The sequence below is a fragment of the Heloderma suspectum genome, chromosome 6 (assembly GCF_057233095.1).
Source record: "Heloderma suspectum isolate Gila_16-S chromosome 6, 16-S_ref, whole genome shotgun sequence".
Classification (NCBI taxonomy): Eukaryota; Metazoa; Chordata; class Lepidosauria; order Squamata; family Helodermatidae; genus Heloderma; species Heloderma suspectum.
In genome coordinates this window covers 108,570,037-108,678,403 of record NC_139463.1, presented here as the reverse complement: position 1 = coordinate 108,678,403, position 108,367 = coordinate 108,570,037, and the positions used below count along the sequence as shown (strand labels likewise).

General features: G+C 46.3%; 4 protein-coding genes, 1 long non-coding RNA gene and 2 other non-coding genes across 26 annotated transcripts; 1 reads left to right on the top strand and 6 right to left on the bottom strand.

Annotated features, from left to right (window-relative positions):
* Positions 1–17,919: 17,919 nt before the first annotated feature.
* On the bottom strand, positions 17,920–28,162 carry TTC5 (tetratricopeptide repeat domain 5). Of its 5 annotated transcripts, none has more exons than XM_084806146.1 (10): positions 28,102–28,162; positions 26,222–27,598; positions 25,422–25,633; positions 24,984–25,134; positions 24,790–24,881; positions 23,696–23,752; positions 23,100–23,246; positions 22,779–22,993; positions 20,589–20,736; positions 17,920–20,104 (listed from the first exon to the last, which is right to left on the bottom strand). In XM_084806146.1, the coding sequence occupies exons 2-10, from the start codon at positions 26,256–26,258 to the stop codon at positions 19,985–19,987; spliced, it is 1,179 nt and encodes a 392-aa protein (XP_084662272.1). In that variant the 5' UTR covers positions 26,259–27,598; positions 28,102–28,162; the 3' UTR covers positions 17,920–19,984. The 5 variants fall into 5 exon arrangements, with proteins under 5 accessions (XP_084662272.1, XP_084662268.1, XP_084662269.1 ...); XM_084806142.1 differs by having other exon boundaries at positions 26,222–26,354; XM_084806143.1 differs by having other exon boundaries at positions 17,920–19,636; positions 26,222–26,354.
* A 764-nt stretch (positions 28,163–28,926) lies between these two features.
* CCNB1IP1 (cyclin B1 interacting protein 1) lies at positions 28,927–35,925 on the bottom strand. Of its 2 annotated transcripts, none has more exons than XM_084806140.1 (4): positions 35,819–35,925; positions 33,154–33,523; positions 30,906–31,239; positions 28,927–29,897 (listed from the first exon to the last, which is right to left on the bottom strand). In XM_084806140.1, the coding sequence occupies exons 2-4, from the start codon at positions 33,448–33,450 to the stop codon at positions 29,698–29,700; spliced, it is 831 nt and encodes a 276-aa protein (XP_084662266.1). In that variant the 5' UTR covers positions 33,451–33,523; positions 35,819–35,925; the 3' UTR covers positions 28,927–29,697. The 2 variants fall into 2 exon arrangements, with proteins under 2 accessions (XP_084662266.1, XP_084662265.1); XM_084806139.1 differs by lacking the exon at positions 35,819–35,925 and adding an exon at positions 35,210–35,672.
* Positions 35,926–37,744: 1,819 nt separating this feature from the next.
* On the bottom strand, positions 37,745–42,828 carry LOC146342390 (uncharacterized). The gene is made up of 5 exons (XR_014783951.1): positions 42,625–42,828; positions 41,605–41,723; positions 40,775–40,929; positions 38,535–38,609; positions 37,745–37,911 (listed from the first exon to the last, which is right to left on the bottom strand). It is a non-coding gene; the product is annotated as an uncharacterized LOC146342390 (long non-coding RNA).
* On the bottom strand, positions 38,134–38,280 carry LOC146342392 (small nucleolar RNA SNORA79). The gene has a single exon (XR_014784170.1). It is a non-coding gene; the product is annotated as a small nucleolar RNA SNORA79 (small nucleolar RNA).
* On the bottom strand, positions 40,612–40,689 carry LOC146342391 (small nucleolar RNA SNORD126). The gene has a single exon (XR_014784180.1). It is a non-coding gene; the product is annotated as a small nucleolar RNA SNORD126 (small nucleolar RNA).
* A 37-nt stretch (positions 42,829–42,865) lies between the features above and the next one.
* LOC146342389 (uncharacterized) lies at positions 42,866–46,117 on the top strand. 3 transcript variants are annotated; one of them, XM_084806136.1, is made up of 2 exons: positions 42,866–42,994; positions 45,023–46,117. In XM_084806136.1, exon 2 carries the CDS (start codon positions 45,265–45,267, stop codon positions 45,838–45,840), a length of 576 nt encoding a protein of 191 aa, XP_084662262.1. In that variant the 5' UTR covers positions 42,866–42,994; positions 45,023–45,264; the 3' UTR covers positions 45,841–46,117. The 3 variants fall into 3 exon arrangements, with proteins under 3 accessions (XP_084662262.1, XP_084662263.1, XP_084662264.1); XM_084806137.1 differs by lacking the exon at positions 42,866–42,994 and adding an exon at positions 43,012–43,155; XM_084806138.1 differs by lacking the exon at positions 42,866–42,994 and adding an exon at positions 43,368–43,478.
* A 4,202-nt stretch (positions 46,118–50,319) lies between these two features.
* Positions 50,320–93,397, bottom strand: LOC146342388 (uncharacterized). 13 transcript variants are annotated; one of them, XM_084806127.1, is made up of 13 exons: positions 93,232–93,396; positions 83,832–83,947; positions 81,766–81,895; positions 80,061–81,104; positions 77,756–77,983; positions 70,937–71,158; positions 69,470–69,497; positions 63,796–65,156; positions 58,844–60,103; positions 56,990–57,548; positions 55,368–55,504; positions 53,309–53,480; positions 50,322–51,254 (listed from the first exon to the last, which is right to left on the bottom strand). In XM_084806127.1, the coding sequence occupies exons 4-13, from the start codon at positions 80,982–80,984 to the stop codon at positions 50,959–50,961; spliced, it is 5,187 nt and encodes a 1,728-aa protein (XP_084662253.1). In that variant the 5' UTR covers positions 80,985–81,104; positions 81,766–81,895; positions 83,832–83,947; positions 93,232–93,396; the 3' UTR covers positions 50,322–50,958. The 13 variants fall into 13 exon arrangements, 10 of the variants coding, with proteins under 10 accessions (XP_084662258.1, XP_084662259.1, XP_084662260.1 ...); XR_014783949.1 differs by lacking the exon at positions 83,832–83,947 and having other exon boundaries at positions 50,320–51,254; positions 53,309–53,847; positions 77,801–77,983; XR_014783948.1 differs by lacking the exon at positions 83,832–83,947 and having other exon boundaries at positions 50,321–51,254; positions 53,309–53,847.
* Between the last annotated feature and the right edge of the window lie 14,970 nt (positions 93,398–108,367).

The window sequence follows — 108,367 nt, the reverse complement described above, 5'->3', positions numbered from 1 at the left end:
TCTGTGCATCTCTTTTAGCTGCAGCAATCCTTTTTGGATTGCAAATAACAATGTTGGTGGTTGCAACACCACTGTGTCTACAGCTAATCCACTGGGAGCAACTGCTGCATGGCAGAGTAATGTTTTGGAAGTGTAAGGCCAACAGGTTCACTGCCATTATAACTTATTTAAAGGATCTCAGGTAGCCGAATTATGAAAATCCCCTATCTGAGAACCTGGTGAGAGTGAGGATACCTAGCACTCAGCTGAATGGACCATTGTTTATGCTCTGTATATCCTTATTGTATTATTATTATTATTATTATTATTATTATTATTATACTTGTGTACTACCACTTGATGTGCTAAGATCTCTATGTGGTTTTCATAAAATAATATATAAAAACCAATGTAAATATGATATAAAACTCTATGATTTTTTTTTTTTTAAACTGTCAGTTGAAGACCAGAGTTCAGGCTATCTCATGTTGACCCAAGGTCCACAAAGCCAGGAAACTGGAAGCTTAGGCTGATGCCTTTACTGATGTGGCCAGTGATTAGTGATGATATGTAATGTCACAAATTATGCTTGTTTACAACTTACCCTCCACGCACCCATACTTTTCCTTCGTCTTTCCTTCTTCACCATGGCAGTGAGACTGTGGCGAACAGGGCTGTCTGGAGCAGCCAGCCACCCTCTCCTCCCTTCATCAAGAGCCATGCAGCCAGAAGAAATGGCCATGGGGCATGTGGGAGTTCACACAGGGGTGCTTGCAAGACGTGGGTGAGCTCTCACAAGGTCTTGAAAGGCCCATGTGAACTCCCCATGTAAGAACCCCATGGCTGCTTCTTTGGGCCATAAGTCCTTATGGGAATTCATGCAGGTCTCACAATACCTCACAGGGCTCTTGCAGGAGCCCCATAGCTCTTGTAGACCAGATCCACTGGTAGGAAAGGTAAGGGGGCATGGGACAGGGAAGGAGTTGGGAAGCACAATGCAGCAGTGGTAGCATCTCTTCTTTCTCACCCCAGGTAGCAAGAGATCTTGTGCTGGGCCTCCATGGGAAGTTAGGCTAGCAACAGCTAAAGGTTTCCACTTCACTTTGAAGCAATCCCAGCTGCCAGTAAGAAAATATAAACATACTTAGAAATTAGGAACAGTAGGGCATCTTGTTGGGCACCAAGGAATGTGTCTGGAGACACATTCGTGCTGGGAGGTACCATGTTGCCTGTCCCTGGCCTAACCTATCTCTCAGGATAGTGGAGTAATTCCATGTATACCATTCTGCTATCTGGCTTGAAATCAACTTGGCAATAGATAATGTATTGTTTGTATGGGGGACTTGTAGTTGTTGATCTGGTTATAGTCTTAGTCATACTTAAAGTAGACCTATTGAAATCAGCAGAGCTTAAGTCATATGATTTCAATGTGTCTACTCTAAGTATGAGAGAATTTTCAAAAAGGGCTGAGTTTTCAAATAGTGGACATCCCTAGTTAAAAGATTTCTGAGCAAATTTACATGCACATTTCTTACACCACCATTAAAATAAATAAGCAAGACGTACATAGGTTTCATGGATACAGGATATCCAATTATTCTGTTCAAATGCACTAGAATGAATGAATGAATGAATGAATGAATGAATACACACACACAAGTCCACCATGCATTTGTTTCCCCACATTTCCAACAAGCACTGCTAATGTTAGAGTATACCTTTGCAAGTTTTTGTGCTGTCATATACCAACAGTACAGTACTTTACAGAAATGTTCTTTTAAATTAACATATGGAGAGATTTTAGGTCTGTTATATCTCCACTGATCCACATCAGTGTCTATTCCTAACATCTTGAGAAGACACAGGAGGATTAAAAATGGAAGGCAACATCATCTGGATGGAAGGCAATATCATCATCGTACTCATATCATAGTATGTGCAAGAGACTTTTCTGTAGTATGCATGACAACATCCACCTTGCTTAGATGGGCAAATCACAATACAAACTGTAATGCAGCTGGATCTCTGATGTCGAGATTTAAGATGATGGGAAAATCTCATTGCAGTGTGATCCCTAAAAACTAACAGCATGTCCTTGCCTTTCTTTTTGCCATTCATGAGATCAACAAGGATGCTGAATTGTTACCCAACACCACACTAGGATCCAAGATTCATGACAATGCTTTTTATTCAAGGCTCACTGTTCAGAACACTCTGGATCTTCTCTTTATGGGACAATGGTATGCTATCAATTACAACTGTGCCAGGGAAGAGAAATTAATGGCTATCATAGGTGGTCTCACTTCCCAAAACTCCATCCAGATGGCCAACATTTTTCCTACCTACAAGATACCATAAATATGTGTTTAGAATTAAATAGAGCCAACCACAATTAGAGTGTTTGCATCTACTTGAGGCCAATGTAGCTTATTCTCAAGTATAAGATTGCTGTTTAAGAATCCAAGCTGTGAATGCTGCATGGTAGAAATTTAAACCTTGAGAAAGGCAGTTTCTTCCACATCCTGTTTAGTGCCAACCTAGAACTTGAATATTGATAATACTAGGTAAGTTTACTAGGAAGTGTAAGATTGGACTGTTAGAAACAACATTTGTTAGAAAGTCATATTAAATGAGATCATAATTTTAATCTTGACAGACATTTAAATAGAGTCAGTTTACATTTTGAGAAGAAAGGTATGGTGAGTTTGTTAGTGAGCAATAAGGTGGACTTCACAGGATTCCTATATGCTGTTGGTAGCCACCTAGAGACCTGTGTAGCTTGGCCTAACCAGCAGCTTTATAGTTAATTAAGAAGCCCTTTAATACAGGCTAGTAACCTACAGCTTTCAGCTTTTGCCCAGCTGGATTATGTCATCCTGGAAGATGAGATAGATTTCACTTCCCATAGGAAGAGAGCACCCCGCCCCTTCTCCCTGTCAGCTCTGGAGCTTGGAGGGAGAAGAAACCTATAAAATCCAACCTGCAGGCTTTGTCCTTTGGTCTTGCTCCATGGGGGGAAGCACGCTACCAGCCTGGAAAAACTAGTGGCTCTAGGAATTATTTCTCATCTGTCTTGGGCACCCAGATAGACACCCAGCTGTGACAGCTTCATTGGCTGATGAGAAGTGTGAGCTTTCTTTGCATATTTATTCTGAATCTATTTTATATCAATAAACAGTTATCCTTTTGCACAAGTGGATTTGTTTCTTATTTATTTATTTATTTATTACATTTCTATGCCACCCAATAGCCGGAGCTCTTTGGGCAGTTTACAAACATTAAAAACATTAAAAATGCAATATACAGAGATTAAAAACCATTTACATAAAAAATACATGGACAAACAATATAAACAAAAGAAACATATATCTAAAACAACTTCAAACAAACAATCTCAAAAGCAAACAACCATAAACGTAAGACATTCCAAGATTTTGCACGAGCTGCAGTTTCTGAACTATCTTCAAAGGCAGCTCCATGTATAACACATTGCAGTAATCTAATTTAGAGATTACCAGAGCATAGACAACTGAAGCCAGGTTATCCCTGTCCAGATAGGGGCGTAGCTGGGCCACCAACCGAAGTTGGTAGAAGGCACTCCATGCCACTAAGGCCACCTGAGCCTCAAGTGACAAAGGTGGCTCAAGGAGGACCCCCAAGCTACGAACCTGCTCCTTCAGGGGGAGTGCAACCTCATCCAGAACACATTGAGCACCCTCCATCCAGTCAGAAGAACCACCCATCAACAGTATCTCAGTCTTGTCTGGATTGAATTTCAGTTTATTAGCCCTCATCCAGTCCATTGTCGCAGCCAGGCACCAATTTAGCACATCCACAGCCTCACCTGAAGATGAAAAGGAGAAATAGAGCTGCATGTCATCAGTGTGCTGATGACAACATGTCCCAAAGCTCTGGATGACCGTACTCAAGGGTTTTATGTAGATGTTAAATAGCATGGGGGGCAGAACTGACCCCTGTGGCACTCCATACTGGAGAATCCACGGGGCCGAGCAATATTCCCCAAGCACCACCTTCTGGAGCCAACCATCTCAGTAGGAGTGAAACCACTGCAATGCAGTGCCTCCCACTGCCAGCTCAGACAATCAGAATACCATGGTCGATGGTATCGAAAGCTACTGAGAGATCAAGGGGAATCAACAAGGTCACACTCCCCCCATCTCTCTCCCAACATAGGTCATCATACAAGGTGACCAAGGCTGTTTCCATGCCAAAACCTGGCCTGAACCCCAACTGAAATGGATCTAGATAATCAGTCTCATCCAAGAGTGCCTGGAGCTGGCTGGCAACCACCCACTCAAGAACCTTGCCCAGGAAAGGAACATTTGCCACTGGCCTAAAATTACTAAGGTTTTCCAGATCCAGGGAGGGTTTCTTTAGGAGTGGTCTCACTACTGCCTCTTTGAGGTGGCCCAGGACCACCCCCTCTCACAAGGAGGCATTAATCACCTCCCTGGCCCATCCAGCTGTTCCTTCCCTGCCAGTTTTTATCAGCCAAAGGGCCAAGGATCCAGTACGGAAGTAGTTGCATGAACCTGTCCAAGCACCTTGTCAACATCCTCGAGCTGTACCAATTGAAACTCATCCAGAAGAACAGGATAAGGCTGTGCTCTGGATACCTCACCAGATTCACCTGCTATAACACTGGAGTCTAAGTCCTGGCAGATGCAAGAGATCTTATCCTGGAAGTGCCTAGCAAATGCATGACAGCAGCCCTCAGAGGGATCTACAGTGTCCTTAGGGCCGGCATGTAATAGCCCCGGACAACTCAGAAAAGCTCTGCTGGGCAGGAGATAGAAGATTCAATAGAGGCAGCAAGATGATTTTTTTTGCCACCCTTACTGCCCTGAATATACTTTACCATCAGCACAAACCAGCATTCAATTGCATCCACTAGGAGTTCTTCTCCATCTGTACTCAAGCCATCTCCTATTTTGTTTCATCACTCTCAGCTCTGGGGTATACCATGGAGCAGTTTGAGCTCTACTCAGGAGAGGGCATTCAGGAGCAATCATGTCAATTGCTCAGGTCATTTCTGCATTCCACAGATCAACCAGGGTTTCGACAGAAGAGCCCGCCATATCAGTCGGAAACCTCCCCAGAGTCCTCTGGAAACCATCCGGATCCATTAGCCTCCGGGGGTGGACCATGTTAATAGGTCCCCCACCCTTGCAGAGGGGAAAAGCTGCTGTAAGTCTAAACCTCAGCAGGTAACATACAAATTATCAAAACATTACACAAATTACCAAAAAAAAAAGTCACAAAGAGAGAATAAAACATATTATAGGGCTAGTTGGCTGAGTCACATTCTGCCATTATATTCAGAAATCAAAATGCAAGATGAGGTTAAATGAAAGCAAAAAAAAATGTGTATTCTGGAAATACTGCAACCTTGCTTCTTACTTTCAGATGCTGACCAATGTGAGATATGCCCAGAAGATCAGTATCCAAACAAAAACCATGACCAATGTATTCCCAGAGAAATAACCTACCTATCTTGTGAGGAGCCCTTGGGAGTAGTTCTGGCATCCTTAACTCGTTTCCTTTCTGTGATCACAATTGTTGTGAATGGGAGTTTCATTCAGCACCACAATACTCCCATAATCAAAGCCAACAACTGGAGCATTGCATGTGCCCTGCTCTCCTCTCTGCTTTCTCTGCTCCTTCATGTTCCTTGGCTGGCCTGGGAAGGTGACCTGCCTTCTGAGGTAAACGGTGTTTGGCATCATCTTCTCCATCGCTGTTGCTTGTGTTGCAAAGACCATCACTGTGATTTTGGCCTTCATGGCCACAAAGCCTGGAAACAAGATGGAGCAATGGGATGGGAGGAGACTTGCTGTATCAGTTATAATTCTCTGTTCTCTTATTCAAGCTGGCATCTGTGCTGTGTCGCTGGCAACTTCTCCTCCCCTTCCCAGGGTTTGACATGCACTCCCAGGTTGATGCGATCATAGTTCAGTGCAATGAAGGCTTAGCCCTCATGTTCTACATTGACCTGGGCTACATGGGGTTTTTGGCCACCATCAGCTTCACTGTGGCTTTCTTTGCCAGGAAGTTGCCTGATACTTTCAATGAAGCCAAGCTGATCACCTTCAGCATGTTGGGCTTCTGCAGTGTTTGGGTGTCTTTTGTGCCAACCTACCTGAGCACCAAGGGGAAATACATGGTGGCCATGGAGGTCTTCTCCGTCTTGGCTTCTAGTGCTGGCTTACTGGGTTGTATCTGCCTCCCCAAGTTTTACATTATTATGCTGAGGCCTGAACTGAACACCAGAGAGAGGTTAGTGAGGAGAAGGAATGGTTACAATTGAGAGTGGAAGAGATTATCATTACGAATGTCAGTCCATTAAAACCTGGACTGACTCATATGGGAGAATGTATTCTTTCAGATAGTCTGGTCCCAAACCATGTAGGTATTTTCAGATCAGAAACAGCCCTTTGAATTGTGTCCAGAAACAGACTGTTAGCAGTGAAGCTGTTGTAAAAAAAAAAAAAAAAGTCATTTGGTGCCTATCTGGTCCAAGTCAATAGCCTGGCTACAGCATTCTCGATCAGCTGAAATTTCCAAACATCTTTAAAAGGCGGCCCCATATACAGTGCATTACTATAGTCCGATTGCGATGTCTTTAAGGCATCTGTCATCATGGCAATATCTTACATCACCAGCACCAGTTGTTGCTTCAGCCTTAGTTGCGCAAAGACTTATTAGAAAAGCTTCTTTAATATGAGCCATAGTGTAAGTGCAAGGTATTAAAAAGTGGTAAGAAGACCTGTCTGGAAAGCCGCTATACTATCCATGTTATATTTGTCCCCCTTTTAACTTCTCCAAGAACACCATCCTAATTATCTTCAATGTCCTCAAGGGTTGCATGTGGTGAAGGCAGTCTCAAGCCAGCACAAAGAACAAGTTGCCCAGACTTGTCAGCAGACTTGACCTGGATGCTTTTAACATATCAATTTGTATGTTGAAATGGATAAACTTTACATATTGCTCAATGCATTTCTTTCTGTCGTGTAGATCTTTTTTGGATTGCGCAAATAATAACTAAGCGATTGGGAGCAATTGCTCCATGGTGGAGCAAGTGTTTGGGGGGCGTTATCAGTCCAACGTGATAATACCTCTATTAAATTCCATAATACCTGTATTAAAGGATCACAGATAGTTGAATTGCTGAGAATGAGTATAGCACGTACCGTGCTGGATGGACTCTCTATATCCTTTGAGCAGCTATCTTCCACATTTGTGCTGTTGGCAGTGGAATATATCAGTTCTCCTACGATGATCAGAGGTGTAGGGTCCTCTGCTCCCATTATCCTTTTTTAAAAACTGAAAATATATCCAGCTTTTATTTAATGTTTATTTAAATTAATTTCAGCATGTATTTAAGAAATATCAGTACTCTAAGACAGGGGTGGAGGACATTTTTTGGCCCAAGGGCTACATTCTTTTTCAGGAAACCTTCCAGGGGCCACATGGCAGAGATGGTGATGCCCTCTGTATTAAGTGGGCAGGGGCAAAGTTGATGTGGGTGGGGCCACCAACACTCTCATATCCCCCATGTGCATTCTTCAATATCTACAATTAAAACACATACATGTATTTATAAATATTCATGCATAACAAATGCACACAAACATACATCCATTCTTACACATACTATAACATGCACCCATTCACATTCTCACACACACACACCCCAATTCATACATATGAACACCCATTTTCAAACATAACACGTTCATACACATATACATAATATATACCTATCCTCAGAGATAACACCACCATTCATATATATATTCATATATATACTCATACTCCTATTTTCAAACATAATACATGATGAAGAGTGGGGATAAACCTGGGTCTTTTACTCCTGGTTAGGGCTACAGAAGAGATAACCTTTAAAGAGATAACCTTTAACCTTTAAAGGTTAAGCTGGCTATTTGACAAGTGCCAATTAAACTGTCACTGTTGCTTTTAGTTACCAAGGAGATGGCTATGTCAAATGGTCAAAAGGGAGATGCCTGCCTTTTTAAATGGGAGTAGTGGTTTCCCAAAGTGGTCAGCTTGTGATTGGTCAGTTTCCATTCAAATCTATTGGTCCATTATTAGAGACCAGTGAGGGTGTGGAATTCTTCCAAGACTCCATTGATTGGTTGGAGAGTCCTCCCTAGATAATTGGTTCCATTGTCATATTGCTCTAACAGTCAGGACGTTTTTCCTGATGTTCACCCAGAATCTGGCTTCCTGTCACTTGAGCCCATTATTCCATGTCCTGCACTCTGGGATGATCAAGAAGAGATCCTGGCTTTCCTCTCTGTGATCACCTTTCAAGTACTTGATGAGCGCTATCATATCTCCCCTCAGTCTTCTCTTCTCAAGGCTAAACATGCCCAGTTCTTTCCGTCTCTCTTCATAGGACTTTGTTTCCAGTCCCCTGATCATCTTTGTTGCCCTCCTCTGAACCCTCTCCAGCTTGTCTGCATCCTTCTTAAAATGTGGTGCCCAGTTCTGGACACAGTACTCCAGATGAGGCCTAACCAGTGCTGAGTAGAGGGGAACTAGTCCTTCCCAGGATTTGGAAGCTATGCTTCTATTAAAGCAGCCCAAAAGAGCATTTGCCTTTTTTGCAGCCACATCACATGGTTGGCTCATATTCAGCCTGTGATCGACAACAATTCCAAGATCCTTCTCGCTTGTAGTGTGGTTGAGCCACATATCCCCCATCTTGTAACTGTGCATTTGGTTTCTTTTTCCTAGGTGCAGAACTTGGCATTTATCCCTATTAAATGTCATTCTGATGTTTTCTGCCCAGCGCTCCAGTCTATCAAGATCACTTTGAATTTTGTTTCTGTCTTCCAAAGTATTAGCTATCCCGCCCAGTTTTGTGTCATCTGCAAATCTGATCAGCATTCCCTGCACCTCCTCCTCCAAGTCATGAATACAAATGTTGAAGAGCACTGGGCCCAGGACTGAGCCCTGCGGTACCCCACTCGTTACCTCTCCCCAGTTTGAGAAGGTCCCATGGATAAGCACTCTTTGAGTCTGATTCTGTAGCCAACTGTGGACCCACATGATCGTTGTTTCATCTAGCCCACTTTGAGCTAGTTTGCTCATCAGGAGATCATGGGGCACTTTGTCGAAAGCTTTGCTGAAGTCGAGGTATATGATGTCTACAGCATTCCCACGGTCTACAAGGGAGGTGACTTGATCAAAAAATGAGATCAGATTCATCCGGCAGGATTTGTTCTTGACAAATCCATGTTGGCTCCGAGTAATCACTGCATTGTCTTCAAGGTGCTTCCAGATGGATTGCTTTAGAATCTGCTCCAGAATTTTCCCAGGGATTGATGGCAGACTGACTGGTCTGTAGTTCCCAGGTTCCTCCTTTTTGCCCTTTTTTTAGATAGGGACCATATTAGCCCACCTCCAATCATCTGGTACTTCACCTGTCCTCCATGATTTCTCAAAGAGAATAGACAGTGGTTCTGAGAGTTCTTCTGCCAGTTCCTTTATTACTCTAGGATGCAGTTCATCTGGCCCTGGAGATTTGTACTCAAAGTATTTAGGTGTTCCTTGACCATATGCTTATCCACCTCAAGCTGCAATGCTGCCCCTTCAGCCTGTACTTTGCCTTTGCCAGGGGGGTCATAGACCCTCTTTTGGGAGAAGAATGAGCCCAAGTAGGAAGTGAGCAACTCTGCCCTTTCTTTGTCCTCTGTTATCATTTTGCCATCCTTATTTATTAGCTGAACCACCATTTCTTTCCTCTGTCTTTTACTATGCACATAGCTGAAGAAAGCCTTTTTGTTGCTTTTAGCATCCCTCACTAACCTCAGCTCATTCTCAGCTTTAGCCTTCCTGACGCCATCCCTGCAATTCTGTGCTACCTGCCTGTACTCTTCCTTTGTTGCTTGGCCTTCTTTCCACTTCCTATATGTGTGCTTTTTTGTTTTCAGGTCATCTCTTAGCTTTTTGTGAAGCCACATTGGCTTCTTCTGTTGTCTTCCACCTTTTATTTATTTATTAAATTTATTAATCGCCCATCTGGCCAGTCACCCAGCCACTCTGGGCGATGTACAACAATAAAAACAGTTCATACAATAAAATTCAACATTAAAAACATCACATTTCTAAAATTACCCTAGCCCACCCCAAATGCCTGCCTGAACAACCATGTTTTTAATGCGTGGCAGCAGCTCATTAAAGAGGGGGCATGGCAGAGTTCCCTAGGGAGGGAGTTCCACAGAGTGGGGGCCACCACAGAGAAGGCCCTCTCCCTCGTCCCCACCAGTCTAGCTGTCCTGGCTGATGGGACAGAGAGAAGGCCATCCGAGGCTGATCTTGTTAAGCGGCCTGTCTGGTGCTGCTGGAGGTGCTCCTTAAGATAGGCTGGGCCGGAACCATATAGGGTTTTAAAGGTCAAAACCAACACCTTGAATTTGGCCCGGAAAACAACTGGTAGCCAGTGCAGCTCCTTCAGCACTGGAGTGATGTGATCTCACCGGCGGCTGCCTTTAATCAGGAGAGCTGCCGCGTTCTGTACCAGCTGCAGCTTCCAAACCGTCTTCAAGGGTAACCCCACGTAGAGCGCAGTAGTCTAAACGAGAGGAGACCAGGGCATGTACTACTGATGGGAGCAGATGGTCGGGAAGGAAGGGGCGCAGCCACCGTATCAGATGGAGTTGGTACAGCGCTGTCCGGCTCACAGCTGGCACCTGAGCCTCCATGGACAGCTGGGAGTCTAAGATGACCCCCAAGCTGCGGACCTGGTCTGTCAAGGGTAACTGTACCCCATTCAACACCAGGTCAACATCCCCCAACCTCCTCTTGTCTCCCACCAAAAGTACCTCAGTCTCGTCAGGGTTCAGCTTCAGCTTGTTTCTCCCCATCCAGCCACTCACCGTCTCCAGACATTTGGACAGGGATTCTACAGCCAAACTTGGTGAAGATCTGAACGAGAGATAGAGCTGCATGTCATCCGCATACTGATGACACCGCACCCCAAACCTCCTGATGATGGCCCCCAGCGGCTTCACATAGATGTTAAATAGCATCAGGGAGAGGATGGAACCCTGTGGCACCCCACAAGTGAGCAGCCACAGGTCCGAAACCTCCTCTCCCAGTGCTAACCTCTGGTACCTGCCGGAGAGGAAGGACCGGAATCACTGTAATATGGTGTCTCCAATGCCCAACCCCTCCAGTCGGTCCAGGAGAATACCATGGTCAATGGTATCAAAAGCCGCTGAGAGGTCAAGGAGAACAAGGAAGGAGCATTCACCCCTATCCAGAGCCCTCCTCATATCATCCACCAAGGTGACCAAGGCTGTTTCTGTCCCATGCCCAGGCCTGAAGCCTGACTGAAATGGATCTAGATAATCAGCTTCTTCCAAGTGTGCTTTCAACTGCATCGCCACCACCCGCTCAATCACCTTGCCCAAAAATGGCAGATTCGAGACTGAGCAAAAGTTGTTCAGAACTTGGGGATCCAAGAAGGGCTTTTTTAAAAGCAGTCTTATCACTGCCTCCTTGAGGGCTGATGGTATCACTCCCTCCTCAAGGGAGGCATTCACCACCGCGTTGATCCCCTCACCCAGCCCCTCTCTGCAGCTCATAATGAGCCAAGATGGGCAAGGATCAAGTAAGCAGGTGGTCAGCCTTACAGATGAAAGCACCTTGTTCACTTAATCAGAGGGAAGAAGCTGGAACCGATCCCACAAAACCAGTGTGCCACAGACCGCCTCCTGCTCACTAACTGTATCCACAGCGCATGGAATAACACTCCTAATCCGATCAATTTTATCTGCAAAGTGCCTTGCCAAGGCCTCACAGGAGGCCTTAGAATGCTCCAACAGTTCCGGAGCAACTGGACAGGCTCCGGACCACTTGGAACAGCCTCCTGGGACAGCACTTTGCAGACGCGATAGAGGCAGCATAATATTCCTTTTTTGCTGCCTTCACCACCACGTGATAGGCTGAAGATACAGCTCTAGCCCGTGTCTGATCGTCTTTGGAGCAAGACTTCTGCCACCGGCGCTCTAGCCGTCTCACCTCCTGTTTCAGAGCTTGTAACTGCGGATTGAACCATGGTGCAGTCCAAGCCCTGTTCAGGGGGAGAGGGCATTTCGGAGCCACCCAATCTAATGCCCCAGTGATTGCGGCATTCCAGCCACCCACCAGGGTCTCAACCAAGTGGCCGTTGGTGTGTTCCAGAGGATCCCCAAGTGTGTTCAGGAATCCATTCGGATCCATAAGAAGCCTGGGGCGGACCATTTTAGTGAGTCCTCCACCCCTGCGGAGGGGTCGTGGAACTGAGAAGTCCAATGTCACCAGATAGTGATCTGACCATGACAAGGGGGGGGGGATATACCCCCGACTTCCAGATCACTCCCCGCTTCTCCAGAAATGAACACAAGATCTAGCGCATGACTGGCTACATGGGTGGGCCCAGTTGGAATATGGTGCAGCTCCCAGGAAGCCATGGTCTCCATGACGTCCTGAGGTGCCCCTCTGAGGACAGCCCCCGAATGTACATTGAAGTCCCCCAACACCAATAAGCTAGGGGACTGCACACGCACATCAGAGACCACCTCAAACACCTCGGCTAGGGAGTCCGTCGTGCAGCGGGGTGGACAATACACGAGCAGAATCCGCAGATTGCCCTTCGGGCCCAACCTCCAGTACATGCACTCAGCAACCTTGGTCTCCCGGAGAGGGGGTCTGGTGAAGACCAAGGACTCTCGGTAGGTAACAGCCACTCCCCCTCCCTGATCCCCAGCTCTCGGCTGCTGTGCATACGAAAATCCAGCAGGACACATGGCCGCAAGAGTTGGAGCAGCAGCCTCAGCCAGCCAGGTCTCAGTAATACATGCCAGGTCTGCACCCTCATCCAGGATCATGTCATGGATGAAGGAGGTTTTCTGGGTAACAGACCTGGCATTGCAGAGCAGCAAACGAAGGCCAGAAGATGGAGTCACACCTCCCCCAGCCATCCTTTGGCTCTGGACAGGCCCAGAGCAGGGGACAGATACTACACATCTCTCCCTTGTTCCCCTTACCTGGCATGGCCTGCCCCTAGCGCTCCGCCAGCGCCTGCCGCCCAGCCTTGGTATGCTCTGGCCCCCAACACTCCCCCCACTGCCTCCATCAGGTGGACACATGCCCCCTTGCTTCCGCCTATCAGGCAGGCTACCCACCCCTAAAAACACAACAGACTCCCCCCAAAATTTAAAAACAATTTAAAAATCCCCTTTAAAAATACTGCCAGGCAGGAGTCCACTGTGGTGGTGATGGTAGCGGCGGCGGCAGCGGCGGCAGCAGCAGCGGGCATGGCAGCAGCAGGCACGCCTCTTCCCCGGTGGTGGTGGTTTCTCCTGCAGGCCCGGGCTATCCCAGGCCAGCTCAGCCAGCCAGCTTATGTAGCCCCTCCAGGAAGGGGCAGGTCGAAGAGTCAGCACAGCTGGATCAGTACCTGGAGGCCTGGTCCTGCAGGGACTGGCGGTCCACCAGGCAGAATCCACGGGGAGGACTGGTGTTGGTGATGGCGGCAGCAGAAGGCACAGCAGCAGCAGGCACACCTCTTCCCTGGTTGTGGTGGCTTCTCTTGCAGGCCCTGGCTCTTTTCTTCTTGTTGGAATGGTTTGTAATTGTGCCTTGAGAATTTCCTTTTTTAAAAGTTCCCACCTATCTTGGACTCCTTTTCCTGTTAGAGTCGCTTACCATGGGACCTTACTGATCATTGTTCTGAGTTTATGAAAATCAGCTTTCCTAAAATCTAGGGTACGCGTTTGACTACACTTGGCTTTTCCTTCCCTTAGAACCAAGAACTCAAGTATAACATGGTCGCTTTCCCCCAGAGTTCCTGTAGCTGCTACTTTATCCACTAAGTCATCCCTGTTGGTTAGGATCAAGTCAAGGATAGCCAATCCTCTAGTTCCTTCCTCTACTTTCTGTAGGAGGAAGTTATCCGACACACAAATCAGGAATTTCCTGGAGAGGCCATGTTTTGCAGAATTTGTCTCCCAACAAATATCAGGGAAATTGAAGTCCCCCATTACTACTACATCATGCTTCCTTGAAACATTGGCTATTTCCTTTTCAAAAGTTTCATCCTCGTTTTCTCCTTGATTGGGTGGCCGGTAGTAGACTCCGACCACCAGGTTCCTTTTATTCTTTGCTCCATTTATTTTGATCCAGATGCTTTCGATGGGGCTATCAAGCTCAGCCTCCTGTATTTCTGTGCAGAGATATTATTTTTCACATACAGTGTAACCCCACCTCCCTTTCTATTCCTACTGTTCTTTTTGAACAAGTTATATCCTTCAATTGCTGTATTCCAGTCATGAGAGTCATCCCACCAAGTCTCAGTTATACCTATCAAGTCATGATTTCCCTCTTGTATTAAGAGTTCAAGTGCGTTGTTTGTTTCCCATACTCTGGGCATTAGTATATAGACATCGAAGACCATGTGCTTCATAATCTGGCTTTCTTCCTACATGTTTCTGAAGACTATTATTGGGCGCTATTAGAGCTGTTCTCTCCGTTGCAGTGCATGAGCCTTTGTCCATTGTTACCCTCAACTTTACATCTCTCTTCCCCGAAGGATTCATTTTAAAGCCCTCCTGATGTTCTTCATGCTGTGGCCAAACATATTCTTCCCAGCCTTTGTGAGGTGCAACCCGTCCCTTGCCAACAGCCCATCTTCCAGGAAGTAGAGCCTGTGGTCCCAGAATCCAAATCTCTCATACCGGCACCACCTTCGTAACCAGTCATTCACCCGGTCATTTTCTTTCCCTTTCTATCCGTCTTCTAACTACTGGAAGGATGGATGAGAAAACTATCTGGGCCCCAAAGTTCTTGAGTTTCCTTCCCAACGCTTCAAAGTCTGGCGTGATTTCTTTGTAGCTCCACTTGGCGGTATCATTTGTTCCCACATGGATGAGAAGAAAGGGATACCTGTCAGTGGGCTATATGAGTGCAGGCAACCTTTCAGTCACGTCTCTAATCCATCCTCCCGGGAGACCCTGGCGAGTCCACAGGTCTTCGTGACATACTTGAGTCTCGATCCCACGCAGCAAGGAGTCTCCCACTACTACTACTCTTCTCTTCTTGTTGTTGTAGGCCTGGGTTTCATCGCCTCTGCTTGACTGACCTTCAGCCTCTTGCTCACTCTCATGCAGGTTCCCCTGTAATTCTTCCTCTGCAGGCTGTCCTCCAGTCTCATCCTCAAGTACCTGGAATCGGTTGCACAGCTCCACTGCTTTCACTGGTGCAGAGTGGCGTCTAGTTCTTCTCCTCCTGTCACCATTTCCCAAGGAGTATCCTCTACTGCATTTTTCCTCACCTCAGCATTACCCACCTGCCTCAGCTTGCTGTTGCTCTTCAAGCTTCTGGTCTTCCCTTTGCTGCTGTAGTTCCACCATTCTGTCCAAGCACTCTTCATGTTCTCTTATTCCTCGGAGGGTCGACAGTCACCGCTCCAGTCCTCTTACTTTTTCTTCCAGTAGCATGATCAACTTGCACTTGTTGCAGGTGTAGGCCATGTTGTTCTCAGGCAAGAAAACAAACATTGCACACACCTTGCAGGTCACCACCACTGGAGAGTCTTGTCCTTCCATAGCCTCTTATCCCTTTTTGTGTCTAGCTTTCTGATTGTTCTAGACTAGCCTGTGCCTGCTCCTCTACTCACTAGAGGTTAAAAGCAGAGTCCCACTGGTGTGGAAGTGTGTGTTACCAGAAAAATAATTTTTTTTAAATGTTAGGGGCCTCCCTTGACCTCCTCTGCCGAACTCCCCTGACCAACTCCTGTTTGCTCCCCCTGTGCACTCGCTCTCTGGGAGCTTGCTTGCTTCTGTAGTCCCTGGACCAGCTGGAGCAGTTTCCTCTGCTCTGCTCGGAGGCGGGAAACAGCCTGCAGATAGCAGGTGAAGTCCTGGGTGAAGCCAGAGAATGTACCTGAGTTCAGTGAACTCCAGGCAGAGGAAGAACTGCAAGTAAAGCTTTCTGAAATAGTTTATGAGTTAACTGGGTGGGGAAGTTTGGTAGGAAAACTGGCTTAAGGTTTTGGATAGTGTGTGGAACTACACCCATAATTTTACCAGTTTCTGAAAGCATTTCTTAAACAGTAATCCTATTACTGCTTAAGAAATATTCATTTAAAGGAGAGTAACTAACTCAATAAGCAAAAAGCCTTTTGGTTTGTCTTGCCATGTTGAGGGATTTCCATGTTTACTCAAGCACCAAAATGCCAAGAAATTATAACTGTTAAATGCCACACCATTAACAGACATATTATTTAGGCAATATGCATATGGCAAAGTATCCTATGCTATAGTTAGTTCCAGCTTCATTACTACTTGGAGCTGGATGACTGTCAGTAGCAGAGTGGTAGACCCAAGTCCCAGATTGGTTTGTTTGCTGAAATATATGGAGTCTATGCAACTGAAGCTATCATGCAACCAGGGGAAAAACAGGGGAAGCAACTGGAAGGGGGAGCATAGGTGGTAGAAAGGTTCTGCATTTCTCTCCCTGGTGCCGCTACTGTGGTTTAACACATACGCGCCCAACTCTTGACTTTATAGCAAGCTGGCTTGGCCCAAGTTTGAACAAACAGGCTTGCCACAATGCCACAGTATATCCTTGTCATCTTAAGCTCAAGCCCATGACCAAATCCAGCCCTACTGGTTCCCCAAGCTGGCCCTCCAGAGCCTGGGGAGGAAAGCTGCTAAATTATCCAGGGGTGGGGCTGCACACATGTACATCCTCCAGCAGACACTGGATGCAGCCCTTGGGGCAAAATAGTTGTGCACCCATGCTCTATACGAAGGACAGGGAAGGAAATCCTGGAGGTGGCATCACTTTGTATGTCAAAGAGGGCATAGATGTTAAACTAGAAAACCTAAAAGGGGCAAACTCCTCCACAGAACTAAGTGTGACTGTGAATGTTTGAAGCCCACAGGGGCCTGGAATTTTTGCTGGGAGGGGGTATCCCTGAGAGTAGTTTCATTTCCCATTAAGTTTCCGTTTCATTTCCCCAGTTGTTTCATTTCTTCAGGGTTGAAGCACTACTTTCAGTTTTGGGGGAGTAGGATATAAAGAGCCAGAAAGCTCAGGGGAGGATTTTCATGACAACAGGATGAGAAGCACTTTGGAGTATTATCTAGATTTTCATGGAATCAGCTTTAGTCCATCAAGGACACATGAAGCAAGAAAAGCCGAGAGTAACATACCTTTAAAATCCAGTTTTCAGGGTCACACAGCACTTCAAAGAAACATATTTCAGGGTGGGGTGGGGGGAGTAGAACTGAACATCAAACTGGCAGGGGCTGCTCAACCAATCAGAGAGGCTTATTTCCTGGTCCATGTCCAGGTTCTTCCCTGCTACTGCATTATCTTTGCAGTAGGAGCCGCTTTGCATCGGTATTTGGCCATCTGCTATCCACTCAATGTGCTGCTACTCAATGTTCATGTCCAACCGAGCCTGCTGAGAAGGTACCTCAATAGCCTTCTGCTGGTTCATTGGCTTGCAGTGATGCCTCCTCCCTGCTATCTTGGTGTCTCAGCTCCTATTCCACAAGCCCCACTTGGATCACTGGGTGTGCTACCCAGGCCCACTGCTGATCATGTCCTGCACCCCAGCCCCTGGGACAGAGGTGACCTCCTTCACCACCCACATCATCTTTTGTACCTTCCTCTTCATTGTAAACACCTATATAGCATGCACTGCTCCAATTCCCAGTTTAGAAGAGACAACCATCTTCTCAAGAGCACACAGCTCCAGAATAGCATTTTGGCTAGTCCTAATAAAGGTACTGCCTAACTTTGGATGAGCAAGAGAAAAAACATATTGGCATAAGTAGCTGATGCCTGCATTTGACCTTTTTTCTTGGGCTCCATTTGGGACCAATAAAGAAGACAAGTGGTGTACAGAAGCATTTTATTCTTGCAGGGCCAAAGCCTTCAACTAAGCAACTATCCTTGCATTTTTAAATCAATGTAAGTCATCAAAAGGTTATGTTCATCATCAGGCGAGCACAATTCATTGATAGGAGACCACTGTCAGTTGTGAGGCCGACACTGGGTTGGATTCTGACTCAACTAAAGCAGTGGGAACCCTTTAAGTTTCAAAGAAGAGACAAATACACCAGTAACAGGATTTCCTGCACAGTAGAGGTGATGGAAGAAGTTGAACCTGCTAAAATTTTCTTCTATAATCAGCTATTAAAAGTCACCAGAGTTTTGTACTGTAGAAAATCTGACAAGCCTACATCCTGGCCAAAGTTTGAATGGGGAGAAGTGTATTATTATAATTACCAATGGAATGTTGATGGAGAGGGATTGGGGATGCTTTCCACTGGGGAAACAGTGCAAGTGAAGAGGGTTAAACCCCTCCTCCTTCAGCCATTGTAGGCCCAATCAAATCCCCTCCCAAGGTACTTACAAAATTTTAACAAACCAGAGTTCCAGGCTCGCACATCACAATGGACACCACAGAAATGGGGTGTTCCTGAGTTGTTTCCAAAAACAGATGTAAAGTGGGAGAGATGAGCGTGCAGGAGGCAGCGTGGTTGCCCGCTCCAGCATGGTCCTGACAATTCATGGGTTAAACACCCCATCACGTTGCGTTGTGTACAAAGCCAGGTCACAATTTCAAAGTGATAGAGGCTAACTTTTAAAGTGTAGAGTTTCTTTGCTTTTTACAACGTGAAAACTTTTTTTCTTTTTCTTACAAGTAAAACTGGGAAAAATTCTGAACCATTTGTTGATCATAATTTGGCAGGCCCCTTCAGGTCTGGATAAAGTTGTCCCATTCCCCCACCGAAGGAGGAGGGCAGATCCACTCTGCAAGACACCTGTTGCCCACCCCTTTTCTATGGCAACCAACTGGTCATGCTTCCAGATATATGAGGTCACCCTTGCTCAGCCATGAAGCTCACTGGGCGGCATTGGGCAAGCAGCTCTCTCTCTCAGCCCACCCTACTGACCTCACAGGGTTGTTATGAAGATAACATTGGGTGATGTGTTTTAAGGTGCCTTGAGCCTTCCTATTTCAAATTAAAATATTTCTTTACTGTTCTTTGTTATGGTTACAAGACATAAGGCATTGCCTGAATGACAAAGAACATGTTTTATTGGGGAAGGGGGAGAAGCCAGAAGTCTGGAAAAAATGTATACAAATTATAAAGACAAATTCAAAATGTTGCCAAATAAATACAGAACTTATTATCCCTATATACACATGAATAAAAGACAATGGGCCAGATCTTAGTTTAGTTATAGTTAAAGTTTACCCATTGAAATAAATGGGATTTAAGTCTTCTTTTCAGTTCAGTGGGTCTACTCTTGGTATGAATAAGCCTGGATCCAACCCAATATGATTTCCAGAAGACAGAAGAGCCCAAGAAGACCAAGTGCCCCAACTGAAATGAAATGGAAGGAAGATGAACAATGGGCAAGGGCAGCCTGGTACCCCTAGATTTGGACTTCAGCTCCCATCAGCCCCATCCAGTATGACCAATGGTCAAGAATGCTGCAAGTTGTGGTCCAAAGCATATGGAAAGCACCAGGTTGGGGACGGCAGTCATCCTCCCCAAGAGTAGAGACAAAGCACGCCTGGTGCTGGGAAAGTGGGAAGGGACTGAGAAAAAGAGAAGAGACATGGAGTGAATAAGCAGCCCCGATTTTCCAGACTGACTAAATACACCTAATTTTATGACAGCAGAGGATTAAGGCACAGGCCAGTGCCTGTGGAAGTGGAACTGAGAAGGAGCAAATCAAGAAAGATAAGCCCCAGTTTGAGTACAAACACCTTGCAATTCCCTCTCTGTCTCTGTCACTCCTTCAATTAACGGCTGAATATCATAAAAAACGGTCCAACCTCCCTAGGCCATTGAACATCAAGATCCTACAAGAGGCAGCAGGTACAGCCCAAAGGCCAAGCACCACTGGATGGAGGAACAGCCCCCTCCTTTCCTGCTTCCCCTCGTCATTCACTTTGTGCCTGGTATGCAATGGTGGGAGCAGCCTGACTCTGAGATCCTTGCATCTTGCCGTTCACCACCAACAGCAGAGGCGTCTCTACCCGGATGCTAGATAAAGTAAAACTCTGTAAAAAAGAGGAAGAAAAAAGGAGGGGGAGCATTCAGTCAAAATGGGACCTGCTCATTCCAAACCCTACTGACTACTGTGTAATAGAACCGTGATACTTATCAATTGCAAAAAAAATGTTTTAAGGGTACCAGTATAACGAAGCCCCAAGGCCTATAAGGTCATTGCCAGCCTCAAAGGGCTTTTTCTTCCCCTTGGAATATCTTTCTCCCAGCCATGGAAGATTCATGGCAGCAACTCAGGAAAAATGCAGATAGTGTGAGGGGAAACCATGGCAAACTGGATCCAGCCAGTAATCCTTGAATTGCTTACCTCTGGTTTAGACTGTTTCTAACACTTGTGCATTCAGGTAATTCTGTGCTGCCCATCACAACCTTTAGACTAACTCTTTTGGGGCTCCCATTATGGAAGGACTTCATTCATAAAACACGGTACATAACAGAGCTTGGGAGAGCCAGAGGGACAGCATGGACTAGACTCACCTTGCCTTGATGCTGGATGTGATGGTGTCGAAGATGAGGCTCAGGGATGGCCACTGAGTCTCCAATCAGAACCCCCCAGCTTTGTGCCATGTTGTAAACAGTCACAGCAAAACAGGAGCCCTCGAGAGAGTCTGTCAAGCCAAAAGTGCTATTGGAGAACAGAGGAAAGTAAAGAAGAGAACAAAAAGTATTAGGAAGAAGAATCAGTGAACTGCTGAATGGAAAGGCAAGTGAAAATAACAAATGATTTAGTTGGTTCGTTCTATTTATATGCCACTCTTCATAAAAATCTGAGGGCAGGTAACAACACTATTAAAAACAAACAATAAAATACAAAAATAAGCCTCTTATGAAACCTGTAGATTATTAGCACAGAAAACAAAGAGCCAGTTGTAGATCCAGGCCTTTTCATTGTAGTGGCAACTAACTACTCATAAATGCCCAGGTAAACAAATGGGTCTTAGCCTGGTGCCAAAATATTAGGAAAGTTGGTATCAGGTGTACCTCTTGGAGGAGGGCATTCCAAAGTCAGAGTGACACCACCAAGAAGGCCCTATCTTGAGTCACCAATGGTGGGACGAGATGGGTCTCCCCACAGATCTAAGAGCACACAGCACAGTTCAAGGAGCTGGTCATGGTCTATAAAGCTCTAGGACAGACTGGACACTGCACATCTTATCAGCATCATGGTCTCTAGGCTCAGCTCAGTGCCCTGCTATCACATGCTCAATCATCAAAGGCATATAGTGCTTTTGATAGTTTCTCCTTATTGGGACTGCCTTCCTTGGGAGGATCACCAAAGCCCTTGCCTGAACACATTTCAGATAATGTTAAGACGCTCCCTTTTATTTAAGGAAGCATTTGGTAGCCTCCTTAGGGGTTAAGAATGTATATTTGAGAGAAGGAGGGGGAGAGACGTTACTTCAACTTACAAGTTTGTTTGTTTTACTTTTAAATAAATATTGATACCTGCCCCAAGCCTCCAGGCTAGGGCAGGATATAAGCCTGTGAAGAAACTGAGGTAAAAGTTTAGCTCGAGGCTTGTGCCTGAGGGGAGTTATACGGTAAGTATGGTGTGCTGGCAAATTGGCAGTTACCAGGAGGTGAAAATGAAGACAGGTTCTCTCTATTTATATGGGAAAGTAGGATTGAAATTAGTACCATCTGATAGGGAAATAACTGAACATTCTAAAGATGCCCATTGGTCGAAAGTTTACACAGAGGTGGGATGACAGAACGTTGGCCACCCCAAAGCTGACTGGCTGGAGGGTTCTGACTAGAGGGAATATAAGGAGCTGTGAAGAGTCTGCCGAGGGCAGTCTGAGTCTGACAGGGAGTCTGTCAGGAGTCTGACTGGAGAGTTGCCAGAGGAGGTGTCTTCGTGAGAGGCCAGGGGGCCTGAAGAAGACATCAGCCAGGAGGAAGAGCTGGGAGCATGTGAGGCAGAAGCTTTAAAAGGCCTGCAGGAAGGGAGAGGAAGACTCCTAGAGCAGACTTCAGAGAAAAGAGCTGAAGCCTGAGTCTCAGCTGGTGGTGGTGGTCTGGAGACTGAACAGCTGCTGGACCAGACTGAAGACTTCAGATGAAGCCTGGGGAAGAGCACTGCAGGTTCCATGTGGAAGTCAAACCTCAGAAACCTGACCAGAAAGAAGGCTGCCATTCATGTTACTGCCACTCATGTTAGGCCTGTGAGCTCTGGGATGGAGCTTGATAGGGGAATTGGCTGAAGGTTGGTTAGGGATAGGAATTGGGGCTTCAAACCCCTGATATGTGGTAAAAGTAACTGTATATGAAACACTGTTTTAAAAGTAGTAACAATTTTCTTAAAATAATAAGCGTTCTTATTTTTTAAAATAAAATACTATATATCTTTATTTTTCTGGCACCTCTTATCTGTTTTGTCTCATGCCTAAGGATCAACTACTTTAGGGTTAAAGGCGCATGTTAAATAAAAGGAGTGTAGTTTAATGGTGGCAGCGGAAGTGAAGGGAGGAATTACCCAGTGGTGAGGTGTGATCTCCATTTTTGGTAGTAAGGGGTGACTTGGCCCTAGAGTACAGGCCCCCACCCCAAAACCTAGGTTCTCCACAAAGCCCTAACATATACCAAAGAGAGGAATAAAGCTAAGCAGGCAGATAAAGATAAGAGATACTGAACCATGAAAGATTCCAAGGAAGAACAGATACTCACAAGGGCACCTTTTCCTCTGTGGTCAAGCTGAACAGCACTTTCCCCAGCACCACAGCACCAGAGTTAACACCAGGCCTCAAGGCACTTAAGGGACGCTGCTCCAGTTCCACCTTCTGACCTGAGGGCCCTTGGTAGTGCCCATCACCACACGGGCCCAGTTGTGAGGTACGCAGGCTTCCCAGCATGCTTTGCAGCTTCTTGCCTTTCACTTTTCCCTGTGAGAGGAAAAGCAATAGAATGAGTCACTGTGATGGAGGTGATGTTGCCTTGCACAGAGAGAGCAGTGGAAGGACAAAGCACCAAGTCTCATTCCCACAATACCTTGTTTTCAAGGAGGCTGGTGAGCCTTTCTAGGAAGTCTATGAGTAGCTGCTCCCTTTGGCGTGGTTCCAGCCAAGCTGGATCAAGGGCTGCAGCCCGTGCAAAACCCTCCAGGGCTTCCATATAGTTTTCTTCGTACTTATACAGCTGCCCCAAGGGAACCATAAACAAAATAGGTGACAGGTTAAGGTCAGAAGGAATAGAGAGGAGAGTCTCCTTGGAACCAAAAGCTCAGAGTTCTAGCATTTGAACAATAACAGGAAAGGGAAGGGAAATCAGGACAAGGAGTCCAAACATTGAATTATATTTTTAGGCCTGGGAGAGCTGCAGAGTGTAATGCAGCTTTTCCCAACCTGGTACCCTCCAGGGGGTTTGGACTACAACTCCCAGCATTCCTGTCCATTGGCCATGTTGGCTGGGACTGATGAGAGTTGAAGTCCAAAACATCTACAGGGCATCATGTTGGGGAAGGCTGTAGCACTCTTAGGGGTTACAAGGCAAGACTGGAGTAACAGGCCACATGCCCCTGGTTACCTTCAAGCCACCCCTTCTTTACCTTATATTGCACCATGCCCCTCCCCATCCTGTCTGCTCACCGTGGCTCGATTGAGATGTAAATCTGGATTACATGAGGCAGTGGGGTCCACCTTCACCTACAGGAAGAAGACCAAAAGGAAAAAGCTTGAACACCCAACATCACTTCCTCTGGGCATGGCAGTTCCTAAGCAGCACTGTTCCTGCCCCAACCTCTTGACCAAGGCAAATGTTCATTTTCACTTGTAGCTTGCCCCAACCCAGAGCTGTGGACAGGTCTCATTTTATGTAGAACAGAGGGATCCCCATTCACTCACAATCCAAAGCAGGATTGAAGAACTTCTGGCCTGTAGGCCCAGATTTGGTCCATGGGACCTCCCATCTTCCCCACAATAGGGCTTGAAAAAAGCCTTCCAGTGGAGCCAACAAAGGCTTTTTTCAAGTCTAACTGCAGTGCATGGGGTTGTTAAGCTGGGGAGGGAAGATTTCACCCACCCACCCCCAATAACCCCAATGCAGCAATTATGCCTTTAAAGAAAGCCTTTTATTGGGACCAGTGTAAGGCTTTTTTCAAGCCCAATGAGAGGATAATTTGAAGGGGTTGCAACTGGGGAGGAAAAGGATAACCCTCTGCAAACACTGCAGTCCCCCCCCATCGCCCCCCACCCCATGCAGCAATTAATCTTTAAAGAGGATTTTTCTAAGCCTAACTGCTGCACAGGGGAAGTGTGTGTTTTGTGTGCGTGTGTGTAAGTCTTTATGTGAGAATCAGTATGTTCTGTGTCTTTTTAGACTATACACCTGCTGACATGGGTGGTGGTTCTATGTTGGAAACATTCAAAGTGTGGCCCCCTATCTACAGTCTGAAGTGACACAGTCCGTCCTGCTACTTCACAACTCTGCCACCTCATCCTGTTGGATGTGTACACTAGGTCTGAGAGTGTGCAACTTGCCCAGGCAACCCAAGAAGTTTTGTGGTTGACCATGAATTTGATCCTTGGTTTCCCAGTATCTAAAACTCTTAACTACTATGCAGAACCAGCTCATTTCACCTCAGCTCCTGACAATCTAGAATCTCCTCCAGAGGCTCAACCTGGACCACCAAGCCCCTCCTCCCACCACCACAGTCTTCGCTAGAGTCCCCTCCAGCACCTACTGCTTGGCCATAGGCACTCAGCGCCTGCTGGGAGATCTTGGGGTTCTGCCCTGTATTGAAGAACAAGGAGAGGTAGGCATTGCCCAGAACATCTGTGGAATACAGAGAAAGGAGAATTAGCAAGTTGCCTGCCCTTCTTTGCTCTATCCCATCCCATCCAAAAATTGGCTAAAAGGGGCAGATTGCAGACTCACACCAGGAGCGGCCGTCGCGCACATCCATCTGCACTGCTAGTTTGGCCTGCCGCACACTATCCATCACATTGTGCGCATGCTCATCAGGAGAGCTTGTGTGCAGCTGCCGTAGCACCATAGAGAGATTCTGCAGGGACACCTTGTTCTTGCACTGAAGAGAAGGAGAAATGGGAAGGAAGAAGACAAAAGCATGCTCAGCTGAAATTAAGACACTGAAGGCCAAGATGTTTCCACTAAGTAACTCATATTCTGTCTCACTGACATTCAAAGTACTGGCTTCCCCAAAGTATTCTTTGGGGTATGGCCTTTGGCTGAAAAGGATTTGCTTGATCTCCTACAGAATGGCGCTAAAATTGCCTATGGGGAATCCAGAAGTACTTCCAAACAGCTCTTCAAACTAGAATCTCCATCTGCAAGAGAAAGGATGTAGAGACTTACATGGCTGAGTGCTCCAGAGAAGCATGTATGGGCAGCAGAGACATCACCCTTTTTCCAGTAAACTTCCCCTAACTGATTCCAGGCCTCCACCAGTTCAGGGTCTAGCTTGACAGCTTTGGAGAGCACTTCTTCAGCTTGTGCGTTGTAATCTGGGGACACATTCAAAGCTTTCCCCTTCAGCATCAGTGTGTGAGCTCGCCCCTCGGACAGACCTAACAGTGGGTAGGGGAAAGGAGGAAGACAGAGATGCCATGCTTGCACTACAAGTCTATGAAATTCACCCAATGCACTGGACTTTTAATTGCAAAGATGACCCAAAAACATCACTCCAACTTTGTTCCAGTTAACAGCAAAGGGTTTTCATGGAGGATAAGGCTATCAATACCTCCCAGACATGATGCCTCCAGGATCAGAGGCAGCATGCCTCTAAATACCAGTTGCTGAGGAACACAAGTGGGAGAGGGCTGTTGCCCTCATGTCCTTGTGGGCTCCCCATAAGCATCTGGATGGCCACCATGGAAAACAGGATAGTAGTCTAGAGAGCCCTTTGGTTTGATTCAGCAGGGATCTTCTTAAGTGAAGTGTACCCAATGGTTTAGAGCAGCCTTCCACAACCTGGTGCCCTCCAGATGTGTTGGACTACATCTTCCAGCATCCTTCAGCCAGCATGGCCATGGTCCAGATTGGGGAAGGCTGGTTTAGAGGAAACCATGGTATGACTGAGACAGTGTGAGAGAGGGAAGAGGAGCTGAGTGGTATCCAGGATGGAGATATAGGAATGCAGGTTCTGTGGGAATTACCTTCTATCGCTTCCATTTGCCGAAGAGTTCTCTCCATCTCCTCCTGTACATCCTGCTGCTTTTTACCAGCATCCTCCACACTATGGCTCTCAAAATAGTGGTCTCGGAAATGATATAGCTGGTCAACCAATTCCTATCAGGAAGTTTCCAAACACAGAATGTTATAATCAGACCAGGCAAACATACCTTGTCAATACGTAAGATACTGGCACTGAAAGTTAACACACTCCATTTTGGGGGAAAGAAGCACGTAACCATGGGCACAACTATGAGCGCAACTAGGAGCACAACTTTATTGGGTCAGATCAATTGTCACTATGGTGACTCAGTGAGGGTTAACAGACACCAGAGAAAGTGTGTATGAAAAACCAGAACAAACTCTATTTATTTTTCAAATGTATATACCACATAACATAAAAAATAACAAATGGTTTACAGCATAAAACACAATAACCCATAAAACAATATAAAAGTTCAATATAAAAAATACTTTGATCAAAAAGATACGTAATTAGAAATACTTCAAGAAAAGCCTATCGAAATAAATAGGTCCTAAGCAAGCATCTACACATCAACGATCTTGGTGGTTGCCTAACATTAATTGGGAAGGAATCCCACAAAGCAGGTGCTGCAACACTAAACTCCCTATCCCTGGTAACCATAGAGGGGACACAGGGAGAATGAGGCACTACTAAAAGTGCCTTCCCTGACAACTGCAAAGACCAAGCAGGGACATACAAGATTATTTAGGGTCTTATGTGCTAATAACAAAAACTTGAACTTGGCAGGGTAGCATATTGGCAGCCAGTGCAGTTGTTTCAGCAAAGGTGTTATATGCTGGCGATAGGCCACTGCAGTTAACAGCCTGGCTGCTGTGTTCTGAACTAGCTGCTGCTTCTGGACCAAGCCCAAGGGTAGCCCCACATATGAGGTACTTAATACTCCATTTGGTATTGTTCACTTCCAGCTTCTGGCAGCCTAGTGTTATTCACATTTGAGGGGAGGCAGATGACCTAATTTAACACACGGATCAGCTCTAGAAAATTGGTTTCAATTGCCAAGTTTTGTAAGTTGTTACGAAAAAACATTATTATGAAAAAAGTTATGAAAAAACATCATTAACAAAAAAACAAAAGTACACCTGAGCATGTGTGGAGTGCTTTTTCCTCCCTATGGAGTAACCACAACCTTACCCACACAAACCTTTGATTCTAGAATAAGAATGCCAGGTTTGAAAATATGTCAAGAACCTCAACAGTTTGCGTGACTGTGATCATACTGTACAGCACAGAACATATCCTCAGGTACAGAATCTGGATGCCGCTGTGAACCCCAATTTTGCTACTAGTCCTCAGCGACTTGAGGACCAAGGGAAGCCTAAAAAGGAATAGGAAGGGTCAGAATTCTCTGCCATCAAGTGGCATGTATGCCGTACGGGATGAGATAGCATCCCGTACGGCATACAGGTTGCCGTTTCCCTCCCCGTGGTTTCTAATCCACATTTCTTCACTCTCCCATCTCTATGCTCGCCTCCCAATGCCTGAAGTATTGTCATCCGAAAGAAGGCTGTTTGGGAAGCAAATTAGGCAGCAGAGACGTGGCAGCAGATCACAGCCATCGTCCTGCACCCACCAGCAAAACGAGAATTGTTCATTAGCTTTGCTCATTCCTCCTCAACGTTGCTGTTTGTGCGGGTAAATCCTGACAGTTAAAACTACCTTGCAAGGAACAGGGAAAGAACTCCAGCTGCTTCGCTGCAAGTTCAGCCAAGCAAATACATCATCTTTTGTTAGGATATTTTGACTTTGATAGTGAGCGAGAGAGTGTGTGTGTGGGGGGGGGGAATAAGCTTGCGACACAAAATTTTTTGCTCGCCCTACCTGCAAACCTTTCCGAGCTTGCGGGTTTTCTTCTTCTTCCTCGGCCATGATCGCTTGTTCTGACCCTCCTCCGTTTCCTGCTATTCTTTACTTACAAGCACAGACGCACCTACAGAGACATCTAAAGGTCTGGAGGCCACGTTACAATCCAGCGATAAGAGGAGATATGGTAATTCTCCCTCGAAGGACCAGGAGTCGTGCGCGAGCGTCGAGGTGCTTTGAGTTACACGTGATTTGGTACCTACTTTCCATATCGGTCGTGTTTTCAAACTATTCCTTGCCCATTTAAAAACAAAAAGAATACGATTCCTGTACAAAGGACAGGAACTATGTACATGTTCTAAGGGACTATGCTGGTAAGTCTGATTTTGAAAGCATTAAAAAATGCTCTGGCTATGTTCAGATACACCTTGCCTAGGGTGTTAGAATTTTTGAAATCTACACATGGTAATCCTAATATTAGGATCTTAGCCATTAACTAATGGCTAGTAGCCATCAAAGGTATCGCATTTACCCGACGGGGACAATCCCCCCAAAAGAGCAATGAAGTCTGAGCATGCTCAGTACCCACAAAATAAATAAATAAATAAATAAATAAATAAATAAAAACGGGCCGGGGGGGGGGGACCGGAAGGATGGAATAGCGTTTTGGAGGAGGGCGTGTTGGCTAGAACTCTGAACAGGAGTACTGCTACTAGGAGGCACGAATACATTGTAACATCTTAATCACACCTTTGTATACATGCCCAGGATGGTATAAGGCAGATAAGGAGGGCTTTCCCCCCATGAACCTCTACTTACAAGCAGCAATGAAAAAAACAAACACAATCTTGCAAACATGTTTATGCACATAATTGGAGAAAAATATATTACTAGAATATGAATGTGATATTTGAAAGCAATCATCAGATAGAGATAATGGATTACAGCACATTACTGTTAAATCAATACAACAATTACGCATTTTAGTGCCAGCACAACTGGAAAAATTACAGGGTGCAACAATCCTTAACACATTTCACTTTAAGGAAGCATTCTTAGTATCACAGCCAGGGCCATAATAATGTTTGGCAAAAGGGGAGCAGTTGCTGGGTGACAACAGTGACAATGTATGTAACAATTAGGGGGGGCGGGTTGTCTATAGTAACTGACTGAAAGAACTGGAATGCACTGGGCCAGATCTGGAACTGGTCATCTTTAGAGAAGACACTAAAATCAATGAGACATAAATTAGTCATGACTCACTTAAGTCCCATTGATTTCAGTGGGACTGCTCTAAGCATGTCTTAGTCTGGATCCAACCCAGTGTTGAGGAGAAAATGTCTTTGAAAGGAACTGGTTTTAACTAAAGCATTGAGTCTTATAGTCCTTACTGCAGGCTTACTTGCTTTAAGGTTTGTTGTGGCTGCGATTTTCAGGAAAATGTTTGTGACTCAGAAAGTTGACATCTACTGGATGTCACTAAGATCTGGTCTGTGGGTTTGTTTGTTTTTAAACCTCAGGTGTGCAGAAGCCCTTCTGCCCATTGCCCCAAGCTTCATGCTTAAATGGATTTTCAAAATGGCCTGCAATAAAAATGTTGACACAAATGACAGTTTACATTCTCTTAATTTTATAGGCCCTGTTGCCTCCTGGGTGCTGTTCCAAATCATTGCCAGGAGAGACAAAGGAAAAGAAGCTGTTGCCAGACTCGGCCATTGGTGGAGAGGAGGCAAAGAAGGGTTTGAAATGGAAGTCCCCCTCACCATGGCGGCCCTGGATAGGTGTTGTATTCCCAGAGAGCCTGGCAGCATTACCTGGAACATGTGAGCGAGAGACATGGTATTAGTCAGGGCGCTTTGATCTCCTATAAATAAGGCATTATTAACTACACTAGTATGTCAATGCACAGCACTCCATCTATGTACAAAATAAGGACCAAACTTGACTTGATATGGGAGTTCAGTTATCAGGAACTCACTTAAAAAAAAAAAAAGTGAACAACACTGCACCCACAGGGAGATGGGGATCAGGATGGTAAAGCTGGGGAAGGATGGTTTTAACCTTTCCCCCACATTGTTTTCCCAATTTAAATTGCCCCTCCAAAGCTATTTGCCCCACATGGGAAAACATACGGGCACCATATAGTACTATGTTTACTCAGGCAATATTCAGTGTTCCTAATAAGCTCGTTATGTGATCTCAGGCCAGGAGCCTCGAGAACGTTTTCAAAGTTCTAAACTTTTTTTTTATTTTTCCCCTTTCCTTTTAATTACCTCTAGCTTCAAAATAACCTCTAAAAATGGACATAATTCATCATAATGCTTGATGCTGCAATCCAGAAACCCACATCTTATTCCAGAGCAGTTCCACTGAGTTCGGCTGGTCTACTTTACTTTGGGGGAATAGGTTGTGGATTGCAGTCTACAGGTGGTCTGAAACTATAGCTCAGAAGATTTGCCCTGTATTCACCTTCTCCGTAGTGGCACCCTCCCTCTGGAATGACCTCCCTTCTGCGATGTGTCAGACACTGATGATCACGTGCTTTCTACAATTATTAAAACATACTTGTTTACCCTTGCTTTTCCCAACCATTAACTTGTCTAAATGTTGTTATGCACTTGTTAGGATGTATTTATTTATAATTTGTTGTAAACCGCTTTGGGATTTTTAAAATTGGAAGTGGTATAAAAATATTCTTAAATAAATAATGTCTCTCATACTACCTTATGTAAAAAATGTTAATTGCATTTGAGTATTATCCACTCTGCCACTGAACATGCTAGTACATGTGAACTACCAAGCTGAAGAGCCATCGTCCTTACCCAAAGGAAAACCAAAGACAGCAGGCTGAGGCATCATGGGAGGGTCTTGGCCTGCCTCCTGGCTGGCCACTGCAATGTTACGTAACCGTAGGCTGTCATACAGACCCTGCAGTTTCTGGTACTGGCGGTTGCGCTCCATGAGTTTCTCTGAGAGCTCAGTGAATTTCTTTTTATATTCTTCCAGTACTTTCTTCAGGGAGGAGACCTCAGTCTTCATGGATGTCAGCTCCATATCTTTGTTCTGGAGTTGCTGTGTATACACTTTCTCCATCTGTTTCAGGTGTCCCTCTGCTTTGCTATAGGTATATTCTTGGTACAAGCGCTCCTGATGAACCTGCAAAGACAGAAAGGGGGGATATAAGAGCCAATGGAAAATCAGGGTCAAACTACATGTGACACTCAGATGTGTCATACACAAACACACTTTCTTGGCTGAAATCTCTAACAGAAGATAAGCAGTGGGGTGGGTGGCAACTTCTTAACTATTTTGCCTCTGGTTTTTCTGATACAAACCACCCCCAGCTGCTTTTCCCTCCACATGGAAAGCTATGGCAAACCTAGACAGCATAGTAAGAAGCAGAGACATCACCTTGCCGACAAAGGTCCATCTAATCAAAGCTATGGTTTTCCCAGTAGTAACGTACGGCTGTGAGAGCTGGACTATAAGGAAGGCTGAGCGCCGAAGAATCGATGCTTTCGAACTGTGGTGCTGGAGAAGACTCTTACGAGTCCCCTGGACTGCAAGGAGGTCAAATCAGTCCATCCTAAAGGAAATCAACCCTGAGTGCTCATTGGAAGGACAGATGCTGAAGCTCAAATATTTTGGCCACCTAATGCGAAGAGAAAACTCACTGGAAAAGACCCTGATGCTGGGAAAGATTGGAGGCAAAAGGAGAAGGGGACGGCAGAGGATGAGATGGCTAGATAGCATCACCATTGCAATGAATATGGACTTGAGCACACTCCGAGAGAGAGCGGAGGACAGGAAGGCCTGGCATGCTATGGTCCATGGGGTCATGAAGAGTCGGACACGACTTAACGACTGAACAACAACAACAGGCAAACATACATCCCAATTTGGTCTATGACATCAACTCACCTGCCTGAGCAGAAACCAGAAAACCTCAGCTTGCTTGCTTTCTTAAAGCAAGATTGTAGCCCTCATGGTTGAAAAATGTTCTACAACACCATGTCTGTCTTCCTGCTATTCATTGCTCAAGCATAATGGTGCACAGATTTCCCAAATCTGTTACTATTGAATCCATAAATTCCAAGCATAAATTAAAATAAATAGATGTTAATGTATTGAAATCTAGGTTTCAAGTAGCAAAATGTGATTCTCATGGGTCAAAACTCAGATAACATGGGTTTTAGGAACTGTAATTCTAGTTAAAAGTTGGGTTTTGTATGATAAAAATAAATGTATTCCCAGTTTTCACAGTTTATTCTAATAACGTTGTTACAGTTGTGTGATAATAGAATATGGGGGTTTGTAGCACAGTTTCAGAGGCCTAAGTATAGTGATCCAAGAACACTCATTGATAGCTTTGTGAACAAGAACTGGGCTTGTTCTCTGACAAACTAAGTTTTGGTTCTATTTCTATGGATTTCTTGAGAAATTCAGATTACTAATTCTAAGAGCAATCACTGAATTTGGATCCTCAATTTGAATTGTCTATGTCAATTTTACAGAAGTGTAGCAACGAAATGATCAGGGGACTGGAAACAAAGCTCTATGAGGAGAGACTGAAAGAACTGGGCACGTCTAGCCTTGAGAAGAGAAGACTGAGGGGAGATATAATAGTGCTCTTCAAGTACTTGAAAGGTTGTCATGGAGAGGAAGGCCAGGATCTCTTCTCGATCATCCCAGAGTGCAGGTCACGGAATAATGGGCTCAAATTACAGGAAGCCAGATTCCGGCTGAACATCAGGAAAAACTTCCTGAGAGCAATACGACAATGGAACCAGTTACCTAGGGAGGTAGTGGGCTCTCCCACACTGGAGGCATTCAAGATGAAGCTGGACAGCCATCTCTCAGGGATGCTTTGACTTAGATTCCTGCATTGAGCAGGGGGTTGGACTCGATGGTCTTACAGGCCCCTTCCAACCCTACTAGTCTATGATTCTATGATTTTAAAGGAATTTACATCCTCTGAGAGAGAGAGAGAGAGAGAGAGAGTTTTAAATATGGATGCCTTCTCCCTATATCCAAATGCCATTGTTGGAGACCATTTCAAGGAGTGTTTACCTGATATGTCCAAAAAGCTAGAGCCCTGGAGCTGATGTCTAGAATAACTTCTGGCCGCAGTCCAGCTAGGACCATAGCCTTATATTCCTCAGAAGGATTGAGCTCTGTCCGAACAATATCCAATTTGCCAGAGAGGGCACTGGTGCAAGCAGGGCAGACTGCTGGTGAACGGCTGAACTCCCCACTGCCATGTTGGTCACAGAAGATATGTGAGCAGGCCGTGACCCATGCGTAGCCTGAAAGCTTGACTCGGCACTTGCGGTAATTGCAAAGAAGCATATCCTCACAAACAGACATGTTGATAGAGCCAATGTGAGCGTATTACAAGTGCTTCCTATGGGATAGGCATATAGCATTCATCACACTACACCTGTGGGTTGAAAGAAATATTAATACCAATATTTTCAAAATGCTTATTGAATTTGGCCACACAGCTGAGAACTGGATTAAGAACATTCATTCAATTTATACCACAGAACTGAGGTTCAGAATGACGTATAACAGTTTTTTTCCCCAAACACAAACACTTTAGTCCCCAAAGGGATCGCAGTGGTTTGGGGCATAAAAGAAGCCAAATGAAAAAAAAGTGACATCCTATAGATCCAAAATCTATTTTTAAAAAGCAAACATAAAAAAGTCCTGCTGGATCAGACCAAAGGCCAATGTGCAACCAGATTCCTTTTCAAGAAGCCCACAAGTAGGTCATGAAGACAACATTCCCCATGGTGTTGCCTATGCTCAGCCACCTTCTAGTGACCCCCTCCCTCATGCTACCAATTGCCACCGCTGAGCCCATCAGAGGAACAGGAAGTAGCAGCCCTTCCATTGTGTTTAGATTCAACTTCATGACCTGCTTGAACTTTGCAACTAAGGTGTAATCCTATGCACGTTTAGACAGAAAAAAAGCCCATGCTGGAATGCTGGGAGTTGTAGGACTTATTTCTGTTTAAAAGTGCATAAGATTGCACCCTAAATCTATCAGTGGTTGGATTTGCTTTTTTCTTCCTCCTTCCCAATCCTCTTTCCTTTTGTGTCATGGCTTTTAAATTGTAAGCCTGCAGCGACCACCTTATTTCTGACTTTAGGCTGAAGAGCAGGATTGAGTTGGACTTGGCAGATCTGAGTTGTCAGTTCCCGCGCAATATTACAAAAGTGAAAGCAGCGAAGACTGTAAAGTGAAAGTTTGAAAGACTATACTGTACAGTATATACATTATTTTATTGTTGCTACGTTCTGTGGGGAAATACTGCCAATTTTACAGGCAACAAAGACGGACACGTGTTTTCCACAAAATAAATGTAAAATATCCAAGAAACCAACCAAGCCAGGACTCCTTTGCTAGGTTGACTTCGTAGAAGGAATGCCATCTTGTAATTAGGAGCATGCAAAATGGCAATTTGGGGTATATGCTGAAGGATCTTTATGCAGAGTATTTACACTTCTGTACAATTTAACCTCTCTTTTATATTCACAATCAGGTGAGATTAAAAAAATAAAAAGAATGGGTTTTTCCCTACCCACTCAATATATGATCATCATACATGTAGAATTTTTAATGCAGAATTTTATTGTTTTAACTGTTTTATTGTTGTACATTACCCGGAGTGGCTGGGTGACCAGCCAGATGGGTGATTAATAAATTTAATAAATAAATCGCTTTCTGAACTTGTGTTGTAATCCTGCCATTTTATTTGCAGTCCTATTGTACCTTAAGTATTTATTATTTATTTTGAAGATATATACCCCACTTTTCAGTCACAACACTTTAAAACAATACCAACCAACCACCACCACCAGGCACTTTTTCCTCAAGTCCCAGAAATGCAGAAAGTTAATGGATGTAGCTCTTCCAGACTCAGTGATGGGGAATGATTCAGCTGTTGCACTTCAGCCTGTCACACGGCTGCCAAAGGCAAAGGAGTACCCCAAGCGGGCAGATATTTTGTTAAAACATACCCATCCCTCTTCTGTTTTAAAATTAAACATTTTCAGTTTTAATTTACTTGTAGCATTTCTACCATGCCCTTTTGCCCAGAAGATCTTGAGAGCTGCTTACAAAGAATAAGTAGCATAACACGGTCCCTGTCCTCAGGCTGACAGTCTAAATGTAAGCCATGACACATAAAAGAATAAAAACGAAGGGCAGGAAGGGTATCTACTATTTAAATAGGATATTTGGGGAGGAGGTGATGGTGACCATTTCCTTCCTTCTCTCAAGTTGGTATGTTAATCGCCTCTGTGAGGAGAGGAGGGGCTCAGTGCGTTTGGTGAACATATGGCAGGAGGTGGCGCTTTATGGCAGTATCTGTAATTTAGTTTTCGCTGCACACAAAGGTGAGGCGGCATTGACATCAATACGCAAGCTTGTGAGGCAAGCGCGAACATAAGAGTGGAGAGGGGCTAACGCTCCTATGAAAACTGCTTTTTCAAACGCAGTGAAAAGGCGGGAAAACGTAAGAGGGCGGCGGCGGCGGGCCGGAGAGGCCGTTGCTCGCGCGCCGCCTCCCCTCCCCCGCTCCAACGTCCGAGCTCGCGCCACGGCACAGCTTTTCAAAGCGAATTCTGAGGCTTCGCGCCTTCCCGCTAACGCTCCTCCTCAGACGCTCAAAACACACTCGAGGGGTGCGAGGGGGAGCGAGGCTGGAGACGGCGTCTTGGGACATACCGTTGCCCGAAGGAAAGCTAGATTAAGCTGGAGGGGAGCGTTAGGGGCGATTTAAATCAATACTCTCTCATAACGCCCTCACTTCCCTTCACAAGCTCAGCTACATTACTTTGCCCTTCACGTGGCAGTGAATTACCAATTGGCGGGGACGTTCCCGAAAGGAATACAAAAATGACTGGGTTTCCCCTACCCAGCATTACTTTTTTTTTAAAAAAAGCCGACATTTAAAAAATCCTAACATCGTATCTTAATGCTCGGTTAGGTTACTGTAAGCAGGGCTGGGCTGGGAACAGGACTAAGGGTGCAATCCTATGCATGTTTAGACAGGAAAAAGCCCTACAATTCCCAGCATGCTCCAGCCAACATGACTGGCTGGTGGATACTAGGAGTTGTAGTACTTTTTTCTGTCAACAGGTATAGGATTGCACCCTAAGTCAGCTTTTCCACAAGCAGTGGTTAGTCTATTTTAAGACTTAAATTTGAATTTCTAGACTATCGGATTTTATTAGGGTCAGCCAAGAACCAGAAGTAGTACACATGGGGGGGTTTTAATTCAGAATTCTTCTTCAGGTGTTATGTTAGAACAGATGGAGAGTGGAAGAGAAGGGAGACATAAAAAGGTAGATGCATATGATGGAACCCCTTAGCAGTTTGGAAGTCTTGAGATTCAATTTTAAATGAGCTCAGTAAAAGAATGGTAGCACCTTTTAGACATTTAAAACCTAAATTAAACCAAGCCTAAAAGGTGCATCTCTTACTGACCTTTGAAAGTGGGTTTCTATGAACATCTCCTATGAAGCTTTTCCTTGGACCTGGCACCTCAGCTAAAGAATTAGAAACGGACAATTCCATTGTGGAACTGGGCAAAAAGCACCATACCTTGCAATCCTGGTGTCCAGTACTATTGTTTTTTTCATTTATCACCCCCACAACCCTGGATGAGCATAGGTTCTTGGGACCTTGACAAATCATGGATCCTAATTCTACAGTTCTGATTTTTAAACAGTGCATTTTAAACAAGCAGGACTGTCACTGTTCATTGGTCTCCAAAATGGACAGCTGCAATCAGTTTCACAGAAATGCAGTCTGTACAAGGATGTTCACCCTTAAGACGCACAATACACAAATATATTATACCTCAACCTTCCACTTCTGTGAACAGATGCAGACATTCGTTGCATCTGGTGAAATGGGTCTCTGGTCCACAAAAGCTTATGCCATAATAAATTTGTATTTAAAGTGCCGCTAGACTTAGTTGTTTTTGCTGACTAATATGGAAACAGCCTGAATACATCTTGTTATAAAAAGGTAAAGGTGTCCCCAACCAGTCGTGTCCAACTCTAGGGTGCGGTGCTCATCCCCGTTTCTAAGCCGAAGAGCCAGCGCTGTCTGAAGACGCTTCCGTGGTCATGTGGCTGGCGTGACTGAACACCGAGGTGCACGGAACACTGTTACCTTTCCCGCCAAGGCGGTATCTATTTATCTACTTGCAATTTCTTGCTTTCGAACTGCTAGGTTGGCAGGAGCTGGGACTGAAGACGGGGCCTCACTCCGTCACGCAGCACTCGGGTCTCGAACTGCAGACTGGAAGGTCGGCAGGTCAGCAGTTCAGCGTCTTAACAACTAAGCCCCCGCGGCCCCATCTTGTTATACCCACCCTCAAATATTCTGCACTTCCTTTTCTGCAAGTCTCTTAAAGCACAATTCTATGCATGTCTTCTCAGAGGCAAGCTCCACTAATGAAATCAGGACTTCCAGGTTAAGTGTGCATATGACTTAATGTCATTATACCCAGCTAACAATACATTCAGGCAAATTTGCCACTTGGCGTATAGTCAATATTAGGACAATGTTGTTTCCAGAGGTCCTCAAAATCTACCCAAGTAGTTTAAATCTGTTAAATGGGACAATAATGAAAAATAATTTCATTCAGACAAAAACTTTATTGCAGGTGGTCCCACACAACCCTTCCAAAAGAGATTAAGGATCCACTGTCTTGTTTTGAAATGTCTTCCTCGGTCTTCTGTACCACTTTTCCCCCAGCAGTTTTCAGGAAAAAACAGTTTTCCTTTTAAAGCCAGTCTTTAACATCACTGTGGAAAAAAAAGATTTAGACATGTAAAAACGTAAATTCAAACTGCCTGTGGAAAAAAAGGTTGACAAGCACAGTTCAGTCGATCCATGGAAGAATATCCATTTCACCCACATGCTCACATTCCAAAAAACTACCAGTTAAAAAGATCCCATTGAGCTAAGATGTTACCAGCTATTCCACTTCAGACTACATTTTAAAAATCTCATGTCTGTTCTTTTCAGAATGTGTGAACCCGCAAAATTCAATAGTGCCAAGAGATAGCCAAACCCATCCAAAGACACCTTGAGTGAAGAAAGGCCAGCTTTAATATTTGATGACACAAAATCCCACTGTCCAAGGCTTGTGACAGCGAGAGGAACAGTCATCATACATGCTTACATTTAGCACACTTGCCAAGCCATGCTTCCCCCTTACACACACACCCCCCCCACACTTCTTTGGTGATCCACTTTTTAGGAGGCACAGAAACTGCCAAGAAACCCCCTCCTCCTCCACCCAATTAGAACTCTTACTACAAACTCTTAGTACAAATTCTACTGCAACTTCTTACAGTATAGTAGCTATTGCTCTGGGCTGAAATGTGTACTGCTAAGGAGCCAGAGAAAAAGCTTCAGTACTTACACTTCCTAGACGGAGCTCAGGATGGAGGAAGCAGGGAGAGAACACCATTTTACCATCTTTGCAGAATCATCACCCCTGTAAGAACAAGGAATGGAAAATCTTTAATTAGCAACTGAACTCCAGGTATTTTGATCTGCTGACCACACAGAAGTACCCTTATGTACAAACTGCTTCTGGTTTCCCTCTACTGTAAACAGCTTCACTGCTGCAGAGTTTTAAGTGTCATGTTTCCAGGAAATCTCCATACACAGAAGCATATCCCAACAGTGGCAATTTCAATCTTGCTCCTACACTAGTAGACAAAAGGACTGGTTCACATATGTACACTAATCACCTGATGATCAAAGGATTCTTTGCATGTGGGAATGAGCTACCACAATGTAAACATCAGAGGGAGAATTTCAATATCAACTTGTAACTCAAATGCTTTTCAATGAAGTCACTTAAAAGAGTGTTACCTGCTTCCAAATACTAAATAATCAAATGGACCATGTATGTGTGAACTGGTCATCAGCATACAAAATAGTATGTAGGAGTCTTGAGCATCTGAATTCCTTCCTAAGTCTCCTGATCAACGTACATTGCCTTGCTTTCCAGTGAAATTTACAGACTGATCTCACTACAGTACTCCATGGCAGCACTTCTGAAGCACAAGCAGACATGCCCTTAAGTGTTCATTCTTCTGTAGAAGTAAGAATATCAAGCACCTTAACATGGTACAACAGGGGTCCCCAATCTTTTGGGGTCATTGGCCTTGTTTGGAATTTTGAGTGTGGCATGGGTGCTTCACAGAATGGTTGCCCTGGGGGGATGCTCATTCATAAAATGGATGCCATGGTGGGCATGGCTGCTCACAAAACACTCATTTCCCAGAAGGCAAACTGGAGAGACTAAAAGAAAAGTACCTTGCCCAAGAACCTACGTACAAGGCAGAGGTGGGGTCCGAGCTCTAAAACAGAAAACCACTCTTTTCAACCCAAATAAAAGTAGCACTGGAGGACAGCACTTCATTTTGTAGCACGCCAGCCATCCAGTTAAAATGTTTTTAATTCTTACAAATCTTAATAAAATTAAAATGGAAGGGGTAGGTGGTTTCCAAAAGAATTGTCCCTGGGTGCACTGTAGACCCCAGTGGAATAACATCCTGCCTGAAGAACTCTAACTGAAAGCTTTCTGGCCAAAGTAATTAACACTTTTTAGAGAAGTCCACTCAACACTTGCATTTAAAGAGGGGTAGGCAAGTTATTCCATTGCTGCAAAAGCTAAGGGCCCAATCCTATGGCTGCTAGACAGCAGCTAGACAGCCATAGGATTGGTCAGTTCCAGGAGAACCACCTCCCCACCCCCTCCCCTGCTGCCTCAGAAGAGCAACACTGAGCAGGTCAAATGGGGGCGTTCCTGCACTTATGAACTCCCCACCCCCAGGTAGTCCAGCCTGCCCACCCCACACTCGGACGTTCCATAGCTAGACAGCTGGCGAATGCAGAGCAGCTGGAGCACGGCAGGGACAATTCCCTCCATGATCCTCCCACCGTGCATTGGATAGCTGGTCACCTCTGAGTTTGGAGGCAGAGGTCTATCAGCATAGGATTTCTCCTTAAGAGTCTTGAGACAGCCTCCCTAAACCTGGTGGCCTCCAGATGTTCTGGACTATCTGCCCCAGCCAGCATGGCCAATGCTAGCAATGATGGAGGTTGCAGTCCACAACATCTGGAGCCCACTAGATTGGGGAAGGCTGCCTTAAAGACTAACAAGTTTACTATGACATATATGTTTTTGTGTACTAGAGTCCAAATCAATGGAAAGCTTATGCCATAATAAAAATGCTGACCTGGCGCCACGACTGTTGACTTCGGGGAAGCAAATCTTGAGGCCACTATCTTTCTGTCTAAACACATCTAGTTAACATCTTTACCTTTCAGAAGACAAACAAATAAGGTACTCAGATATTGCTGCAATAGGTTACTAGGTTGTCTAGAAGTTATCTATGTAACATCCAGCCTTGACAAGAATAACCTTACGTACACATATAGACATCAGCAGTTTTCTGGAGGTAGCCTTTGTGCAAAGGGGGAGGTATCTGCTCAGGGCATGTTTATAATCAGGGATAATCAGGTGAAACACGGACTGAACATGCAGTTCATCATAGCAGACTCCCCCAAATTCTCTTAGCATCTCCCAGTCGCAAAAAGACAACAACTGACCACACCTTCTCATTTTAAGAGAAACCAACACCATACCTTTTCCTCACTATCATCAAGGTGTATGAAACTCCTCTATGAGTTCAGAAATCCCAGGCATTTTCAGAACTTGCTCAGGCCATCTCACAATGCAGCTGCTCATTTCAGGACTGCCAGACTGAAATATTTGGTTTGTTCTCCTCCAAACACATGCCCTACAAGAAAAGGCATTTGTTACTATAAATTGAATATATTTATCCAGCCCAAGACCTGCAAATATAGCCAATGTATCACAGCAGTCTTCCTTGGCATCATACAGACTGAAGTTAATGACCTCAAGAACTTACCATACTGACAAGGATCAGAAAAATGGAGGTTACTTGGCCAAAGAGAAAGGATAGCATATGCAACATACTAACTTCACCTCCAATTGGCAGGAACATGTACAATCAGGGTGGACTACACTACACAAGAAAGTTTATTGGCCTGATTCATTTTAAGGCAATTTCTTGTGTAATAATGCATTTACTCTCGCTACGATAATGGCACATTCCCCTTTTTATCCTGGAATATCTAATCACAAATAGAGACCAATTTTTCCATTTATAATCATAGAATTTTTTAAAAAATAGGTAATCTGGATTATCTTTATGTGCCTCTCAACCTTTTATCACATTGTTACTACATATTCATCCTTCTTTCCATAACTACAAGGGCGGGAAACAAAGTCATATGAAATTAATTTGAACCTGCCATTCTTATTCACAGAAGACACACAAACTCACTCTACTTCCATAGGATTACATAGGTCCTGACAAACTGTGGAGTTGCAACTTCCAGAATACTTGCAAAACTGGAGGCCCAAGAACTCCCTCTCAGTAATGCCTTACCTAAATGCACGTGGAAAAAGGAAGTCTGGCATTCATGCCAGGTTAATGCTTTCCATGAAGATATAGCACCGCTTGGATGATGAAGATGCCTCAAGTAATGCTCATCCATTTTTTCCAAGCTGTTGAACACAAGTTGGTGGGGAAAGCATTAACAGAACAACCTCAATATATATGCTAAATCAGAGGTTTTTGGCTTCTGCTTAAGAAGTCTTGAGACAGGGATGAAGGTGGGGTAGCACACAGGAGTACAAAAAGATAACATATTGCTTTCTTAGATCCACAGTTTTAAGAGCTTTAACTCATGAGGCCTGAATAACCTTTTGGATTCTTTTTGCTCTTTACCAGAACTCACGTTTTAATGTGGCATTTACAAAAATTGCTTTTTAAACAAAAGCCACAAATGGTGAAATCCTATGCATGTTTAGGATGAAAAAAAAACAGGCAGCCATGCAGGCTGAGGCATGCTGGGAGTAGTAGGGCTTTTTTCCGGTCTAAACATGCACAGGATTGTGCGCTGGTCTTATGAGTGAAAATATCCTTACTCGAGAGCCTAAGCTTAACCTAGTTTTCCCCTCTGGTTTGGAAAAGAGCAGTTTTACATCACCTATTAACTGGAATCAAAAAAGGTTAGCTTCCTGGCACATTAAGCTTGACTAAACTTCTAGCCACCCCTCAAAAGATCCACCACACAGTTCCTCTCAAGCGAGGCAGAATAAACTCCGAATTCCCCTGTGCTTTGTTCTCGCCCTCAGCATCCCACTCCCCAGGCAAAACATGCCGGTTTAATCTTCAACACTTTAAGATTTCTCTCCATAGCCGAAGCACGTGTACCGGGAAAGGGGGGGGGGGGAGAGAAGAGAAATGAACGAAGTAAAAAAAGCAACTGAGCGGAGCTTGAACACTACAATAGATTTTTGCACTGGAGAAGACATGGCACTGAAAACATGCTGAAAGGCAGCCAACAACATAAGCATAAAGATTCGGAATAAAGCCCCTCTGAACTCAATGGGATATACTTACGATCGTGCTGCAGGGCGGGGTGTAATCATCTCAGGCCAAAACTCTAGCCACCCAGTCTCTACCTCTACTATATAACTCTTCCCAAAACTATAATAAGGACGGATGACAAAATTTAACCCGAGATTAGCAACGGATTCAATCTTGCATATAGCCAACGCTTATCAACCCGACAAGCAAAGGAAAAAGGAAGAAGGTAGGCGGGCCAGGAAATACTGGAAGCCTGCCTTGCTATTGGCTGAGAAGGCAAGCCAATCACTACTGCAAATCGAGGCGGGTGATTCTCATAAACATTCCTTTTGGCTGGGAATAAATTGATTTACTTAGGCAGCGTGAAGCTCAGATTTCAAGCTTGTGGGAACTACTTGGTGGGGTGGGTACTTTATTGTTATTACAACGCGGACTTCCATCAACCGGAGGCTGGTGCAAAAGACATACGTTTAGAATTAAAGAATTCTGAACCCGGAAATTTGTTTCTCGAGTCCTAGAATTGAATGGAGCTCATAGTCCTTCCAAACGAATAATCCACTCCTGGTACCCCAAACTTTATTTCAGCAGGGTAGTTTAGGACAGGGGGGAGAGAGATTTTGTTACTACTATTGTTAAATAATTGGGATTTAGAAATCCTTGCACAATCCTATGCATGTTTAGATAGGGAAAAAAGCCATACAACCCCCAGCATTCCCCTGCCAGGACTGCTGGCTGGGGATACTGCGAGTTGTAGGACGTTTTTCCTGTCTAAACATGCACAGGCTTGTGCGCTTTGAAATCTGTCGGTGGAACCAGAGCTACTGTCGACCCACCCCTGTTCTCAGGAATAAACTAAGCCTGCTCAAACTACTCGTTGCACAGCAGTGGTGAATCAGCACTTTCGTCTTGGGAAAATATGTCTTGCAAATTGTGCCATGCTGGAATATTTGGTCTCTAGTTCTAATTATCGCAACTTTTATTGTATTTCATTCGTGTAATATAGTATAGCATGCCATTAAACATATCAGTGCAGGTATGGGTTTGAGTTACTCCATGCATACTTCCAGCAGTGTGACACAGCAAGATGTAGGCAGGCCAGGGGAAGAACCTAATTATAGTCTGGGGGGCGTAATTTAGGAGCAGGGTTAGCTACAGAGAAGGCTAATTCTCCCCTCCCCAATGCTGAAACACGCCCTCGAAAAACTGCCCTTTCCTACTGCAATCATGCTTTCCATTTGCACCAATGGAGGCTTTTTAAAAGCATGATTGCAGTGGGGCAGGATGATCTGTGTGCATGTTTAAAAATGGCAACTAGGCAGCTGGTTGTGGTGGCGGTGTGGAATTTGTACTGAGGCCATGTCTCTGAGGGGGTGTAATCCTCCCCTCCAGCATTTTCACCACCTGAATCCCCCCCCCCCCATTGCTATTTTTTCCCTGTAGTGGAAAACTCAAGAGATGCCGTTCAGGCCACAGTGACTGGCCCAAAGACACCTAGCGAGGTTCATAGTTGCACAAAGATCTGAAATGGTGCCTTGAGTGCCATTACTGGCACAAGATGTAAATGTAATAAATAGATCATTAAAAGTCTGCATCTCCATAGTCCAAGTCAGATAGCTATCCACTTCAACATACTCGTTATTTGGATTATCTTAAAATTGTGACTGCCAAGCACAAAGAATGAGTCATGAGAATGGATCTTCTCAGGAAACAAAATGATAAATGTTGCTTCAAATGAATTCATTCAACTATTGTTTTATTATGAAGCAATGTCATGGAAGGCAACAACTTGGAAGCTAAGCAGGGTCAGCCCTGGTTAGTACTTGGATGGGAGACCGCATGGGAATCAGGCTTCCTGCACTGAGCAGGGGGTTGGATTCAATGGTCTTGTAGGCCCCTTCTAACCCTATGATTCTATGAAATCATGAGTTGTCAATGTCTGTCCTCCCCTCAGCCTTGCCTTATTATCTGATGCAGTTTTTACTGTCTCAGACATAAGCGTCCTGTGATTCCAGCTCTAGGATTTAGGCAGGTTTTAAAATGCAGCATTCCGATGTACTGAACGGCCACATGATGTTTGTAGAAGCTTTCAGAATGAGTTGGCTTAATCCTTCCTCTAGGTTAGGTTAGAGATATGGGCCAATATCCAAACAACAGCACAACTAGTTCCATAAGCCAAAGGGGGATTTGATCTTGTATTGTTCAAACAGCAGCCACATATTGCTGAATGACAAACAACCAAATACTGCTGGGCATGCACAAGAACTTATCAAGTTTCTTACAATTAAGTAGTAATAGTTGGACAAAATATTACAAACAAGCATATTTTCCTAACTTGTATTGAGATTGTCTGTGTTCCAGCAGGTCAGCAAGTGCAGTTAATTCCTTTTCTGAAATGTTTTCATCTAACTAGATATATTTCATTTTCTTCTAGAATCAAGCACTATGCCACAAATACTTTCCAAGAACAAAGCCCCAGGCGTTGATATCTGTGGGGTAGATACTATTATTACATTGTTCGCTCAGACCTGGGCTGCTGTATGAAATCAAACAATTTCAACGAGGTAAGAACCTTCTCCCCTGCACAGTTCCTGCCGGGGAGGAGATCACTATTTAGCCCATGAGGATGACTTTTTCTACATCATCAAAGCAGACAACTATCGCTGTGTTACCAACATGAACGAGGACAAGGATGCTGTAGTATGCACCCTCCATGCCAACTGCCATGGAGGAGACCATTACCTCTCAGCCTCCAATAAGTTCTACATCATTTACCAGAGCAGAGACATTTACCGTCGGGTCAACAATATGAATACAGACGAAGATGCCGTTGAATACACCCTTCACCCAGACTGCAAGGATGGCCTCTATTACTGGGGAACCAAGGATTACTTTTACTATGTCAAACCCCATGATGAATGGGGTGTCCAGTATTTTAGAACCACCATCTTGAATGAAAAACCAGATACTGCCACATATTCTTTCCACAGTGATGTGGTCAACATACTCCCTGGAGGACTGGCTGTTACCCATGGCTCATCTTATGGCAAATGGGAGGCTATCAAGACTATCTCCAATGACTCCAACACTCCCATTGTATGGAACAAGAAGATCACGAAGAAAGTGGGATATAACAAGCAGAAGATGACCAGCATGGAGCGCAACTGGAAGATAAGCATGACTGCCTCATATCAGTTAGGAGCCCTCACTCACTCAGGCTCTTTCCAGCTTCCAGTTCTCCACCACTGCTGAGTATGGTGGGATGAGTGTCAACACTGAGCAGGAAGAATGGAGCGAAGCCACTGAGACTGAATAATCGATTAGTGTGACCCTGCAGTCCAACTCAAAGATGTACATCTGGCAGTACCAGCTGGGCTTAGGCAAAGAAACTGTCTTGTTCTGCCGTAACTCTGATCCACCTACAGATATTCCTTTGCCACCTTCTAATAAGTGATGAGAAAGGAAAGATTTCCAGCCATCCCCAAGGGCTCCCCCTGTGTTGTGGTATTTGATAAAATTGGGGTTGATTACTTTTGTTGTTGTTGTTCAGTCATTAAGTCGTGTCTGACTCCTCGTGACCCCATGGACCATAGCACGCCAGGCCTTCCTGTCCTCCGCTCTCTCTCGGAGTGTGCTCCAGTTCATATTCATTGCATCAGTGATGCTATCTAGCCATCTCATCCTCTGCCGTCCCCTTCTCCTTTTGCCTTCAATCTTTCCCAGCATCCGGGTCTTTTCCAGAGAGTTTTCTCTTCGCATTAGGTGGCCAAAATATTTGAGCTTCAGCTTCAGTATCTGTCCTTCCAATGGGCACTCAGGGTTGATTTCCTTTAGGATGGACTGATTCGACCTCCTTGCAGTCCAGGGGACTCGTAAGAGTCTTCTCCAGCACCACAGTTCGAAAGCATCAATACTTCGGCACTCAGCCTTCCTTATAGTCCAGCTCTCACAGCCATATGTTGCTACTGGGAAAACCATAGCTTTGATTATACGAACCTTTGTCGGCAAGGTGATGTCTCTGCTTCTTACTATGCTGTCTAGGTTTGCCATAGCTTTCCTCCCAAGGAGCAAGCGTCTTTTAATTTCATGGCTACAGTCACCGTCTGCGGTGATCTTGGAGCCCAAGAAAATAAAATTTGTCACTGCTTCCATTTCTTCCCCTTCTATATGCCAGGAAGTGATGGGGCCAGATGCCATGATCTTAGTTTTTTTTAATGTTGAGTTTCAAACCAGCTTTTGCACTCTCCACTTTCACTCTCAACTAGAGGCTCTTTTGATCCTCTTCACTTTCTGCCATTAGGGTGGTATCGTCTGCATATCTGAGGTTGTTGATCATTCTCCCAGCAATCTTAATTCCGACCTGTGATTCATCCAACCCAGCGTTTCTCATGATGTACTCTGCATATAAGTTAAATAAGCAGGGCGACAATATGCAGCCTTGTCGTACTCCTTTCCCAATTTGGAACCCATCGGTTGTTCCATGTCCGGTTCTTACTGTTGCTTCTTGACCCTCATACAGGTTTCTCAGGAGACAGGTAAGGTGGTCTGGTACTCCCATCTCTTTAAGAAATTGCCACAGTTTGTTGTGATCTACAAACAACAAACAAACCTAGACCAAGGCATTTGGGCCTGGCGAGCTCTCTGGAGAGCTGGATTGGCTGCTTGCCTGCTTTGGCATTGCTGCAGAAGGGATCCAACTGGTGTGGCTCTCCAGAGAGCCTGCCCACCTGATGCCTCGCTGAAGGGTCCTCAGAGCAGGGCGTCAGGCAGGTGGCGGCTCTGGAAATCCATTCCAGCTGCTCTCCTGCTGTGGCATTTGCTGCGGCAGGAAAGCCACTGGTAAGGCTCTCCGGGGAGCCCGCCTGCCGCCCAATGCCTCACTCCAATGATCCCTGGGAAGACGGCTGGGGGGTTCTCCAGAAAGTCTGCCCATCCAATGCCTCAGAACAAGACATTGGGCAGGCAGCTGCTTTGGAGAACCGCACCAGCTGCCCTCCTGCAGTAGCATGTGCCCCAGGTGGAGAGCAGGCAGCACAGCTCTCCAGAGTGCCTGCCCTTATTGTCAGGATTGATTCTGAGTGCAGGGAGATAGTTAGCAGCTCAGATTCAGAAGAGGAACAGCCAGAACTGGGGGATGCATTTTCCCAAGCCAGTTCAGATATGGGTAGGCGTGCTTCTCAGGCTACTACCAACCACCTGGGCCTGAAGCCCCCCCCCCGCTTGCCCCCCTCTGTGAGAAGCCAGGAGGAGGAGGAGAGTGGGGGCTATGTCCTAAGAGATGCTAGACTACGGCGCAGAGCTAAGAGGGAAACGTCAGGGGCGGAGCTCAGAAGGTCGACCCAGTTTGCAATGTGTGAGAGGAGGTGTAGGGAAGCATCACTGGAAAGGCAAGACATCCCTCCCCAAGTTAGTCTAGCCAGCAAGCCTCACTTCAAACTGTAGGCAACATCATGTTCCCATTTGAATGCCCTGGAGGCATTCCTCTGTAGCCTGAGAGTCTTCCAGGATTTGCATCTGTAATGAACCTGTTGATAATGAATTAAAGGACTGAGACTGAAGCCTCTCTATTATTTGTGTGTGTGAGTGCATCAGGACAGAGGGGGCCCAAGAGAAACATGACACTGATGTCTTGAAAGGGTGTGACAGAAAGCAAGAGAAAAAGGGTGTCAGAAAGAGAGAAAAAGGAGTGTCCCTGTCCCCGAGGCAGGGCTAGCCCTAACCCTCTAAGGGCACAATCCTATGCATGGTTAGACAGGAAGAAAAGTCCTACAACTCCCAGCATGGCTAGCTGGGGCATGCTGGGAGTTGTGGCATTTCTTTTCTGTCTAAACATACCTAGGACTGCACCTTAAGAGTCGCATCCCCAAAACATCTGCAATACTGCAAGGCCCCCTGGGGTGCAAGCCTCGGATCAGATACTATTTCATTGGTTCCACTAAAAGCAGTGCTGCCCCAAATGACTGAAAATAAGCTCAGTATTGAGGCAGAGCAGCCCAAGGGGTCTTTCTGCGGTGTGTGAACGCAGGAGTTTTCATCTCTCAAAACCTCACACACTTTCACACTACCCTCGAGCAACAAAGAGAAAAGGCTCCAGTACAGCTTTCACAGTGTGGAGATCAGCATTATCACCTGCAAATTGGTTTCGGATCATATTGGTATGAAAGGCTCAAGCATAAGGGCCACTTTGAAAGTTGGCAATGCTGAAATGGAAATGGGTGTCAGCCAGGACTGGGATATTTGAGAAGAGAAGGAGGTGAGAGGGATGTTTGGAAACAAATCCGTCATTCCAGAATCTTATGCCCTCTGCCTCTACTTTTGCATGAGTGCCCATAGTGCATCTTTGACAGTCACTGATGATTTCATAAACATGTAGAAGGAAGCTGTAGACCTTTACTCCCCACCCAACCAAGAGAAAACTTGCTTTTCTGCAACCTTGGAGAAGGTACAGTAGTGGAACACAACATGTTCTGCATGCTTATAAGTTCCCTATTTCAAGTCTCTGCATATCAAGTTAAACAATTTTAAGGAGCATTGCTGAGAAAGACCTCAGAGAGCTACTGCACATCACTATGCTAAATCAGCCTCCCCCAAGCAGGTGCCCTCCAGACATGCCGGACTACAACTCCCATATGCTCCCCATCAGCCTGATGTCAAACCCGGAAGAAAGGGGACATTTGTATCCATGGCTACCAGTTGTAGAATTCCCATTCACATCAACCCTTGTCATACGCACCAATAACAGAACATCTGGTTTCATTTCCAATGCCCAAAACAACACAACGTAAGTGGCAAAACAAAATGACAAAATAAGCTGGGTTATTGCACTTATTTTGCCTCTAACCATTCAGGAAATGAAATGATTACGGTAATGGACTGGATGAGGGCTAATAAACTGAAACTCAATCCAGACAAGACGGAGGTACTGTTAGTGGGTGGTTCGTCTGCCTGGCTAGGTGATATTCAACCTGTTCTGGAGGGGGTTGCACTCCCCCTAAAGGATCAGGTTCGTAGTTTGGGGGTGCTCTTGGATCCAGAACTGTCACTTGAGGCACAGGTGAACTCAGTGGCACGGAGCACTTTTTATCAGCTTAGGCTGGTATACCAACTACGCCCTTATCTGGACAGAGATAGCCTAGCTACAGTTACCCATGCTCTGATAACTTCTCGTCTGGATTACTGCAATGCGTTATACGTGGGGCTGCCTTTGAAAACGGTCCAGAAACTTCAGCTGGTCCAAAATAGTGCAGCAAGATTGTTAACAGGGACTGGCCTGCGAGCTCATATTACGCCAGTACTTTTCCAGCTGCACTGGCTGCCAGTCCATTTCCGGGCCCGATTCAAAGTGCTGGTGTTAACATTCAAAGCCCTTCACGGCTTGGGGCCAGGTTACCTGAAGGATCGCCTCCTCCCATATGTGCCTGCCCGGACCTTAAGATCATCATCAGCGGCCCTTCTCCGTGAGCCCCTGCCAAAGGAAGTGAGGCGGGTGGCTACTAGGAGGAGGGCTTTTTCTGTTGTGGCACCCCAGCTCTGGAATGAGCTCCCTAGTGAGGTTCGCCTGGCGCCTACATTGTACTCCTTTCGGCGCCAGGTGAAGACCTTTTTATTTTCCCAGGCATTTTAGCTTTCTAAATTTTTATCTTTGCTGTTTTAAATCTGTATTTTAAACTCCTGTACTGCTGCTAGGTTTTATTGTGGTTGTATTGTTATATTGTGGTTTTAATGTTTTATATATTTTAAATTGTTTTATTGTGTGTTGTTTGGTTTTAGTTTTTGTGAACCGCCCAGAGAGCTTCGGCTATTGGGCGGTATAGAAATGAAATGAAATGAAATAAATAAATAAATAAATAATGATTAAATTGCGTATTTCATTTTTTTTCCCCATGGAGCAAAAACACACAACAGAAATCCTTCCCAGTTCCAGCCTTGAGTGCACACCTTTTTGAATCCCCAGTTCATTATTTTATTTTTATTTTTTTATTTACAATATGTATATACCGCTCCATATCAGAAGATTTTGGAGCTGGGAACAACAAAGGTAAAAGAATAAAGCACCGGGTTAAAACAGTTAAAACGTTTTTTTAAAAAGACCAATTCCAATAAGGTCGAATTGAATAAGCTGTGACTGGTCATGCAAGGAAGGCCTCTCAAAATAACAATGTCTTCAGGAGGCGCCAGAAGGAACCCAACATTGGCACCTGCCTGATCTCCAAAGGCAGGGAATTCCACAGGGAGGGGGCCACCACACTGAAGGCTCTTTTCCTGGTATACTCCAACATGCCCTCTGATGACCTCAGTGATCAGGCAGGTTGGTAAAGAAAGAGGCGCTCTCTCTTATACAGCCGCATTTGCTTCCAGTTGTGTCTCCTTTTACTCCCTCAAAGATGCCGACCCACAGAAAGTGATCAGGTACTCGGGGTAAGCATGATCATCAAAAAATGTCACAAAGATAGTCGGCTTGCTGAGAACATCCACCAGACTGTCATATCGACCTCTTCCCCCTCGCTTCATAGGGGGCAAAACCATATTTTCGTTCCCACGGTCATACTCCCCCGTCAGAACCCGAGCCTGAAACATATACTGGTGTCCTTGAGAATCTGGCTTGGCATAGAAGGCAGAATGGCTGGCGTCTGCTGAAAAATAAATGCCTTGTCCATACATACCCACTGCAAAGAAACAAAAGCAAGAGATATGAATGCATTAATGCACACTGTCCAAGCACCATTTCTTGGGACCCTGCCAGATCCGGCCTTCCGGTGGTCCCCAGAAAACCACACTCCCTTTCCTCCAACCACCAATGTTTGGTTCACCAGAATTTGTGCAGTTTTTCCCCCATTCGAAAAGCTTGAAAAGCCTCCCTTGAGGCTCAGCTACTGGCATCGAGAGCCTTACGCTAAAATATGCTGGTATTTTGGGTGTTTTAAATCTGCCCCTTTTGGCTTTGACCCTGCCCAACACGGGAACGTGGCTCCCAAAATGGAATTCATCCCTCAGATTTAAAAGGTCCTGCAACCCTGTAGTATACTTCATTTTTTGGTAATGGGTGTCCCACGGTCACATTCTTATGTCCCCTCCCTTCGCAATCAACACACTCTAGGAAACAAGGCTTCAGGCTAACTCTACTTTATTAGTAAACCGCTATTCTTTACAAATGCAGATTCTAGGAAACTCTCAGATTGCAATGGAACAGCTAATCCACACATCTATGACTATCAACAGAGGAGACAAAGTGGAAATTAGGGAAGTTGCCAGCAGTCTGGGCATGAACTTCATGGCCAGACTTGCTTCTCAGGGATGTCCTTCCCTTAGGATGGCTCCCTCTTACGTTGGCTTCCACGAGTGGCCGACCTGGCGGAACACCTGAGCCCTGCCCCTAACTTTTCTTGCTTCACTCTGTGACGGACCCTAGCATCCTCAAGTCATACCCTTCACCCTCCTCCTCCTCATCTGAAACTTGAGTTCTCATGGTGGAGGAATGGGGGAGCCATTCAGTCTGGGCCATCTGTGTGTCAAGATCTCGGGAAGAAAGTCTCGCCATATCTGGGCTCACTAGGGAGGGTGCCTCCCTCTGTTCTTGCTGTTCCCCTTCTGATTCCGAAACTGAGCTGCCAGACATCTCCACATGCTCAGTTTTATTCCTGACACCCCTGGACCTCTCAGTCCAGGTGAAGTGTCTCCTTCTCTCCTATCCCCATTTTGGACCTGCATGTGTATAACACATAAAGATAAGTGCATGCTTCGCTCTGTTTGCTTAAGAACTGAGATATAGGAGTATGGATCTCATGTATATCTGCCCCACAAAGTTGGACGCTCTGTAAACGTCTAATTCCTGGCAAAAAAGAAAAAAGGGGGCAAAAATGCCCACCACATTTCTAGTCATGGCCCCACTCCAAATGCACATTTTGAACAGGTACCATTTACAAGTTGGCCTTTTGTCCATAGAATTCACCTGTCCAGGGCGCCTTTTGCAAACTGGTGCAAATCATGATGCCCATTTGCAAGTGAAAGCAAACAGAAGCTGATGGAAGATGGGAACATTCAAACAAGCTGTCTTTATGAACAGGGCGGTGGGGGGCGGGGAAATGCACCAAGTCAATGCATTCTATGTATACTGCGACAGCGTGGGCTCTAGTTTGTCAGTAACTTTTATATATTTTCAGTAAGAAGTTGCTGTATAATATCTGGGTGCTTTAAGTGGGCTATCCTGCATTTGATGAAGGCTCAGAAACTGAAAAGCACTAAGAGCTCTACATCAGAAGCGAGCAGAAAGTAGATCTCCAGAGGTTTGGGACTTCAATTCCCTGCCAACATGGCCAGTGGTCAGGAATGCTGGGAGCTCAAGTCCAAAACACCTGGAGATCCACTTTCTGCCTGCCCCTGCTCTGTGTAACCTCAAGGTCCTTTTCCTATGGGCCCTTGTCCCTATTCCTCTTTTGAGAGTGCTTCTGTCCTCTCTTTCCTTGAGCAGGGCTTCCTTCTTCTGTCTCCCCTGGTTTGCCTCTCTTCTAGCAACGCCAAAAAGCTAGAACAGCAGAAACAAGGATGCACACAGCTTGATTTCTCCCTCCTCCTTCTTGCCTCAATTGCATTCAAGTAAATCATTTGTAGGGCTGCCTTATACCCTTTCTTCCAGACTACTGGCTTCAGTTATAGTTCAAGACTAGTGGGACTGGATAGCTCTTGGGAGTGGGCAACAGGAACAGCTACAGCACACTCTTACCCCTCCTACAGGCACTTTTGAAGCCAATCTCATGGATAGAATGGCAATTTTCTGGCCATGTCCCATGATAGAGGATGCGCTCATTCTGTGTCCCTTCTGGATTCTTCTTCTCCATCCAGCTGTGCTTCCAGCTATAGGAAACCCACAGGTATCGGTTCTGGATCCTCTCCACCTGTGTGGGAATTTCCAAGCCATTGGGTGGGGTCATTTAATTTCAGTGAGCCTTGTGTGTTTATGACCATAATGGAATTCACTTCAAAAGACCAAAATAACCCCCTGAGGGCAATTTCCCACATGTAGAGGGCATCTCTACACCAGCCTAAAATCCTGCATTTAAACGGGGCTTTCTGCTTCCGTTTTAAATACAAGATCACGACTCCCCCCTTTTTCAGGTGCTTCCTTTCCCCCTCCTACTCCCCGTATCTGAGTCTTCCATATCTTTTATTGATCTTGCTCCTCTTCTTGCCGCTTTTCCTCTTTTCATGGAGGAAACCGAAGCAGAACACAGCAGGGTAATTTGGTAGCTCATTATCTGCGATCTATTTAAAAACGGAAGAAAGGGCATTTAGTGCAGGAGACGCCTTAAATTATCACAGCACGGCCTGCAAACTTCCGTGAAGGAGCAATCTCAATCATAGGATAAAAGCTCCATGTGAAGGAACCCACAGTCCTCCTGGAGTTCACTTCAAAAGGCCAAAATAATCCCCTAAGGGCAATTTCCCACATTCCTTGTCCACCAAATGTGCACTAAAAGAGTAGCCCGAGAATCGGTCAGCGCCTGTCTATTTAGCTCCATAGACATGCATCTTGCAATTCCACAGAAACTGGATGGCCACATTTCAACAGACAGGCCAGCTGATTCACAGGTCATTTTTGCACACCTTAAAACACAAGTTGGGAAAATATGGTAGCAAGCATCCTTGATTCCTGTTAATCTTATGCTGGTAAACTCTTTGTTCCCCCATGAGAAGGTCTTAAACTTTATCATGAAATCAGCGTCAGGAAACTAATATTAAAAGGACAACTGTAATAAAACAAATACTGCTAATGTCCCCGACCTATCCTCAGGCAGATCTCAAGAAAATGCAGAAAAAGAGGGTGCTTTCAGATGAGGCTTTTATCATGGCATCAACCTTCACATGTTTTCCCACTATTTCTTCCGTCTTTTTTTTCTACTGCCGAAAATCTGTTAAGAAATAAAAGACGGAATGAGCTGCACAATGCCGTCCCATTGGTAGGGCTAGGAGCCCTCCATTCGGAAGCACCCAGATTCCAAAGGATCCACCTCATATCTAAGAGTGCCTGGTGGATGGGGAAACAAAGCTTGCAAAAATAACAGGTTCCTCCGGTAACACCTGACTCAGTGCTCTTGCTTAAATAATCTGGATACTATTACTCTGCTTTGCCTTTTTTTCTGCTGTGTGTGGGATCTCTGCTTGTAACACATTATGGTCTGGATTTTGCAAGCTGATTAACAGATTGGGGTGGGTTGAGCTGTTGGGCTGCTTTTTTTAAATAAGCGGTTGAGCTAAGTCTGGGGTCTCAACATGGTGCTCGTGGGCACCAATGTGCCTGCAGTCCCCTCTCTTGGCACCCACCAGGTTCCCTACCCCTGCTGGTTTTTAAAAAACAATTCTTAAGGTTTTAAAAATTTATGTTTTTTAAAAAAAACCTGGGAGGTTACAAAGCAAAATTCTGCCCTCTGGCACCATCTTTATTTGGCTTCAAAATAGTGTTTTGGGGTGTTGGAGCTCAGATTCCCCTTTTATTTGTTCTTAGGTTCTTATGCAAGTTACATATCTTTTAGTCTCACCATTTTGCCTTCTGGGAAATGAGCATTTTGTGACTAGCCATGACCACCATGGTAGCCATCTCATGAAGAGGCCTCCCCACCACAAACCCCATGGCAGCCATTTTTTGAGAGTACCCACAACACTCTCAAAATTCCAAATGCCCCCACTGACGCCTGTAGCACATGCCAGTTCCCTCCCATGACTCTGTGTTGACTTCCGGCTCATAAGAGACCTCTTCCTCCGCATCCAAGCACATCACAACTCACTTTGAGGACTGTGCAGTCACTGGCTGTCCTTCTGAAATTCTTTACAATGTCCTGATACTCCTCCAAGCTGGCCTGCAGTTCCACTTTCTTAACCAGACACCCATCCATGACTTCCCACTGTGGAGCAATATTCTTGTCTGCAATGACAAAACAAAACGTGTGACTGACTTGCAGCGGCAGCCTTGCATTGCACTTAGATCCTTCCTAGGTAACGTAAAAACATTTTTAAGTGTGCCTGCCACTGCTGCCCTAGTAAAAACACACGTCGATTTTAATGGCCTGCTCTGGGGGAAAATAACAGTTTTTATGCACGTTTCCAGCATGTCAAGAGAAAAGCCGACTGGTGAATGTCCACCCCTCACATACCACACTGCTCACACATTTCCAGAACAGGTTTACAACTGTTTGTTTAAAGGCCTACGTTTTTTAGGCTAGAAGGCTAGACATGTGCACATGTAAAGATGTATGCACCACTTTAAGAAGTATGTGGGGAAGCAGGGGAGGCGACCACTTCACCTAAGGCATCCTTTGTGTGAATGTGTGAGAACCTGGTTCCCTCCAGATGTGTTGAACTGCATCTCCCATCTCGGGAATGATGAGAATTGCAGTCCAAAACATCTGTAGGGCAGTAGGTTGGAGAAGGTTGATCAATGCATATTAGGAGAGGCAAGACCCAGAGCTGAGAATCCAGGCTGTAAAGAACTGACAGCTAAAGCCCAACACATTTTTTCCCCTTTAGAGGAAAGGGTATTACAATGTACAGGTACAGCAGCAGGGGGTAGTTGCGATCTCATCCCCGCCTCCCTCCATTGTAGCAGAGACTCGGTGCCTTTAGTAACTACATGACAAATAGGAATCACCAAGCAAAGCTTTCTCTTTCTTTCTTTTTCTGGCAGTGCTGTGATAAAAGCTGCACCTGTTGATTTTTGCCTGCTTTGCAGCAACACAGACTTTACCTGTTGCTTGGATGGGAGACCGCCTGGGAATCAGGCTTCCTGCGTTGAGCAGCGGGTTGGACTCGATGGTCTTGTAGGCCCCTTCCAACCCTATGATTCTATGTCTATGTCAGAGGAAGCAACCGGTAGAGGCCAGTGGCTCTGATTTTGGTGGGGCTGTGCATCCACTCCAGGTTTCACCAGCCAGAAGGAGCGATCCAAGGTGACGAACGCTTCCCCCAAAATAATTCAGCACCTTGGATAGTTCCTTTATAGGTCTGGCTGGTTCTGACTGAAACCCGGAATGGGTGCACAGGCCCACCAAAATTGGAGCCACCACCCTCCACTTGCAGAGCAGCTCAAAGAACAGAAATGGGAATTGTAGAAGAACAACAGCGCCGGTTCACACAATCACGGACGGGAAAGAAGCTACCCCACAACAGCCCATGGGTTCTGGGTGGCTTGTTACCCATGGCAACAAGCCACCCTGGCTGGATTCACATGACACAACCAGCTGGGCTGCCGAGTGTAATTACGCTAAAAAACCCAGCATGCAACAGGCCTGCGTGGAGGGGGGCTTATTTTCCCCTCCATGAATGTGCGAACCCGGCCACAGACAACTGGGAAACGCTACAGGAAGAGGGAAGGAAGAGAAGGAGATTTCGGCCGACAGGGGCCATCTCTCACCCCACAGGCATATCTCCCTCCTTATCCTGAATTTCCCGTTGCTCGGCAGGGAGGCTTCGCCCTTGAGCCAGTTGATCTGGATCATCTGTCCGTCCCACGGCACGTGCACCCCCGGCTTCTTCTTGCCGTACGCCATCTCCAGGCACCAGTTGGTGTCCATGTCAAATGTGGACCAGCCAGCATCGGTCATACGATGCCACCGGACAGTCTCATACAGAAGCTTGGACTCAATCCACCCAGCATGGGCTTCCTGTATCTTTGTAAGGAAGGCTTCCTCGATTTTCGTGTAAATGGCTCCCAGAACATTTTCGACATCTTCTTGGGCACCGCAAACCCGGACAACCTTCTTTCTGGGGCGACGGAGGACAACCGGAAACTGATGCGATGTACTCTCACAGAGGTCTTTGAGGATTTTGTCACTGAAGGCTGATATCTCTGTGCTGCAGATGGTTTCCTCATGGAACACGGCAATGAAATCAGCCACACCTCGTTTGAACAAGGCCACGTCACTCTCTCTGCCCACTATGTGGATCACAGCCCAGAGGTCCTCAGCCAGCTCCTAGGAAAACAAACATCCCAAAACAACACTGTCTAATTACTTAGAGCAGGGGTGCAAAAAGTGCAGGCAGCCTCCCAAATTGTGTCTGGGGGCTGCCAGACCCCCAACATCTGCTGCCACTGAAAAATGGAGGAAGGAAAAAAAGCTTTAGGAACAGGCTCTATGGTTCCTGCCATAGAAGCCTTGTTCCTTGAGCGTCCCTGGAGCATCCTAGGAAGCAGCACTTGAAGGTTCCCGTCAGCTTCCTAGGGCATTCTAGAAATGAGGCTTCTATGGCAGGAACCATAGTGCCCATTCCTAGAGCACTTTCCCTCTCTTTTTTGGTGATTGGATTTGGGTGGCTGGGGAGGGGAGGGGGGTTCAGCACCTTGATGCTGTGACTTGAAACAGATGCTCTTGCTACAAGACCAAAATCCGTTGCTGCTGGGGTGAATGTGAATGGTGTGTGTGTGTGAGACAGTGTGACTGTGTGTGACAGAGAGAGAATGTGTGAGAGCGGTGTGTGTGTGTGTGTGTGTGTGTGTGTGTGTATGCGTATGTGCGGCAGCCACCACACCAGAAGACCCCTGATGCAGCCCTTGAGGCAAAAAACGTTGTACACCCCAGGCTTAGAGCATCTCTACACCAGCCTAAAATCCCGCATTTAAAACAGGGCTTTCTGCTTCCGTTTTAAATGCAGGATCACAATGGACTCCCTCTACACACGCTTCCTTCCCCCCTCCTTTTCCCCCTTATCTGAGTCTTCGATATGTTTCATTATACAGCCCTAGATGGCGCTGTTGTCTAGCTCCTCTTATTGTGGGTTTTCCTCTTTTCACAGAGGGAACTCAAGCAGTGTAGTTTGATAGCTCATTATCTCCAATCTTTTAAAAATGGAATAAAGGTCATTTAGTGCGTGAGATGCCCTGGAAATTGATGATGTCATCAAAAGACCCGCAAACATCCATGAGTAACCAATCTCAATAGCAGGATAAAAGCTCTGTGTGAAGAAGCCCTTAAGAGTCACATGAAGCCTTGATGGGAGTCCTACAATTTGGGTGTTGGTTTTATTCTATCTTCCAATTCATGCACCACATCAAAGTTCCTCCTATTTCCCATCCAGCCTATGACTCCAAAACAAGTCTAATGGAGAGAGTCCTAGATCTGAAAGGCTCATAGTGACCAACATTTAACCAAGCAAACCTGTCTGGGAGTCACAGCTCTTAATTCCAGCCTTTCATACTAGTTGAGGGCCAACATACATTTCAGGGAGGGACACAGAGCAGCTCTTGCCTCAAAAAGACCATCACACTTACTTGCCCATTTCCATTGCTACTGGTGACTCCTTTGCAAGGTCCAGGGCCCCTCTGGATTTGCATCCTTGCCATGCAGTCCTGTTCTTGGGCCATTTCCTGCAGCAGACATGCCCCAGACCCAGAAAAATATTCACCCAGAGCCTTCTTCAGAGGTATTATACCAAGCACAAGAGATTCCAAGTCTTCCCTGATAACCTGGATCGCTTCCTGCACACATTTTCGGCGGCCGCTCAGCTGCAGGGATAAAACTTGAATGTTTGGATGGAGTTGGACATTGACTCTGAGATATTTCCAGTCCATGATATGAAGGAGATTCTCCCCAGCTAATGCTAGTTCTGGTCTGGCAACGTCCATCCTTTCCTCCATCAGAGAATTATCTCGCAGGTACTCCTTAATAGATTCCTCCACTTGAGTGATACGGGGACAGAGGCCAACCACAGTTACCTGCCTGGATGCAGCCTGATGAACAGCTACTTCCTTATGGGACGCCAAGCTGTGCAGCAGCTCCTTCCACTCTGCACACTCAGTGGCCCACCTCAGCTCCTCTGGTATCTCCACTGTCCTCTCGCACACCTGCCTCAGGATGATCTCTTCGGCTTCCTTCATTTTACTCATGTCTAGGCCTGCAACCTGGATGACTTCAGAGATCTGCAGCATGGCAAGGATGCCCTGCTCCAAGAAAAAGCTGTCGTGGAAGAGCTCAGCCCACCGCGCCTTGACAAACTGACATTTGAGATCGGACAAAGGAACTGGCAGCACCCGGAAGCCACTGAGCAGTTCCTCACAGCATCTCTCTGACTCTACCACCTTCTGACGGGGACCTTCGAATATGACAGTTGGTGGATTTTCATCCAGGATTTCGGCACTTACTGGCGGGTTGGCTGGCAGTATCTCTTGAAACAAGCATTCTTTTACAAGGATGCATGGGACTGTCTTGTACTGAGCCATGACTTCTATCCACTCAGCCTGGTACTCCTCAATCTGTGTGTGAATGGCTTGCAGAATGTTTGCCACGTCTCCTTGGGAGCCACAGATCTGGAGCTCCTCATCTCGCAGGCGATGGAGACCTACAGGAAACTGATGCTGTGTGTTGTTGCAGAGTTTATGGAAAATCTCGTCACTGAACGTTGCTATTGCTTCATTGCAGATGGATTGTTCATGGAATGCAGCGATGAAATCGGCCACAACTCGCTTGAAAGAGACTACCTGGTTCTCTCTGCCCAGTGCATAGATCACCCCTGCGTGGCCTTTAAGAAATCCCTAAGAAAAGAAAAAAAGCCAAAATTAGAGACAAAATAAGCCTGCATAAGATCTCAAATGTAAGAAAGAAAGCCAATAAGGATTCTACATTCCCAGTTATATCTGAATTCCACCCCCTAAAAAAACCTGTTGATAAGTTTCCATCTAGCCCAGCCGTCGCCAACCGGGTACCCCAGATATTTTAGACTTCTAACTCCTGTCAGCCCCAGCCAGCATGGCGAATGATCAGGAATGCTGGGAGTTGTACTACAAAACATTTGGAGGGCACAAAGTTTGGAAAGGCTGATCTAGCCAACAAACAAAGCTGATGGAGAAAACACAATTCATCCATGTGGGTTTTCCTCTTATTTTTATTCTATTTTACAGGTGAACATATTGAAGGCCTCTTCTGCCATAATAGGTGAACCCAGTGAAAGTTTGATATTTAGATGCTTAGTGCAACCACATTAAAAAGACTGGAAGCAAAGTCTGGTGGTGCTCCAAAGACTAACACATATATTGAGGCACAAGCTTCCATTGGCCAAAGCCTACTTTGTTAGATGCAAACAGCGCTTATGCATGAGAGCTTATGCCATCATAAATTTGTTAAGAGAGCCAACCAAATCCGTTGTTTATGCTGCAAGGGACTATCCCTCTGAAGTCTGAAAATCTTCATAACAGGAAGAAGAAAGTGAAGCATTTGTTTAGCAATAATAATAAGGGGGTGAGGGGAACGATACAAAATAACTGGAAAATATAGGGCAAGTAGAAGTTTCCTTGCCAGTTGGTCATCTGGGGCAGCAATATTTCAGGGCTGCTAATGAAGAAGCGGTCAGTCCAACAGACACATCCCAGGATTCACTGCAATGTCACAGAGGAGGAGGCTGCTATTTCTTTATTACAGATTTGTTTGTTAAAATGTTGCCCTGCCCCCCTTTCCACCAAAACTTGCTCAAGGTAGCTAACAAGAAAATAAAACAGCAATAAAATACAAAGTAAAAGAAAAAAAACAATTAAAAGAAAGCAGGTAAAACATGAATAGAAGCAGCCAGTTATAAACAATTGATGCATCTTTACAAGCCACGTTGTAAGGCCTATCTAAATAAAAATGTCCTTGCCTGCCTCTAGAATGAAGTTGTTGAGCCTCAGGCCCACAAGCCAAGTCCAGCCCATTTGGGGTCCCCATCTGGCCCTCTGGGGTGCTCCAGAAGGCCGTGCCCCCCTTCCCCATCCCCTGGCTCTGCCCCTTTCCCCTGCTCGCCAATCGTTTCCTGGTTTCCCGGCTTTTGCTCAGTTTTTCCCCATTCTAAAAGGCTGAAATGCCTCTCCTAAGGCTTAGTTACGGGCAGTAAGAGCTTTAAGCGAAAACACCTTGGTACTTTTGGTATTTTGACCCTGCCCCTTTTGCCGTAGGGCAGGGATGTTGAGCCTCTCTCAGTGCAAGGAATGAATTCAATTCTGGAGAAGCTCCGCCAGGAAGCTGCTGTGTGCCACCAGCCACCAGGGAATCCCTGCATGTTGCAAAGGATCCTGGGAACATAACGGCATGTCCTAGAGCAGGGGTGTCGAACCTCTTTCAGCCCGAGGGACAAATTCCATTTCGGAGAAGCTGTCGGGGGCCACATTCTGGCAGTGGGCGGTATACAGATTGGGCCCAGCACCTCTGCAGACATGGGACATGATTCTGAGTCAGACAGGAGCAGGAGGGGAAGGTGTTCTCGGGATGCCAAAGTTATGGGAGCAGGTGGCTGGTGAGAATGACAGTGATAGAGAGGAGGAAGCCCACCTGCCACCTAATCATTGGGTTGACAGCCAGGCAGGGCTCTCTGAACCCGTGGGAACTCTTCTAACGAAGAGGAGGAGGGGGTAGGAAGAAGAGACCAAAGAGTTAGACGTCAGAGAGACAGGGAGGCACAACGCTGGGTCACAAGGCACTCTAAGAGACTTGCAGCAAGGGAGGTGGCCCCATGGAAAGACCCACCTGGAGGGCAGGACTTGGTAGTCCACTCAGGTTGAGAAGGGAAGCCTATAGTAGCCAGCCAACTATTTTTCATGATGCTTTATCCCAGGTAGCGACCTGAGGACTACGCGATACTGTATTATGCAAAGCCTGTTAGGAAAGCCTGTCTCTAATTGCTGCATGAGAATACTGTCTGTAGCCTGAGGCAATGCCAACAATGTTTGTAGTTTGCATAATAAAAGCAATTAACTAGAAATATGACTTGACAGCTCGATTATAAATAAAGCCAGGTGCAGGACAGGTGCGGCTGAAGGCAAAAGGGGAAAGACCAAAGACATGATATATGATAGGGCACCTACATCTGCTCTTTTGAACAGGTCTATTAGGGAAAATATTGTTTATTTAAAATTGTTTTTAGCTGTTTATATTCTTTTAATTTTTGTGTGTTAAGAATGTTTTAGACTGTTTTTATCAGGTTGTATTTTTATGTGTTGATGTATTTTTTACGAATTGTTGTAAACCGGCCCAGACAGCTTCAGCTATGGGGTGCTATATAAATGAAAATGATAATGATGATGATGATACTAATTGGGGTGGAGCCAAAAATGCTTGCATATTTTAACTTAAAACTCTTACTGGCAGTAACTAAGCCTTAGGAGGGGCTTTTAGCACAGGGAAAAAACTGTACAGAAGCCAGGAAACCACCAAACGATTGGTGGTCCGAGGAAAGGGGATGGGAAGGTTGTGGGGAAAGGGATGGGAAGGAACCCTAGAGGGCCACAATGAGGCTCCAGGAGGGCCATATTTGGCCCCTGGCCCTGAGGTTCTACACCACTGCCTTAGGGCCTGTCCACCACTAGAATGCAGTTCTCAAGAACTTCTTTGAAACTGAATTTGACCCTCAGGCTGAAAAGGGTTTGACCCCCCTGCTCTAGTCATTAGTCTGCATAGTACAACATCTTGGATCAGCAACTTGTCTGGGGCCAGCCCTGGGCAATTAGAACCACAGAGCCATGGCCCCTCTGTACACCTTCCACACACACTCACACACACTCCTTGCTTGGCCTTGTTCAAATCCACTGGACCATCTCCTTCTCCCTTCCACAAATAAAAGACAGACCTCGGGAGACTAAGCTCCAAACGGCCCATCCGACCAACATCTAACTAAATAGACACATTTCTGGAGTCACGGCTGTTGCTGCTGAGAGAATGTGGTTAGGGAGACATTTTTCTCCCTCTCTCAAAATACTAGAACCTGGGGTCATCCCATGAAGCTGATTGGTGGGAGATTCAGGACGGATAAAAGGAAGGATTTCTTCACACAGCGCAGAGTTAAACTACGGCTTCGCTACCACAAGATGTAGTGATGGCCACCAATTTGGATGGCTTTAAAAGAGGGTTGGACACATTCCTGGAGGAGAAGGCTATCAACGGCTACGAGTCTTAATGGTGATGTGCTGCCTCCAGTACCAGAGGCAGTGAGCCTATGTACACCAGTTGCTGGCGAACATGGGCAGGAGGGTGCTGTTGCACTCGTACCCTGCTTATGGGTTCCTGGCCAACAGCTGGTTGGGCACTGTGTGAGCAGAATGCTGGACTAGCTGGACCCTTGGACTGACCCAGCAGGGCTCTTCTGATGTTCTTATGCCCCAGGCTTTGATGCTACCCATAGGACAAACACCCTTTAAAAACAAAATGAAGGAAGCAAACAACCTGCTCGCCAATAGGGGTCTCCAATACCACCACTCCTTACCTGCTTCCAACTGCCTTCGCTGTCAGTGGCTTTGCTGCCACGGTCGTGGATCTCTCGATTCGTCATTTTAATGATGCAGCGCAACCGTCGGGCCATTTCATTTAGCAGACACGCTCCAACCCCAAAGAAGTATTGCCCCAGAGCCTTCTTCCTCAGAGGCACTGCACCAAGCACGAGGGACTCCATGTCCACCTTGATGACTGGCACGGCTTTCCTCACATATTTTCGGAGGCCACTCACCTGCAGGGATAGGACCTGACCATTTGACTGGAGTTGCACGCTCACTTTGAGATGCTTCCAGTCCATAATATGAAGGAGACGCTCCCCAGCTAATAGTAGTTCTGGTCTGGCAACAGCCATCCTTTCCTCCATCGGAGAATTATCTCGCAGGTACTCCTTAATAGATTCCTCCGCTTCAGTGATATGAGGACAGAGGCCAACCACGGTTATCTGCCTGGATGCAGCCTGATGAACAGCTACTTCCTTATGGGATGCCAAGCTGTGCAGCAGCTCCTTCCACTCTGCGCACACAGTGGTCCACCTCAGCTCCTGTGGTATCTCCACCCTCCTCTCCAATACCTGCCTTGTAATGATCTCTTCCGCTTCCTTCATTTTACCCAGGTCTAGGCCAGCAACCTGGACGACTTCAGAGATCTCCAGCATGGCAGGGATACTTCTCTCGAAGAAGAAGTTATTGTGGAAAAATTCCCCCCACCGTGCTTTGATAAACTGAAACTGGAGATTGGACAGAGGAACTGGCCGAACCTGGAAACCGTTGAGGAGCTCCTTAAAGCGCCTCTCCGCTTCCTCCACTCTTTGACGGCGGCCCCAAAACCTGATTGTCACTGGAGCTTCGGTAAGGATCTCAATGCTTATGAGGGGGTTGGATGGGAGCATCTCCTGAAGCACAAAGTCTTTGGCGATGGTGCACCTGGGCAGCGATTCAGCCGAGCACTCCCAACTCACCAGTTGCCTCTGAGAGGCCCCTTGGATGAGGCACTGTAAGAAAGAGGCCATCTCATCAAAGAGGCCCACAAACCACATTCTGTCCCGTACGTAGATCCGGATGGATCTGAACATCTTCACAAGAGTCTGTTGCTCAAGCAGGGCTTCTAGCACTTCAGTCCGGGTCTCGCAATGCAGCAGATACCTTTCCCGCACAGAATGAAATATGGCTCCCAAATCCTGCAGCTGCACGGACAGACCGGTGGCCTGGAACATCAACATCCCCCAAGGAGAACGCAGCTGGATGCCGTAACCAACTTCCTTCAGTCGTGCTCCAAACTCATGAAAGGCGTCTGGGCTCTCCTCCAGGTACTGGAGGAAGAGCGGGTCCTCCAGATGACATAAACCCACCAGCTCTGGAAGAAAGATGGATTGGATGAACATCAGGCCACACCAGCAGCACGTTAACGCAAAGGGGATCGGATTTATCTTCGTCTTTTGCCTATGTATTCTGGATGGATTCCTAGGGTTACCTGGGCTTCGGAAGCTGGGGAAAGAGAAGGGATTTCAGCTTGGTTGTAGAGGGCATACTTCACATCAGGGGTGCAGAACCTCAGGCCTATGGGCAAAATCTGGCCAACCTGGAGTCTCAATCCGGCCCCCGATAGCCATGCCCCCTTGCCCCAGCCATTAATCGTTTGGTGATTTCCTGACTTTTGCATGTTTTTTCCCCATTCTAAAAGATTTAAATGCCTCTCCGAGGCTTCTTTATGGTCAGGAAGAGCTTTGATCTAAAATACGCTGGCAATTTTTGTATTTGAGGGCCCGCCCTTTGCCTTCAGCCCCACGCACCACTGAAATGCAGCTCCTGAAAGCTTTTCCAAAATGGCATTTGGCCCTCTGGCTGAAAGAGGTTCCGCAACCTGCCTTTTGGATTCTGAGTGGGAGCCAGGCTTCAGGAGCTGGGTCAGGAGAAGGAACTGTAGCTTGGTTGTAGAGCACATGCTTTACACATGCAAACATCACAGGTTCAGTTCCCAGTGGCCCTGCCCACGATCTTGGAAAACTATCACCCATCAGCACTGAAGGTACTGACCTAGATGGCTTCCTGTAGAAACATCGCTTTACTTCTCTTTCTTTTAGGACAGGGTGTCAGGGTGGACACTGAGCCCATAGAATCCCAGAGTAGTTCTGATTCTGAGGAAGAGCAGCTGCTCCTGGGAGAGGAGCGCGCTCATCTTTCCCAGGGCCAACAGCTGACAGAGATTCCTCCCACCGGCATTCCTAGCTTAGATAGCAGTCCTGGGAGTGACAGAGCGCGGGAAGCAGACTTGCTGGACGCGCGATGCTGACGCAGGGAGCGGCGCCAAATGGAGGGTGCAGAAAGGAGGCATAGTGCCTGGTTGGCACGCAAACAACGGTTTCAAACGGGGACCAACTGTTCCAACTTAGGGCATAGGTACTCTGCTGCTCATATCTAGTTGCTAACAGTAGGCTTGTTAAGTTGAAAAAAAGGAATAAAGCTTTGAAAAGAATCCCTTTGTCTGTGTCTGGACTTGGCTACTGGATTAGACTGAGAGAGGCCTCCAAGGAGCCCTTGACAGCTTGGCCCCCGTTTGAAAGGGAATCACTGGCAGACCCTGAACTTATGGGCTAGGGAGAGTCCCTCCCCTTTTCCCTTGGATTTTCTGGGCGCAACCGTTGTTTGCGCACCAACTGGGCACTACGCTTCCTTTCTGCGCCCTCCATTTGGCGCCGCTCCCTGCGTCGGCGTCGCGCGTCCAGCAAGTCTGCTTCCCGCGCTCTGTCACTCCCAGGACTGCTATCTAAGTTAGGAATGCCGGTGGGAGGAATCTCTGTCAGCTGTTGGCCCTGGGAAAGATGAGAGCGCCCCTCTCCCAGGAGTGGCTGCTCTTCCTCAGAATCAGAACTACTCTGGGATTCTATGGGCTCAGTGTCCACCCTGACACAGGGGCGGGAACAGGATGCTGCCCAAGGACAGAATTTCTACATTGATCGGAAACATTCTGGAAACTTCTGAGTCGCTTTCACTGTGTTACCCACTCTAATAAGAGTGCTTCTTCACATATACACAGGAAGATCAGTTTGCAAACAAAAGAATCGACTTCCCTTCCCAAATAGATCCTTCTCTTTCTCCACAACTGGGCAGTCAACAAAGAGCCATCCAGTGTCCCTATGTTGACACCTAGTGGATCAACTTGGTAATAATTATGGTGCATAGATAGATTGAGGCTGCAGTGTGCACCCATGCTTCAGTTGGTGCTCCCAGCATTGTTAAAAGGATGGTAAATCTAGCATGCCTGTGTTTGCTAGCACTGGGTGGGGTTATTACCCTCCCCGCTCTCTTTCTAGAACCAACAACTGGAGCATGCTCAGGAAGTGCTCTTCTGGGTGGGCTGGCTTCTTCGAGAAGATTCCAGCAGTTCAGCCTTGCTCAAGAAGAGACAGCTGCTCCAGAGGGAAGGCCTGCAGACTCGACGTTATCCACAGGCCGGCTTTACTTGTTTTTAGGATACAAGCAACTAAGGATGAAGATTTAGATTCCCTCACAAGGAAACTGCAACAACTGTAAAAGGACTGTGAGCTCATTGTGTCTTCTTCTTCTTCTTCTTCTTCTTCTTCTGTGCACCCTGTTAATAGCTGAAGGAAACTGTGACTGCATTGCTGCTATGAAGCAGTAGCAACCAGACTGTCAATAATATCAAGAGTATCACTATCACTTGACTGTGTATTACTGTTCTGTGTATCAATGAGAATTATTTCTTTCATTTCAGCGTACATTTAAATTTGATCTCTGTTGTTGTTTCTTTTCTTTGTTATTGCCAATATGGAAGGGAATCACACTGTCAGAAAAGACTGAACCCGCCCACTTCTCCTATCTAATGCAGAGATATTGCGGGTTACACATACACGTGTACATGTACACACAATATGAGCGATGCTGAGCCTGCTGTTGAAGCATGCCCGCCACATTTTGCTCCGGCATGCCATTTTCCTCTTCCAGATCAAACTTGGAGGAAACCAGCTGTGTGGCGATGCACAGCGGTGGAACCCGCCTCCCCAAAGCAGTTTTTCAACATTAAAAATATTAATTCTGCTTAGTGTTTTGGTCTGGTTTAAAAAGGAGCAAATGCACATTAAAGTAAAGAGAAAACCAGCAGCCTAATGACTGAAGCAGCACACAAACTGGTGGTGCATGCGCCTCTCCTTTTCTCAGCAAAGTTGCTAAAGTCGATCGGATGAAAATCCACAGCAAGTCCTGTGGTTAAAGTACATCGCAACAGGGCCATCTCAATTGTGGCACCTAGGCTGTGGAATTCCCTCATTCAAGAGTCCTGATGGGTTCCCTTGCTTTTTGAGAGCGATGTGAAGACAGACATCCTTTTTTTTTGTCCCCCTCCACCCTTTTTTGGTTGATTCAAAATTTTCGCCTGCTGTGTGAGTTAAGTTTATCCGGCTCTGGTTTTAGTGTTCTTTCTTCAGTGTTCTGTTGCATTCGGTTGTGTTTTTAATCTAAGGTTATAAACTGGCTTGGGCACCCTTTGTGGGCCAAAAGCTGAGAGAGATATAGATAGATAGATAGATAGATAGATAGATAGATAGATAGATGGATGGATGGATGGATGGATGGATGGATGGATGGATGGATAGATAGATAGATAGATAGATAGATAGATAGACAGACAGACAGACAGACAGACAGACAGACAGACAGACAGATGTCTATCATGTGTGTGTGTGTATGTGTGTGTATGTATATATGTGTGTGTGTATCTATATATATATATATATAGATATATATAGATAGATATAGATATAGATACACACACACACACACATTATATCTACACACATGCTAACAGTACAATCCTATGCATGTTATTCAGAAGTAAGCCCCATTATGTTCAATGGGGCTTACTCCTAGATAAAGGTTCATAGGATTGAAGTGTTCAGTAAGGCCATCTCCTAGGTAAATGCTCATAGAATTGAAGCCTCCAAGAGTTGAAAGCGGATTAAGAGAGGCTATACATACATACCTGTATGTATAGGGGGTTGGACTTGATGGCCTTGTAGGCTCTTTCCAACCCTACCATTCTGTGATCTGCTCTGTCCCACTATCTCCTGTGGTCAAATAGGTTTTGCAGGTTTTTGAAGCAATACAACAAAAACCAGCAAAACCTGCTTACTAGAGGTCAAAGTTAGATGCATGTAAGCATGCCATGAGCAGCAATCTGTCATTCAAACCCTCTTCAACAATTTGGGAAAAGAAAGCATTATTCTCAGTCTCCATTCCTAGCTAACACCCCAGCCTTTAATCCTTCAGGCTGGTTCAAACTCAAAACACAAAGCATTCCCACCTCTCTATATAAAACAAACACAAATATGTGAACAGGTAAACAGGTATGGCCCTCTGACAGACCTGCTTTGGTATTCCAGATTACAGAAGTCTGTCACTGCAGACTGGGCAGTTTTCTCCATGCCCCCACTGACAAAACTTTTCTTTTTGGATAATTTGTGGCAGAAAGGAATCACACAGCCATTCATGTGCTACAATTTAAAGTGGCTTCCATAAGCCCTCTTAAATCTCCCTCTCCTGTACAAATGCATGAAGAGCAAGGAGTCTTTAGACAGCTGGTAAACAGAGGAAGATACTCATACTTAAGTGTTGTGGCCCACTGTTAAAGCAGTGATAACTTCATGATCTTACCTACAGCAGTAGTGACATAGTCTTCCACCTAGAAGACAGAGACAGATTCCAACTTAACATGTTATATTTTTACAACGGCCATATTCTAGGGTTGCCACCATTTTTTCCCTTCCCTTGTCCTCTGCCTTTAAAGAGTGCCGAAATTAAGCAGTGGGAGGGTTTTCCAGGAAGCCTTGTTCCACCAGTTTAATTTCTGCATTTCACAGTGCTGTCGAGGGTGGCTACCCTGCTGTATTTCCAAGACTGATGACAGAACCCAAAAATATCAGGGTGCTTCCAGATGGAGAGGTAGGGTGGCCGGGTGTCCTACTGTACAGAGAACAATCCTCTATTTTGGAAAGCTAGGCAGTCCTTTACTTGAAGGTGTCCTCTATTCAATGGGCTTCCCAGTCCAAGTCCAGTTTAAAGATGAAGAACCATAGGGAGGGAGACCAGAGAAGGGCCTTGAAGTTGCCCATCAGCAGTTAGCACCTGGGCAGCAGACTGAGTAGGCATACTGGTAGTCATCAGATCACAGTCTTCCCACCATGGTGAGATGGACAGTATTTCTATTTAAATAATAGTTACTATTTCTTAATGCGCACTTCTTCATATGCATTTGCATAGGCAAATATTATGCAAATTGGTGTCCTCTTTTTTGGTGATGGCCACCCTACAGAGAGCTCCTAGCACTATCAGAAGGAACTGTGCAGCTATTCTGTCTTTTCTCCCTTAATGGATTTTCCATGGTGAGAAAAGAGACAGAAGAATCGGAGGAAAACACAAGAGGATTACAAGTGGCTGACGTTGTCATCTGCACCTCCTGTAAAATGCAGTGAACAAGGCAGGGATATTGCACATTAAAAGCCTCATCTGGAAGCACCCTCAGGTTAGTCCCATCCCAAGATAAATGCATTATTAGATCTTCCTGCACCTCTCTTGAACTGCACAGTTGCATGCGGGCACGCATGCACACTCCACAACACAGAAACTATAACCACTGGATCTCATAGCCTCTACCTGGGGATCAAGGAATCTAAATTCCTGACCCCTGGCCTAAGCCACTAAACTGCTGGATCACATAGCCTCTACCTGGGGATCAGGGAACCTGAATTCCTGACCCCTATCCTAAGCCACCAAAACAAGTGAAAGAAGGCAGGCGTCTCTAACCTTTTCAGCCATGTCTACCCTTTTCTGAGCTTGATTCAGACGTCTGGATTCCTGGCTCCCAATGGAGCCTGCTGCCCTTCCATATGAAAACCAGATACAATGCAGAAGAGGATTCCTGCACCTTCCATTGTTTTGTAAAACGAGCAGAAATTTCAGGAGGAGCAACTTCTCACTATTGTGGCACAGTGACATGACCACCTGCACCCAGCAGCATTTGTTTTCCCTACACAGCTATTAAAAGTGCAGGAAACCCATGTCCTACTCTTGCATCTAGACAGCACGTTGCACCTGTCTTCAGTCCATTCCCACAGTGGTTACCGGGCGAGGGAGAGTCCGTCCCGGCAGAGGAACAATCTGCACCAGCTTCATCCAGGTGTTGGGAACCTCTTTCAGGAAGTGGTTAATCTCCTCCAGCATGGTTAGCAGGATGACTGCAGCCAGGCCTGGGTCTGCTGGCTGTAGGAAAGGGAGCGAAATGGACTCCAGGAAGGACCCATAGCAGGAGCTGAGGCAACTCCAAACCATCTTCCGAATGGCCTGCTGGAAAGGACAGTGGGGCACATTACTGGGCGGATACTAGATAATGAGCTAGGCCAAAGGCCTTGTGCAGATCTACTTAGCCAGCCCAAGACATTTTGCTGCTTGGAGTGAAGGACAAGATGGCATCCCTCCCATTCCGTATACAAAAGCCAACCGGACAGTCACTTGAGTCTTTCTTCAACACTGGCAGTGGGACAGCATGCATCTCCACCACCCCTGAAAGGAGCAGTCTAGCTTAGGGAGCACGGGCTGCATGCTTCATAGCTCTCTCTTCCAACACTTTCCCACCACCTCCCAGCATCTGCTGCCTGAGGTGACCACATCACTCTTCCTAATGGTAGGGCTGGCCTTGTTGGCAGTAAATCATTTACTCTACTAAATAAGCAACAAAGAAACAGACCTAGTGGAAAGCTTTCAGAAGTGTGGGCAGGACAGGTGTCAGCATCCAGCACTCTTTAAGCAGCTGCCCCAGCAGCACCCACAGGCAGTCACACCTGCTGCCTGGGTCCCCAGACATGAGCTTATCTGACAGTGGCTGCAGTGAACAGCCACTCCAATATATCAGCGGGACCCAGCACCAGAGGCACTGTTGGAAATGAAAATGGCTGCCTTCTGTTCATACTGCCAGGTAATTCGCAGTGAGAGGTCCACTGATCTGGGAGCAGGTTCACCAGAGGGCAATTGCCTGAGGTTTCCCCAGACTTGGACCCAGTCCTGAGTGGGATGAGCAGGTCGCAGGCTGAGCAGGACTGATCTAAGGGAGTTGCAAAGATTTCTATGCACGTTATCATCAATGAGAGACTGGGCTCAGCCAGTCACTCTCTTTCAGCCTAACCTACTTTACAGGGTTCTTGCAAGGTATAATGGGAAGGGGCCTATGTATGCTACCAGGGATATGGGGTGGGAAGTTGTAATTTCCATTTCATTGGTCCATTAGTAACCATGAATAGACGTCAACTGCAAATATAGTATCTGGCAAGCTAAGCAGTTTCTAAGTTGGAAGGTATGAGGTCGTCAGCGTATCATGCACAGTTCTTTGGGGTGTTAAAATGTGCTACATTTTGCTCAAATCACATAAAGACCTGATTTGCACATAACTCTACACCATGGTTTAGTTAATCCATGGTTAACCCATGGTTTGTTGCACTACCCAGGGTTTCTCTGGCAGACAATTAAACAAACTGTGGTGTGTTTTCTCAATCCTGGGTTGGTTGTTTCTCTCCTCCTTCACCCACTCCCTCCTAGCATCCCAAAGGCTTTTGCAGCACTGTAGTACTGGCAGATAGAGCAGCTGGGATTTTTGTTACCGCTCTTGCCCACTGCCTCTTGTGGCATATACCCTGAGTCAGAGATTCTCTCAAATTATATTGTCACTAAGTTGGCAACCACTGATCACTTGTCTACTGTGTATACAGTCAGATTGCTCTTACAATCAGATACCAGTTAGATACCAATTAGAGACAGTTCAATACTTCACTTTGATATGGGTAATACAGAATTCTAGTTCTTAGGAAACATTCTCTCAGACAAGATTTATCTTTTTGTCTTTTACTACACAGTATTAGCATAGCAGTACTAAATACAAGAGCTTATGCATGCATGAATCCAAACACACGAAACATCTAACATCATTCTTAAACAAGGCTTCTAAGCAGAGTCGAGTACGTTTGCCGGTTCTCAGTGCTAATCAATATCAAGCTTACCAGGTTGACTCTACAGGGAATACGTTAAGAAAAGTTGATCCTAAAGGATAGCTTCCACAGTTGCGTGTTCTGAGTCTCCTTTATATACTTTTTGGATGTTATAAAATATGTCCGAACTATTTTTTACTACAGCTTCTATTTCTTATCTGAGAATTATAGATAACCTTTCTACTTTAAATTTTCATATGTCTAAATAAGATTATCGAATTTTGAAGTTTCTTATTGAGATTAATGTGCATACCAACATACTCATTTTAGCTTTCTTTGGCATGTTACAGGTATGTTTTTGACACAAACATATTTCCTGGACATCATCCTGTCTTGTGAGCTTGTTTTTCTTACATATTTACACTCTGGAGTGAAGCGTCTTGGTCACTTACCTGATGGCCCATCTGGCCTAATATGTAGTTTTATGATATCACTATCATAACCTTAAATTTAACATTGACACCTCCTTATCTGGATTCTTTTCTAATCAGTAAAAGGGTGCTAATGATCTATTTCTAATGGCCTGGTTCAATTGTCTTTCATCTGGCAAACCTCAGAGATAAGACATTTTTATTACTCTTGGGTGAGGAGATTATACTGGGTGGTATTAGGCATTGGAATCTCATTTTTAATTCCAGAATTCTCTTGGAGGCATTTGACTATATAATTTCCTAATCGAGTAGCAGGGGTAAGGTAATGCAAATATTAAAGATTTGTTTGATATGCCATACTCTGTAGCCCGGCAAAACAACCCATGAACAACCTACGGTTTTGAGTTCACATGTAGTGACAACCCATGGTTAAACAACCCGGAGTTTGCCACAAAACAACAAAGCATGGGTTCTCTTTCTTGGTTGTTTGTGGCTAACAACTCATTTTTTAACGTGGCCATGTTCGCACCACACAACGACCCAGAATTCAGCAAGCCATACCATGGCTTAATTTTATGTGTAACATAAACGTGTGTATGTCGCATGTGTAACAGCCTAAGGGGCTGTTCGCATGTCACAGCAGTATTCGGTTGATGAGCCACTTCCAGCTTCTGTAAAAAACCTATGAAAAAATTGTAGGTGAACTTTGGGTTATTTCACCAATGAACAATCCAAAGCGTCTGGTTCAGAAGTCACGTTAACAATCTACAGGGGCGCTCATAGGTTGTTCTTCAAAAGTGAAAGTGGCAAGTGTGTGGGAGACAGCATGCCCACTCTCTCCCACTCATGCATGACAATCCATGGATTGATTAAATCACAGTTGTCATCATGCGCAAACCAGGTCACTGTGTGCTTACATTTTTCCCCTCAAACATCTCAGGTCAACTAGTTGTGGTGTATTGGGCCAAAAAAATAACACAGAACACCTTTTTTAGGGAGTTCTGACAAAATGTGGTCCACTGGAAAAGGAAATGGCAACCCACTCCAATATTCCTGCCAAGAAAACCCCATGGAACGTATCACAAGGCTAAAAGATATGACGCCGGAAGATGAGCCCCTCAGGTCGGAAGGTGTCCAATATACTACTGGGGAAGAGCAGAGGGAATTTCCAAGTAGCGCCAGAAAGAGTGAAGCGGCTGGGCCAAAGCTGAAAGGACACTCAGCTGTGGATGTGTCTGGCGGTGAAAAGAAAATCCGATGCTGTAAAGAACAATTTTGTTTAGGAACCTGGAATGTCAGATCAATGAATCAAGGTAAGCTGGAGGTGGTCAAACATGAGATGGCAAGACTGCACATCGACATCTTGGGAATCAGCGAACTAAAATGGACAAGCATGGGCGAATTTAATTCAGGTGACCATCATATCTACTACTGTGGGCAAGAATCCCTGAGAAGAAATGGAGTAGCGCTCATAGTCAACAAAAGGGTGGGAAAAGCAGTACTGGGGTACAATCTCAAAAACGATAGAATGATCTCAGTACGAATCCAAGGCAAACCATTCAACATCACAGTAATTCAAGTCTATGCCCCAACCACTGAGGCCGAAGAAGCTGAGGTTGATCAGTTCTATGAGACCTACAACACCTTCTAGAAGTAACACCAAAAAAAGATGTCCTCTTCATCATAGGGGATTGGAATGCTAAAGTAGGAAGTCAAGAAATCACCGGGATAACAGGCAAGCATGGCCTTGGTGTACAAAATGAAGCAGGACAAAAGCTAATAGAGTTTTGCCAAGAGAACACGCTGATCATAGCAAACACTCTTTTCCAACAGCACAAGAGGCAACTCTACACATGAACATCACCAGATGTTCAATATTGAGATCAGATTGATTATGTCCTTTGCAGCCAAAGATGGAGAAGCTCTATACAGTCAGTAAAATCAAGACCTGGAGCTGACTGTGGCTCAGATCATGAGCTTCTTATTGCAAAATTTCAGCTTAAATTGAAGAACATAGGGAAAACCACTAAACCATTCAGGTATGACCTAAATCACATCCCTTATGAATATACAGTGGAGGTGAGGAATAGATTTCAGGGATTAGACCTGATAGACAGAGTGCCTGAGGAACTATGGATGGAGGTCCATAACATTGTTCAGGAGGCAGCAACTCAATCCATCCCAAAGAAAAAGAAATGCAAGAAAGCCAAGTGGCTGTCTGATGAGGCTTTACAAGTAGCTGAGGAAAGAAGGGAACTGAAAAGCAAGGGAGAAAGGGGAAGATGTATCCAACTGAATGCAGAGTTCCAGAGAATAGCAAGGAGAGACGAGAAGGCCTTCTTAAATGAACAATGCAAAGAAATCGAGGAAAACAACAGAATGGGAAAGACTAGAGATCTCTTCAAGAAAATCGGAGATCTCAAGGGAATGTTTTGTGCAAAGACGGGCATGATAAAGGACAAAGAAGGCAGGGACTTAACAGAAGCAGATGAGATTAAGAAGAGGTGGAAAGAATACACAGAAGAACTATACAGGAAAGATCTTAATGTCCCTGATAGCCATGATAGTGCGGTCACTGAACTTGAGCCAGACATCCTCGACAGTGAAGTCAAGTGGGCCTTAGGAAGCATTACTAACAAAGCTAGCGGAGATGATAGTATTCCAGCTGAGCTATTTAAAATCCTCAAAGATGATGCTGTTAAAGTGCTGCACTCAATATGCAAACACATTTGGAACACTCAACAGTGGCCACAAGACTGGAAAAGGTCAGTTTACATTCCATTTCCAAAGAAGGGCAATGCCAAAGAGTGTTCGAACTACTGTACAGTTGCGCTCATTTCACATGCCAGCAAGGTTATGCTCAAAATCCTACAAGGTAGGCTTCAGCAGCATGTGAACCGAGAACTACGGGAAGTACAAGTGGGGTTTCGAAGGGGCAGAGGAACTAGAGATCAAATCGCCAACATTCGCTGCATCATGGAGAAAGCAAGAGAATTCCAGAAAAACGTCTATTTCTGCTTCATTGACTACGCTAAAGCCTTTGATTGTGTGGACCACAACAAACTGTGGCAAATTCTGAAAGTGATGGGAGTACCAGACCACCTTACCTGTCTCCTGAGAAACCTGTACGAGGGCCAAGAAGCAACAGTAAGAACCAGACATGGAACAACCGATTGGTTCAAAATTGGGAAAGGAGTATGACAAGGCTGCATATTGTCGCCCTGCTTATTTAACTTATATGCAGAGTACATCATGAGAAACGCCGGGTTGGATGATCACAGGTTGGAATTAAGATTGCCAGGAGAATTATCAACAACCTCAGATACGCAGTCGATACCACCCTAATGGCAGAAAGCGAAGAAGATCTAAAGAGCCTCTTGTTGAGGGTGAAAGTGGAGAGTGTAAAAGCTGGTTTCAAACTTAACATTAAAAAAACGAAGATCATGGCATCTGGCCCCATCACTTCCTGGCATATAGAAGGGGAAGAAATGGAAGCAGTGAAAGATGTTATTTTCTTGGGCTCCAAGATCACTGCAGACGGTGACTGTAGCCATGAAATTAAAAGACGCTTGCTCCTTGGGAGGAAAGCTATGGCAAACCTAGACAGCATAGTAAGAAGCAGAGACATCACCCTGCCAACAAAGGTCCGTATAATCAAAGCTATGGTTTTCCCAGTAGTAATGTATGGCTGTGAGAGCTGGACTATAAGGAAGGCTGAGTGCCGAAGTATTGATGCTTTCAAACTGTGGTGCTGGAGAAAACTCTTACGAGTCCCCTGGACTGCAAGGAGGTCAAATCAGTCCATCCTAAAGGAAATCAACCCTGACTGCTCATTGGAAGGACAGATACTGAAGCTGAGCTCAAATATTTTGGCCACCTAATGCGAAGAGAAAACTCCTTGGAAAAGACCCTGATTCTGGGAAAGACTGAAGGCAAAAGGAGAAGGGGATGGCAGAGGATGAGATGGCTAGATAGCATCACCAATGCAATGAATATGAACTTGACTTGAGCATACTCCGGGAGAGAGCGGAGGACAGGAAGGCCTGGCGTGCTATGGTCCATGGGGTCACGAAGAGTTGGACACGACTTAACGACTGAACAACAAACCTTTTTTAGCTTTATTATTCACTAAATACAAGTTAAATAACTAAGCTAAATTGGATCACTCTCTAAGGCTTCAGGGAAATTTTCTGGAAAACCCATGTTCTATATTGCCACCCTGGAGTACTTGGAGAAAGGATTTAACCCTAAAATACTAAACAAGAAATATTGTAGTGGGTTAACAATAAATCAAAAGTAGAGCACAGAAGAACTCTTCATATCTCAAAAGTTTGAAGACATGCTTGCGATGGAGAGGTCTTTCTTCAGAAGATGAACGGAGACCAGAAAAGCTGACAGATGCACAGCAGCAGGGATGAGACAGGCAGCCAACAGCTAAACTCTTAGCATGTTTGTGGAAAGGAGCATTCGGAGGGGAGAGAAAGAGAAATAGGTACTGGGGCAGCAACAGGGTAACTCCATCCCATTTGCATTACCTTACAGGCATCTTTAGACCTCAGCTGAGACCCTTCAAGCCGTACCAAGTAGATGACACTGCAGTCCAACTCTGGGAAGGCCGAGGCTCTCACTGGAAGAACCTCCCCTGGGAGCAAGTCCAGAGCATGCGGGGCAGACCCCAGAGCCTTCTCCATGATGGCAAAGGTGTCCGGGCCCAAGGCCAGCCCATCAAAATCCCCTGGCAGCGGAATAACCACCACATCTGTCTAGAACAAACAAGAGACCCAGAGATATCAATTCCTTAGGTCAATCAGGCATCAATGATCACAGAAATAATTTAAAAAAAAAACATCCACACACAGCTGCATCTATTCTTTTTTTCTTCCTCGACAGTAAGCATGCAGGGACTCAGTCCAGATCAGGCCTGCTCCACACAAGGAGGGCAGATCTAATCCTTCCCTCCTCATCCACAACTTGCTCCTTGAAACATACTCCCATACATGGCAGGATGGGGCCTTTTTTACTATCCCTAACTGCCGTGTAGGGAGGGGGTGGCTGGGGAGGGAAGGATTCAACCCTGGATCTGGATCAAGTCCCCATGCCCATACTTTTGAGAAAGAAAAAAGAATGGAGATAGATGCATGCTGTGTATTCAAAGTAAGGTGTGTGTGTGTGTGTGTTTACAACAGAGCCAGATGCAACACGGAGGCTCAGAGGGGTGAAGCCAACTACCTACAGCACCCCAACACCCACATACACAGATGACCTGCATAAACAAGTTCAAATCTGCATTGGGTTTTTACAGGTTAGGGATTATTACAGTCTAATGTGAAGAGTGGGGGACCCTTTGTGTTGTCACTCCTGTTACACAATTGGGAGTCAGAAACCCTTGGCAATCCAGCGCAAATCACCCAACGACTTCCCAGTAGCACCAATCCTACATTTGTGGTGGTGCAAGCTGTGGTGCAGCTGGGCTGAACCTCAGGGCCAAAGCCCAGGGTTTCACTGCCCCAAAGGACCACCCAGAGAGCGTCAGGTGGGGAGGGCATCATAGAATCATAGAATAGTAGGGTTGGAAGGGTCCTACAAGACCACTGAGTCCAATCCCCTGCTCAATGCAGGAATCCAGGTCAAAGCATCTCTGACAGGCGGCTGTCCAGCCTCGTCTTGAATGCCTCCAGTGTGGGAGAGCCCACTACCTCCCTAGGGAATTAGTTCCATTGTCGTGTTGCTCTAACAGTCAGGAAGTTTTTCCTGATGTTCAGCTGGGATCTGGCTTCCTGTAACTTGAGCCCATAATTCTGTGTCGTGCACTCTGGGATGATCGAGAAGAGATCCTGGCCTTCCTCTCCATGACAACCATTCAAGTACTTGAGGAGTGTCTTCAGTCTTCTCTTCTCCAGGCTAAACATGCCCAGTTCCTTCAGTCTCTCTTCATAAGACTTTGTCTCCAGTCCCCTGATCATCTTCATTGCCCTCCTCTGAACCCTCTCCAGTTTATCTGCATCCTTTTTAAAGTGTGGTGCCCAGAACTGTACACAGTACTCAAGATGAGGCCTAACCTGTGCTGAGTAGAGGGGAACTAGTGCTTCACAGCACTCTGGTCTCGAACTGCTGTCCTGCCGACCTTCCAGTCTGCAGTTCAGCATCTTAACCACTAAGCCACCACGGCCCTTTGCTTCTATTAATACAGCCCAAAAGAGCATTTCCTTTTTTTGCAGCCACATCACATTCTTGGCTCATGTTCAGCTTGTGATCTACAACAATTCCAAGATCCTTCTCGCTTGTAGTATCAAGGTGGCAGAAGCAAACGCCATTTTATTCCTGCAGTCAGGACAGTGGCGTGATTTGAGTTTCAAATGCAAAGCTACACGTGCTCGGAGCATTTCTTCTTTTTCAATCAGCGTTGGCAAACAGGGTTGTTGTTGTTTTGCTCTAATGTATCAGGAATGCAGACGCATGGAATGGCAATGCAGGGGTGGCGGGGGGGAGAAGAGCAATGATAGTTGCGTGCTTCACAACTGAAGTAATACACATGGCCATTTAAGGCAGAGGCATAAGACCATGGGATGCTTTGACTTAGATTCCTGCACTGAGCAGGGGTTGGACTAGATGGTCTTAGAGGACCCTTCCAACCCTACTTTTCTATGATTCTATGAAGTCCAGAGTCTCAATTACCTGGCTGCATGACTGGATTCTTGGATGAACCCCAGACTCTCATGCCTTTATCATCACAATAGCAGCCCACTTTTTGCTATCCCCTTTCCGACTCCCAGCTCCCTTCATCCATCTCTCTTCCTGCCCCTCCCCTTTCCTCAGGCCAACCCAGTAAGAAGTACTTACTTTCTTCCTTACACTGGACCCAGCAACCACCTCAATCCTGGCAACCTCCAAGGGCAGCAGGACATTTCTCAGCCTCTCCTGGTTGTCCTTTCCCGGAGACCAGCGCTTCCCACATTCCTTGCGGAACAACGTCACCGCATTTCCATCACAGGAGACAAAATTAATGCTCTTCAAGGGGGACACAGGGTGGTCTTTCCTGAAGGCTTCAATTCCTACAGCCACGGCCTCCGCTTCAGTAGTGGAGAAGGCGGTACCCGAGTCGGAGATAATTAGAGATTGGAGGCCTTTTTGGGAGGCGGCCTCCAGAGCCAGTTTCACCATTCCAGCTGCTAGTTCTGCCATCGTTGGGTGTCGAAGGTGAATGTCCAAGTTTGTATGGAAGGAGCCTTCCTGGCTCCACACCCTCTGAGCAAACACCACATTTCCACCATCCGTGCCTCCACCAGAGGTGCTGATCCTCACTACAGCATCCACCTTGAATCTAGAAGCTTCTCCTTCCCAGAGGAAAAGGTGGAACCCCTTGTGGAGGCGGAAGAACCCAGCAGCCCTGTGCTCAGCACCTGGAAAGGCCTTCAGGCTGACTTTGACCAAGGAGCCCACCAGGATGAGCAGCTTGCTGATGGCCTCCTTGGCTCTCAAAACTGCCTCTAGGGGCCCAGAGAAAGAGATCATCCCTGAGTCGCTTTGGAGCCCCCCAGAAACCTTGACTTCCCAAAGGGATGGGGACAGGAGCTCCACAAGCTGCTCCCACAACCTCCACTCCATAGGGGTGATGAACAGAGTCTCTGTGGTATCCAAGCCTTCCGCGGTGGGGCTCGCCTGCCCCTGCCCACTCCTCCTGCCTCTGTTGGTGACCTCTGCATGGCTCCGTGGTGGGCATCTTATCACGGAAGTCAATGCTGCCCACTTGGATTCCTCAGTCATCTTGCCCTCGCACTTAGATGTCGACAGGGAGGGTGGGAAGCCTGTTAGAAGCCCCTTTGCTTATGCAACCATCTTACCATGGCATCCGTTCGCTTCCTTCAGTCCTGCTTAGCTGACTCACTAGAAGAGAGGAAGAGGTCAGCAGTGATGGTAGAGGAAAAACACAAGAAGCCAATAAGCATGACATATTGAGCGAAGGCCATGTTTGCCCTCTCTCTGTTGGCCAATGACAGGGGTGCGCAACCTCTTGCAGATGGGGCTGAAACTGTCAGATGGATGCAGCAGGGGGTGAGGGAAGGGAGTGAGTTTGAAAACGAAAGTGGGCAGTTGATGCGGTGGGAGGGGGAGAGAAGGAAGCGTGGAAAGGAGGGAGTCATGGCTGACTGAGAAGGAAGGCAGAGACAGTCCCCATGAGAGGAAGAAGAAAGCTGACGAAGACGTCGGGAAGAAGCACCTGAGGCAGCAGAAGACTGAGAGTAAAAGTTCTGACAGAGAAAGAGAGCAGTTACTGTCAACAGAAGAGAGCCAGCCAGCATGGTGTAGTGGCGAGAGTGTTGGACTAGGAGTCGGGAGATCCGGGCTCTAGTTCGCACTTGGCCATAGAAGCTCACTGGGTGACTTTGGGCCAGTCACAGACTCTCAGCCCAACCTGCCTCACAGGGTTGTTGTTGTGAGGATGAAATGGAGAGGAGGAGAAGGATCATGTCAGCCACCTTGGGTTCCTTGCAAGAGGAAAAAAGGCAAGATACAAATGCAATCAATCAATAATAAACAGAAGTACCTGAGAGAACAAAGAATCTGTGCTGCGTCTCAGGTCAGACTGAAGCGGAAAGTGGGACTGTTAGGGGTTTGTTTCCTGAAGCACTCCTCCAGAGGTTGGGGGAAGGAGAGACAGAACTGCAACAGACTCCCTGTGGTAGAAGCATTACTGCTTGATGAAACGATATTTATTTAAATGCTGGAAGCATTTGTTTATTCTGACATCACTGTTATACAGTTTGTTTGTTTGTTTGATTGATTATTTATTTAAAACATTTATACCCTGCCCTATATCATTAGGATCTCAGGGCAGCGTACAGATAAAATCAATTTAGACAATATAAAAGAATAAATAATTTAAACAGCGAAAAACATATTAAACCATTAAGCAAGCTAATACCAATTTAAAATCGAAAACAATAAAACAGTGAAAATAGCGTGCTACTTTAGGGAATGAATACATTTAGCCCGCAAAGGCTTTGATAAAAAGCCATGTTTTAACTCAGTGCTGAAATGAAACTCATGTCGGCACCAATCGGGCCTCCAAGGGGAGGGCATTCCACAGCCAGGCTACCACAGCAGAGAACGCCCCCTCCCACATCCCACCATCATGGGAGTATATATGGACTTCCCTTTCTTCACTACCTGAATTCTGTACTTGCTCTTTCCTTTATTTTATCAATCTGTGTTGATCTTGCCATGTTGTTTGGATCAGATTACATATCTAGGCACTGGAGGTCCACTATGCTCTTTCAGCCCAAGGATCACCTTCCATTTTGGAGATGCTGTTGGCAGCTGCATTCTGGTTGTGGGCCAGGCCAAAGGCAACCGGGGGGGGGGGACACACACCAAAATGCCAAAAAATGCCAGCATATTATAACTAAAAGGCCTTCCTGCCAGCAAATAAGCCTTCAAAGAGGCATTTCAACCTTGTAGAATGGGGAAAAAACAGCACAAAAATCAGGAGATCACCAAACGATGGATGGGCAATCAGGGCGAAGGGGGTGGGGCCAGCAGGAAGGGCAAACACTGGAGGGCTGGATTGGGACCCCAGGCAGACTGGATCTGGGCCCCAGCCTGAGGTCCTGCCATACCCTGGCCTACTAGGTCAAAATCGGAGGCTAGGGAAAGATAAAGCAGATGGCGGTGGCAGGCCCAGTAGGAATGGCCCTGCTAAGGCCTCCTGTGTGGGTATGAGTGGGTTCTCATGCTTAGAGTGACAGGGGAGCACCTTAGCGGATGCTGTAGTAGAACAAGGGCACTTTGTGGGAGGGGCTCTTAGATAACATCAGTGCCTGCCCAAGCTTCTGGCAAGGGCTCAAATTAGAGGGTGAGGGGGGCAGAGCTAGACAGCCCTCTTGCCCTTTTGTGACAGCCCCTTTGACTGTTTCCATTTCAGAAGGTCTCCCGACCTGGGGCCCTCCGGATGTGTTGGACTACAACTCCCAGAATCCCCCAGCCAGGGCACCAAGTTGGGGACGGTTGTCCTATATAAACCCCAGCTTGGCATGTCCCCCAATCCCTTCCCAGATGGCACTGATCTCTCTTACTGTTCATAACCTTGATCCCACGACAGATGTTTGGTTTTATTTGTTTGTTTCTCACACGTATGGTCCTTCCTTCCGTCAAGGGCTCAGGGCAACGTCTTCTGCTCCCACTGCCAGTTTATCCTCAAAACAACCCTGTGAGGCTGATAAGGCTGACAGCATGTTGATAAGGATGATGCGGCAAGATCACCCCATGAACTTCATGGCCACTGAGCAGGGATTCGAATCCAGGGCTCCCCAGTCCAACGTCAACAAGCTAGCCATTGTGCCACATTGCCTCATAATCTGCCCACTGAGCCACACTGTCTCTAAAGCCCCACTGCTGTCCAAGAGCACTTCCGCCCTTGAGAGATTGGCACTGGGAAATTGTTTTGTTGACAAAGGGCCAGGGCAATTCTGTAGCCCATCACAAACTACCGTCCAGGGCAACCATTTGAGGCTAGCAAATGACGTGTGCGCTGTCCGCTTCAGCACAACCCAGCTGAGGACGAGCATCTTGGCTCAGATGTCACAAAGGCCTGGAACCCCCAGATGAACCTACCGAGGAGCGAAGATGGACTCAGGCAAGCAGCATCTCCGCTGGGCAACTCAGCTGCACACGCACAAGCAGCAGCGCTCTGAATACGGCAGGTGTTTCAAACCCAAAGAATGGAAGGTCTGGAATATAGTATTAGCCAAGCTTCCTCTACCTGGGCCCCTCCAGATATTTTGGATTGCAAGTCCCATCATTCCCAAGACACCAGCAAATCATTCCCAGGACACTCCCCTGTTTGCAGGGGAAAGGTTTTGTATTCATGCACAAACGGCACAACAGAGAAGAACGGCCAGGCCAAAAGAGACGCTCTAGCCTCCAGGCTTTGTGATATCGGAGGACTGCCATAGCCCCAGTTTATTTTGTTTTTTTTATTTATTTGCTTGCTTGCTTGCTTGAAAGATTTTAAACCTGCCTTTCAGGGCACACTGCCCTTTACAGTACTACAAAAACATAACCATACAAATTCCAGTTACAGACCCAATGTGTCAGATCAAGGCCCCGGCACATCCCTGCACCATGAGGGGTAAAAAGAGGGTGCTGAGCCCTTCTTCTCCCCATGCGCTCAAGCAGATAGTTTCTCCTCAGCCCCCTCCCCCACCCCCGATGCTCCAGAGCAACCGGTCAGAGGAGAAAAACAGTCGGGGAGTTGCTGTGCAGTCGGATAGGGTTGGTGGCCACCTCTCTTCAGCACTCCTCACCTCCCTGCCTCCCTGCCCAGGCTGCGTTTTAAGCTTCCCATTCCAGCGTACAGGACAGGGTGCTGCCCTTCAGGCCCATGGGCCAAATTCTGCCCTCCTGACATCACAATCTGGCTCCCCAGAGTTCCTCAGATGGCCACTCCCCTTCTCCTTGCCTTGCCCACACAGGCCATTTGGCCCTCCAGGTGCATGTGAGCTACTACTCCCATCGTCCCCCAGCATCAGCTAGGTGGGCTGGGTCTGCTGGGAATTGGAGTCCAACAGCATCTGGGGAAGGGAGGACTCAAGACATTTGTGAGATGGACCGAGTCCCTCCTCCCCTGTTGGGAGCCATAATACAGCTTCTGAGAATTTCTCGCTCTCTCCTCAGTACCTGACCTGCATTCTTAAAGTCAGGGGTCCATTGCCTGCAAGCAGAGGAGCCTAATTAATCTATTTAGGCCCCAGGACAACTTTATCACCTGGCCGCTGACACCTATCCGATTTGCCTGAGGCTGAAAAACTCACCTTGTGATAACGGGAAGTGCTTGCCTGTAAGCGCTGCAGAAAACTAAACAGTTCATATTTTTAATTATGTGTTTATTAGTAATATTAATATTACATTTATATCCCGCCTTTTCGCCTTTGCGACAAACCCAAGGTGGCTTACGTGGTCCTCCTCCTCTCCATTTTGTCCTGACAGCAGCCCTGTGAGGTAGGTTTGGCTGAGAGTCAGTGACTGGCCGAAAGTCGCCCAGGGAGCTTCATGGCTGAGTGGGGACTAGAACCTGGATCTCCTGAGTCTCAGTCCAACTTTCTGATCGTTAGGCCACACTGACTCATTAGTAGTAGTAGTAATACTACAGCAGTAGCAGGCCTGACCCCTTCATGGATCACTGCCTTGTTGTGGCGAAGGGGCTTGCGTAACTCAGTGAAGCCATAAGCTATGCCGTGCAGGGCCACCCAAGATGGACAGGTCATGGTGGAGAGTTCTGACAAAATGTGGTCCACTGGAGAAGGAAATGGCAACCCACTCCAGTATTCTTGCCAAGAAAACCCCATGGAACATATCACAAGGCTAAAAGATATGACGCCGGAAGATGAGCCCCTCAGGTCGGAAGGTGTCCAATATACTACTAGGGAAGAGCAGAGAGAATTTCCAAGTAGCGTCAGAAAGAGTGAAGCGGCTGGGCCAAACCCGAAAGGACACTCAGCTGTGGATGTGTCTGGTGGTGAAAAGAAAATCCGATGCTGTAAAGAACAATATTGTTTAGGAACCTGGAGTGTAAGATCAATTAATCAAGGTAAGCTGGAGGTGGTCAAACATGAGATGGCAAGACTGAACATCGACATCTTGGGAATCGGCGAACTAAAATGGACAAGCATGGGCAAATTTAATTCAGGTGACCATCATATCTACTACTGTGGGCAAGAATCCCTTAGAAGAAATGGAGTAGCACTCATAGTCAACAAAAGGGTGGGAAAAGCAGTACTGGGGTACAATCTCAAAAACAATAGAATGATCTCAGTACGAATCCAAGGCAAACCATTCAACGTCACAGTAATTCAAGTCTATGCCCCAACCACTGAGGCCGAAGAAGCTGAGGTTGATCGGTTCTATGAAGACCTACAACACCTTCTAGAACTAACACACACAAAAAAGATGTCCTCTTCATCATAGGGGATTGGAATGCTAAAGTAGGAAGTCAAGAAATCACCGGGATAACAGGCAAGCATGGCCTTGGTGTACAAAATGAAGCAGGACAAAGGCTAATAGAGTTTTGCCAAGAGAACACGCTGATCATAGCAAACACTCTTTTCCAACAGCACAAGAGGTGACTCTACACATGGACATCACCAGATGGTCAATATCGAGATCAGATTGATTATGTCCTTTGCAACCAAAGATGGAGAAGCTCTATACAGTCAGTAAAATCAAGACCTGGAGCTGACTGTGGCTCAGATCATGAGCTTCTTCTTGCAAAATTTCGGCTTAAATTGAAGAACGTGGGGAAAACCACTAAATCATTCAGGTATGACCTAAATCATGTCCCTTATGAATATACAGTGGAGGTGAGGAATAGATTTCAGGGATTAGACCTGATAGACAGAGTGCCTGAGGAACTATGGACGGAGGTCCGTAACATTGTTCAGGAGGCAGCAACTCAATCCATCCCAAAGAAAAAGAAATGCAAGAAAGCAAAGTGACTGTCTGATGAGGCTTTACAAGTAGCTGAGGAAAGAAGGGAAGTGAAAAGCAAGGGAGAAAGGGGAAGATATACCCAACTGAATGCAGAGTTCCAGAGAATAGCAAGGACAGACAAGAAGGTCTTCTTAAATGAACAATGCAAAGAAATCGAGGAAAACAATAGAATGGGGAAGACTAGAGATCTTTTCAAGAAAATCGGAGATCTCAAGGGAACGTTTTGTGCCAAGATGGGCATGATAAAGGACAAAGAAGGCAGGGATGTAACAGAAGCAGATGCGATTAAGAAGAGGTGGAAAGAACACACAGAAGAACTATACAGGAAAGATCTTAATGTCCCTGATAGCCATGATAGTGCGGTCACTGAACTTGAGCCAGACATCCTCGACAGTGAAGTCAAGTGGGCCTTAGGAAGCATTACTAACAAAGCTAGCGGAGATGACAGTATTCCAGCTGAGCTATTTAAAATCCTCAAAGATGATGCTGTTAAAGTGCTGCACTCAATATGCAAACACATTTGGAACACTCAACAGTGGCCACAAGACTGGAAAAGGTCAGTTTACATTCCAATTCCAAAGAAGGGCAATGCCAAAGAGTGTTCGAACTACCGTACAATTGCGCTCACTTCACATGCCAGCAAGGTTATGCTCAAAATCCTACAAGGTAGGCTTCAGCAGCATGTGAACCGCGAACTACCGGAAGTACAAGCTTTCGAAGAGGCAAAGGAACTAGAAATCAAATCGCCAAGATTCACTGGATCATGGAGAAAGCAGGAGAATTCCAGAAAAAATGTCTATTTCTGCTTCATTGACTACGCTAAAGCCTTTGATTGTGTGGATCACAACAAACTGTGGCAATTTCTTAAAGAGATGGGAGTACCAGACCACCTTACCTGTCTCCTGAGAAACCTGTATGAGGGTGAAGAAGCAACAGTAAGAACCGGACGTGGAACAACCAATTGGTTCAAAATCGGGAAAGGAGTACGACAAGGCTGCATATTGTCGCCCTGCTTATTTAATTTATATGCAGAATACATCATGAGAAACGCCGGGTTGGAGGAATCACAGGTCAGAATTAAGATTGCCGGGAGAATTATCAACAACCTCAGATACGCAGACGATACCACCCTAATGGCAGAAAGCGAAGAGGATCTAAAGAGCCTCTTGTTGAGGGTGAAAGTGGAGAGTGCAAAAGCTGGTTTGAAACTCAACATTAAAAAAACCAAGATCATGGCATCTGGCCCCATCACTTCCTGGCATATAGAAGGGGAAGAAATGGAAGCAGTGACAGATTTTACTTTCTTGGGCTCCAAGATCACCGCAGACGGTGACTGTAGCCATGAAATTAAAAGACGCTTGCTCCTTGGGAGGAAAGCTATGGCAAACCTAGACAGCATAAGAAGCAGAGACATCACCTTGCCGACAAAGATTCGCATAATCAAAGCTATGGTTTTCCCAGTAGCAACATATGGCTGTGAGAGCTGGACTATAAGGAAGGCTGAGCGCCGAAGTATTGATGCTTTCGAACTGTGGTGCTGGAGAAGACTCTTACGAGTCCCCTGGACTGCAAGGAGGTGAAATCAGTCAATCCTAGGGATGGCAAAGAATTCCACCACAGATTCCAGTGAGGCCGAATGCACTGGCATTCGCCCCCCCGGAATCCGTGGTGGGATGGCCTCCTGCCCCCCTCCCACCCTGTGGTATCCCTGCGGGGCCGGCGGTGTGGCGGTGGCGGCAGCTGATCTCCAGGCCAGCTGCGGCTGGGCGCAGCGTATGCAAATGGCGGCAGCTACGGTGGCCGTTTGCGTTCGCTATTTTTAGCCATTCTAGCCTACATAAATATTTATGTAGACTAGAACGGTGAAAAATAGCAAACACAAATGGCAGCCACCGTAGCCGCCGCCATTTGCGTACACGTTTTTTTTTACTTTGCCATGATAGGCTAGATAAATATTTATGTAGCCTGGAACGGTTAAGTACAGGGACGCAAATGGCTACGGCAGCTGCCATTTGTGTCCCTGCAGGCTGCCCAGCGGCCAGATGTCAGCTGCAGGCGGCCGGAGCCAGCCGGCGGCTCTGCGGCTTGGCTGTGGAGTGGAGCCGGCCAGGCAGGATTCCAGGGGGGGAGGGACAGAGCGCCTCCCCCCCCCCCGTTGAGGATTCCAGGAGGAGGGACAGAACGCCTCCCCCCCCCCCAGCAGAAACAGAACAGAACGGAAGGTAAGTGTTCCGTCCATCCCTAGTCCATCCTCAAGGAAATCAACCCTGAGTTCTCATTGGAAGGACAGATACTGAAGCTCAAATATTTGGCCACCTAATGCGAAGAGAAAACTCCCTGGAAAAGACCCTGATGCTGGGAAAGATCGGAGGCAAAAGGAGAAGGGGATGGCAGAGGATGAGATGGCTAGATAGCATCACTGATGCAATGAATATGAACTTGACTTGAGCATACTCCGGGAGAGAGTGGAGGACAGGAAGGCCTGGCGTGCTATGGTCCATGGGGTCACAAAGAGTCGGACACAACTTAACGACTGAACGACAGCAACAAGCAGGCCTGAGAGCTTTTTGGAGACTGAAAGCACAAAGCAGTGTGCTTTGATATGAGGGCTGCGCCACTCCATACAAACCCCCTACAGTTCCCCCCCTCCAACCTTAAAGAGCCTCTGTGACTGAATCAGTGGCATAACAGGCAGAAATTCAACAGGCAGAGCTTCTTTCATCACAACACCTTCATATGCGCAAAATGCTGTACCTGTTGCATTGGTGCCACAGGGAGCTTAATTTCAAATGTGAAAGCTCTGTTGGTCAAACCTGTCTACAGTTCACTCCTGATCTAGAATATTAATCCCATGTACTCAACAGGGCCCCTTCATGGATCACTGCCTTGTTGTGGCGAAGGGGCTTGCGTAACTCAGTGAAGCCATAAGCTATGCCGTGCAGGGCCACCCAAGACGGACAGGTCATGGCAGAGAGTTCTGACAAAATGTGGTCCACTGGAGAAGGAAATGGCAACCCACTCCAGTATTCTTGCCAAGAAAACCCCATGGAACGTATCACAAGGCTAAAAGATATGACGCCGGAAGATGAGCCCCTCAGGTCGGAAGGTGTCCAATATGCTACTGGGGAAGAGCAGAGGGTATTTCCAAGTAGCGCCAGAAAGAGTGAAGCGGCTGGGACAAACCCGAAAGGACACTCAGCTGTGGATGTGTCTGGCGGTGAAAAGAAAATCCGATGCTGTAAAGAACAATATTGTTTAGGAACCTGGAATGTCAGATCAATGAATCAAGGTCAGCTGGAGGTGGTCAAACATGAGATGGCAAGATTGAACATCGACATCTTGGGAATCAGCGAACTAAAATGGACAGGCATGGGCGAATTTAATTCAGGTGACCATCATATCTACTATTGTGGGCAAGAATCCCTTAGAAGAAATGGAGTAGCACTCATAGTCAACAAAAGGGTGGGAAAAGCAGTACTGGGGTACAATCTTAAAAATGATAGAATGATCTCAGTACGAATCCAAGGCAAACCATTCAACGTCACAGTAATTCAAGTCTATGCCCCAACCACTGAGGCCGAAGAAGCTGAGGTTGATCGGTTCTATGAACCTACAACACCTTCTAGAACTAACACCAAAAAAAGATGTCCTCTTCATCATAGGGGATTGGAATGCTAAAGTAGGAAATCAAGAAATCACCGGGATAACAGGCAGGCATGGCCTTGGTGTACAAAATGAAGCAGGACAAAAGCTAATAGAGTTTTGCCAAGAGAACACGCTGATCATAGCAAACACTCTTTTCCAACAGCACAAGAGGCGACTCTACACATGGACATCACCAGATGGTCAATATCGAAATCAGATTGATTATGTCCTTTGCAGCCAAAGATGGGGAAGCTCCATACAGTCAGTAAAAACAAGACCTGGAGCTGACTGTGGCTCAGATCATGAGCTGCTTCTTGCAAAATTTCAGCTTAAATTGAAGAACGTGGGGAAAACCACTAAACCGTTCAGGTATGACCTAAATCATATCCCTGATGAATATACAGTGGAGGTGAGGAATAGATTTCAGGGATTAGACCTGATAGACAGAGTGCCTGAGGAACTATGGACGGAGGTCTGTAACATGGTTCAGGAGGCAGCAACGAAATCCATCCCAAAGAAAAAGAAATGAAAGAAAGCAAACTGGCTGTCTGATGAGGCTTTACAAGTAGCTCACGAAAGAAGGGAAGCGAAAAGCAAGGGAGAAAGGGGAAGATATACCCAACTGAATGCAGAGTTCCAGAGAATAGCAAGGAGAGACAAGAAGGCCTTCTTAAATGAACAATGCAAAGAAATCGAGGAAAACAACAGAATGGGAAAGACTAGAGATCTCTTCAAGAAAATTGGAGATCTCAAGGGAACGTTTTGTGCAAAGACGGGCATGATAAAGGACAAAGAAGGCAGGGACCTAACAGAAGCAGATGAGATTAAGAAGTGGTGGCAAGAATACACAGAAGAACTATACAGGAAAGATCTTAATGTCCCTGATAGCCATGATAGTGCGGTCACTGAACTTGAGCCGGACATCCTAGAGAGTGAAGTCAAGTGGGCCTTAGGAAGCATTAGTAACAACAAAGCTAGCGGAGATGACAGTATTCCAGCCGAACTATTTAAAATCCTAAAAGATGATGCTGTTAAAGTGCTGCATTCAATATGTCAACAAATCTGGAACACTCAGCAGTGGCTACAAGACTGGAAAAGGTCAGTTTACATTCCAATTCCAAAGAAGGGCAACGCCAAAGAGTGTTCAAACTACCGCACAATTGCGCTCATTTCACATGCCAGCAAGGTGATGCTCAAAATCCTACAAGCTAGGCTTCAGCAGTATGAGAACTGAGAACTACCGGAAGTACAAGCTGGGTTTAGAAGAGGCAGAGGAACTAGAGATCAAATCGCCAACATTCGCTGCATCATGGAGAAAGCAAGAGAATTCCAGAAAAACGTCTATTTCTGCTTCATTGACTACGCTAAAGCCTTTGATTGTGTGGATCACAACAAACTGTGGCAAATTCTGAAAGTGATGGGAGTACCAGACCACCTTACCTGTCTCCTGAGAAACCTGTACGAGGGTCAAGAAGCAACAGTAAGAACCAGACATGGAACAACCGAGTGGTTCAAAATTGGGAAAGGAGTACGACAAGGCTGCATATTGTCACCCTGCTTATTTAATTTATATGCAGAGTACATCATGAGAAATGCTGGGTTGGATGAATCAGAGGTCGGAATTAAGATTGCTGGGAGAATTATCAACAACCTCCGATATTCAGACGATACCACCCTAATGGCAGAAAGTGAAGAGGATCTCAAGAGCCTCTTGTTGAGGGTGAAAGAGGAGAGTGCAAAAGCTGGTTTGAAACTCAACATTAAAAAAACTAAGATCATGGCATCTGGCCCCATCACTTCCTGGCATATAGAAGGGGAAGAAATGGAAGCAGTGACAGATTTTACTTTCTTGGGCTCCAAGATCACCGCAGACGGTGACTGTAGCCATGAAATTAAAAGACGCTTGCTCCTGGGGAGGAAAGCTATGGCCAACCTAGACAGCATAGTAAGAAGCAGAGACATCACCTTGCCGACAAAGGTCCGTCTAATCAAAGCTATGGTTTTCCCAGTAGTAATGTATGGCTGTGAGAGCTGGACTATAAGGAAGGCTGAGCGCCGAAGAATTGATGCTTTCAAACTGTGGTGCTGGAGAAGACTCTTACGAGTCCCCTGGACTGCAAGGAGGTCCAATCAGTCCATCCTAAAGGAAATCAACCCTGAGTGCTCATTGGAAGGACACATAATGAAGCTGAAGCTCCAATATTTTGGCCACCTAATGCGAAGAGAAAACTCCCTGGAAAAGACCCTGATGCTGGGAAAGACTGAAGGCAAAAGGAGAAGGAGACGGCAGAGGATGAGATGGCTAGATAGCATCACGGATGCAATGAATATGAACTTGAGCACGCTACGGGAGAGAGCGCAGGACAGGAAGGCCTGGCGTGCTATGGTCCATGGGGTCACAAAGAGTCGGACACGACTGAACGACTGAACAACAACTCAACAGGGGAAGGAACGTAGAATGTCTGGCAGCGAAGGCTGTAGTCATGCTGCATAATGCGATGGGATAAAAGCACCCTGCACAGACTCAGAGGCACCCCTTCCAACATTAACCCGCACATGCTCAAACTCTTTCTTTCTTTCCTTAAATCAAGGTTGGCAAGCAGTTTTCTGTTTTGTTATTTTTGTTCTAACTAATCAGGAAACTGGAAGCAGTTGCAAAGCATGAAATGGCAACAGGTACGAGACGTTACAATTTTGGGCTGCACAGCTGAAGCAATGCAACGTGACCATCTAAAGGGGGGGTGAAAGATCGTTGGGGTCCAAACTTACCTAGCTGCATCGCTGCTTTTAAGGAAGAGGCATTTGGCTGGGATTTAAATAAGAGCACAGCTATTCCCTATTGCCAGGGCATGCTTTCCCTCTTAGTTGCAGTTCAACTCACCTGTTTCTTCAGCCCTGGACCCGCCTCTGCCCCAGACCCTCTCACTTCTTATCTTTGGAAGATGCCACCTGCAAAGATCAAATCCTAAATGAACACTTTTGCTCCTGAGAAATGCTCGCTCTCTGTCTGTCTGTCTCTCTCTTTCAGCCGCAAAGCAGTTTCACTTTCCATTTCTTCTAAGAATGTGGTTCTTTCATTTCCCATTTCGAGGGTGAGGCCAAATTAAGAAGTGTACTGTCTGTGCCCCGTAATCCACAGGATGGGCTAAATGTACATACGTCCCTGGCAAGACCAGAAGAATCCCCCACAAACAATTAAAGGAAAGTTCTCTTCTTTGCCTGCCCAGGCATGTCCAACTCCAAAGCTGGCACCTCTCCAACATGTCAAGTTGAAATCTCTTTGCAGAGAGATGATACATGGACTTTGCTTGGCTCAAAATCGACTAACCACTAAGTCAAGGCTAGACTTTGGGCTATCTGTCATTCGGGGGGGGGGGGGCTGTCACTTGCAGGATGAAACTGGGGCAAAGTTTCTCATCGTGTTACCCGCAAGCAAAGCCAGAGTGACTGGACTGGGATCCTTCCAAGCCAGGGCTCTATCCTGATTGTTGCCACCTCTGCTTCTGACAAGGACCATGCGCCTTTAACATTTGTGCATGGCATGGGCACGAATTCAAGCAGCGAAGCTTTCACCAGCACTACACCTATGCATACGGAAAGGTTTCCTCTGTTGACTGTCTTCCCCTTTTCTCTATTACATTTTTATCCCACCCCCTCTTAAAGCAGCTCAGGGAGTTGTACTGCTTTCTTTCCCCTCCCCCATATTGTCCTCACAACAACCCTGCAAAGTAGGAGAGGCCGGGAGAGAGTAACTGGCTGAAAGTCAACCTGTGAGCATCGTGGCTTAGTGGGGATTTGAGCACAGACCGGGCCCAATCGGGCAGGCTAACCCAGCCTTCCCCAACATGCCCCCCCAGATGTGTTGGACTACAACTCCCATCATTCCCCAGCCAGACAAACAGTGCCATGTTCTCCCCCACCACCACCACCACACACACACACATACACCCACACACAATAGCCCTCAACACTCTCTGTCACATCCTTTTGACTTTTCATCCCTTTTTCTCATCCTGGATCTCTGGCATGTTAACAACTGTTCCTATTTCTAAAGAAAACGATGCAGAGCTATTTTACCACCAGGGTTGCCTGGTTTTCAGCAGAACTAAATCCAGTGACCCAGTGTAGGTTATTTTCTACCACATCCAGAACTGGATTTCTTTCCTCTGCTTTGAGCACTATTTTAGATTCCGTTCTCCAGTTCACAACGGAACTCCATTCAGACGGAAGACAGAGGAAGTGGCAAACCGAAAGCTAATGGCAAATGTCCTAGGGCAGCCTTCCCTAACCTGGTCCCCTCCAGATGTTTTGGACTACAACCCCTGTCAGCCCCAGCTGACATAGCCATTGTCCAGGGATGATGGGAGCTGTAGTCCAACACATCGAAAGAGGGAAACAGGTTGGGGAAAGGCTGTCCTAGGGGTTAAATATGTGGCGGATCCATAGAATATAATACCCCAAGAAGGGGTTCGGTGGGGACCTTTGCCCAGGGCTGCGCTGCAACCAGTTTGCACATGTACCAAAGTAGGCCTTAAATCACATTTGCAGGGCTCCCCCTCCCCTGCTTTTACTGTCAACTGCAGTGGCTGCTTGGCCAAGTTCCAGCTTGTGTCTAGCAGCGTTTCATTCTGGTGGGTTCAAGGAAGGAAACATGGCAACGTTGCAGCACTGCAGAACTGACATGGCACTGTGGTTGTTTCCAAAGGAAGTGTGCATTTCCATTTCCTATTGTCCACAGAAAGAGAGGATCAGTCATGAGGTCCAGTCAGGCTGTGTGCTGTTCATGCAGTTTTATTATCATCATACAGTAGAAACAAGACAGAAACACAACCGGCAATCATATGAGAACAAACCACCCGGTACCCCTACAGGTCAAAAGTCCAACTCCCCAAAGGTTTCATTCAGCAGGAGATATATATATATACCTCGAATCACACCTGGAGCTGAAGGAAAAAAGCAGCATGTGCATCAAAGAGCCACTACATGCAACCCAAACCCACACAGTTGACTTGTATCCTGACCTGCTCTCAAATTCTGCATTTTTCCTAGTGGACAAGTATTTAAAGGAAACCAGGATCCACATTCCGTTGCTAGCTTTTCACTTCCCTTCTGGAAAAGGGTTTTCCCCCCACTTCCTTGAGTAAAATTATGACAAGAATATGTAAAGATACAAAACTTGTTCCGTGACAGCTGAGTAAACATGAAGAATAAGCTGAGAGCTATCCCTTCGTTTGATCCCCAGTAGGTTTTCATAATATGTACATATTTTTGCTCTTTGGTAAAATTAAGGGGCCTTCCTTCTGACATCATGTGTGCTTGGATTAGAGTGTTAGTGCCAATGGATGGAGAGTTAGGATAGAATAAACATTTACTAAAGGCAGGGAGAAATGATAGAAGGGGCCATGAGTGGCACATGAAGCAGACAGAAGATGGATCTTCTAGAGTATCTTCTTATGCCTTATTTTTGGCTGGGGACAGTGGGATTTCAGTGGGCGGAGAAGGATCACTTTCAAAAATTATGTCACGGCAGAAGAGGATATCATGCTCACCTAGACCAAGCTTGTAGTGCCAGATGTACACTTTGGCTCCAGGCTGCAGAGTTATAGTGACTGACTCAGAAACATCAGTGGCTTCATTCCAATTCTCTTTCTCAGTGTTGACATTCTTGCCTCCGTATTTAGCAGACAGGGAGAGCTGATGCTTGAACAAAGATGCAGTGAGGGCTCCAGATTCATAGGTGTAGGACATGCCCACTTGCCAGCTGTGTTCCACGCTCTCCATCTTCTCCTTGGAGTATCCCACCTTCTTTGTGATAGTCTTATTCCAAGTAATGGCCATATCAGAGTCGTTGGTGAGGGTCTTGAGAGCCTCCCATGTTCCATGAGCTGGGCCAAGAGTCACACTCAACCCGCCAGGAAGGAAGGGGATCACGTCTGCGTGGAAGGAGAAGGACTGGGCATTCGCATACTCGGCAAAGTTGGTGGAGGCGACATATTCGATACCCCATGTATCATGTGGCTTCACGAAGTAGTAGTAGTTTTTGGTACCCCAGTAGTAGAGGCCATTCCTGCAGTTTTCGTCCAGGGTGTATTCAACCGCTTTCTCATCAGTGGCAAGGTCCTTGACCTTCCGGTAGGTGTTCTTCTTCTTGTAGATTATGTAGAAGTGCCCATAGGCAGCAAAGTAGTGGTCACCACCACGGCACTTGTTGTCGAGCGTCTGCACCACGCCGTCCGTGTTTTCGTGGAGGTTGGTGACGCGGCGGAAGCTGTTGCCCTTGATGATGTAGAAGTAGCCGTCTTCGTCAGCCAGGTAGTGATCGCCACCCTGGCAGGCGTGATGTAAGTCGAAGACTCTCAGGTTCTCCCCCTTGTTGAAGTTGTTGGAGCGCATGTACACGTTGAGGTCGCCCCGGATGATATAGTAATTCTCATCTACCCCACAGAAGTCGACCCTGGGGGCCTCATGCTTGGGCACAATTGCAGACATACTGGTAGATACTGAAAAGAGGAAAGGACACATTCTTATCAAGCCATCTGTTAAGACTGATTGGTATTTTGAAAGAATACAATTCCATTAATTCTCATTTAAACTGCATTCCAGTGGGGAAATCATTGGTTCTATCCATCCGAACTGCAAGAATGGTTTGCATTTTAATCTAAAAGGTTTCTTTCCTGCTCTATGAACTCTAGTATACCAGAGTATACCAACTACGCCCTTATCTGGACAGAGATAGCCTAGCTACAGTTATCCATGCTCTAATAACTTCTCGTCTGGATTACTGCAATGCGTTATACGTGGGGCTGCCTTTGAAAACGGTCCGGAAACTTCAGCTGGTCCAAAATAGGGCAGCAAGATTGTTAACACGGACTGGCCTGCGAGCTCATATTACGCCAGTACTTTTGCAGCTGCACTGGCTGCCAGTCCATTTCCGGGCCCAATTCAAAGTGCTGGTGTTAACATTCAAAGCCCTTAATGGCTTGGGGCAAGGTTACCTGAAGGATCGCCTCCTCCCATATGTGCCTGCCCGGTCCTTAAGATCATCATCAGCGGCCCTTCTCCGTGAGCCCCTGCCAAAGGAAGTGAGGCGGGTGGCTACTAGGAGGAGGGCTTTTTCGGCTGTGGCACCCCGGCTCTGGAATGAGCTCCCTAGTGAGGTTCACCTGGCGCCTACATTGTATTCCTTTCGGCACCAGGTGAAGACCTTTTTATTTTCCCAGGCATTTTAGCATTTTAGCTTTCTAAATTTTTATCTTTGCTGTTTTAAATCTGTATTTTAAACTCCTGTACTGCTGCTAGGTTTTATTGTGGTTGTATTGTTATATTGTGGTTTTAATGTTCTATATATTTTAAATTGTTTTATTGTGTGTTGTTTAGTTTTAATTTTTGTGAACCGCCCAGAGAGCTTCGGCTATTGGGCGGTATAGAAACGAAATAAATAAATAAATAAATAAATAAATAGTATTCTGTTTCCAGCATTACTCCATCCACTGGGGAAGCTTGACACAGCAAATAAATTGTCGACAGCCTTATAAAGCCTAAGCCCCACCCCTGAAAGGCGCCCAAGAGGTGGTACAGGCCAGATTGTAATGCTCCATGGACAGGATTAGGCCTGTGTGCCAGACGTTCTGCGCCCCAGCCATAACGCAATACAGTGACTGAGAGATGCTAATTACAATGAGTTTTGTATCTTCCAAATTCGGAGGTTTCTGATCATCCAATGCAGGGCAGGAGGAGCAGGGTGGGAGGAGCAAGAGTGCTTCAGAGTGGGGAGGAAGGAGGCTGGAGAGGCCTCAAGATATGTAGTGGCAACTTCAGAAGTGCAGGGTCCCTTCCTGACCCTCACAGCCACACCCCCTTCTAAGATTATACAACCTGGTAAGATATACAGCCTTCATCTGGGCTCCAAAAACAGAGCAGCTGAGAGTAAGGCAGTGGTATTTCACTTGGACGTCTGAGGGGAAAATGCAGGGGTGTTCAAATCTTTTTCACTCACTCACTCACTCAAACACAAACATTTTAGGTTTTCAAAATATGATACTCTATGGAAGCTTCACCCTCTCAACTCAGCCCTCATGGACAGATCCCTTCTCATTGAAACAGCCCCCTTGCACACTCCCTTAGCACCCCGACATTACCCGTTAGCCTTCCCTAAGCTCCTTCATTATATCTCCCCCCCTCCCTCTCCAACAGAAACATCCACACACCCAGCTGGATTGAACTACACACACACACAGAGAGAGAGAGAGAGAGAGAGAGAGAGAGGTGAGTGGTAAATTTGGAAATGCAGGAGCTTATTGTGACAGTCTCCAAGGGCAGTCCAAAAATTTCAGGCAGCTGTGTCAATCCATATCAACAAACCAGTTCTGGGAGTTTTCATCTCCACCAGGAGCAGGTCTTTGGTAAAGCGAAGAGGTCTTACTTGCCCATTCCAGACCAAGTCATCCCAAATCCTTTGCCTTCCAACATGGAACAATATATTGTTGCTTGGAAAATTCATTCCCCTCACAGCTACAGTGAGGATCGCAGCTAAGCTCAGAGGGAACAGGGAATTCCGAGGGGGGTGGCGGATGACATCAGAGTCCCTGCTCATGAAAAAGTGCTGGGGCTGCATCCCTGCGAGCCCTGCCTCCACTACACCACTGCTCAGGATAAACCGTATCCCAGCTTCTCCAGTCTCCTACCCTCCCTGCCCACCAAAATGCCTCCTTTTCCCCCTCTCTGAGCTCGTGTTCCCAACTTCGGAGGTCAGCCGGCGTGGTTCTTTCCGCGCCAGCTGTAAGGTGTCAGGGAAGTGGGGGTGGATCTCCAGCTCCATCTTCTGAGATCAGAGTGCTGCCTCAGAGGGGGGAGGGGGATACCCCAGTATGCTAGGGCTCCTCAGGCAAAGTCGAGGGGCCATAGGATTGCTCCCTAAAGTTGCTAGTCTTTAAGGTGCTGTTGGGGTACTTCCAAATAAACATGCGTAAAATTGTGCTGTGAGGTTGCAGTGCACTTCCTGCGGAGCAAGTCACACTGATTTCATGAGATCAGGCCAGCATGGATCAGCCCCAGGCAATCCAGACACTAACTTAAATGCTTCTAGTTTATATATGAAATGTCTGTACAGTGTATATGAGCAATTGTCTACCAGTGTTAATTGGTTATATGAATGTTGAATGTTAACTTTACATTTGTTTTCTTGTTACAAAAATAAATGCAAAAACAAGACAACTAACATGCATGGTCCCTCCAATTTTGCTTCATAGTACATGAAACAACTTGTGTAGCTGCTACTAACAAGGACACTCTATGAACTCCTAATTCATCTTCTTCTGTGATTATTATTGGTAATACTAGAAGTAGTCATAATGGATTTATGTCATCATTGTGCGTTATATACATTAGCTCATCCTTCCCCAGACTGGTGCCCTCCAGATGTTTTGGACTACAACCCCCAGCATTCCTGACCACTGGCCATGCTGGGTGGAGATGGTGGGAGTTGAAGTACAAAATATACTGGAGGGATCCAGCTTGGGGAATGCTGCATTAGCTGGACGAAATGAAAGGTCTTGTTACACCTACATCTGTAGGTGCTACAGAGAAAGGACACCCTGCTTCATCCAGGTGCTATCTCCACACATAACACACAACCATCAAACTGGCAATACACACTTGCTCTAGACTTCAGTCTGCACTGCAGAGACACCTCTCATCAGCCTGCTCATACTCACCTAAAGCTGCTCTTGACACCAGGTGCGGATCCTGCAGGGTTATCTGGCAAGATGCTGGGTGAGACAGAGCTCCAGAACTGGAGATTATATAGCCTCAGGATGCTCTCCCTCCACCTCTCTTCTGATATCGTAGGGGCTCAGACTTGGGCGTGTCTTAATCCCCCTGTCAGTATCACACCTTGCAGGGATTATCGGCTGTCGCAATGGCAAAAAGAATGACACCACCCAGAAAAGTGGTTTTGTGGGGACCGCGCCAATCCACTGTCTGCCAGGGGCAGTGATCCAGGAGTCTACCACAAACTGATGCTTAGAGAGCTGACGTGGCATTTGGAGACCTGAATTCAAGTTCTGCCACTGTGTGCGGCCTGGACAAGTCATGATCTCTCAGCTGCAGTCCCACCACCACCACCTGTAAACAGCAGTGGCCTACCCCACAGGTTTGTTGTGAGGATAAACTCAGTTAAGAAACAAAAATCCTAACTTCATGTGTACATCGATGGGGTCTGATCTGGCTGTGACCAACCAAAACAGAGGTTGGGGTGGACAACTTGATGAAATGGCGACCTGTGAAAAATGCAAATTCCATGTTGAGGATACTCAGGAAAGCACTTAAACTTCCAATCTCATACTGCCTTTATGCAAACCTATGGTGCAGCCACACTTAGAATACTGTGTACACTTCTGCTCACCGCACCTCAAAAAGGATATTGCAGAGGTGGAAAAGGTGCGGAAAAGGGCACCCAGAAGGATCAAGGGGCTGGAGCAACTCCCCTGTGAGGAAAGCGTTGCAATAGAGACACCTCTATTGCCAGTAAGTAAGGAATAACTGGAACTATTTATGTAATTGAGGCCTACAGCCTCTAACGACAGTCAGCCGTCTTACGACAACATACATCTAACACAATGGCGGTTCTTCATCTTCCCAGGCTGCCTCTGGGAAGCTCCTGCCCCTCCTACCACGATTAAGTCTACATTCAGCACAGTGCGACTTCATGCGTTTACCACAGAAAGGTTACAACAAACAGCACTTTGTCCGAGAGCCCAGTTTTCGCTGCTCCTCCAACGGGCACCATGGCGGTTTGCCTGCCCTGTGCCTACCCCCATTGGGGAGGACATGGGGCAGGTGAAGAACCTCCTGCTCAACTGCGGGGGTGGGGGGTATAGGGTAAGGGAATCCCTGTTGTTATCTCCAATCAGTGACCAGAAATAACAGCCGGGTTTCCTTTCCCCACTACCCCAAAGATGGAGTGGATTTGCAGAGGGGCTAGTCTGAACAGACCAGCCTGGTGGTCCAATTTGGCCCATGAGACAGACATTCACCATCCCTGGGCAACAACATTTGAGGCTCCTGAGTTCAGAAAAAAGGAGAGTAAGTGGAACATGGTAAAAGTGTATAAAATTATGCATGGCGTGGAGGAAATGGATGACCCCAGGATCTAGTCTTATGAGAGAGGGGCAGAAAAACTTCCCCCTCTCTCATAACCCTGGGTCATCCATTGAAGCTGAATGGTGGGAGAGTCAGGACAGATAAAAGGACGTCCTTCTTAACACAGATCATATGGAATTCGCTACTACAAAACAAGGCCACCAATTTGGATGGCTTTAAAGGAGGATTAGAGAAATTCATGGAGGAGACAGCTCTCCGTGGCTACTAGTCATGATGGCTGCATATTACCTGCAGCATCACCGCTGGTATGCCTGCATCTGAACTGCAGTTCTGATTATGTCATGTTATCAGGTCATGTCATGTTATCTGCTGTCCTTGTCCTAAGTTATATGTGGAACAAATGTCTAGACCGCTCAAATTAAGGATCACAGAGCACAAAAGCAAGATCCGCGCATCGGGTGCAGAAGCCCCACTGACTACGCATTTTGTGCCACAACTTCATCCACCTGACTCCTTGAATGGTTTTGCTCTAGAACATGAACGTACAGTGTTGTTTGAAGTATTGGCCAAGAGGGAAGCTTTTGGGATACAGAAACTAAAATCCATGGCTCCAGAGGGTGGAAATGACAAGCTAGATCTGTCTCTCTTTATTTATTTAATTTTATGTCACTGTTTTTCTTTCATTGCTTTTTTCAATTCATTTTAATCTTTTACATTCTTTTCCAGCTACGATATCAACATGCGTGCCTCATATCAACTGGAGCTCAGCTTACATGCATAGTCAAGTTCTTAACTTTAAGCAGCTACTTTGCCTCTTTAACCAATATACTAACGTCACAGCAGCTGATTTTGATTACACCACATAAATTCATCCTGTGGCTTTCTTTCTTTTACAGACAACCTCCTCTTTCAGGAGCAAGATTTGACTAGGAATGCACTTGGTGAGACTAAACCTCTGGGTGTTAATATTTAGCAAACCTCAAGCAACTGTTATCCGTCACGTTTTAAAATGTTTGCCTCAGTTGCCAATAAGATGTTCAAGGAGGCTCGCAAGAAACTTGAAAATACAAGTGACACATCAATAATAAGCAATAATAGCCACCCCAAAGGAGTCTGGGACATCAGGTATTGATGTTGCTTTAACATCAAGGATTCCTAGGCCAGGAGAGCTAAAATTAGCAGCTTGTCAGGCCAAATGTCTGTCTAGAAAGAAAGGTTTTATAGAGTTGTGGAAGGTCATCAGAGAGGGAACAAGGTGGATCTCCCTAGGCATCGAGTTCTAGAGCCACTGAAAAGCCCTAGTGATGGTCTGAAGGCACATGATGCAGCCACTTTGCTGAAGCAGAAAAGATCTGGCTGGTGCTGGCCAAATGGGAAAATGCCTAGAAACCCCGTCTACACTGACTCGTAGATGGGGTTTCTGTAGGCACACTCTCCCTATCTTAACATATGTATGGCACTGCTTGAGTCTCCTGCAGCTGTACAGGGACCCAAAATTTCATTTGGTATATGGGCCCCCACTGAAGTGCCCTTAGCCAATAGAGCAAACCCAACTTCCAGCAAAAAAAAAAGTCATCTGCCTGCAAAGATCACACCATTCTTCAGCACCAATAGCACAGCAGAGCACACAGTGGAGAGATGATGAAAAGGCAACAGAAACTGAGCTCAGGGGAAGCCAGGGCCTGGAGGGTGGGGACACTACGGGATTGTTGTCTGTGTGTGGGCTGGTGGTAGCTAAGTGTGTTTGTGTCTCCTGTGTGAAGAGTGTGTGTGTGTGTGTGTGAGAGAGAGAGAGAGAGAGAGAGAGAGAGGTTTGTGTGAATGGGTATGTGAGGACAGCTTTGCAGGCATGTTCTCTGTTCCGCTTTTGCAATGGGTTTTTATTATTATATGCAAAGGAATGGATTTTGGATGCTCTCAGAACTAACTGCTGGGTTCCAATGACTGTTTTTCTCTGTTGGATAGTAGTAGTAGTAGTAGTAGTAGTAGTATCTGAGGATATTGGTGGTAGTAGTGGTAGGATTTTGTGTGGCTGTGTGGATTCCACCCCCATCCCCTCTTTTGCACTCATGAGCATAAGGTTACTGGATCATACTGATACGTGCATACTATTAATTCAATTAATACGTGCATACTATTAATTCATCAGACTGAGTATGCACGTATTAATAAAATACGTATTAGTAAAACGGAAGGATACAAAATCTGTAAAGGACTGGACAGTAAATCTGTCTCCACGAGGAGTATAATCAAACAATCATAAGTGGTCTAGTGAGGATAACCAGGTTCAGGAATTAATTTAGCCACTTGCTTAGTAATTAAATTGTTGGCACCCTGGAGCAAAATAATCAAAACGGACTCAAAAGAGCAGCCAGGGGGAAACTGCGTGATCAGATATATTAGGGCTTTTCTGGCTTCTAGATAATAGCTACAATTAGGGATGGTGGAGAATTCCGCCACGGATCTCAGTGAGGCCTAATGCCAGTGCATTCGGCCCCCCCAAAACCCATGGCGGAACGAAGCCCCCCACCCCCCCACCCTGCGAAAGGCGCGCGAAACGGAGCACTCACCTGCTGCTGTTCGCACTGCTCTGCAAATGGCGGCCGCATCTGCGGTCACCATTCACTTCACCATTTTAGCCATGATAGGCTACGTAAATACTTATGTAGCCTATCACGGCTAACGCAGGGACGCAGTTATTCCCCCCCCCTTTTTTTTGCCGTGATAGGCTGCGTAAATATTTACATAGCCTATCACGGCAAAAAAAGGGACGCAAATGGTGGCGGCTACGGCGGCTGCCATTTGTGTCCCTGCGCAGCCCAGCAGTGGCTGGATGTCACTGCGGGCTGCCCTGGCTGTCGAGGATTTCGGGAGGAGGGACAGAGCGTCTCCCCCCCCCCACCGCGGATGTACGAAACGAAACAGGTAAGTCATTTCGTACATCCCTAGCTACAATGAAATAGAACGTGCAAGATGGACTCCACCCCAACATGGCTACAGGGGCAGCATCTGTTGTTCATTGGAGTTTTATTAAATCTGCCCTCTAATAGTTTGGAGGGGAGGGCATTAAACCTTGCCAAGGAGAATGCCTTCCCATAGTTAGGAATAACCGTCCTAAATAGGACATTCCATCTTTGCAGGGGAGGCAGTAACTAAGAGCCAGTAACTAAGGGGAACATGGTCCCCAAGCAGCTCCTTGGAGCTCCTGATAAGCCATTCCATTCCCCCTCTTTCTGGTTTTCTGCCCCCCTACCCCCAATCGGTCATCATTCTGAAGCCACTGAGTTTGCTGAATCCTCACTGGGCAGTTTGGTTTTTTTCTCTCCCACTTATGATTTCTTCCTCCTAACTGTTTTTTGCACTTCTGCAAACCTCGGTGTTCCACTGCACCTGCAGATACTTCCCTCTTGTGCATGGGTAGGGCCCTTTTGGCTGCATCGGGACCCACACTCAGCAAATGAGTTTGCTATTAGAATTCGTAGGATGAATGAATGTTTGCCAAACAGCCGATGGTCAAACAGCTGCCACAAATTGCTTGGACACCCCTTCTTCTTCTTCTTCTTCTTCGAAATTTGCTTATGTTGTAAAACTGACCACTTCTTCCTGAGAAAGAACATGTGGCTGAATATAATCACATGCTATGTGGGGATTCATTGAAGACGTAATGGGCTTATGATGGATTTGAGCTGTCAGAAAAGGGTCAGGATCACCTGCACGTTCTCTAACCGTCAAAAGATCCAGGCCTGCCTGACTCAAAGCACTAACTTCCCTCCTGGCAGAAGGGAGGCAGGCATACAGAGGCAACAGACGGGTAGATTTCAGTTCAGATGGCACACCTAATGCTTGGACAGCTTTATTCAGAGGAAGACTTTGCAGCATTTTCTGTTACATCCTGGGTCGGCAGGGGTGTAGTGGAGCCAGGGATCACAGGAAAGAAGCGTCGGGACTTTTTGATGATCAGGGATGATGACCTCAAATGCCACCCCCTGCCCTCTCAGGCTTCCCTCTTCCCCCCGAGCTTAGCAGCAACCCTCACACTAGCTGCGGGATTTTCCCAGCAGCAGCATATGTTTGTCAGCTATCCCAAGTGTTTTGGGCTGGCCTGTTCTTGCACAGGAAATTAAGGCCCATTAGCTTTAAAAGCAACCTGCTCCTTATTAATATTTATTTATTTATTTATTTATTTGAGTCATTTCTAGCCACCCAACAGCCGGAGCTCTCTAGGTGGCTCACAAAAATACACACCTCAATACAAGAGAATAAAAACACAATATAAAATCTCTAACACAAAAAAATTAAAACAATTTATTGAGAGCCAGTGTAGTGTAGTGGTGAGAGTGACGGACTGGGAGCCGGGAGATCCGGGTTCTAGTCCCCACTTGGCCATGGAAGCTCACTGGGTGACTTTGGGCCAGTCACAGACTCTCAGCCCAACCTACCTCACAGGGTTGTTGTTGTGAGGATACAACGGTGAGGAGGAGGAGAATGTAAGCCGCCTTGAGTTCCTTGCGAGAGGGAGAAAGGCGGGGTATAAATGCAATAAATAAATAAATAATTCAAACAGCTAAAACAATTACAGTGAGATACTGGACCTGATAGAACCAACTGACAGAAATGCCCCATCCAATGCCTGGGAGTACAGGACAGTCTTAACCTGGCACTGAAAAGGTGACAGTGTCGTCACCAGGCGCACCTCAGTGAAAAAGCATTCCATAATCGGGAGACCACCACAGAGAAGGCCCTCCCCCTTGTTGCCACCTTCTGAGCCTCCCTTGGAGGTGGCACTCAGAGGAAGGCCCCGGATGTTGATTGTAGTGTCCTGGTAGGTTCAGTTTGGGAGAGGTGCTCCATCAGGTACTGTAGTCCTGAGCCGTGTCAGGCTTTGCAGGTTAAAACCAGCACCTTGAATCGGGTTCAAAACATACAGGCAGCCAATGCAAGTGGGCCAGAGTTGGTCTTACATGCCCAGACATTCTGACCCCCATTATTAATCTGGCTGCCACATTTTGCACAAGCTGCAGCTACTGCACAAGGGCAGCCCCACATAGAGTACACTGCAGTAACCTAACTTGGAGCTTACCAGAGCATAGACAACTGAAGCCAGATTTTCTCCCTCCAGATAGGGGTGTAGCTAAGCCATCAGCTGGAGCTGGTAGAAGCCACTTTGTGCCACTGAGGCTACCTGAGCCTCACGTGACAGAGGTGGCTCTAGGAGGACCCCCAAGCTACCAACCTGCTCCTTTGGGAGGAGTGCAACCCCATCCAGAACAGGATGAGCACCCTCCAGCCGGTCAGGAGAACCACCCACTACGAGCATCTCAGTCTTGTCTGGACTGAGCTTCTCTTTATTAGCCCTCATCCAGTCCATTGTCACAGCCAGGCACCGATCTAGCACATCCAAAGCCTCACCTGGTGAAGATGAAAAGGAGAAGTAGAGCTGCATGTCAGCATCATACTGATGGCAGCACACTCCCACACTCCAGATGATCACACTCAATCGTTTCTTGTCGATGTTAAATAGCATGGGGGACAAAACCAACCCTGAGGAGCCCCATGCTGGGCAATCCACAGGGCTGAGCAACATTCCCCAAGCACCACCTTCTGGAACTGACCATCCAAGTAGCAGTGGAACTACTTCAGTGCAGTACCCCCCACTCCCGGCTGAGAAGGATACCATGGTCGATGGTGTCAAGAGCCCCCGAGTCAACGGGGTCACACTCCCCCAGTCACTGTCTCGACATAGGGCATCGTACAGGGTGACCAAGGCTGCCAAATCCCTCCAGTCATATCAACCGGAAACCCCCCTGGGGTCCTCTGGAAATCATCTGGATCCATTCGCCCCTGGGGTGGACCATCTTAATAGGCTCCCCACTCTTGCAGAGGGGAAAAGTTGCCATCAGTCTAAACCTCAACAGGAGGTGATCTGACCAAGACAAAGGGACGGATTCAAAGTCCCACCCACCCACTTTCAGATCCCCATCCCCAACTGACTAAAAAACCCAAGTTTACAGTGTGCCTTGCTACATCTGCTGGGCCAAAGACATGTTGGAACAGTCCCACGGTCGTCATGGAGGCCATGAAATCCTGAGCCGCCCCAGACAACGTGCCCTTGGCATGGATGTTGACGTCCTCCAAAACCAGCAGCCAGGGGGACCTCAGCATCATATCCGAGACCACCTCTGCAGACTCAGAGTGAGACGGCTGGGTGGTTGGGCGGGCGGCACACCAGCAGAATCTGCTAGCATAACACAAGATGCAGCAGACACTCCAGAATGGTAGTCAGATAGACAGGGAGCCTGGAGAGAGAGAGAGAGAGAGAGTTCTTATAGGCCACGGCAACTGCCCTCCCCTCCCCACACAAGCTTACCCTGATGCTGAACCAAGTACCCTGGTGGGCCCAACTGGGACAGACTAACCCCTCCCTGTTCACCCACCCAGTTCCAGTTTTCTAATGGAGGTGAAAACTACTAGAAATGGCTTGTTGGTTTTGAGATCAATTCTTTCTCCCTGGTGCTGAGAAAAGAAACCCATCAAAAATCTTGAGTTACGGTAATCTTATGCTGTTTAGGGGCATGGGGTAGTATTCGATGTTAGTCCTACTTAGACTAGACCATTGGAATGAATGGGACTTAAGTTAGGCTTTCTTCACACGGAGTTTTTATCCTGCGATTGAGATGCCTCCTTCACGGAATTTTACGAGCTCTTTACATGATGCCGTGACCCTCCAAGGCGTCTCCTGCACTAAATGCCCTTTGTTTTATTTTTAAATAGATCGCAGCGAATGAGCTATCAAATTACCCCATTGTCTTCTGCTGGAGTTTCCTGCGTGAAAAGAGGAAAAGCAGCAAGAAGAGGAGCGAGATCCATGAAAGATAATGGAAGACTCAGATACGGGGAGAAGGAGGGGGAAAGGGGAG

Coding starts and splice junctions, on each gene's coding strand:
- TTC5 (XM_084806142.1), bottom strand. CDS start 28,149: ATGGCCGAGGAAGAAGAAGAAAACCCGCAAGCTCGGAAAGGTTTGCAG. Junction 23,247..23,695: donor TACATCTCAATCGAGCCACG/GTGAGCAGACAG, acceptor CCCTTGGGGCAG/CTGTATAAGTACGAAGAAAA. Junction 22,994..23,099: donor CCAGCCTCCTTGAAAACAAG/GTATTGTGGGAA, acceptor TTCCTCTCACAG/GGAAAAGTGAAAGGCAAGAA.
- CCNB1IP1 (XM_084806140.1), bottom strand. CDS start 33,450: ATGTCTGTTTGTGAGGATATGCTTCTTTGCAATTACCGCAAGTGCCGA. Junction 31,240..33,153: donor TAGCTTTTTGGACATATCAG/GTAAACACTCCT, acceptor CTGTCTTTGCAG/GTTCATCAGGAGCGCTTGTA. Junction 29,898..30,905: donor TGTCTTTGGTTTTCCTTTGG/GTAAGGACGATG, acceptor CACATGTTCCAG/GTAATGCTGCCAGGCTCTCT.
- LOC146342389 (XM_084806136.1), top strand. CDS start 45,265: ATGAACGAGGACAAGGATGCTGTAGTATGCACCCTCCATGCCAACTGC.
- LOC146342388 (XM_084806126.1), bottom strand. CDS start 80,984: ATGACTGAGGAATCCAAGTGGGCAGCATTGACTTCCGTGATAAGATGC. Junction 77,984..80,060: donor GGTCCAGTGTAAGGAAGAAA/GTAAGTACTTCT, acceptor TGTTTGTTCTAG/ACAGATGTGGTGGTTATTCC. Junction 60,104..63,795: donor GCGAAGGCAGTTGGAAGCAG/GTAAGGAGTGGT, acceptor TTCTTTTCTTAG/GGATTTCTTAAAGGCCACGC.